We start from the raw sequence: 144,179 nt of genomic DNA, 5'->3' as shown, positions 1-144,179 counted from the left end.
TGATTTTCCCTGACCATTCCCTTGGGGGTGATAAGGTAATGAGGTGTATTCTATAATGCTATACTTTTTACAAAAAAAATTATATTCCTCAAATCTTAAACACATAGCATTATCAGTTACAATCTTTTGTGGGCATCCAAACCTAGTCACAATATTATTTAGAATGAAATTAATCACTACTTTATTTGTTGCATTTTTAGTAGTAATTGCTTTAGCCCATTTTGTGAAGTAATTAGTAGCTACCAAGATCTAAGAATGTCCACCTCTAGACTTATTTGAAATATCACCTATGAAATCAATTCCCCATTGTTGAAATGGTGCCTACACTTCAACAGGTCTTAATGGTAGATTCCTAGAAAATTTTAATTTACCACTAAGCACTTGACAAGCATTACATGTTTTCACAAACTCATGAGCACCTCTGAAAAGTGTTGGCCACCAAAAACCAACCCTCAGAACTTTATGAGTAGTGGTTTTAGCCATATAATGACAACCACATACACCTTCATGCATATCTCTTAAGATCCTTTTAGACTTAATTTCATTTATACATTTGAAAAGGACCCCTTAAATATTCCTCCACCATAGTTGCCCTTGTACTATAACATACCTTATAGGCTATAATTTCATAGACATTTTCTGATTGTCTATTAATTCTGGTGGGGATTTCATGTTCTACAAATAATAAATCACATCTCTATACTAGTCAAAAGTATCCATATCAAAAAGGTTATCCCTATAGCCACCATCAAGATGATTGATTTGGTTTGCTTATGAATTTGCTTCTACCATGAATTTGGTCAAACCTTGACCCCTAACCAATTTCATGATTAGAATATCAATATTAAATTCTTGTATTCTGTTAATCCACCTACATCTTCTACTAGATACCTCTTATTATGAAAAGATATACTTAACAGTAGCAGTAGGGAAAAATACAATAATAGTGGCTCCCATTAGGTAAAACCTAAAATCCTTTACCCCTTTCACCAGTGCATATGCCTATTTTTCATTTATATCATACTTGAGTTCTGCTGCCTGCAAGGATTTACTAAAAAATGCAATGGATTGCTCATAACCTTCCTCATTTTTCTGTAACAGTACTGCAACAATAATTTGAAATGAAGCAAAAGAAAATATATGCATTGGCTTGTCATAATTAGGTTCCCTAAGAATAGGAGCATCCTTAATTGCTTGCTTGATCTTTTGGAATGTAATACTAGGCTCCCCATCCCATTTTATCTTAGATCCTTTCTTTAGCATCCTTGAAATAGGTCTACTAACCTTTACAAAATTAGTCTCAAATCTTCTAAGAAAGTTAATCTACCAAAAAAATGACTAAATTCCCTTAACACTTTTAGGCTTCTGAATTTTGTCTATTGCTTCTACCCTTTTAGGATCAATCCTCACTCCATGCTTACCAACTAGATGCCCTAACAACTTTCCCTCAGTAACACAAAAATTACACTTTCTAAGATTTAAAAAGATACCATACTTGAGGGCTTTGATAGATACCTTTTCTGGATGCATGCAATGGTCATTCTCATCCTTGGAATGGGCAGTTAGATCATCTTGATATACAACCAAAAAATTATCAATAATATGAGCAAAAGCCACATCCATAGCCCTTTGAAAAGTAGCCCCAACATTAGTAAGCCCAAAACGTATCTTGACATAAACATAGGTACCACATGGAGTAGTGAAAGCAGTCTTAAATTGTTCTAATTACCTAACAACCACTTGATTATACCCTAAAAATCCATCCATCATGGACATGAGTTCAGAACTAGTGACTCTTTGCAAAATAGCTTTCATATTTGGCAATCCATAATTATCCTTTAATGAGGATATATTAAGATTCCTAAAGTCAACACAAAATCCTATGTCTCAATTTTTCTTCCTAACAGGACTAAATTGGACACCCAAGAGGAGTGTCTAATAGGCTTTATGATTCTTGCATCTCTTAACTTGATTAGTTCCTCTTGCATTTTGGGAACCAAAGTTAGATTTATTAGCCTTTGTTTCTACCTACAAGGTTTAGCATCTAGTTTCAAAGGGATTTCATGCTGAAAAAGATCTTCTCTATAAGCTTTTAGGTCATCATATGACCACCCAAACACATGTCTATACTTCCTTAACAAATCTATCAAGTCTTGCCTAATTTGAGGAGGCAATTTCTTACCAATATATACTTTTTAAGGTGTTTCCTTAGTTCCCAAATTTACCTCCTCTTGATCTTTAGCATCATACTTACTGTCATCAACTTGTGACCTAACTTGGTTGTCAAAAATAGTTTATAAAACAACTAAACCCTTTGGGATTTTGTTTATCTGCAATTGCACAACTTCCTGCCCAAAAATAGTATCTTTTCCATTTATATTTTCTACATAAGATGCATAGTCAATTTCTTGTCTTAACAACATATTCTCACATTTCAAAAATCTCAGAATATCCTTATCATTTTCAAATACTTGCCAATTCTAGACATTATCAAGAATAGAAGGCCTAGTTTGAGTCTCAATTTTAGATATACCAGCAAATGTAATGTCATCAAGTTTTATTGCTATATTTGCTAGCAAGTCTGCAATCTTGTTATTAGTCCTATCTTTCCAAGTTATCCCAAATACATCAAAATATTCAATCATGTCCCATAGAACATTCCTATATTGTTTTAATCTTTTGTTTTTTGACACATAAGCATATCTTACTTGAGATAAAAACAACTCAAAGTCTCCTATAACATGCAAAAATTGTATCCCATGCTTGTGAGCTAATGTAAGTCCTAATAGAAAAGCCTCATATTCTACTACATTGTTGCTACAAGTGAAACTTAATGTAAAGGAGAATTTGTATGTTACCCCTGCTAGAGATATCAACAAAAAACCTACACCAGATCCATCCTTGTAGAAAGCACCATCAAAGAACATAGTCCATAGATTACCTTTGTCTATTTTTTGTGTCAAATTCTACTTCCATCTAAGATTTATGCTTCCCTTTCCTCAAAGTGAGAACCTCGGCTCAGAATGCATTGACATCTGTATCCACAAATTTTTTCATATCATCCTCTATCTCCTCTTCTATCATATATATATACTTTTAGGCTCCCTATTTACTTTTATCAAATTCCCCTCAATATTGAAAGTATCAAATGATAGATCACATTTTAGACTCCCTCCCATGCTAGCACTCCACTTTCTAGATAACAACATGTGATACTGAGGTGGAATATCAACAACCAACACATTCTTTGTCAGGACAGGTTGTCAGTCTATATGGTAAAGAATTAATAGTACCTATGATTGTCACTTCTCTTTTATCCATAGCACAACATCTTCCCTGAGTAGTATCTACCTTCAAGCCTAATTCCTTCATTATTTCAAAAGGAATCATAGTATTGGAAGCACCAGAATTAGTCATGCAATTTTTTAATGTTTTACCATTTACTAAAATACTTAAGAAAAATGGCTCAACATTTCCCAAATATTTATTTATTGAGCTATCCAAAAAAATCTGAGGAATTTGAGACACAACTACTTCAACTTCTTTGTCTTTCACCTTTTCTTTACTACTTTCTTTGGGATTTTTATTTTCATTACAATCATGTCTCACCTTTATATCAGTATCTCCCAACCATGCTATGTCTTTATTCCTATGTTCAAGGATTCTTAACAATTCAAACAAAGGGACTTTGACAGTGACTTGTGATAACATAGTAGTCATATCTATAGAAGAATTAGATAGGTCATCAATAACCATATTCCTTTTGTCATGATGTTTATCCAAAATGTTTACAACACCTTGGTGATTCTTATCACTTATAGTGACTGCTTTTGGTATCTTCTCATCTAAATTCTTGGGAGCATTATTTAGGAACTCACAAACCTTGAGACTATCTACCTTCTTTGGTTCCCATTTTTTATTGGTAATTTAACCTTCTCAGTAGGGATTTCTTTAGGCTTCAAAACTTCTCCATTTTTAAGATTAACTCCTTTTATAAACAAACTAGCTACCTTGTCATTACCCTCTTTCTAAGCCATGTTTCTATTCTACACTTGAGCTATTATATTGGCAATAATTTGATCAATCTCTTCTCTAAAAGGCTTCCTTAATGTCATTTCCTCTTTGGAATTCACCATGTTACACACATTGTCTTCAACATCACTCTCATAAAAAAAGACTTGCTATTGCATTTCACTCTAAAACTATATTTTCTCATTTACATCTATGTCATAATCTTCACAATCAGAGTAAACATAGTGTGACTCAAACATGTTATATCCTACATCATCATTTTTTTCTTCATGTTCTTGACATTTTTCTACTATAGTCTAATTTTTAGGGAAGGACAAGGCTACTACACAAGATTCAGGGGCATGGTGTAATTGACACACAAAGTACCATGTAGGTTCAGCAATGAATTCAGGATCATCCACCAAATTTACAAAGTTCTTTGATAAGGGATCAGGGGTCACCTTGTTTTTGGTATTATTAGGAGGAGGAACATTAGGCTGACCATCTTTCCTAGTGATTTTATAGGGGAAATTTTGCAACCTATTACGTCTATTGAAATTTGATTGGTAAGGGACCCTATTTTTAGTGGGACTCTTATCATTCTTCACCTAAGGAAGACTTAGACTCTTTATAGCATTTAGAACTTGACTTATCTCAATAGGATCTTACTTCTTTCCACCTACACTTTTGTGAATTTCCTTCTTGTTTCATTTATTCCCAAAAAACCTAGGGTCATCTCTTTTACTTTCTAATCTCCCTAAAATTCTCAAGTTATTCTCTACATTTATAGCAATTTTGAAAGAATCTCTTAAAGTCCTAGGTTCTTTATCCCTAAGCTAGTAAGTCATTTTGCCATCAAAAGCATTCAAGTACATAATCAGACATATCTTGTCATCAACTCATATGGCTTGCATGAGATTATATTTCCTTTTTTGAGATCTATTATTGAATTCAGTGATAGACTCATTAGCTAGCCTCTTAATATTACTAAATTCATTTAGGATATAGCTTTGATTTTTCTTGTTACCATATTACACCTTGAAATAGTACTCAATATCCTTCCAATCAATAATAGATAATTTAGGAAGTCTCTTGAACCATTCTCTAGCATCTTTAGTTAATGACTGAACAAACAACTTCATAATAATATCTTCAGCCTCAACCTCATAATCACTCATCATATTAATAAAACTTCTCAAATGGTCCTCACAAGTGATAGCATTGTTCCTAGAAAGTTTAGGTAACCTTTTCCTTATTTCTTTTGAGATGGGGTTAAGGAAACTAGGGATTCCATCAAAACATATTTTCCTCTAACCCTCTAACTAGATAGATCTCCTTTGTAAATCAATCTTAGGATGATGGGCAATACCTATCTTAGTATTATCCATAGTATTACTAGTGCTAGCATCACCAAGAAATTGATTAAGATCTGCTTTTTGTGAAAATGAAGATAAGAAAGAAATAGGTACCTTAGTAATATTTTGATTTGCATCATTAGATTCACCATAATCTTTAGGCATAGCTACAAACTTCTTCCTAGTAATTTCCAAGAGCTTAATCTTGTTGTTGATCTCAGCTATAGCTGCGTCATTTTCTACAATTTCCAATCTCTTAAACAAGGCATCATTTTCTTTCCTTTTCTTCTCCAACTCAATATCATAAGGTGACATGGAATCATGGATCTAAAAAATCCTTGCTAGTTCCTTAATCTTAACACCAATCTCCTTCTATTACCATTTATCTTTAGCATCAACAACATGCCCTACATCTTTTGATTTATTATTGTTAGCTTCTAGAGAACTATAGTTCTTAATCTATTGTATTACAGGTCCTTCTAAGTTCATATTCTAAGTTTCCAACAACTTTTGTTCATGTATCTTAAGCTGATCAACTTGACCTATAATCTCTGGTTGCCAAGCATTGGTTGCTATTTCATTTTTCTTCTTTAGGGCAGCAATTCGCCTAAGTAATGTCTTCTTTTCTTCAAAAGCTTTTGTAATCCTTTCTTCCCTCTCCTTTTGCAATTTCTTCTTTATGGCTTCTTACTCAACAAGCTACATTCTTATGGTCTCAATCTTATGAGGATCAAGGATAATAAACTTAGAGTTGGCAATTTTTTCATCATTAAAACTCTCAAGATCTGAGTGTTTTGGTCCTACTTTATTTTGAGAATAATCAGATAGGAAAGGGTTTGTACTTCATTGAAAAATATTATTGCTATTTCTCTTCTCTAAACTAGGTGTATTGTGCAACCTTATAGTTTCTTGACATAATACTTTGGGAGTGCTAAAAAAGTCATCACCAAATAGTTTGGGATAGGATCTAGAACTTTGGCAAGATGATTCCCTTTCCACAGTAGAAATTTGATTATTCTCCCCCCTTATTGCTTGCTCTTGGGGCTGCTCTTCTCTATGCATCTAAGATCTTTTCATAGCCCAATTTTATCTTCCCCTAAGAGGGAGATCAATTTGTAGTTTAATTCTTGGGTTTTTCTTCACATTTTCAAATGTGTTCTTCTTATTCTCCATAATTTGAGACAACAAATTTCTAAATACTGACACTAGTTAAAACCTTTTGAGTTTCCACCCACCCTATCAAAATGGGAATTATTATTGAATAGATCTCAATTTTTTCACTATTGATCTCAGACAAAATGCAAATAACCCAACAAACCACTGAATAGTTCACATGAAAATGCCTACCTCAAACTCTACCCAAGGGAAACATATATCTTAAATGGTATACTAGTTTATGACAACATAAAGTGATATATCCCCTGTAGAGTTGCCATTTTATTGGTGTTTAAAACTACTGAACAACAAAATGCTCAATACAAAAGTGATAATACTCACATAACCTAAGGATTAGCCAATTCCTATTAACAATTATATGTGCAACCCACTTGGGCCCAACTTTAACAAAACCAAGGATGGTTTTCTACTCTTTAGGCTCTACAAAACCAAGATGGGTATACCTAGGGATTATTCAAATGCAAACTATTGTATGAAAATTATCTTAGTTTCATTCTGATTCTCATCTTCTATCTTCAAACACATACATAGTTTATCCAATTCTTTAATATTTTTAGACTTATATACATCCCTCATAAGTAGATTTGGTAATAATTCTCTTAGGGTTTACAAATATTTTTGGAAATAGCAACTACCTAAGACTCAGAAACTAGATATAAATGAGTGGTGACTAGCATTTATAACTTTGAACAAGATGGAATGAAAATTTCTTTGATTGTAATTGATTTGATGTGTAATGGTGTAATTTACTCTCTCTCACTTCTGACTTATGTGACCAGTGCCTTACCCATTGGGCAAAAGATTGACTATTGGAAAGAGATCTAATTCAAATAACTTGTATATGAATCTATTAATTGTAATCACCCAATTCCATTATTATGAACTATCCATTTCATAAACTTATAAAATCTACTAATCTATTGAAGCATTTACTTAATTCCTTGAATTAAAAGCAACAACAAAACTAGTATACAACCCATCCAAACTGCACTCAATCAACTAAACCTTATTCAAATCACTTCAAAGTAAAAAAACTCATAAAATGGAGATAGAAATTGGTGACCCATATCTGATGCAAATACCCCTTTGCATTATCCTTTTAGGTGACTAATACAATGACCAATAGAAACTCAATGAAAAGCCCATAATATTTTGCTGATTCTTTCATTGCTAGATATTATTAGAAAGTACACAATTGAAACTAAACTCAAAAAACTACATACTACTAGATTGAATATACCTTTCTTGAGAGAAACAAATTTTTTACAAGCCATTTGGACCCTTTACAATGCCTTGAAAATGCATTTATATAAGCATGAGTTGCAACAAGAAAAGGGAAATTGTGATTGATAGGTGCCCTTTTACAACAAGAAATACAATAGACTTTTTTCAAAATATCTTTGAATCATAACATAAAAAGAAAAAGGTAAAAATAGTTGCTCAGGACAGCTAGAGCATCAAATCTTCACTTTTTCTTTTTCTTCAATTGTCCCCTATTGGTAAAGCCTTTATCTCTGTGATTTCCTCCCATACAATAAATTCTCTCTTTGATGGCCACTCACATGCTTTGGTTGTTGTCAACTCACCAACAAAGTTTTGCGACTTGGTATCTGTAACTACTTTCCCTTTTGTTATGAATTTATTCATTTCATTTTCAACTTTGAACAAAGTATCAATGAGTTCAATGAGTTCATTAAAAATAAACTCATCAATGTCACCCTTAAAAATGGATATCACTTGTGGCAAATTTACAATATGGTCAAAAGAACTAGACCACTCATTCCAATCTTTCACTTGGCCATCAAAATTAAGGATTGAAAGAATTAAAGAATAAAATCCATTAACCAACACTTTCATCTTATTCTAAATAATCGTAAATTTTCCTATAAAGAATTGCAGAAAATCTTTTAATTTGTCCATACCCTCCTTGACAATAATGACCTTATTAGGAAGGTCTAGTTTCTTGGCTAGTAAATGTATCAATCTATCAAAAAATTGTAAGGTCCCCATTGCTAGAAAATAGGGTCAAGCCAGCCTATAGCTTCCTTACATATTTGTTCAATAGCTTATAAGTTGGTGAATGCATTATGTGCATCTTGAGAGATTTTCTTCAAGATGCTTATTATGTGATTTAGCATATTTAGCATTACACCCTTCTTTGTTACACTATTAGATTGGGGAACCTCTACTTCCACACTCACCACAAGCACTAGAACTGTCACCCTATGGGTATATCTTCTATTTGGGCTTCTACTTCCATGATGTGTCTCACCTCCTCTACATCTCCTTGCACATGCTCTGCCTCTATTATAGTTTTGATTTGGTCTTTCAAGGATGCCACTTCTACTTCTAGGCTCTAGATTTTTCCCTCCAACTCTTCTATTTTTTGTTTCTACACATAGCTAGTCTTCAACTCTTCCTCATAAAAATTTCTAACATGTGAACACTTATTATATGTAGTAGCAAGCCTATTTTCAATTTGATCCACCTTTGCCTCATTCATGAGTGCAAAGTGTTTAACTAGGCTAGATATCTCTTTGCTAGTGGTGGTGTCCAATGTCCAGGCAATCATGTTACCCTAAGCAGTCTCCTTAATATCCATCATTCTAGTTTTCTTGGTGTCAAGGGAAACACTCCATACTACTAGGGTCTTTGTATCTATATTGAATCCTAACCCTCTCTTCAGGCCTTCATCACTACTGACTTCATAGCTGATTGCCTTATCTTGCCTTCTCATTTGGTTAAGAACAAAGGCTCTTTATATATCCCATCCTGGCACTAAAATCATGCCACTCCTATGAACCAACTCCCTGGATTCTATAGGGGTCATAGTTTTACTATCTAGATCATATGCCAATAGTTTATCCACCAATTCCTTATTCTTTGTGAGATCCTCTCCTGGCATGAGGCTCAATGTGAGCTAATTTTGTTTAATTTTATATAAAAAAACTTTTAAATTTAGATGATTTAATAAAATCATCATCCTCCATAATTTTTTTAGATTGGATGAGTCTATTATCCATTCTAGAAGCTGCAATTTGTAGATCATTTGAGGCCCTTCCTACCTCTATTGCCCTTTCCTACAAGTAGTTTTACCTGATATTAGGAAAATATTGATCATTTCCTTGTATGACCTGCAGGGCCCTACTCACCACCCTCTCTGGGATATGCATTTTTGTTTGTCTCTTGTTTCCTTTGGCTACCTATGTGGAAGATGATGGATGTTCCTCCTCCTCAATATCAATTACTAGTTAAACATTAGGTTTAGGGGACTCTCTGTTCACTACTGCTTCCTCTACCTCTGGCTCATTTCACATTTGGGCCATAATATGATCAAAGTTTTCAACTATTTTCCTCAAATTGGCAGGATAAGGGTTATCAATATAAAAACCATTGAAATCTAGGCTAGTCTTTTTCAAGGCATCCTCCACTTTCCTAATTTCACATTACTTTCCTAGCAACTCATTAGCCTCCCCTATTACTACTATATTAGCAATTAAATCTTCTACAGGGATTGGTTTTCTAGGAGGTAGAATGTAACCCCTAATAGCTTTGACCTCATTGGTTATATAGTTTTCTGGGTCATACATTCTATATGGTCTAGTAGCAAACTTATACTGGCCTAGGTACTCACTTAACTCCTCAAAGGCATTTGTCCCAATTAAAAAATCTACTACCTTAAAACTTCTACAAAAAAATGTGGATTTGTGCAGGGAAAGAGGAATCATCTCTTTGTTCATTAATAAAAAAATGCCAAAAGAATTCAACAATAGCTAATCTAGGAGGAAGATATTTAGGTAGTAAATGGGGTAGCTTTTGGCATGCATAAAATCTCATCAATGTGCACTCTTTAAGCAAATATATCACCCCAATTATGGTCTAATTTCATTTTCTCATCCAAAAAGAAAGGTCTAAGTAATGTTTCCAGAATATTGGGGCCCCCAAGAAGGTATGATCTACCATCCTCATGATAACAAAACTAAACAAATTGAAAAATACATTTGCATTTGAATAATGAAAATTCTTATCCCAAATGTCAGTCCATAATTGCATAGAAAACTCAACAAATTCAACAAAAGTTTGTTCAATGAAAACTTGACTGATGTAGCCAATGTTCTTGTATAGGTTAAGGTGTACAAGCAATGAATAATGGTATAATTTGAAGTCCTTTATATCTCCCTTCTTGGAATTTATAATATAATGGTGCATGTTGTCCATGATGAATGCCACATAATCATATTCTTTGTTTTGGAAAGGGTCTTGTATGTCACATGCTATCAAGAACAATGAGCCATATACACAATCCTCTACCCCATCACTTCCCAAAACCTTATGTAATCCATACACTATATTCTTGAAGTAGCTTTTCAATCTACTCAATGGTAAATGATCCTCTACTTTCTTTGGAATCAGCCCTACCTTTTTAACACTATAAGGGTTGTGGTGTAGCATCACTCCCAAATTTTCACTATAAATCCTAAATGTCTATGGGCACATCTATTTTTCCCTCCAAACCAAAAGCTCCTATAAAAGAATTCATGTCAAGTGTGCATAGAATACTCCCATTGTGCCTATGGAATGACCATGTGACTGGATTATAACAATTTATCAATGCCCTCAACAAGTCCACATCAACAAATACCTCTAGGAATATTAATTTTGTCATATTTCTATTCCATGTGTTACACATTGGCACATTTTCTGTTCTATTCTAATAGAAATACATTAACAAATTAAAACCATCAATTCTGGGGCATTGTGCATCTTTGCATAGGAAGTAAGGGTCTTTGAAAACATGGCCATTCACTAAAATTGCATTGGATGACCCTAGAAGTATCTTCAACCAGTCCTCTATGTGCTTGTTCAACTTCTAGACCCTTGACTTCTTCTCTATTTTTACTGCACCTTTCTTCTTTTTTCCTTCTGTTGTAATCTCTACAACATCATCACCTTCATCTTCAACTTCAACTTCTTCTCATGTAACCTCTTCAATCTCTATGTTAGCCATTTTTCTACAAACTTACAATTCAACTCTTGGAAAAAAGACATAGAAAATTGCAAAGCTATGGACACCTTTGCAATTTTAGAACAGAAATACAAGTTCTTCAAAATGGCTAATACTCTAATAGTTCAATCAAATCTTTATAATTTAATCATGAAATCTACTATCTTTAATAAATTCTACATGCACGAGTGTTAATACCACCTTTGTAGGTTGTTAGCAAAGAGTATCAACCATGTAATTCAATCCTAAAGTATTTTTTTGTGTTTTATTTTACTTGGCCATAGTGAATTGTCTTTTCTTCTTAACTAGCATGACAACTCGACTGCTCTATTTTACAAATTTGGTCTTCTATTTATACACAAAGTCAAAACCCTTCAATCTTTGTAACCCCGGAGATACAACTAGCAAACCTTTATGTCTATCTAGTGACACTTCAAAAAACTCCAAGCATAGAAGTATTAGGGTTCTTTAAGCATGGCTTTGCAATTCCTTTTACATTCTTATGTGACCTCTTTTACCATAAAATATCAAGCCCTCTCAACATGCCTCTCCAATCTTACACTTCAACACATCTCATACCAATGTAAAGCATTCATTACACTTTCATTTGACCTTTTACGCTCCTACAAATGCCTCAATTTTTGAAGTATCATAATACTTCGCAAATCCATCCTCCGATCATACACTTGGAGCTTTCCCCATAGCATCATAATTCCATTTTACTTTTCTTTATTTTTCTATATGCCCACATGGATTACCTCATTCTCATAGCATTGGTAAGCCTTTGCAATCTACCTTCCACTCTTGCATTTCACCCTGTTCGTACTAGCATAAAGCACTTGTTTGATTCCCCATTTTACCTTTTATGCTTATACACTTAGACTAACCTCATATCCACGAAGAAAGAGATGGAGTAGCTATTTTTCCACATGGTATCCTTGCAACCATAAGAGAATAATGAATTTTTTTCCTTTTTGACACATCAATGACCTAGATCAAATCTTAGAAAAAATATCATCATTGATTTAAGCACATGAAAAATTAAAACTTAAGCCATCCACCACACGAGCTAGGCCCATTTGAAATCTATGATGTGTCATCATCTAATTTGTTCTTCTTAGGACCCAAGTGGCAACTTAACAAGTCCTACACAACATGTTTCTCCTTATAACATCACTTTTACGATTGCTTGCAAGTCAAAACGATGAAGGCACATAGACAAAATTAAACCTTGCCTCATTTTATGGGTTTCCCTTGAACATAGCACTATAAAACCATTTAGTATTCTAATGAGACATTCTTTACACCATCATGGGTTTTTACACTCTCACAACATTCAAAAAAATGTGAGAGTGTAAATCAAACCACTATACCTTTCTGTGCATCTGTTCAACACATTGCTCGTACCCCCATAAAACAATAGATGGTCAATTTAAAAACATATTACACTCATGCACTTAGAAGAAAAACATATAGCCAGAGGCCCTTTAATGAACTACTTTCACTAATATGGTTTAACTCATCATAGTGGAACTATAATACAACTTATAAATTATAAAAACCCTTTACACCTCTCTACCTGAGGATCAATCGTATGATTACAAAACCCCAAAGTGGACTACTCCATTGTTATGGGTTACACAACTATATGCTCGTAAGTCAAAATGACTTTACACCTTTATGCCATTTAGTGAAACATGACCACAAAAACAAAGGAAAGAGAGCTTAACATTCCTACTGGAAACACTAACACTATAACACTGTAAAGGAGAAAAACTTAGAAATTTTGTAAACCCTTTCAAAAAATTAAAGATAACCTAGGGTCTTAACATGCTTGGGGCATTTTAACGACTGTGTTGATGAAAAACCTTGAGAATTTAATAAAATTCAAACAATATAAAGATCAAGACATGACTAGAGTAACACAAAATTTTTGAAAATTATAGGAAGAGAAACCCTAATCTGCAAGACACAGCAATTACATGATTTTTCACACATATTTTTGAAATTTCTCTACACTATGAAAAATTAGACCATCACTATCCATAATGGGAAGTAGACTTGCACCTATACTTGATGTATCTTCTTCCTAAATGAAGAAATGTTGTTTGTAGGCATTGGATTCTCTTTTGTCTTCAAGCACTTCTCATCAGGAGATCCTTCACTAAGGGGGGGATTTCATGGAGGGATTCTCTATTTTATATGGATGATGTATGTCATAATGGGGGCATCTTGATTACTCCATCCATTCATGCATCTTTCCTTATTATACTTATCTCTCTTTTTGGAGGAGGATTTTTCCCATGAGGTTTTCCCTCTTTCTTCATTTTCTAAGAGATTTCATTGCATTGCATTGCATTGTATATACATCATTATATTTGTACATGGGTACCTAACATGGCCTAGTAGTCGAGACCCATCATAGCTTTTGTAAGCTTAAGTGTATTCCCTAAAGTTGCACTTAAGGGGAGGTTTTAGTGTAAATAATTAATTACTATTTACACTTTACTTAAGTTTACTTAGGTTAATGCATTATTATATTAGTTTTCAAGTTGACACCTAGGAGTATGCATACTCATATGAGTTGTCTTGTTGACAACACATGAGTTAGCAACTCTTTTATGCACATGGTGTCTACAACATATGAGTCAGCAACTAACTTAGGCACATGGTGTCTACAACATCTCTATACAAGATACACCTTTTCATAATTATCCTCTCATTGATGTATGTATATTCATGCACAATAGAGGATAATCTACTTCTGGTGGGCATGTGGTTAGTTGTTGAGCTTATCTCTTCACTAACTCCTAGTCATTCTAGAGGCCTTTATATATAGTCACTTCTAGTGTGTATGTACAAGAGATACATGAGAAAATCATCTATCATTGAATAATCTAATATATAAAGAATCAGTTATTCATTTTCATATTGTTATGATCATAGATCATTTGGTACATATTGTTCTTTGTCTTGTGCTTCTTGATCTTGACATTATTTTACCCTAAGGCAAATTCTTCATGGTATCATAGCTATACCAAATTCTTACATTTTGTAATTACTGTTGCATTTGGTCATAACCTAAAAGGCCTTATAGATGGGCATATTAAATATAAATAGTTATTTTATAAATAAAGAATTATGATTTGTTATTAGATCTTGCATTGTTGTTATCCTGTGTTGTGTTTCCACTATGTGGTTATTTCTAGGGGCTAGGATATCTCCTTTTGGGATTATCCTACCATGCACTACATTAGGTGGCATCATAGTGAAGGTTGTTCCTGACTGTGTATATAGATCACCAAAGTTGTGGTAGTTTGCACTAGCACTTGGGTTCAAGAAGTAGATCTGAAAAGATCTTTATCTAGTAGTGGAGTTTCTTTCTAGAGTCCTAGATCTCTTGGTTGTGAGGTGACAGATCATGGTTTTGACTTATAAATTTTAGAGGGCTTATAGATGGATTAATGGATGCAAAGATGGAAGGTTGATCTTTTTGAGGCATGATCATAGAGAGTTTGCATGATGTGTATTGCAAATCCATGTTCTTGGACTTGTGATTTGGTTCTTGATTGTTAGTGCGAGGTGGCAGGTTGCAATCCGACTTGCAAATAATTTGGTTTTATCCCAAGGAGCATGGGAAGGATTTATTGTAGAGAACTTTTGAAGATCTTATGAGATGCCTCTAAGAGGATTGGACTCTAGGATGATTATGTATCTCTGTGGTGTGGTGGAGAGGAGGTTTTCTAAGATGTCTCCTCAATTTAAAGTTAGTTTGGTTGATCAAGTTAAGGATGAGATAAAGAAGGAATTCTGTAGATGTTTGCGGAGTTGGTGTATATTGATCCAAAAGATATTTTTCTAGCCAACTAAGAGACTTTTTTGAGAGAGAAGATGGCATAACAGGCTCGAGGTGAAGAGGTTGGTTTTATTGATCAATTTGCAGAGTCTGATATAGAACTTGTAAAGAAACTTGAAGCTGTTAATGAGGATATTCATAACCTTGTTGATGTTGGGATGGAGGTTGGTTTTTAGGATTAGTTGGTTGGGTACATGGAAATTCTAGAGTACTTGGTCATGGATGATCTATTTGTTGCTAGTGGTGAGTTGTCTATTGTAAACTATCTTTTTGTGAGTAATGAGATTATTGTTGTTGTGAGTTTGGCATGTGTTGAAAGAGATCTACATATTGTTATTGATGTAGATTTTATTGTTTTTTGTGTGGATTCACTAGTACCTATTTTGGATGTGGGTTTGTTAATGAAACATTATGTTTAGTTTGTTCCTAGGAGTGAGCATGTTGATTGGGTGGTTGAGGTTCTAGTGTTTGACAAAATGATGCAGATGTGGATGATTTGCATATTGATTTTCTTGTCCCTATTAGAGTGGAAGCCTTTGGTGAAGATGAAGATGGTTTTTGATCTTTATTTGGGCATAAAAGTGTAAGACACATTTTTCTATTTACCTAGGGAGTCTGATGCAACAACATCTTGGGTTTTCTTAGTGACTACTATAGAGTTCATTGAAGGTAGCTCAATAGTTGCTTTAGACTAGTGCTTGACATGATCTAGGAGCTCAACATGGTCTATGTATCTTGGCATGGTCTTGTAGCTTGGCATGTTTTGGTAGCTCAACATGATCTATTGTGCTTGAAATGTATTGGGATTTCGGCGATGCTTGGGAGTTTGTTGTCACCTAGTAGTCTGTTGGTTCTAACTAGAGTTCTTGGTGCATTTAATGTATGTAGCATGTGATCATGTTGTGGATCAATCTAGGAGTTTTTGTGGACCAATTTGTGATCTTAATTATCTCTCTTATTTGCATTTAAATATATATTGTAAACTTGGGGCTTATCCTAAGTATTTTGTGTGGTTATCACATGTTAATTGTGGGTTAATGTGAGGGTTAACATTTTGTATTTAATGTTTTTTGTGAGATGAATTGTGGATTAATATGCATTTAATGTAAGGGGTTAATTAAATTTTTAATTGCTAGGATTACTTGTGGCTTGATTGGGTATAAGGGTCATGTGGAGTCTTTTATTCATTCATTCATATAGTGATTCTTTCATTCAATTGAGTGAGTCTAGGGAGTAGCTAAAGAGCAAGTTTTCTTAAGTATGTGGACAAGGCATGGAATGTGATGTATTTTATAGTAGGATTGTAGTAGAGTTGCACGTTGGTGAGAAGGTCTAGTGGCTATGGTTTAGAAACAAGGAGGTTGCTTGGTGGCTTGTGAGCACAAGTTGAGATCTTGGAGGTTTCTACTAGATTATTGTTATGTTACAAATCTAGGCTAGCTAGGAATGAGTTAGATCTTGACGGATCTTGCAAAACTATTTTTTAATTATTGTTTTATTTTTTTGGAACACAAAAAGCCTTAGAGCTGGGAATATTAAAAGTGGATAGTTATTTTATAAATAAGAGTTCTGATTTGGTATCAGATCTTGCATTATTGTTATATTGTGTTGTGATTATGTTGTGTGGTTATTGTGTTGGGGGATAGGACATCTACTTTGGGGATTCTCCTACCTTGTATTGTAGCAACTATAGAACTTATTAGCAATTGTATATTGACTTCTTAGATTAGGAGTAATTGGAGAACTTGGTTAACAATATTAAATGGATGAAAAGCTCAATAGAAGCATAACTAATTGACTAAGTGTAAGTCACTAATAGAAAAACTGACCTTAATATCAATAATCTCACACTTTGGCATTAGTGACAAAAACACTTATCAACCAAAAACTAAATAAGTTCAAACATTCTTTATCATCATTTTGTGTCTTCACTCAATAGCATACTCCATTTTTTTTATTTTCCAAAATTGCTTTTGTAAAGATGTTTCTACTTATCTGAATATGTATCTATATAATACTATACTAGTCCCCCATACATATATACCTCATCTATATACATATCCTTTATAATTCACTCTATATAATTCTCCCCCTTTTTGACATAAATGCTAAAGGTGTATACTATCTATATGTTAATGTCAAAATGTGACAAGAATTAAGAATATTCCTTCAAAATGAATACCATTATCTTGTTGCAGTTCTCTTGTAGCACTTTTCTTGCATGTTATGCAATCTAAACTTTTGCTGATAATTCCATCATGTGATTAGCAATGGAGAAGTTGTTATCATGGATGAGTGTCTTAGCATTTTCAATATGTTTATACAATGCATTAACATTTGCAAGAATCATGACTTGGATTTCTGCAAGTGTGGTCCTGATGATGGATTCTTCCCTATGTAACTCATAAATTTATTAGATATTTGATTTTGGAATAATGGGAAGAAATATAACTTGGGTAAATTGATAGCTAGTGTACACTTTCCTTCATTTCTTCATCTATCTTTGACAATTTATCCTTGATTCATTGAGTGAAGATAGATGTGTTATTCAACTTAATAAGAAATGAAATGACATTATTAACAAAGGTTTCTAGTGATCCATGAATAGTGGCTAACTCTACTTGATCTATTGCAATCTTATGTGCAACTTGTTCTAACACCCTATTTCTAAACTTTCTTGTAGCTCTTTGAAGTAGCTTTTCCTATCCATTCAAGTCTTTGCTGAATTTGTGATTAATTTCTACTAACTAATTAAGAATAGGTTGAGTACTATTAACCTCAATACTTAGAGAATTCAAAAATATGTCTTTGATATCTACAAGAACTTGTGTTCTCTTCCTCTTCTCTTTTCTAAGCTTCTATTGCTTAGCTCTCTTTTGCAATAATTCTCCTAGGGTGCTCATTTGATTAGGGTTGAGGGTAGAGATATCCCAATTTGGAATAACTATATCCTCATCTAAATTAATTTCTTCTTCTTTACCCTTTTCTTTCATCATAGTGGAAATAAATTTTTTACCCATATTTAAAACTTCAATGCTCTGTTGAGACTTTTTTTCAATTGTCATTGTACTATCTATAGATACATTTGGAATCGAACCAACTATTGAAATTGATTGGCTAGCAAAAAATATAGAGATTAAATTGATAATAGAAATACCTTGTTGATGTATGGAAATGCCTGATGATTGAGGAACTTATAGCTTGGTAAATGAAGTGCTGGTCACTTCTATCAATGTAGCACTCTATACAGGTCTAAGCTTGGTTGGGTGCTTGGTGTAGTAGTGGTTAACACAACCAACTTAGTAGAAGATTTATCGAAGCCAAATAACACTATGGCTTTTCTCAGAGAATGAGAAAATGAAGCCATTACTACCACTACAATCTTCTCTAGATTAGTTTCCTCAATGCTTTGAATCTCTAGAAGACTTCCTCTAGTAGCTTCCTATTCTTCATCCTCATCATCTAGATTTGTATCATCAAATTCATCATCTTTAGTTTCTACATTTTCTTCCTTGTCTTTCTTTCTTGTCTTCATCTTTCTTGTCACCAACATGGATAACAAAGTCACTTGGTTGATGTAACTAGTAGATGTTCTTCCATGTGGTAGTGGAAGATTTTACCATAGATTCAATATCTCTCATCAACATAGAACATGTATTAAATTTAGGTAGGTGTAAATTTCTTTTCATTTTTCTTGAATGCTTCCTTCACCTCTTTGTTGCTAACACTCAATATAAATTGTCTTAGTGTCTACTTACTAATATCCATAGCAGTCTTCTTTGCATTACCCATTATGGCTTAACTGCTCGTAGGAGTGCATCTAGAACTTGTTAAGAGATCTCATCTAGTGAATAGTTCCATTTTCCCAATTTGAATAATAGAATATCTTCAATTTTCTTCTTCTACTAAGAGTTTCTAGTTTCATATATTAGTGATTTGAAGTTGTTCATACCAAAATCTTCTTCATCTTCTTCAATATTTATTGAAGTGTAGGAGCTATCTTTTTAAAGACAATTTTCTCATCATCTTCTTCTTCTCCTACCTTCAATTTTGTTTTGGTCTTGACTAACCTTCTTTTGAACACAATAGTATAGGATTTGGTAGGTCTGGTTATGATAACCTCACCTTTCTTCTTGGGAAGCTCTTCCTCCTCAAATTCTGCTCCTTCTTTATCCTCCACATCATCATCTTCTACATCATCTCCTTTTCCTTTTATTAGTAGGATAGTAGGAATTTCTTGTTTTAGCTTTTCTATCCTCTACTTTCATTTGCTTACATTTTGAGGAAGCTTAGTCTCAAGCTCTATTCTTTCCTTTGCCTCATCATAAGTTTTAAAATATGTAGATTTATGGTGCATAGTCTCATTTAGCAAAGCCTCTATGATATCCTTGGTGTCATCGGTATTAACCTCATACTCTAGAGTCTTAACCTATGCCACTCTAGGTATGACTGCCTAAATGTATACTTTATTATAGTCCACCATGAAACATATATCATCCTTATAAAATTCTACAATTTTCTAGGGGATCCTAAATCTATTATTCATCTTATCTTTGAATGTTTCAAAGTAAGTGTCCATAATACTATCAAAATTTTCACCCATCTCTACTATATACTCATTAATCTGATATAAAATAGGGACATCCTTCCTCCACACTACTATACCTTTGGATGGGAAAAAAATTTGAACAAAGAAGAATAAACAAGTCAAAAGTGATCCAAATTTACATGGAATATTCTTTGATCCTCTTATGCTCTCCATGTTCTTGTTGAGCTAATTCAACAGTAACTTATCAAGGTCAAAGGATATGTTCTTCCCAACCTTGTATGCAAGATCGACAACTTCACATGACACGTTATTTAATCTACTAGAACTATAAATTTTGTTGTGATTATATAAATATCAAAATTTAGTTCCATGTTTTCGATTCCACTAATCTTCATTCCTCTTCCATTCCACTCAATAAGAGTCTTCTTGGTCAACCCCCAACCTAGGATTTTAGTTGTCTTCTCTTTATTTAGCATTGGGAGCTTAGTAATTCTATGAATCATTTTCTTCATTATCTGAATGGGTTCTTCTTGTTTAAAATTTTTCTAGTGCTCCCCTTGGGATTTATGCAAAGGATTAATTACCACCTATGTACTATAAGTTGAGTGATTGTATCAGACATTGATAGATTGGTGTTTTGGTACAATGACAACCCCACTCTAACAAGTGCTATTAGAGCTTGGTCACATGTTCAAATCCTCAGACCCTTGGGTAATGTTGAGGAGGAGATTATTAAAAAATTGTTTATCACTCCCCTCGGGATTCATGACAAGGGCTTAACTACCTCTTGTATACTATAAGTTGAGTGTTTGTATTAGGCATTAATAGATCAATCTTTTTGTGCAATGGAAACCCCACTCTAATAGTTCCAACCATAATTTCTCATTGTGTACAAAGCTTAGAATATGTCTCATCCATTTGACCTAGAAGTCTCTTGGCATGTGAGAGATGTGTCAAGCTCTTAGCTTTTAAATGTTCATGCTCAAGTTTCAACACATGTTCACAAACAATTTACTCAAAGTTCTATTCATTTCCAGGGTTATGAATTTGTGAATGGAATAGTGATAAAATGATTGGATATCATGCACAAGAGATACCTTATATGGAATTTGTGATGGTTCTCTAGCTAGGTTAAACACCTCTACAATTACTGGACTTAGCTTGAAATTGGGTGACTTGCAGTCGACTCCATGAATTAACATTTTAGAACCTTTCTTCATTTTTATTTAAGATTCCATGCTTGGTATGGTTTCTAAAAGCTTGAAATTTCCTTCAACAACAAACACTTAAATCTCTTAGGGGCTTTGAGCTCTTTCTTCACAAATAGCTCTAGAATTTTATGGTGAAACAATGTCTTCAATTTCTTCCTTTTAACGAATTTCCTTCTTTCAATCACCATTAATTCTTCATATTTCATAAATTCTTAGTGATAGAATGTCCTCCACTTAGTTTAGCCACTAATGCTAGGGATACATTCACAACTTAGTAGACTCACCATTACTTGGTAGAGTGATCAATAACTTGTTGTCCACATATGACACTCTTGTGCATCCTAACCTTACTTGATAGAGTCTTGTAACCTGACCTAGATCAATAAGGTCTTCTACTTTCTATTATGCTTGGTGATCCCTATGCATCTTGAATGTTGATGTGGATCTTTTTTCCCGCTTGCTGGAATTGATGTTAGATTTTTTTCTTTTGAATAAGAACTCATGTGATCTCCATAAGAAACTATGTTGAAATGTTTGGACCATACAACTCATTGACTTGGGTGCCATTCACTTCATGATCTTGGTTCTCATTCTTACAAGATTTTGGCATCCATTGCTACTTCATCTATTTTTTGATATTGTCAACTTTAGCTTTCTTTTCATCTTCAACTCTTCCTATGTTCATGGAGTTCTTGAAAAGATGTCCAAGTTCTATATAGATAAAACATCTTCTAGTGGTGTCTCTTTTCCTTATGTGATGTTTCACAAAGTTTTCTCCAATGTGCCCAAATTCTCCATAGTAGTGGCATCTACACGATATGTTGTAGTCACATCCAAATATCACTTTCACAATCTATTTTGCTAGATTCAATTTCTTAGTTTTTCATTCGAAAGATTTATGGCCTTTGTTATTGCAACTATAGAACTTTCTTTCAAATTTAGATTTCTCCTTGCATTCACTTGCTTTGTGACCATGCTTATTGCAATTGTAGTAATTTCCATTGAATTTAGGTTTACCATTGCCCCAAAATTTGTTTGATGTATGACCTATCTTACCACAATGATTGCAAGTAGGAATTTTATTCTTTTGAGATCCTTTCTTAGATGATTTTCCTTCTTTTTTATAACCTAATCCTACTTTTCTTTAGTGTCTATACCAATTTTGTTCATTCAATAGATTCATGCTTTCTTGAGATTTCATCATCCTCTCATTTGGTTTTCTTTTCAATGTTGATATAATTCTACAATATTTCATTCTCTGATCTTACATTCATGAGTTCTTCACGTGTACTAGTGAGCTAATCAATAAAATTTGCTTGCTGAAGGGATAATTGATTGATTTCATTGTTCTTCTCTTCTATCTCTTCTATAGATTTATCCTTTTGTTCCATGACTTCATGTACTTCAAGTGATTGGATTTTATTTTCTCTTTTCAACTTTCTTACTTCTTCTTGGAGAGTAAGGTTCTTCTCAAGTAGATCTTTGATTACTCCATCAACTCCATTTGAATTTCTTTATGGACATATGTCTTCAATGTAGAGATTGTCATCTGATTGTTCTGCTAGTTCCTTCCTTCTTTATAGAGATTAAGAGAGATGCTCCTTTCCTTTTCTAATATTTCCAATAGCCAATTCCGAATCCAACTTATCATTCTCAATAACCTTTTTTAGATTGTATACCTCTATTGATTCTAATATTTTCTCAAGCTATTAAGCTTCTTATGTGATAGCTCTAATACCAATTATTGGAAATATAAGGTAGGCAAGTTACTAAGAGGGGAGAGGTAAATTAGGAACCAATAAAATCTTTATCTTACTTAATTCACCAATTAATCCTTCATATAATATTCTGATTTAATTGCATAGATGAAAGAATAAAAGTAGTAAAACATTCATAACACTTTGACACAAGATATTGTAACCCAAAAAGCTTCCAAATAGAAAGTAAAATTAGGGTGGGGATGATACCCACAAGATTTAGTATTGTAGTATAAAGTTGGCCTATTAATGCTTAAAATTGATCACTTTTAGTGATCTTCCCTATTAGGAGCAATAAGGACTCCTTAGTCCACCTTATGAAAAGATTTACAAAACATACAATGAAGTATGCAATCAGTGAAGAGATTTAGGAGAAAACTATTAAGTCTACCCTATTAAAAGATTTAACTGATGTAGTTTTTAGGATGAACCAGTGGCTGATCTCTGATCTACAACTCTATTTTTCTAGTTGAGATTCCTTGTACCTTACTATAATAGATAAGTCTCTATTGCACCATATACTTCTTGTAGCCCTTAATTTGTAGTTCTACTTGTCATATATTCTCCATACACATGTATTCTATTTGGATTTGATACAATGTATTACATATATAATAATCCAAATCATAACTTACTAGAGTAGGCTATAATACAAGTTTCATCATATTTCATAAAGTTAGCCCAACTACTGTAGCTTAGGTTTTGAAGATAAACTTAGTGATGTTTTGATACTCAACAACCACTATCAACACTTGGCATCTATTGGCACTTAGTTGATCAAGAGGCTCAATCCATAGTAATCACTTCCAAGTAGTAAGAACTTGCCCAACATTGGTTACTCAATGAACACTAAGAAAATTAGCATATACCAAATCACTCGGTTGACGCTCCATGGCTTGGTAAACACTAGGTTCACATTACTGACACTATGAGCTTGGTAGATACTATAGAACATGGTTAACATTGAATAGTTTAGTTAATACTTGGTAACTTGATTAATACTATAGAGCTTAATTAACACTAGATTCACATCACTTCCATTAAATAACTCGATAGATGTTGCTACACTCAACATGAACTGTATATAGATTCTAAATCTTAGTAGCAATTTTTGAATTAGGAGCAACTATATATTGGCTTCTTAGCTCGAGAAAAACTAGAGAACTTGGTTAAGACTACTTAATTGAAGATAATTTTGGTAGCAATGTAACCAACTGACTAAGTGTAAGTCACTAATAGACAATTTGACCTTAATGTCAATAACATCATGGTGAAAACCCTCGAATGATGGGTCTTCTACCCACATGCCTTCTTCTATCTTCATTATTTTACACCATTTCTATGTCCTATCTCTACACACTTCTATCTTGAAGCAGTTCATGATGCAATTCTCTTCCCAATTTGGCTTGTTGTTAGGAAGATTGTACTTCCTCATTGGTTTAAGGGCATGCCTCACCAAATCATATGGGTCATAGGTTCTAACTGGGATAGAGGGAAGTTTGAATTTAGCCAAACACTAATCTATCTCTTCTATAGTATCCTTCCCTATTAAAAAATCACCCATCTTTGTGTTTCTGGCTACAAAAGAGCCTCTCTTAACAATAGGGCCTAAGCATTCTTTATTCATCATAAGAAATTTCTAGAAGAATTCTAATTGGCCTAATCTCTCTAGAATATATCTAGGTAACACATGAGGGGGTTGAGGACAACCAAAAACCCTTATGGTCAAAAAATTCTCAAATAACAAAAAACTAGCCCAATCATGGCTAAGTGCCCTATCCCCATTTGGGCAAGCAGATGGTCTTGTTAACATCCTTACTCCCCTAGGTACTCTTTCATTTACATCCATTAACATATTTGTAATAGGGAAACCAAAATCATTATAAAAGGAAATAGTACTAGCATAGGGATAATTTTTTTGCTAGAAGCAAGTTCACATCTACACAAGTAGGGTTTCTCCATTCTCCTCAATGGCCTCAATGAAGTGCAGATTGATATGTTCCATATTCTTAAGAAGAGTAATATTCATCAACAATGAATAGTGAAAAACCCTAAATTTTCCCATTTCTCCCTTCTTAGTAGCCACAATTTGCTCATGCATCCTTTCAATGATGTGTTTTGCAAAATCATAGAAAACATTATGATCTGGATCTTGGATGTCCAATGCCATGATATATATATATATATATATATATATCTAGACCAGTAACTCATGGTGCCATCAACTCCTACCACCTTTTCAATCCCAAATATGGTATACTTGAAGTATTTGTAAAAGAACTCTAGTGGCATAAGCTTTCCTACCTTCTTTGGAAATTCTCCCTTATCCTTCCTCAATTTGGAAATGTGCCTCTTCATGATTTTCCCAATAAAGAAACTCTTAGAGTTTTTGAATGTCTCATTCATTTTCTCTTTCTCAATTTTCTTCATTTGAGGTCCTCCTAGGTCAAAAACCTCAACAAAATTCTCCCTATCCAATCTACATAGGATACTCATAATCTTTCTATGGAAATCTTTGGTTTTTGGATTGTAGGACTTGATTAGTGTCTTCATTAGATCAACATCAACAATAACCTCTAGTATTATCAAATTTTCCATATCTATGATCCATAGGTTGTAGATTAGTGATTTCTCAAACCTATTCTAATAAAAATACTAGAATAGTTCATTCTTGTTAGTCTCAAGTACAATAATTTCTCTACATAAGAAATACAGATCCTTGAAAACATGGGCATTCAAAGTTTGAACATGAGAAAACCCTAGACGGAAATATAGCCACTGTTCTACATATAGGGTTGCCAACTTTAGTTTTTCCTACTCAATAGCATGTGAATACTCTTCTATATCAACTTGGGCTATCATCTTTCCTTCTACCTATGTCATGACTTATGCAACTAAAAACTTTAGAACAATCTCTATCAATATTGGCTTTGAGAAAACTAAATATCTCTATAAACTCTACAAATTCTTAGCACTCAAACTTTTATCTTCGAATTATGAAAAAATTGTAACTCAAAATACTCTTCATCATCTTATTAATAGAGAGAAAAAAACATAGGAGTATTTATGTCTCTTAATGTTAACATGTGTAAGAAATCTCAAAAATAGTAAAAGTGCAAAGAAATGTATGTACAACCAATCTTCAATCTTTTTATGTAGTTTTGATAGGACATAACTTTTAAATCATAATGAGGCCTCTTAACAGTCATTTTTTTCTCTAACATTGTATCCTTGAGACCTATTGACCTCCTTTTTTTTTCATTATGGGTTCATTTTCTACCTTAGCACTTAAACACTGGCAACTAAATGACCACAATATTACTTTCTTTCTATCACTTTGTTGGTGTTTGAAAATGCTGGAGGGTTTTCAATTACCCTAATGAGAACAAAACATATCTAGGGGTAGCTAACTCCCATTCTCAACATGCCCTTTCAGACACCAGGCCAACTATAAGGCATGACCCTTCTTCTTCTTTAGGCTCTGCAAAACCTAGGCTGGTAGACCTATAGATTCTTTATATGGTACTAGTTATCAAAGCATACACTAAATCTATTATGATAGCTGATGAAACCCCTAATATCTCCTAGTGGCTTATGAAACAACACAGATTCTACAATAGCTAGGTGCAAACCTATATTATTCATAAATGAGTGAGGGTTTAAACTTTTATGTCCACTTCAACATGAAGGGAAAATAATTGATTTATATTGAGAAAAGACAACATGTCCAATATGTAGCAAAAAACTTAATGATCCTACAAATGACCAATGCCTTATCCATTAGGGCAATCCTATACTTTAGAATTACGCATCCTTAAACATCAATCAACATATGGCATATGTTGAGACATTCATGTTTAGTCTGTTCACCTTATGAATTAGACAACAATATCCAATATAACCCCATATTTTCACACACCCTTCTTAATGAATCTACAACCTTGTCTAAAACCACAAGCAATTATATGACTCCTTGAGTCAAAGGCAAGAAAACCTCAAACAGACAACTAGGCAATTGAAAATAGGTTCAAGCTCTTTGTTCTTGAACACATAAAATTACAAATTCAACAAGAAAGGAGACATAATTATATTAAAATTCAAAACCTTCTGCACATTGTATTTATCTCCTTGAAATAAGTACATTAGGAATGCATAAAATAAGATACAAGATCACACTACTATATCAGAACTATCTATAAAATCCATATGTTGTTCATACAAGATATGTTGGGTGTGTGGCTTTCACAGCCTGAGTAGAGCTCCAAGAACTAGAAAATAGAAAACCAACCAACAACCCTCTCTCTAGCCTTGGGATCTCACTTAAGTACTATGAGATGCAATAAGCTTTAGGCATAGAGAATTGACAAGTGTCCCTTACAAAAGATATCATAGTTTATAACAAAAAAAGAAGAAGAATGATTAATAGAACATCACATAGATCAAATATTCCCCTGTAGGCTCCTTTCTGTTACAACCTTTTGCTAACTCGATTCTACCACTGATTTGTTGTGTGTGCAACTGCTAAGATCACCCCATCAATGAAAAAATCAACTCTGAAAAATACGCACCAACCTAGGCCCGTGGATTTTGTCAAGATGACTACTGAATGAGAATCATCTTTACTTCCCACTCTTTACTGATCATGCTAGGCTTCAAAAATAACAGAATCATTACTTAGCATGCAGTACAGAAGCCAAAAAATAATTTGGCTATTAAAAATAACAAAATAGGGATCCTCTGATCCCCAGCCACATCTGCTTCCTTAACCAACTTCCTACCAAAATTTTCCATCCACTGACACAAAAAGGGGGTGCGTGCACAAAAAATGAAAAAGACTATACCCATGGGTATAAAATCTTCTTCACCCTCTTCCAAATCTATGCACAGGGTCTTAAATATTTCTGCTACCCTATCATCAAACTAAGATGTTTTGAAAATTTGTTTGAAAGATGATGTTACTACTGAATAGGTTGTTAGCTTACCAAGTCTGTTCCTTGTCCTCCTTACCACCCTGGTGGCTAGACTATGACACCTAATTAATAGCTTTCCTCTATCAAAAAACCATACATAGGCATATGAAGCTAACCATTTTCCTTTTGCAAACCATCCTTTGAAAATAAATAAATCATTTTTCAAAATATCAGTGCTCCAAAACCAATTACTCTTAACAAGCAATCCTTCCGCTATCCACACTCTTAAACTGAGTGAAATCTTTAGAATCATCTTTTGAATAAATCACACAAGACTGAAAATTGCAGAGACTATGGTATATAAACTTACTTGAAGCCTTTTCTTTTTATCTCTATAACTCTACATTTTATCCTTGAGCCAACTACTTGACACTCATGCCAAATTTATCTCAATCCTAGCAGTAATTTTTTCCATTCAGAGGTGACTCATGAATTTCTACTCATACAAGTTGAAATTGGGAAAATCTTACCTGTTACATTCTGTTCTTCACTTCCACACGCGAAGGTTTTCAAATCTCATTAATGTGCAAAATGATACCACCTTCAATAGTAAAATATGTGCCATCGATCCTGAAGATCTTACAAGTCAAAGCTATGAACATGATGACTTCAAAATCCACTAGACAAGCTTGTCCAAAATAATCCAATCATAATTAGCCATGTGTGCAATTCCTCTTTTAGTTGGCACTTCTTGCTTCTAAGAAATGCAAACGTGCAAGAGCCATAGATCTGAATTGAATCAATGACCTGAGTCCATCCCACATGTCAAGCTTGCGCATTCCCACATTTCTTATCTTGTGAGCATCTTCATAAAGCAAAAATGCGTCAGCCGTTAATTTGACTAAGATCAACGGCCGAGAAAGATCTGTGTAAGCTCATAAGGCAGGACTTGATATCACCGAGGACATGTGTCTTTATGATGCATTCCCACTTTCCTTAATCTCCCTGCATGTTGATAAAGTGGGCTAGTGCCCTTTGTCAATCTAAAGAAGATGAACGGCTGATGGAAAACTCTTCAATAACCATTGCACTGTTCCTTTATCACAAAACATGTGGCATTTCAAAATGGCATGACTTGGTCAATTGCGATACATGTCCACAACTTGTTTACCCACATTATTAAAAACATATTGAGATTAAACAATGCGGGAAAATGCTAGCCCTTGATGTTGGCTTAAATCGACGATGATTCAAGATTTCAATATTTGGCAGCCCACTAAAATGATCCTGACCAATGAGAAATCACCTTTTAATGCACGTGCTCTGACAAACCTTACTGCGGCATTCAAAAATTTTGCACCCATCACATTGTCACTTCCACGCTTGGTCCCACGGTGCCACGCATCACAAGGTGGCATTCCCGCAATATTTATATGTTGTGCATCTTGAAAATGTGGGTATGCTTCATCTGTCAATCTCTCACAGATCAACGATGTTCATAACTTGTCTTATTCATTCATAAGAATACCCCTTGTGTCTTCACAAGGGATAGATGTCACTTACGCACTTGCTCGCTTTGTTTAAACCATGCTCATCTTCATCCTGTGAGCAAGCGGCATCTATTGATCTACCCAAGATCAATGGTGAATCAACCTTTGAATTATTTTGGACCCACGTAATCAAATTGTGCTATGTGCCCTCTTCGTGCTTCCCCACATTTTGTAATGGCCTCGCATCTTGAAAATACGAGAATGTAGGGTCCATCGATTTGAACAAGATCAACGATCGTCAAGACTTGCAAGGTAAGTTTGAAATGAAACTCTTTTAGATTTAAAACCATGTAAACCATGATTACCTTAAACTTAAAATAGATTTAACAAAACATTATTTCATACTTGCCTAAGGTTTAAAAGGCATGTCCTAAGCAAGAATTTGAGAACGGGCTAAAGGATTTCAAAAGATGTGGTAAATTTGCATAAAGTAATAGGTTCTTGATTGGATTCTGCATACTAATTGGGGTAGAAAGCAGATTTAGGATCAGTTCAAAATAAGACTTTGTCAGATAACTCAGAATGACAATTTATCATCATGGAACGTTTAGGAAAACTGAATGAAAGGTGTCAGAAACATTGAACACCTTAAGGGTTTTAAAGGTATAGTCGATTACATGAGCATTTATGGGGCTTGATTTATCAAATTTTGAAATGGGACTAAAAATGAAGCATGTAATTTTTTGTCCCAACACACTTCATGATCTATCTCTTATTTTTGGCCACTACCATGTGACTGAGTGCCCATTGGTTTTGACCCATTAATTAACTTCAATCATGTGGTCACTGCCTCATGTTAATATGCCCACTTTGTTAGAGTAAATAATTAATTATTAATTATTTATTCTATTTACTTAAGCTTACTTAGGTAAATGCTTTTATTTAATATTTTGTATTTAATGCATGTAGTGGTTAGTTGTTGACAACACGAGAGTTTATTCCCTTCTAGCATGTTCCACCTTTTGTGAATATGTGTTGAGTTGTCATCCTTATCTTCTACCACCTTCTAGCTTGTTCTAAAAGCTTCCTTGAGATCTTTACATTGTACAATATCACATCACTTCTCATTGTAAATACATTTCTTCTTGTGTTTTCACATATTGTCTCTCATGTCCATTTAGGGTTTTACCCTTGCTCCATGCTCTTCCTCTCCTTGGCTTCTCTTTGATAGGTTTTCACATGCAGGTGATCTTGGGCATCTTCAGAAATGGCTTTCATCAACTCCAACATGGTATCAAAGCTGATGATGTAGACAAGTGGAGTGCAGAGGTGAAGGTGGCCATAGTGGTTGTGAAAACTAATGTAGCACCGACTAAGCAGAGGTGGTTGGCCATTCTGCCAGAGGAACGAGCAGTTCTCAGGCCATGGTGAAGGCTGCAGGTGTAGAGGGTGGCACCGCCGATGGTTGTCGCTGGGAGCCGCGCGACAGTGGCACAGCAGTGGCCAAAAACTTTTTAAAAAAAAAGAAAATTCATTGAAATTCCATACAGTTCATATGGCAGCCTATAGGACTAAACAAAATTTTCCTCCCAGAGCCTTGTCTCCAAAATCAAAAAGCTTTATATGAATCCTAACTATAAACGGCATTTTGGATCCAATGGTGATATTCATTTGGCCCCAATGTGCTCTAAAAATTTGCTAATCCCCTGATTTGAAGAAAAAATGCATAAAAAAACTAGAGTTTGTGACTTCAAATCACAAATTCAAAATTTTTTCAACCAAGTAGTAGCAGGAAGGCCATTTCAGGGCATTCTATACAATCGTACAGATGGATTGGCATTTAAAAAATTAAAAAATAATAAAGTGTGGGAGTGCCACCACAGCAGCACCCCCACGCCATCGCGGTGTACCCCCCCACTACTCTGTAGGCTCTTCTACTATCATGCACAGCTTAAACTCCTCCTAGCTTGGCCACCCCTCCTCCTGACAGTGCCTCCTCAATTTTTTGCCACCCTCCACCGACTGCACAACCCAAAATCACCACCTCTGCTAATGTCTGCTCTTCGCTACGACCAGACTATCACTCTGCCTCAATATCACTGCCCCTATGTACAGTTAATAGTGACGGCATTTTTTCTACCCAGTCAGCAACCACTTGCCTTGTGACACATGGCAGGGCTGCCACCTAGCACTTTGCCATGTGGCCCCTGCCACCTCAACATTTTGCCATGTGGCATCCACATGGCACTACCATGTAGCATGTCACGTGGCTTCTTTTTTGTGATGAAGGCCTCCAAGATGTCAAATTTTTTGTAGTGATTTGTTGACATCAGCATGATGTCATCAGACCTTGCTTGCACATCTCCAGGGTCACTTTTGGACCTACCTTTGGTTTTTTGGCCATAACTTTTGCATACGGAGGTATTTTTCTGATCCAAAAGAAGTGCCAAAAAGCTAGTTGCAAGATGGAGACATTGCTATAGGTATTTTTAGGTTTGGATGCTTTTTTATTGCTTTTTTTTAGTCAAAGTCTAAAGTTATATTTCTGACTCCGACAAGCATATCTTTTGCATTCCATGTCAATTTTTTGAAAACTTTATATTTTTGGAAAGCTAGTTCTATCACTTTTTAGAAATGTGGTCCTTTTTTTTAATTTTTTGGCCCATGCTCTTTCTGTCATAGTTTTGGCATTTTTTCTATATGGTGGATATCTTAAGTGTTTTGGCCTGAGGATCATTTTCCTAGCATGGTTTCTCTTTTTTTTAGCTGTACTTTATTTTGTTATAGCTCTTTTTCAATTTTGATCATTGTAGCTATCATTTTGAAGCGCTTTTATGTATCACACTAAGATAAAGTGCCACTTTTGATTCTGAGGATCATGAACATTATTTTGAGTCAGTTGTACATGCACTATTTTTATAAAGAACCATGGGGGGATAGTTGTTTTCTATTTTAGACATTCTCCCTTTGTCAAGTGAGTGTCCCTTCCATGACATTAGCCCATGTAGAGTTAGTTTGATCGTGTCTTTATAGGTGTCTATACCTCTTTCCCTCTCTCGTCATTCTTGGTTTGTCCACACGAGACTTTGGCCCACCTTCTTAGTTGCCTTTCATCACACATCATTTGCATTAAGGGGGGGGTTATGTTGTTATTCTAATGCATCCATGGTTCAATGGTTTGATAGTGTGAACTATGTATTCAGTGGTTGATCTTATATACAATGTGATTTCAGTGGCTAGCTACCTATGTATTTCAGTGAGATGGATCGTCTACCATATAGACATGCTTGGTTCATGCCTTCTTCTTCCATGGAGGTTCTTTAGATCAGCAGTTTGATAGATTTTTGGCTTCTACATGCTTCAATGATGCTCTTCATGATCACTCCTTGTTCCTATTTTAGGGGACATTCCCCTAGTTGGAGACTTCTTTAGTTCTTCACTAGGTTCTTACCTCTTTTTGGGGGAGGGTTTTTCCCACGTGGTTTTTTCTCTTTCCCTGTGTTACAAAGGTTGCATTTTGTTGTATTATACTTGGGTACCTAACATGGCCTCATTGTCAAGACCCATTCTGCATTCATCTTAGTTTTGTGAGCTTAAGGCATTTCCCTAAGTTGCACTTAAGGGGGGTTGTTGGAGTAAATAATTAATTATTAATTATTTATTCTATTTACTTAAGCTTACTTAGGTAAATGCTTTTATTTAATATTTTGTATTTAATTCATGTAGTGGTTAGTTGTTGACAACATGGGAGTTTGTTCCCTTCTCCACCTTTTGTGGATATGTGTTGAGTTGTCATCCTTATCTTCTACCACCTTCCAGCTTGTTCTACAAGCTTCCTTGAGGTCTTTATAAGTGACCTCTCTCTCATTGTACAATATCACATCACTTCTCATTGTAAATACATTTCTTCTTGTGTTTACACATATTGTCTCTCATGTCCATTTAGGGTTTTACCCTCCACGATCTTCCTCTCCTTGGCTTCTCTTTGACAAGTTTTCACATGCAGGTGATCTTGGGCATCTTCAGAGTTGGCTTTCATCAACTCCAACACACTTAACATTAGTGACTACATGAATACCCTTACTTCATGAAGTCACAACTTTGTAAACTTTGATGCTTCTTAGATCTTAACTTCTATAACCTTGCAACTACATGAGTGAAGGGTTCTTTATTGACTTTTAACTTGGTAGATACTTCACAACTTATGCTCACTGACTTTCCTTTAATATCATGATTAAGCAATCACATATTCTTCTTTCATTTTAACTGTATCACACACTCACAATCCGATTATGTATTACACTTACTAACCATGTAATCATGTGATCAAGTATTTTTTAACTGCTCTTGCTAGGACACTATGTGGTTTGATTTCCTTCATCTTAACATCATGACTGCATGACCACACTAACCTTCCTTTTTGCTAACTATTTCACCAAGTCACTAACTTGATAATCCTCATCCTTTTTGACAACACCTCTGGGCCAACCAAAATTTTATGCACTTCATAGAAATTATTGTTGGATCACAACTTACTCCTCTTACTACTTAGCTAACATCATGATTGCATGATTTAACATCCTTTTAACCCCTTCACCTAGTTGTAGTCTAAGAACTAGGTATTTAACTTAACTATGTGACCAAGCAAACAAAAAACCTTTTAACTTTATAACTGTCTCCAATAGAAAAAATTACATGAGTATTATCCTCTTTTATTGATCAACATTCCTTCAAAATGTGACCCCACCTGCCACATGTCAAGCTTTTCCTAGTATAACTCTACTTTGCATCCTTGGCTTGTCATGCCACATGGAAAATTACTGCATTCTCATAGCCCTAACCCATGATTATTCATTAACTCCTATGAATGTACAACCAACTATATTTTGCTACTTCGCAACTCAAATTGAGAGCCAACCCTAACTGCAAGTGATCATGCAACTATAGATTGTTAATAGGCTTCTAACCATTTTCACATAGTCATGACTAACCTTCAAGCTTTATCATTTAATTCCCTGACCGTGTGGCATAGCTATTCACTTAGTTGCTATCAAAAATTAAAATATGTTTTTATTTAAGTGACCATACAACTGAGGCCATAGCTAAATGCTTCACTCAGTCATGGTTTAAGAAGAGACTAAATTCTTAACTCTTACAACTCAATGATCAAAGGAAAATAGTTTATTTTCTAGATTGTACCATTTGACACTTTAGTTTAATGAAGAGTTATGAGCTTGCAACTAAACGCAGGCACCTAGTCACATACTTAAAATATTATGAGTTCTCATCCAAACAAAAAAGGTTAACACAAAGTGTCAACCTTACAGGAATTTGAAATTTTAAAAATTTAAAAGAGCATAGGCTTAAAAAATAATAGTTTTCTATGGTAAACCATTTTTATGAAAGTTTAGGGGAACCCTAGGTGCTAGGCATGTGTAAAATTTATTAGAATGAGGGTTTCCCTCGAAGACTAAAAACAACATGAAACAAACCTTAGCTGCTCCATCATAATTCAAAACATTTTCAAAATAAAAATTTAGAAATTAGGCATAGTGAAAATGAGGGTTAACAACTATCAAGAAAGCAAAGGTATGGAAACTAGAGAAAACATGGAGCATGATGAAGAATTGTTTGAACTTGATGGTGAGGAATCTAAAGATTCAAATGATGAGATGTTTTGGCAAGTTATATAGTTATGGTATGATGTGTCAATTCTAAATTTATTACATATTAGTAATTACTAAATTCCACATTCTAGATTCTAGACAATATTCTCTAAATCTAATCATGATTCATCTATCATGCATAATAAGTTATAAGATTTTGTAAATGTCTAACATCAAAAAACATGCACATTTTATGTTTGATGATGCCATGAATCAAGATTCATTGAAATTTTACCATGAATATTTTTTTTATTTGTATTAATATGCTCTTATGATACATTGTAATGGTACAATCCTTGCTAATTTTTTATGAAAATAGAGAAATTCAAATGATAAAATTCATATTCATTCTTATTACATTTTTACAAATGATAATTGATAAAATTCAATGAATTCAATTTGTAAAAGTTAAACTTGAATACCCAATTTCATAATCATGAGTTAAAAGTACTAAATTTGCAATCATTACATTTAGCAAGTGACCCTGAATTCCCTTGTATATAAATATAGAAATAAGGGAGCAAAAATAGATTTAGGTCATTTTTCCTCATGGGAAGAGTCTTAAAGTAGCATCAAATTCAGTATCAAAAACATTTTTTTCTTTTACATTTAATAGGCCTCTTAAGAAAAATAGCATTTGGATTCTGCTACATTTATCATGTTTAAGAAACAAAGTTCATACTTTAAAATCACATCAAACAATTAAAATAAAAATAAATTAAACACTACAAAGATGATTAAAATCACTTTCCAAGTTTCACATACTTTGATGCTTGACAGATGTCTCATGATATGATAGAAGATTCAACCAACTTTTTTAGGATGCAGAATTCTACTTCATTTGGAGTTTGAACATGTGTTATGTTATAGTAGATGACCTCTAACTTCATTAGATTTGTATATTTAGAATATTTACTTAAAAGAAATGCTACAACCAATTTTGCATTTAGATTAACCAATAGTTTGATGCAATTCAAAATGCCTTTAGTTTTTGAATCCTAAGGAAACTTTACTACTTCAGCCTTCATTTTGCCTCCAATTCTTTTTGTTAAGCTTCCCTTCTAATGAATGTCAATGATGAATTTCTAGAGAAATGATTAGGAAAACCAAGACTTATCATTAATTTTTTTCTATCATCCATCTTGGTGAACTTTCTCCCAATTGAGTTTAAGTATTCCCCTCCTTCCCTTATACTCTAACATTTTTGAATGATAGCTGATGACTTTACTAATGCACTAGCATGGTCATGAAATCCTTGGCTGGCCAAATACCTATTACTATGTGTATAATCTATCTTGTAGTCTTCTCAATCTTAAAAAGGTCTTTTTTCTTCTTAATTTTCTCTTTCATACTCCTAACAATAACTAAAAAACTTTGATGCAATTCAAACCAATTACTCAACCTATCGATATTTGCCATAATTTCCCCCCACATTTTTTCATTTTTTAGCTTTACTGCATTTTTTAAAGCTGGAAAAACCATTATACAGCTATACTTAAATATGCGGGCCTATGTCACACACTATGGTTGTATAATGGATGAATGATATTCACCTTGGAAATTCTAGAATATGTGTTTTTATTATGTGGGCTTTGCCAAATATTATCTATGTGCTATAATATTCCTATAGAATTCACCAAAAAAAAATGGTATAAATAAATTCATAGATTAGTAGGTTTTCTCAATTCCAATCAATAGTGAAGTCTCAATTTTTCATATTGCCAAGGTCATTGTCAGGCCAATCACAAGTTTGATGACATCATTTCAGCCAAACATGAGTAACTAAGACCCCTGTCTATCTATTCTCTATAATTTTAGTTCATTTGTATTTAGTAGATATAATTTATATTATTAGTTGTTAGTTATCAACTAGGAATAGTGACCAATACCACTGAGTCATGCAGTAACCAGGGAGACCTAGGACATTTATATTTTATATTGTGGGTCATACAACCAATGAATACTATTTAGATAAATATATGTAATAAATTATAGTCAACTATCACTTTTTGAATAACTTGAATTTTATGGTAGCCTATATTTCTTGGAATATGTCAACCATGAACAAGGGTAAGAATCTTACATGTGGTAGAAGTCAAGAAAGACCAACCAAGAACACTCTCAAAACCATTTCATCATATTTGAGTGGGAAAAATATGGAATTTACAACATCAAAAGTACATTTACAAGATTTCAAACCACTACCATTGCCAATTCCACTAATGCATATTGAAGAAATTGGAGAATCTGATATCTTCGATCACAATAAAATTGAAGAAGATATTCAGATAAATACCTAGACTAGAAGGGATCTTCAAGTCAATACTCAGAGTATCTAGAATAATATAATAGGCTTGAATGATAATTCTAAAGATGGCGATGGTGCACAACTAGGAAAGGGAAAAAGGAAATACAATGCAAAAACTGATGCAAAATCCAAAAAGATCAAAATTGGGATCTATCGATCAAGAATTTTCAAATAGAATGGGTCTCAAAGTATCCATTCATTGAACCTATATGCAATCCAAAAGAAGGTGAGTCTCTTATAGAATGCATATGTATGATATGCATAAGGATAAATAAAAATAAAAAGAGGTTGCAACTAAAAATTGACACCATAGAAAAGCATATGGGTAAATTTTATGAGAAGAAAATCATAGATGGAGTGGAAAAACTAGTGACAAGATGGAAAAATAAGGAGGAATGTCAACATGTTAATAATGCAAAAATCTTAAAATTTTAGGAGAAAATATAGATAGAGCCTACTAAAGTAAAAGGTTCCACTGAATCTCTTCTTGGAAAAGCAATGGAAGTTCAAGAAATCCATAAAGTTCTTCAGTTAAGTATTGTCTTCTATATTTTGAGCGAAGTGCATGCTATGAAAGACTATTCATCATTGAATGGTTTATTAAACTTTGTGAAAATTCATTATTATCTATTTAGTCATTGGTCAGTAAACAACAAATGAAAATAAAAAAAGTCAATGTCTTGTTGAGCTTGAAAAGGAAAATATCAAAGCAAAAATTAAAGAGTCAAATTTCATTACATTATCTTGAGATGAGGTGAAAATAATAGACAATACTTCCTAGGTATGCATGCATGTCTATACTATACACAATTTTGTCCACCAACCCAATCTACTAATTGTTGTTAAAATGAAGGATAATTCAACAATGGAAAACATATTTGAACTAGTAAAGAGTTCTTTAATTGAATATGGAGGTATATATGAAATGACTATTGTATAAAATTTGGTTTTTTTGGAGTAGATGGAGCCTTAGTAATGTGAGGCCACAAGAATGGTCTTGTCAAAAAGTTAAAGCTTTTCTTACACCTTACATTATTGGAATTCACTACATGACCCATAAAATGAATCTATCTTTTGGAATTATCGGCAAATATCAAAAATATGCAAAGTTGAAGTTTTAATAATAGAAATCTATAGGCACTTTTATCAAAATCTTTAAAAAAATAGGGAATTTCAACAGTTTTCTAAGGGACTAAAAAATAGGATAAATCTTCTTAAGGATAACAATGCTAAATGGATCTCTTTGGATGGACCATCTCATCAAGTTTTTTTTGAATATCCATTGTTGCTTGGTATAATGGAGTCAACTCATGATGATCAGGGTGGTCAATGGAAATATGGTAAGCTACTTCAAAGGTTAAGTGATGTAGATACACTCTTAACACTAGCATCCATTCTCCCCATACTAGATGAAAGGAGAAATATAATGAAGAATATTCAACAAAAATTTATGTATATTGTAGAATATAATACACTACATAAAATGACATTCATGATCCTCAATAATCTCTATAGAATTCTAGATTAATTTTCTATCGATGAATTTTTTTTAGGGTGGATGAGAATCAAAGATTTGGATAATCCTGATAAATTTTTTAAGATTGATGAAAAAGGGGAATTATATTCCAATACACGAGGTGTTGAGATAACAATGTACTACAATGGATGGATTGTACCAATGAGAAAAGGAAAGAAACCCACTCAACCAAAATTAACTATTAGAAAGGAAGTTTTTGAACAAATTGTTGAGTCTATAATGAATTCTATAAAGGTTATTTCTTATAATATTTCCCTAGAAATTATAAAGAAATCTCCTGAACACAAATTTCTTGAATCAATATGTATTGTGTTTCCCCATTATTGGAGTTTAAAAAGTCCTAAAGATTTTAGAGATAAGTTATTCATTTTTATAGATCACTTTTGCAAAAGAAAAAAAATCAATGGGGTAACTATAAATGGAGTTTTAGATGGATCTCATTTTAGAGATAAGTCCCATAATTTTTCCATTATAATGTAGGAACAATATGATCTTATGCTAAACCCTAGAGAAGAGGGATCAGTAACCAAACTTTGGAGAAATCTAGCTTAGAGAGAAGTGTTGTAGGATTCAATATCAAAAAAATTTAGGCTTGCTAAATTATGTTTGACCATGATACTTGGGTCTATGGAGGATGAGATATTTTTAGGGCTCTAGGGTTGCTAATGTCAAAGGTAAGAAATACACTAGACAAGAATTTGGAAAATTGTCTGAGCTTGTATACATCCAGATATGAAGTCAGTAATTTTACTTACAAAAGGGTACTAAAATTGTGATTGAAGAAATGTCAAACAAGAAGTTTGGGAAACATTTCAAATAATGAAATCACTAACTCAAGTAGTGGTACTAGTATTGGTAGCATTGATGTTAAAGCTAAGGATCATTGTCGCAAGCAAAGATATGCAGACTAGAGAAAACATGGAGCATGATGAAGAACTTTTTGAACTTGATGGTAAGGAATCTAACGATTTAGATGATGAGACACTATGAAAATTCTAATAGTTATGGTATGATATGTTAATTCCTAATCTATTACTTATTAGTAATTACTATATTCCACATTCAATTTTCTAAACAATATTCTCTGAATCTAATCATGATTCATCTATCATGCATAAAAATTTATATCATTTTGTAAATGTCTAATGTCAAACAAACATGTACATTTTATGTTAGATGATTCCATGACTCAAGATTCATCTAAATTTTACCATTAGTATTTTTTTATTTGCATTATTATGCTCATATGATACATTGTTATGGTACAACCCTTGGTGATTTTAATGAAAATATAGAAATTCAAATGATAAAATTCATATTCATTCTCATTATTATTTTTTACACATGATAATTGATAAAATTCAATGAATTTGATTTGTAAAAGTTAAACTTGAATACCAAATTGTGTTAAAAGTACTAAATTTATGACCATTACATTTAGCAAATGACCCTGAATTCCCTTCTATATAAATATAGAAATAAGGGAGCAATAATAGATTTAGGTCATTTTGCCTCATGGGAAGAGTCTTAAAGTAACATCAAATTTAGTATCAAAAACATTTTTTTTCCTTTATATTCAATAGGCCTATTAAGAAAAATAGCATTTGGATTATGCTATGTTTATCTTATTTAGGAAACAAAGTTCAAACTTTAAAATCATATCAAACAATTATAAATACAAATAAAGTAAACACTACAAAGATGATTAAAACCACTTTCCATGTTTCACATACTATGATGCTTGATGGATGTCTTATGATATGATTGAAGATTTGGTCATCTTTTTTTGGATGTGGAATTCTACTTTGTTTGGAGTTTGAACATGTGTTATGTTATAGTAGATGACCTTTCACTTCATTAGATTTCCATATTTGGTAGATTTACTTGAAAATAGTGCAACATCTTATAGTGCATTCATATTTACCAATAGTTTGATGTAGTTAAAAATTCCTTCAAGAGTTGAATCCTGAGGAAACATAACTACTTCAGACATCATTTTGGCCTCCAACCTAGTTTTTGGTAAGCTTCCTTTCTAATGAATATTGATGATTAATTACTAGAGAAAGGATTAGGAAAAGCAAGACTTATCATTAATTTTTCTCTATCATCCATCTTGGTGAGATTTCTCCCAATTGAGTTTAAATATTCCCCTCCTTCCCTTATACTCTAGCATTTTTGAATGATAGCTAATGACTTTAGTGATGCACTACCACACTCATGAACTCCTTGGCTGGCCAAATACCTATCACTATGTTTGTTGATTATGTGTATAATCTATCTTGTTTCCTTATCAAGCTTAAAAAGTTCTTTCCTCTTATCAATCTAGTCTTTGATACTCCTACAAACACTTGAAAAACATTGATGCAATCCAAACTAGTCCCACAACCTATTGGTATTTTCCATAATTTCCCCCACATTTTTTATTTAATTAGCTTGATTAGATTTTTGATAGTTTCATTTGACTCAAACAAGTTGTTCTCATTGGTTGTTATTGTTTTATTTTCCTTCTATACCTCTTGCAACATTTGTGGCAATTGATTTTCTCTTTGTGTCTTTATTACTCAAGATTCTCTTCCCACTATTTTTCTTTTTCCCTCACATTTTCCAATTTCTTATTTATGTTATTGATCATATATCCATTAGACTCTAAATTTTTGAAATTATCTACTACTGATGTTCTTACACCCTCAAGTTATCTATTTGATTCTTGCAACTTATCCCTAAGTTCTTTGAATTTTACATTTGCATCCATATTAGCATGATTCAGAGTATCATTGGGTTTCTTATTTCTCTATTCCAATGGTTCCTTCAACATATTGAGTTCTACTTCTTTTATAATATCAAATAGATTTTTATTGCTTTCTTTCAATTCTTCTTTCTGAATTTTCATTTTTGCCTCCATATTTTATGGCTAAGGTTGTGCACTTGCTTCCTTAGAGGAAGCACTTGTAACCCTTTTTTCCATTTCTTTGCACTTTCTATCTATTGCTTTCTCCTTTTTCTTTGCATTTTCCAAGTATACTTTTAACTTTTTAATTTCCTTCTCCAATGCTTCTCTCTCTCTCTCTCTCTCTCTCTCTCTCTCTCTCTCTCTCTCTCTCTCTCTCTCTCTCTCTCTCTCTCTCTCTCTCTCTCTCTCTCTCTCTCTCTCCAATTTGAACATTGAGCTGTAGACCATAGAGTTGGTCATTTTTTCCGCACTAACTTTGTCAACATTTTTTACTTTGGACAAATCAATAGATAGTGTGCTAATATGAAAATCTACTTGATTTATCTCACTTGCTAGTAGATTATTATATATCCCTATGGGAGAAATAATCATAAAATCCATCATTTTTTATTTGTATTATATTTTGTAAATATCCTAATCAATGTAGGTTCTTAAGAACAAGTCACCTCAATTATATCCTTCTTGAATGCCTTATTATTTTTTCTATTCAATTTTGTGGTTTTTCAAAAATATGTTACAAAATTATTGAATTCAAAATTTGGATCTATTGATACAATATGATGTTTGAAAGGAGAAAGAGCACTTGTAATATTGTACTTGTTTCCAACAATGCTCAAGGTTGTAATAATTACATTTTGAGGATTAACAATGGCATCACTATTTCCTAGTTCTGCCCCATTTCCACTAAAATGTGGAGTTTTTGAACTCTTATGAAGGTTTTTCTCTGAGGGAGTTGTGACTAGCATTGTATCAATATGAGTATCCAAAACCTTTTGCTTCTTTGCATAGTGACCTTCACTACAATTTTCTAGTCAAATTTCAATCACATTATAATTTTTGAAGATGAAACAAAATAGGAGGTTAGAATTCCATCGTGTATGAATAATTGCATGTGTTCACCTTTTTTTGAAGAACTTGATGGGTCATCTAATTCATATCCAATGATTGGTTTATGACTAGGTTTTGATGGCTTTGGCTTTGGGAGTGGATACCAACTTCCTTGGCCTATTATTCCTAGGCCACCATCACCTAGATAATCCATTTTTTCTATCATCTTTTCCCCTATGCCATATTTTCCCTTGTCTACTACTTAGGTACAATATATTGTCTAGTTGATTCATATGTACTACTAATAGTAGCAGTTAGAGTAGTGGATTCAAAGGAACCAATGGTAGTGCCTGTGGCAATGGATGAAGGATCCTTACAGACCTCATACTCATTGTATTCATCATCTACATTATGTTTTTCTTCTAATCCATTTGGATGTTCATTATCCCATAATTTGCTAAATATTTCATCCTCTAGAAAGTCTTCAAAATCTATAGAGGTATTAGGTTCATTGAAATTCTTCCTCATTTCCCAAAATGCATTAATTTTATATCAACATTAATGTGCAACAACCTAATCTTTATTTATTGCATCTAGAAGATGTTTTTACTTGGATGATCCTCTATCTAGTAAAAATTGTAGGCTGTCATAGGCTGCACTTTTTCTTTATAATTGTGTAATTCTTTAATTTGTGCTAACAATTGCTATATCAAAATATTGTTTTCATTAGAGCATTTATCCATCTCTATTTTGACCTCTTCCTATGATTCCATGTTTTTAAACATTTCAATCAATGGTATACTCTCATCTTGATATTTTCTTGGGAGTTTCCATTCTAATAGGCAGGGAAGGAAAAATGGTTTTCTTTTGCTAACCATGAAATAATACATTCATGATTTCCATCTACCATACATATTCCAATACAAATAACCTCTTTATCACATGTATTGGAAGTTTGTAGGGTTCTACAACTATATAGTAAAATATTAATAAAGTGTAATCTTCCATAAAGAACCAGTCAACCAATTGAATTTGACTTCCTAGTTGAACTAATCATTTACAAGACAAGAAATTTAGGCATTGAAGTGCCTATAATTTTATGATAAAATGGTGCCAAAAATAAGTCTACAAATGGATTTTAGTTCCCTTTGGGATCACCCATCCCAATCATAGATGTCCACTCAAATATTGGTTTATCAAACTTAAGTTGAATCTTGTTTGTTTAAAAAAATTGATGATGCTTTGATAACAGAATATAGCACAAGTAGGTTGTGTCTCTAAATATCTCCTCTAATAGTGGGTCTGACCCTCTTTTAATCATTAAAAATAGTTTTTGCATGTGATGTACAATGTACCCAATATAATTATATCTTACTGACTATTTTAGACAATGAATATTGAAAATCATTTCTAGAACACTAACACAGTCTTTCTCATTACTTTCCAAACCAAAACACATTGATAGAAAATATTTAGTATCTTGAACACATTGCAAAATAATATCCAATTCATAATGAGGTTTATGATCATAAGGCAGATTGAATCCATCTTCTAACCCTGTAATATAACATTTTCTTTTTCTATCTGGTCCCAAGTTGTCATATGTTTCTGCCATTTTTTCTATGTCAATATGGTTTAGGTTTTGTTCGTCATCAACTAGGTCTAATAGTTTCCCAAACTCACTCTATGTGATCAAAAAAATTACCTCCTCTATATTTTGATTGATAATTGCCATTCTACTTTCATCATAATTTTCAGCAAAAACCATTACAAATTTTGGACAAGGGAATATATGTTGAATCCTTTTGTGGATCATTCCACTTATATTCAATTGCATATATGATTTCCTTAATACTCCTTCCATAGATAATAGGATCTCAAATATCATGGAATTCATCAATGAAACTTGGTATTTTAACCATTTTGTGCATGACAAAATATAGTTTCTTGGTCCCCTATATTTTCTTTTGGGTTGCAATTCCATTTCCAGTGCCAGTGCCACTCCTCTTGTATGCTTTCATCATTGTTGAAAATTTTATAGAACTATACATAGACACAAATTACAATTTAAAGAAAAGATTAACATTTAAACCCTAAATTATATTTCTAATATTTAACTTTGCAAGTTACCTAGCTACAAAAAAGTAAACAATTTAGGCTTAAAATGCATGATAAATTGAAAATTAAACCTTAAATTCTATAGCCAATATTAGTTACTAAATTGTTAGTAAAAAATCTGTATAGGATCTTACCCAAAAAGTTGAAACTCTAATTGATAATTAATTTTTATGATCCTATGAGTAGTCTAGGAAGATTACGTTTGCGTTGCAACTTGAGAATTGTGATTCATAATCCCTTTCTAATGCTTCAATTCTTTTACTAAATCTTGGATTGGTAGTTTGTGCAAAAATCCAAGATTCAATAATGAAAACTAAACCTTATGGTCTACACAAAAGAAATTTTTACAAATTGTAGAATTGATAGACTCAAGAATGTGTTTAATATTAATTCTCATATAAATTGTACAATGGATAATTGTTATTATAATTATTTATGAAATCGTAAATGTATGATGTTATAGTATAATTTAGGATTAAATATAGTAATTACTACTAATTTCTAAAGAGTTGGTGACATCTTTCTCAAGACATCTTTTTTAGGGAAATTTTGAAAGAAAAATGAGGGTAGCCAAAATTGGCCCGAAAGTGATCTTGAGTCATCGATCTTTGATGCTCCAATGGTGGTAGCCATTGATCTTTACATGTCTAGTCACTGCACCATGATCTACATCAATTCCACATGTCTTCTTTCTATGGCATTTGAGAAAGCAAGACTACTCTTTGTGAAATCTACCCAAAATATGACTAGGGACATTCAATCTTTGTTGATTGAACTATGTGTAAAGGATGTTGATGTTACATCAAGTATGTCACATGTCCCCTTTCTGGGAATATGGGAATACAAGTTAATTGTAGCTGAAATCAGCCAAAAATTCATTGAAGTCATTGATATAAGTTGATCACATGATGGTCAACTTGTTTCTTTTTCATACAATGTAAATGATGCTCTATCACTGAGTCACATGTGTCACTATGATATTTGCCATGGGTCTACTATCCATGTTGAAATGAATAGTGAATAACCATAGGTATTACATGTATGCCACATGTCTTTTCTCTAGGGTGATTTGGGAAAATGAGTTGGGTGCTACCAAAATCGACCTGAAATACATCTTGATCCATTGATCCTTACTTATCCACTTATCCAATAGTAGTCAAGGCATCCCCTTTATTATATTAACAATTGCATCATCATATTAAATTATAATTATAATATCAATTATTATTATATTATAATAATAATAATATTTTATTAATACTTGCTAAGGATAAAAATTACTAATTAAGAATAAATTGAATAAATATGTTTTATGTTTAATTTTAAGAAACAATTTGACTTATTTATGTTATTTTAAAATAAAAAAATTACATTGACAAAATAATTATCTTATTTTATGCTTTTGATGATGATTAACAAATAATTAAGGACCTACTACAATATAGTTAAATCATTCTAATTTATATAGCATACTTAAAGTTTTAATTAAAATTTAAAAGTCATTACAATATGAATAATTGAGTGTTCATATCATAAATTTCTTATATAGCATATTTATTAGTTATTAGAGACTAGAGTTCACATGTTTCTTTTTTCTGGGTGCATTTATAAAAATGGTTGAGTTCCCCATATTTGCCCAAAAATAATCTCTAGCCATTGATCTAAGTTAATCAAATGTTGGACTATGAGCATAGTGGTTTCACACTTGATACATGTTTGCCATGTGTCTTCTTTTCAGAGCATTTCGAAAAGGTAGTCAGTTGTTGCCAAAATTAGCTTGAAAAACATTTGAAGATGTTGATCTTTGTTCATCCAAAGGTAATCACACCATAACTTTTATAATATTACTTAAGTAATTATTAAATATATTACAATATTTCTAATTTTCAAAATGAAATAATTTTTCAATAATAGTTTAAATTTGTCTATAAAATAAGCCCATCTACTAAAGAATTAAATTTGGTAATAAAAGTAAGTATTGATTTTGTTCCATATACTCTATTATTCTATACTCCTAAAATCAAACACTGAAGTAAGTGATTTATTAATTAAATTTATTGTTAAATGTTAAACCTTAATACTTTTTATTTTTATTCAATGCTAAATGTTATATTTTGTTTCTTAACAATTTAACAGGAAAATTTGAAAAATACCAAAACGTTGCATAAGCATAACAATAAAATACTATTTTATATGGAACTCCAAAAAATTCATTGATATTCCTTGAAAATCACAATCTAAGGAAGACACATGTACACTAATTTTAATTTGATTAAACAAAATAAAAAGTGAAACTAGACTCTAGGGGAAAACCCTAGTACTATTGTACTAGTCATTGTAGAAAACAAGAGACCTAACTAAGGTTGTGAATTCTTGTAGCCACTAGTTTTCCTATGCCACTTCATCTAGATTATGCCATTTTTAAAGAAAATCCTATCCAATCCATGCCCATTTCTTATGGTGCTTTGAATAGCCACCCAACAGTCAGGTTGAATAGAAATGGTTACAAGGCCAGATTCTAGCTAGGTTCCAGAAGCTTGTGGATTTCACCCACCCAAGGGATCCCCACCTCTAATAATACATGAGAAATAATGTCAATGTCATCACCCAGGTATTCTTCTTTAAAAAAATTCCTCAGGAGTAGAAAAATGCTTATCATTTCTTCTCTGAGGTCAAGAAGAGATGCTAGAAAATAAGATGTAATTTTTATGTTGACATGATACCTATTCTCGTTCTCCAAGAACTTGAGCCCCATAATGATTTTCACAACATCAATAATGAAATGCATAATGGGAACAACCTCATCACAAATTGACAAGAGGTTTTCATGAGGGACATTGCCTAACAAGGCCTTTTATTCCTCTTTCAATTTGCATGTTAGGCTAACCACACCAAGTAAACTAGACAAGAATTTAATGAGCACTAAAAGTATACCTATTACTAGACTATTGACTACCAAAAACACGATGAGAAATGATGAAAGAAGAATCTCAATTTCCTGTAAATAAGATAAGTGGTTGAGTGATGGTCCCTACACATTTGTTCATCTGGCTTCCAGTTTAATTGTTTTAAATGATTAAATCTTTGCAAATATTCAACATAAATGTAATTTTGTACCAAAAATTTGTAATGCATGTGAAGTCACTGGAAGAGGGAATGCTATTTACAATGAAAAAACATCTATGTACTATCCACTACAAGTGGTACAGGGTGGAAGGAAACTTGTCGCCATTTCAAATACTTGAACAAAGTTGAGGCTTTATTAGAGATGTTTGGCCTAAAATAAACCTTCAACTACTAATATATTATCATTTAATGATAGTCTATAGATAAATGTTACTAGTTACATGCATATGTCAGAGATATGACATGTTATTAGAAACGTTTCCCAAAAATCCATTACTTTATACATCAATTCCTGCCTGCATGCGACATGTGTAATATGTACTATGTACTACTACTAAGTACTTACTAGAAAGTGAAATTATGATTCACACAAGTTTGGAAAGTAATAATTGAATACATCATTTCATTACCGTAAAATAACTAGAGCCCAAAAGGAAACACCATGCCACTAAAATATCAAATGTCAAAAAAGAGGGTTCATTTGCATTATATTCCCTATATTTTCTTTACATTTCATCTTCATATATATATATATATATATATATATATATATATAGGCTTTATTAGAGATGTTTGGCGTAAAATAAACCTTCAACTACTGATATATTATCATTTAATGATAGTCTATAGATGAATGTTACTAGTTACATGCATATGTCAGAGATATGACATGTTATTAGAAACATTTCCCAAAAATCCATTACTTTATACATCAATTCCTGCCTGCATGCGACATGTGTAATATGTACTATGTACTACTACTAAGTACTTACTAGAAAGTGAAATTATGATTCGCGCAAGTTTGGAAATTAGTAATTGAATACATCATTTCATTACTGTAAAATAACTAGAGCCCAAAAGAAAACACCATGCCACTAAAATATCAAATGTCAAAAAAGAAGGTTCACTTTGCATTATATTCTCTATATTTTCTTTACATTTCATCTTCATATATATATATATATATATATATATATATATATAGAAAAAGTGGTTTTGGTTTCCCTAACTAAACAAATGATTCTCCATGTAACATTTTTTAATCCTTCAAAACATCCTAAAAGTGTTGAAGTTCCAATTTTTATATTCCATTTTATTTGAAATTTTTTCTTCAAAATTAGTAGGGTCGAGACCCATTTCTATGAAGCTTACTCAAAGGTCTACCTTTTCCTACTCCTTTTCAAGCTCTCTGATGGTGTCCTTGGGGTTAGCAAAGAGAATCTATGAAGCTACAATAAGCCCAATAGTATGATCACTTTTTTCCTCATCCCCTCCATAGTAAATTTGGGTTAACAATAGGTCTTGTATTTTCATTTGATGATCCCTCTTCCATAGGCAATCCCATTTTTGGAAACCAATTACATTTTTTATAATGGCAACCATTGAGTAGGATGTCTGTGATTTTTTTTTAAAAAATCCAACCAGATTCCATGTTTCCATAAATACAATAGGACATTCCACATACATGTCATCCTATAGGAACCTCACTTTCTTATCACTCTTTGATTCAATACTAAGTGTAATCTTTTGATAAATTGACAATTGATTTGAAAAACATATGACTAATTTCTAGTCATTGATTCATTGAGTAATCATCTTTTTTTCTAACATATTCACCAATGCATTATATATGTTTTTACAATAGATGGGAAAATCTCCTAATCAAATATATATATATTTTCCAATAAACAATAAAAATTGCCTATTAATTTTTTTCCTAATAAATAGGAAAAATTGTCTAACACAATTTTTTTGGATATTGCTATTTGGATTTAACTATGTGATTTTGAGTCAAAATCATTGACCCATGTTTCATGACTAGTGATTCAACATGAATCGATCACATGAGAATAAATGGAACACTTAGCACTCATTGGAACTAGGTGAGCATCACCTAGTTCCAATGAGTGCTAAGTGTTCCATTTATTCTCATGAGAGATCAATTCATGTTGAATCACTAGTCATGAAACATGGGTCAATGAGTTTGACTCAAAATCACACAGTTAAATCTAGATAGCAATATCACAATCTGACTTGCTATGAAAATTATCTCCTACTTAAAAAAAAAAAAATTTCAATTAACAAGAAAAATTTCCTTATACAATTTTTTTTTTCTATCATAAGGGAAAAAATCTCCTTGATTTTATGAAACTTTGTAATGGTTAGAGAAAAATCACATCTAACATTAAAATTTTCCTAACATAAAAAAAAATTAGCAATAGAAATTATTTGGGGAGGGCTTTCTTAAAGTTATCTTTGCCCCTTATGAGGTCTAGGAGTAGTGCCCAAGGAAGGGTCCCAGGCTTGCACCCTAGGCATGCTCCCTATCAAGATATAGGGAAAAGTTGAGGGGTAGTGCCTCGAAGGCCAAAAATAAATTTACTATTATAAAACATGTTGGGAGTTATTTTTATTTTGGATAACATATTGTAGCCCTAGTTTTGTGACATAAGTCTTTTATAAAATGGCGTAGGATTAGGGAAGTGTTGGTACCCAATAGGTACCCAGTATTTAAATTTTTAGTGTGTGGAACCCTGAACCTTTTCAAACTATGGTTCAAAGTAGTTCAAAGTGGTTCGATGGTTTAGATGGCTCATTTTTTAGGTCCAAATTAGAAGTTCAATATTGTGAGATTTCTAGTGATTACATTCTACATTCAAGTTCCATTTTCATATCTAGAATCAATCCAACATTGGTTCATTTCAAAAGTGGTTGCCTATTTAATGGTTAAGTTTCCATGATCTAAGGGTTACATTGCAAACTCTACAATCTTAAATTGAGGGCTAGTTCAAAGTTTAGAATAAATGGAACACTTAGCACTAAGCATTCATAAACATTATAAGTTTACTCTTGTAAATGAATTTTGGAAGTGGAGTAAACTGATAATGTTTATGAATGCTTGATATGCAAAGACATCTTTAGGAGAAATACTAAAGTTTATAAGGGCATATTTATATGATAATGATGGTAGATCCTAGCTCATGGGCTCATAATTTCTAAATCATCTTTCATAATCATACTTGTCTTAGGAATGCCTATGGGTGAATAAATTTTCTTTGTAGGGAGATAACATGACCTAGAGCCTCCACATGTCAAGAATAAATACACATCCATAACTATAGTCATGTGTACTCATTTCCAAGAACATTTTCAATGCAACTTCAAGCTAGAGGTTTGATTCTAAGAAGGTTGACAGCATTATGCATATCAAGGAACCCATCTTTATCTAAATTACCATCTTTTTGAATGAATCTTGCCACACTTTTTAATGACATGGTGTCTTTGATCACTTATTATCATAGAAGATAATAAAAGTTTCAATTATTCACTATTTTCCTCCATGCACATATATCATGACCCACTTTAGGTTGAAAAGAACTAGCCTCAAACACTCATACCTGGTAATGAGATAGAGGATGTCATGAGTCTTGGGGAACCTGATATGTTGCTTAGAAATATCTACATTTCATGCTTATGTTAGAAAGAAACATCTTTTTTAACTTGAATCAAATTGGAGGCTCTTAGGATGCCTTTCAATTCATAAGCAACTCCATCACTATGGGAAATGAATTTGGTAAAAGATGTCTAGAAGTTCAGATCTTTGTATCAAGCCACATGTCTATGATAATAATAGAATAATGGAGGTGTGGCATCTAGCACCATGGAAGAGTCACACAAGAAATGTTTTGGAGATTACTACATCCATTCCATCTTGAATGCCATTAAAAAACTGATAGGTTCCTCAAAGATCTTCATTTCACTAAATAAGATTGATACTATCCATAGCTCCAAGATTTAGGATATCAACCCATGGGAAATATGACAGTTCACCATCCACAAAGAGCCGCAGGTTGTGGAAATTTTTTGATTCAAGAACTTTAAATTATGATAGTTGTCTTCAAAAAATAGACCAATTTTCTTGTCCTCATGGATATACTTTGGGTATATACTTCTGAATGATTGGATTAATGTAGAATTAAAAATTCAGTGGCAAATGAGATAGTTTGTTTCCTAAAATATAACAAAATGAGGAAAGTATAGACAATGCATGCAAACTATTTGTTAGAATTCTACCAATATCCATTACAATGTGATGTGTCTCACTAAATAAGATAGTACTATGGAGTTTTCATCAAATGATATGTATCAAATAATCTTGCATATTTACCTAGAGCAAATATGGCAAGGTATAGACAAGGGAATATTTGATAAAAATGATAAAGTTATAGGAATACTCTCATGTCACATTCCCAAGATATAAGTTTTGTGGACACCTTAGAAAAAAAATTTCATATTCATGAGAGTATTTCTTTGAATAGAAATTAGTAAAGATGCAATAATTCTTCATGACAAAAAAGGGAAGTGAGGAGACATTGATTGCAAGATTCAATTACAAAATTGAATGATCTTGGTTTCACGATTATTTATTGTGACCACAGAGACATGGAAGGGGTTCCAATTTTTTCTCCAAATTTTCTAGTTCTTTGAGGAAGGGAAAGTAGACTTTGGGGCTGTCGGAAGAGTAAAGCTCTTGCCATTTTTCTAAGTTGTGTGTTAGGAAAATGGGGGGTGGATTTTGATTTTAAGCATAATGTAAGGGAGGGAATTTTTGTTTCTTCTAGATAGTGATTTTGATGCAAACATGTAATGAGATCTATGTTATCTTTTACATTTTAGAGAAGGTAGATTTGGCAGATGATTGCATACCAAAACTTGGAATTTGGGCAGATTTCTTCCCACTAATTGTGATCTTTGTATAGTTTTCAATTTTCTATAAACATGTTTTACTATTATTAATTTTTGAATACATTTAATTTCGAGATGTTTTTGAAGCTTTGATTCTTCTCTTTCTCACATTTTCATTCTCTTTGTAATGCAGTGTTTGGGTGAATGAACTTTGTGTCATTTACTATTTATTTCCTTCCAATTAGATTAGATTTTCTTCATCTATGTCATGTTTGCAGATAGATGTGTGTAAACTTTTTGTGCTTTCTAGTTAAAAGCATCCATATATGTATTTTTGTGAATCCATTGTAAATCATGCATAGGGAGCTATACCTAGATAAATTCAAAGGGCATTATGAGACTAGATTATGGTCCATTTTGTCATTTCATTTTTAGTTTAGTTACAAACTTTCTAAAGACTTTGATGTTTAAGAACATGATGTTTATGATGATTTTGAACAAATGGGTGCATAATTAATTTTCAGGATCAAAATGAATATGCTATGAAAAGATATGTCATTTAATTAAAAAATAATGAGAATGATGTTTTTTCTTCCTTACCTAGGTTGGGTAGTTCTCCTACAACAATGTGACATAGGGTAAGCTAATTTAGATAACATGTTTTGAATAAGTCTTGATGTATGTTATTGTTTTGGAGTTTCTAATATTTTGCAGATATAAAAGCAAAGTCAACTCAACCAAGTGGGACTCAAAGTGGTTGCTCACATTAATAGACCAGCCTTGAGTGAAGGAAATTTAGGGGTTGTGAGCTCCTAAATTACTATTCTATTTGGCGCCAGAATTAATGCACTTGTTCTAATAATCAATGCTATCATTTGTTTTAGTAGTTGATGAGTCTTAAATCTAGGAATTTTTTTCCTAGTTCATGTTTTAAATAACTAGAAGTCTATGTTCCACAAGTGCTAGGTTTTTGGTTAGTCATTTTTCAATAGAAGAAGTTGTTGAGTACTGAATACAATCTTGTTGTTCATTGGTATATATATTTTATCATTTTTATGAATAAAAAGATCATTTTAGGTTTTCATCTCTAAGTTGTTTTACTTCACTTCTTTGTGGGGGCCCACTCAGGAAGTAAACTAACTAGTTAGCATAAGATTTTTATCCAGGTAATAGAACCAAAGTAGACTCTTTTGTTCCTATAGCCACTAATAATAGAATTAGTGGACTATTCTTGTATCATAGACAGTTGAAGTAATTCTTAGTTGTATTTTGATAGTTTATTAAAATAGATTTGATCCTCAACTTTAGCTTATATTTCTTGTAGCTTAAGCACTTGAATTAATATAGCGTAGTCCTTAAGTTGAGATAAGTTTGAAGCATTTATTTTGCAAACATCATTTCATGTTTACATCCTTGGTTGATAAATTAAATGAGTCCAAATGAGTTGGATAAGAACCACTTAAGATGTCCAATCTTGGGTTAAGTAACCTATTGTTGTAAGATTTTGATCCAGTTCTTTGGCCATGCATTTTTGGTGTTGTTTCCAGTGATGGTGTTAATTTAAACTAGTCTTTGGAGTTCTATTTTTATTCCTTATAGAATAGAGTTTAGTAGTAAAGAAGCATGTTGTGAATAGAAGAAGAGACCACTTAGGAAGATTCCCTCATCATGATAATCAAGAAGAACCATTCAATGATTTTCAACTTGAACTAGATGAAACCTGAGGAAAGTGTTGGTCTGATTTTTCACATTGCAAAAATTATGGAAAAATTTAGTGAAAAATCATTTGAGTCTTTAAGTCTTGCAAATTAGGGTTTTGTTCCTTGTATTTTCCAAACCCTTAGATTGCCCTAGTTTCCTAGTTTTTAAAACCCTCAAAGTATTTTTAGAAAAATATTTTTAATGGTATATCTTTTCACCTAAGGAAGGGCTTGCACAAGCATGAATTCATTATAATCTTGTTTAAACCTTACGTGGCCATGCTTGGCTTGAAAATTTCTTAATCATTCTATTAGGAAATACCTATTAGATTGTGGTGACTGATCAGGAAAGTACTGTACATACTTCATAAATAGTGAGGTTCGAGGGATCGCCCCGAAAAAAAAAAAATTTGGAAGTAGCCGACATGGTAGCCGACATATTATGGCCGACATATGGCCGACATGTTATAACCCTAAAGCGGTTTAATACTTGTATAAAAAGGGCTTAGGGTTGGGTATTTTTCATATGTGGTGATACAAAATTGGTTCTTGCGGCAGTATTGAGCTGTAAGGGATTACGGATTGTAATCAGGTTGTAATCACTGGATTGTAATAAGATCGGACTTGTTGTTTGGTGGACGTAGCCCAGGGATTGGGTGAACCACGTTAAATCTTGGTGCCTTGTGTTTATCTCTATGTGTTCTATTATTTTCTATTATTGGTTATATTTGCATGTAGTTTTTATTTCTGTCCATGGTTTTTTCCTAACAATACCTCTGATGACACAAAGTTTTTATAATCGTTGATCTTGTTTAGATCAACAGGTATCGCATGCCTGCAATTTTGAGATGCAAGGTTTTTTAAAAATGTGGGCATGTGACTTGGTGACACATAGCCCTTGCCTCTCTAAATTTCTAGTGAATTGTAAAAGGAGTCATAAGTTGTCAAAAAAATTTGCAGGTTTGTCAGTTCTTTTTGTGCATGTTCTAGATTTCCTGCAATGTCATTGGTTGAGTTACCAATAGAGATATTCCTTTATCACCAAGAAGCATCAACCATTGATTTCATTTGAATCAAGGGCTAACGCTTTCCTGCAAGAAGGAGATGCTCATCAGATAAATAATACAAGGAAGCAAAAATTGGACAAGTGGCATAGTCTGACAAGATGGGCCCATTGTTTTCAAGGATGATGTTGAGATGTCTTCTGTGGCAAGTGTCAGACAAGTTGGAATAGATGGAGATATTTTATTTTTCACTTTAGCCAGCATGGTATTTGAAACGCATGATTTTATAATGATTGATCTATCAAGGATCAAAGGCCAGCACATGCCCATAATTTAAAGCTACATGAGAGATAGATAATGTGGGCAAGTGGTTTTTGGATGTGTGGCAATGTGGGGTCAAGAAATTTTAATTGTATGTTGTAGTGTGCTACACTATAAAATGATCACTGATGTGTATTGCTAGATGTGCCACTATCATTGTTTTGGGTTAGAGTATTTAAGCACCTCAGGATACATGTAAATGCCAAAAAAATAGGACTATGTAATTGAGCCATAATTATGGTGAATCAAAAGGTACAAATTGGAGGGAGGATTAAAATTATAATTTTGAACATTCTAGAAAAAGAACCAAGTCAAAAGGTTGCACAGTTTTAAAGTTATTGCATTTTTTCAATTTTTGGAGACCTCCTAAGAATGCTTCAAAGTCAAGTTCAAGGCATTAAATGACCTTGTACAGGGCCAAAAAATGGGGGACGAGAAAAGCTAGTCCATAGGGCTATAGAGCACTTTGAGAACTTTTTGAAAATGTAAACAGTTCATCGATCAAAGCTACGGTTCAAAAGTTATGCCTCCCGAAAGTTTGAGGACCGTTTCTAGATTCTTCTAATTTTGTACCAACTTATAAAGTGAATTTTGGAGCCTTCCATTTTGGTGGTGGATGCCAACTAGCACTTTCTAGAATGTATTCCTAATCCTTAACCCTTTGGGGTCTATTTAAGGACATTTCTGGCATTGTAAAAGGCAGTTCAGAGCAGAGTTTGAGAGAAGGTACTGGGAGAAGAAATTATCTCCAGATTTATGCTATTAGAAGCCCATAGGGCATGTTCTGGAGTCTGTCTCTCTACACTAAGTGTACTAGCATATTTTCATAGTCAGCAAAATTTCCCTTTCCTATTGTGTCCATTATGTGCTTGGGTTGTGTCACCATTAAGTGGTATCAGAGCGGATCTTCCCTAGTGTGTAGATAGAGCATCGACTATAAGGCAGTTTGCACTAGGACTATGTGGTTGTGGGTTTGAGTTAAGAAGATCCCTCTATGAAGAGAGCGTGGTGGAAGGGTCAGAGCTATTAATCTTGAGGAGGTTAGAGCCCTCCAAATATAGGTTCAAGCTTTGCAGGAGGAGCTCCATAGAGGAACAAATCTTGCTACAAGTGACGAAAGTGAGGATGACAATGAAGAAGAAGAAATTGGACTAGAAGGGGAAATTGAAGGGGAAGTACTAAATCAGGTAGAGGAGAGGCTTTTTAGGGGCATTACTAAGTTTGGGAAAAGAAGTAAAATTAATGTGGGTGTATTTTCAAGAAATCTAAAACCAGATGAGTTGATTGACTAGATCAATGAACTAGAAGAGTACTTTGAGTATGAGGATATCAGGGATCTAGATAGGGTTAAGTTTGCAAAGGCCAAACTAAAAGGCCATGCTAAAATTTGGTGGCAAGAGGTTCAATTGGAAAGAAATAGAAGAGGAAAGGAGAAGATCACAAGGTGATATCGCATGGTGGACAAACTAAAGAAGCAGTTCATTCCTGTTGACTATGACCTTGATTTGTTTAAGATGATGCATAGGTTAAAGCAAGCAGGAAAATTAGTCCAGGAATATACAGAGGAGTTTTACTGACTTTTGATTAGAGCAGGGCATGTAGAACCAAATAAGGAGAAGGTTTCTCATTATATCAATCAGTTACGACCTATCATCTAGGAGAAATTGAGTCTGGTAAGAATGACCAGCATTGAAGAGGCATACCAATTTTCCCTATGAGTTGAAGAGAAGCTAAATAAAAATCTTGAAGGGAGACAAAGAGGGTGTGGTTAAGGAGAAAGGGGAAGTGGTAGGTCATCTGGATGTGGGTACTAGTAGGAACCAGAGGAATGAGGATTTCAACCGCTCTTGTGATCAAAACTTTGGAGATCAGAGAGGAAGAGGTAGAGGACATGGACAAGGTTCAGGAAGAGGAGGTTTCTGTAGTACCTATTTCCATTGCAATGAACAAGGCCATCATACCTTTGAGTGCCCTCAACGACAAGGAAGAATACATAGGAGAGCTAAGGGCCAAGCTAGGGTTGCTCATGTAGATGAGGATGCATAGTCATCACATTCAGAGGATGCAGAAAGAGGAGAGACTTTAGTAAATGAAAGGGTCCTACTAAGTGGGGAGATTGAACCAAGACAAATGAGGAGTCTATTTTGTACTAGGTGTGAACGCGAGAATAAATGTTGTGATGTAATCACTAATGGTGGTAGCACTAAAAAATTGGTGTTAGAAGAGATGGTCTCTAAGCTGAAGCTCAAGAGGGAGAAACACCCTCAACCCTATCAGATCGCTTGGGTGAAGGATAATCATAAGGTCCTAGTAAACAAACAATGTTTAGTGAAGTTCAAAATTGCAAAATAGGGAGTTACCATGATGAAGTTCTCTGTGATATTATTCCAATGGATGTCTACCATCTATTGTTGGGAAGACCATGGTAGTTTGACAGGCACACAGTACATGATGGTCATGCAAACACATACTCTCTGAAAAGGGATGGAGTTTGCCACAAATTGAAGCCCATGGTAAAGGAAGGTGAAAAGGTATGCATCAGTGCTAGGATCTACCTTGTTGATGGAAGAAATTTTTTAGATGGCATGAAACATCAGCATATGTGCTATGCTTTGGTTCCTAGAAAAGATAAGGAAGGTAGTAGTGAAATACCACTTGAAGTTTAAAATTTATTAAGTGAGTTTGGAGATATCATTTCTAATAATGTTCTAGAAGGATTCCCACCAATAAGACAAATCAGTCATCATATAGATTTAATCCCTGGAGCAAATTTTTCTAACAAGGCTGCTCATAGGATGACTCCTACTGAAACTAAGGAGCTAAACAGACAAGTTCATGAGCTATTAAAGAATGGTTTGATTCGAGAGAGCCTGAGTCCATGTGCAGTACCTGCAGTACTAGCACCAAAGAAGGCTGGAGAGTGGAGAATGTGTAAGGACTCTCAAGCTATAAATAAGATAACCATCAAGTATTGGTTTCCTTTGGCAAGAATGGATGATCTTATGGACTCCTTGATTGGAGCTCAGTACTTCACAAAGATAGATCTCAAGAGTAGCTATCACTAGATATGGATATGAGAAGGAGATGAGTGGAAAACTACCTTCAAGACCAAGGATGGTCTTTATGAGTGGCTAGTCATGCCTTTTAGATTGAGGAATGCCCCAAGCACCTTTATGTGGCTTATGAATGATGTACTTAAGAAGTTTTTGGGAAAATTTGTTATTGTCTATTTGGATGATATTTTAATTTTCAGCAAGACTTTGGAAGAACATTTAGTACATATTCATAGTGTCTTTGAAAGGTTAAGGGAAGAGAAATTGTTAATTAACTTGAAGAAGTGTAGCTTTGCTAAAAAAGAGTTAGTCTACCTGGGGTTTGTTGTATCACCTAAAGGTCTCAAAATGGATCCAAAGAGGGTAAAAGCCATCTTGGAATGGCCTACTCCAAGGTCTGCTACTGAGGTGAGATCATTTCATGGTCTAGTAAGTGTTTACAAAAATTTTATTAGGAATGTCAGTGGCATATGTGCACCCCTAACTGACACAATAAGAGGGGATAGAAAAGAGTTCGAATGGACTGTGGCAGCTGCAAGAAGTTTTGAATTGCTAAAGAAGAAGGTGATAGAACAACCTATGTTGGCACTTCCTAATTTTAGCAAGGTGTTCTAAGTGGATTGTGATGCTAGTGGCAATGCTATTGGGGCTGTATTAAGCCAAGAAGGTAAGCTTATTGCATATTTTAGTGAAAAATTGAATGATGCAAAAAAGAAGTATTCTATTTTTGATCAAGAGTTCTATGCAATAGTTCTGGCCTTAAAGAAATGGAGGCATTATTTATTGCCAAAGGAATTTGTTTTATATATAGTGATCACTAGGCACTACAATATCTAAATAGCCAAGGTAAATTGAATTAGAGGCATATGAAGTGGTTAGAGTTCTTGCAGAGCTATTCATTTGTGTTGAAGCATAGAAGTGGAAAATCTAACAGGGTTGCAGATGCATTAAGTAGGAAGTAGTTGTTGCTTATAGTAATGCAGGTTGAAGTAGTTGGGTTTGATGAACTCAAGAATCTATACCCTAAGGATCCTAATTTTGTGAAAGCATGGAAAGCTTGTAAAGAACCTATTGTTGTAGACAAAACTAAGTGGTTAGACTATCTGATTCAAGATGGTATGTTGTTCAAGGGCAGTCAAATGTGCATTCCAAGGAGTTCTGTGAGGGAAAATCTGATTAAGGAGAAACACAGTGGAGGGATGGCAAGACATTTTGGTCAAGACAAGACCATTGCCATTCTTAGAGAACATTATTTTTGGCCTAAAATTTCACAGGATGTGAAGAACTTTGTATAGAATTGTCAGGTTTGTCAAGTGGCCAAGGGATTTAGTCACAATACTAGACTTTATCGACCATTTCCTATTCCATCAAAGCCATGGGAGGACATAAGTATGGATTTTTTTCTTGGATTGCTGAGGACACAAAAGGGTAATGACTCAATATTTGTGGTGGTTGATAGGTTCTCCAAAATGGCACATTTCATTCCATACCATAAAACTCATGATGTTGTCCATATTGCAGACTTCTTTTTTAGAGAGGTGGTAAGACTACATGACCTCCCAAAGAGTATAGTTTCTAACAGAGACACTAAATTTGTAGGGTATTTCTAGAGAACATTGTGGAAGAAGTTGAGAAAAAAATTGAAATTCAGTTCCACACACCATCTGCAGACTATCGGCCAGACAGAAGTGGTAAATAGAAGTTTGGACAATTTGTTGAGATGTTTAGTTGGGGATAAACCCAAGGGATGGGATTTGATTCTACCACAAGTGGAATTTTCTTACAATAACTCTATAAATAGGAGTACTGATAAATCACCATTCCAAATTTTATATGGAAGTAGCCCAAGGACTACCCTAGAATTGAGGAAGATGGAGCAAGGGGAGAGGACAGGTCTAAAGTAGAAGAGTTTGCTGAACATATCAAGTGCCAACATGAGGAGGTCTAGGAACAGATTATCAAGATGAATCAATAGTATAAAGCTAGGGCTGATCAAAGGAGAAGACATAAGGAGTTCCAAGTAGGGGATCTAGTCATGGTACACTTAAGAAAGCAGAGATTTCCAGTAGGTACTTACAACAAGCTGAAGATGAAGAAATTTGGCCCCTACAAAATTCTAAAGAAACATAACTTAGGAAATGCATATGAGGTGGAATTGCCAGATGGAATTCACATTTCTCCTATCTTCAACATTACAGACTTAACAGAGCATCATGAGGATGGTGCAAATGAGGAGTTGATGTTAGAGCCATGTCCAATTCCTGCTTCTAAGAAGGAGGAGATAGAAGACATTTTGGATCATTGTGTGGGTAGAAGTACCAAAAATAGGTAGTATGAAGAGTATCTGGTTAAATGGAAAGGCTGACCAATTGAAGATTCAACTTGGATATTAGCAGCTGAGGTTTTCCATTTGGGATTTCCTCTACCATCCATAAAGTGATAGGGTCACTTTTCAATCTACCCTAGGTGTTTGATGCAGGAGCATCTAGAGGCATAAGGGCAATCCTTTGTCACCTAAAAAATGTACTAAGACATAGTTTTTGTTTCATGTGTTTTCATTTTTGGATACCCATTTGGGTCAAATAAAGGTTCCAACTCTCACAGTTCTACTATCAGTGTTCTGGGTTAGAGTATTTAAGCACCTTGGGATATGTGTAAATGTCAAAAAAATAGGACTATGTAATTGAGCCATAATTATGGTGAATCAAAAGGTGTAAATTGGAGGGAGGATTAAAATTTTAATTTTGAACATTCTAGAAAAAGAACCAGGTCAAAAGGCTGCATGGTTTGAAAGTTATAACAATTTTTCAATTTTTGGAGACCTCCTAAGAATTCTTCAAAGTTAGGTTCAAGGCATTAAATGACCTCATATAGGGCCAAAAATTGGGGGAAAATAAAATCTATTCCATAGGGCTATAGAGCACTCTGAGAGCTTTTCGAAAATGTAAATGGTTCATCAATCAGAGCTACAGTTCAAAAGTTATGCCTCCTAAAAGTTCAACTACCATTTCTAGATTCTTCTAATTTTGTACCAACTTCTAAAGTGACTTCTGGAGCCTTCCATTTTGGCGATGAATGCCAACTAGAACTTTCTAGAATGTATTCCTAATCCTTAACCCTTTGGGGTCTATTTAAGGACATTTCTAGCATTATAAAAGGTAGTTAAGAGTGGAGTTTGAGAGAAGGTACTGGGAGAAGAAATTATCTCTAGATTTATGCTATTGTAAGCCCATAGGGCATGTTTTGGATTTTGTCTCTCTACACTAAGTGTACTAGCATATTTTCATAGTTAATAAAATTTTCCCTTTCTTGTTGTGTCCATTCTATGCTTGAGTTGTGTCACCATCATTGAGAGCTCAAGCACTATATTTTTCTCTTTGTAAGATTTTTGGAATAGATGAAGTTGATCAAATTCCAGACTCTATTGTCCTTGTCATGGCTCAAGCTCTTCAATTTGGGATGAGCACTATTCTAGATTTGCTACTTTTCTTAAGAAATAAATTCACAATAGTCTAGTGGGAATAGCACAGGGAAAGGTTGACAAACCATTTTGTTGGTATTCATTTCTTATGCATGTATGCTTGTACAAGGGATTTACCTTCTTTTCCAAGGGTATGGAGCTAGAAATGATCAGGGATGGAGAGAGGAATCTAGTGTAGCTGTGGAGTGTAGATATGACTTTAGAAGATATAAATGCTAGCTATGTGAGATTTGATAGATACTTTTCTTCAAAGCTTAGGTTGCTCTTGAAAAGTGACAGCCCCAGAATTCCACAAACATTGTTGGAATTGGTTAGACCTAAGGACCATGCACAAGGACTATTGGTTAGTCATAATTGTAAGGATATAATCCCTTATAGTGTTTCAACTGTAATAAGAGTATATGGTTTTGTGGGAAAGCCACATGTGTTTCCCTTTCATGTGCCTTTGAAGATAGGTATAGCTGAGCTCTTATGGTAGATAGGCACTATAGATGAGAGGGAATAGTCTAAGAAGGGTACATTTTTTTCTAATTGTTACTATGGTACATGATTTTGTCTTTGTCAGGAAAGGGTGGAAGCACCTTAATTTGTTTCTAGATAAATATAATATGGTAGAATCTCATGCTAGATTTATTGATCTTAAGGGATTCTATGACCTCTTAAGAGAGACAGTGAAAGCTTCTCGCATGGTACAACATGTTTACTATCCAAAGGATATAATCAAAAATGTTTTCACTTTGCAAGAACAAGAATTGAGGAAAGAAAAATGGATAATATTTAGCAAGACCCTAGAATTTATTAATGCTTTTGATGCCTAGTATGACCCATTGAAAGACATAAAATATTGGGGAGCCAAAATGCAAGCATTAATGAATAATTTTTCTATGATCATCCAGACTATGAATGAAAAGAAAGCCATGTATATTGAGACCTATCCAGAAAAGGCTATAGAAGTACAAAGGAAAATAAGAAAAAAAATATAGTGGCTCCTGGCCAATATACATTACAGAGAAGGGTAGGTTATTTCATGATTTAAAATGTGCAACAAGCACCCCTTCATCAGAAGCCAAGGTCAAGAAGTCCATCTGTAGGCAGCTCTCCAAAAAGGAAAAATTTAGAGTAGGGGTCTTCTTCTTCTCAAAAAGAACAATACTCCCCAAGCCAATCCCCAATCCAGATAGATGATGAAGCATCTCTAAGGGAGCAACTTAGACAAATGGGTGGAGAAGGGGATGTGATTGTTACTTCTATAGATTTGGATGTTGGAGACCCATAAGAACATCCTACACCTTCCTTGGACCTAACCATTGCTAATTACCAAGGTAAGGAAATTGATCTAATAGTTGCCCAAGCTTTTGAAAGGTTTATTAATGATGAGAATTTTGTAAAGCCTAGGGCTTTTGCTCAATTTTTGTGGAGATTAAACATGGGAAATTTTGAGAAAACCTATGAGAAGATCAAGGCTAAGCAACCAGATAAACCTGATTTAGATATTAAGGAAGAGGTGAAATATAAATTTTTAAATGATTTTGCTCAATTTACTAAAGCTAGGAGGCAGATAGTTAGACAGTCAAGAGTCCTCCTTCTGCTAGAATGGGATATAGCAAATGCCATTGTTTTTTATTCAGTAAGAAAATAGAGGGATGTTCAACTAAGGACTACTGAAGAAATACTATAGGCTCATAGAGGAGTCAAATTTAGTGATGACCACCAACCCCTTGTTATATGGTCCATGGAAAAAATGGAAAATACTAGAATGCATGAGATTCCCACTACATAGCATATTGGTGCATTAACAGTGTTCAGAGCTGGTGAAATAGATAGTAAACAAATAATTGGGATGGCATCAAAAATGCTAAAATTTGGTAGCATGGTGTCTAGCCAAGAGGAAGATAAATTTTCCCAACTCAATGCTAGGTTTGAGGAAGTTTTGAAAGCATATGAGGAGAGGGGTATGCAAATACGATCCTTAGAAAATAAAGTAACTTAGATGGAGAAGATTCTTGGGAAAAGAAAATTAGGGGAGACTAGTAAACCTAAGATTGCATACCCCCCACGACCACCTATTGAGCTTTTTAAATCAACACTAATTATTGAGATACTTGATACTCTAGAAAGGCCTCAGTTCTATACTACAGATGATTTTGAAGAGGAGAATAATAAGTTATATGCAATGCATGTAGAACTTAATAATCAATATGAGGAAAAATTGAGGCAAGGTATCATGTATTTAATAGATAAGATATAATGGCCCACATTTTTTAATCAATTAGCAAGGATCTCAGCAATCAGGGATGAATTGAAGCAAAATGAAGCTATATTTAGACCCATTGTACATAAGTGGATAGAGAGAAGTTCAGATATCACTGCTATGTGTATATCTATTATTCAGCTAACATCATTAGATAGAAGGAATTTTTGATTTACTAAATAATTTGAAAGGTTTTGATGATAAGAAAGATTCTTTCTATTGAAGATTAACTAATTTTTTTTCCAATTATTTTGTGAAAAAATTTGATTTATTCCCTTGTGCTCTAAAGACAGTTGATAAAATAAAGGGAAAGGAAGAATGGAAGAGGGAGCTAGATGAAGCCTTCTGTGAGAGAATAAATAAGGTTATAAATGAAATGGGCCATTTATTGTGGGAAATGAAATGAGGAGTTGGTAAAAGTATAGATATTCTATAACTCCATTAGAAAAGATTTTGTTGGTATAGAGGCAAATGCAAATTTCTTAGTAACTGTACAAAGAGAAGAAGGTGATGAGGTGGAGGATAATGATAAAGAAGAGAGTAAAAAAGTGGAAGCCACTTCTACCACTAATGATAAAGACAAAGAGGATCCTCAGGTAGCAGAAGATGACTCGTCACTATCACATTTGATGCCCACCTATCCCAAAGAACTAGAATGTTAAAGAAATCTAATCATAATATTTTTGTCTTTCCCAAGGGAATAACAAAAGTGAACCCACAAAGGAATGTTTGATGTACCAGTCTTTTTATTATACATAGCTTTGTCTTGTTGTGATAGGTGTCAATCGCATCTGCCCTTTTCTTGTTGCAACTCATATCTATATAAATGAGTTTTCAAGGCAATGTGAGGGTCCAAATTTGGTACAATTTTAAGTCTTTGAGAGAATACAGTTGGTCCCATAGGGTGTAGCTATTCTAAGTTTATTTTCTAGTTGTACTTTCTGATGATATATTGAAAAGACAAAACTAGCAAGTTGTTCTAGGCTTTCCTTTGAATTTTATTGGTTATTGTATTGGTCATCTAAAAAGATAATACAAAGGGGTATTTACACCATATTTGTGTCATCAAATTATGTCTCCTTTTTATGGGTTTGTCTACTTTGAAGTCATTTAAAATAAGGTTTAACTTGGCTGAATACAATTTGGATGGGTTGTATGTTGATATCATTGTTGCTTTTAATTCGAGGAATTATAGAAATGCTTCAATGAATCAGTAGGATTTATGAGTTTATAGAAAGGATACTTCATAAGAATTGAAATGGGTGATTAAAATTGATTAATTTATTTACAAGTTAATTGAATTAGATATCCCATCAATAGTCAATTTTCTACCCAATGGATAAGGCACTGGTCATATAAGTCAAAAGTGAACAAGGATAAATTCTGTTACTGCATATCAAACCAATTATAAAATCAAAATCATTTTTCGTTCAATTTTGTTCAAAGTTATAAATGCTAGTCAATACTCATTTATATCTATTCTCTAAGTCTTAGGTAGCTGCTATTAGTAGGAATATTTGTAAATTCAAAGAGAATGATGATCAGATCTGCTGATAAGGGATGCATACAAGTTTGAGAACATTAAAAGAAATGAAGTAAACTACTCATTTGTTAGTCGGTAATAGATGAGAATCAAATGAAACTAAAATAATCTTTACACAGTAGTTTGCATTAGAATCATCCCTAGGTATACCCACCTTGTTTTTACAGAGCCTAAAGAGTAGGAAACCACCAATGGTTTTGTCAAAGTTGGGTCCAAATGGTTTACTTATGTAATTGATAATAGAAATTGGCTAATCTTTAGGTTATATGAGTGTTATCATTCTGGTATCGAACATTTTTTTGTTCAATAGTTTCAAACACCAATAGAGAGAGCGATGAAGATGAACCCTTTGAAAAGTCATTTGCTATTAACACTGAATCAGAAGAATCACTCCACTTGAATGAACTTTTTGATGAGCTTGAATATCAAGATAATCCACTATCCATTGTTATCTATCAAGCACCACATATTCCTCCAAGAATGGTTGTGCCTACCTTTCCTTTTTCTATCCTACCTTAGCATGGGAACCAAAATTTGAAGAAAATACCTATTGTTGCACTTCTAAAATTTTGTGGCCTTATTATAGAAGACCCTGAAACCTTTCTCTATGAGTTTGACATTCTTTTTAGAAGTAATGACTACACAAATGATTCCCATAAGTTGAAATTTTTTCCCTCTACTCTAAAGGAGGCTTCTCTTTGATGGTTCATGGGGTTGGGTGCAAATGTTGTAGCGAATTGGACTAGAATGAGTAATTTTTTTCTTCAAAAATATAAAGAATATTGCATAGATTAGGATATGAAAGAGGATGACATTTTTAAAATTTCATAGAAGGAGGGTGAAACCTTGGAAGAATATGTTTCTAGATTCTTGTTTAATGTGCAGTGAAATACACAGCATAACCTAAATGAAGAATCTAAAAGGCATCTTTTTCTAAGAGGTCTGCACGAAGAAAGCATGGAAGCCCTGGACCTAATGGCTGGAGGAGATGTTGCACAAAAAAAAAATTGAATGATACCAATGAGATAGGTCAGAACTATTCAAGGGCTACTATGAAGAAAGGAAGAGGACTAAGGAGCCTACCACATAAGACCAATGGTGGGTCAAGAGTATCAAAGATGGAGTTATCTAATCTAATGTTTAACTTGAAGAAAGATATCATTAATGATGTCACTACTCAATTGGATACCATGCAAGCCCAAAGGAAAAAGAATGAATCTGATGCTATACTAACTAAATTTTTCTCTCATTGCAAAGAAAGGAAGAAGAACTACACATGCAAGACCATTGTAGCAGTGAATGCACAACCAATGCCCACTGAGTTCAAAGAAATTCATGATGATACATGAGAAATGATTTATGTTGCACAAAGATAATCATGAGCTTAGAGACAAGGTATGCCTCAAGACCCTCTAAATAATTTTGTTATAATAGTAATCAGTGGCAAGGCAATATTCCCCCAAATTCTATCCCTCAAGGACACAATTAGAATAATAATTGGCCCAACTAGTAACCTTAGTATAATCAAGCCTACCATCAACCACCTTAGTATGCCTAGTAAAATACTTAATGGCCTTAATAAAATAACTAGTATCCTCAGTGGGGCCTAAATTGAAAACATTTGTATCAAGGGAATTGGCAATAACCACCTCAGTGGGGGCCTAGCCAATCACCTCAACAAAGTCTTGATGCCTCCACCTTAGCAGAAATCCCTGATGCCTCCACCTCTCATAAATAACATTAGCCCATAGAAGAAACCACAACTTCCTACCCACCTAGCACTAAATCCCAATAATAAGTACTAGGCTTATTCTTTGCAGATCAATAATATTCATCTCAGGTTTGGAACCAAGTTTCCTCCACCTAAAGGACCTATAATAACTGAGGTCACTGATACTAAAAATGTTTCAAAAGGTCAACTAGTTGATGCTCAAATTACACCATCTATACAAGTACCTACTCCTCCATTTCCACAAAGGTTAGCTCCTGCAGCTCTATCCAAACCAAATCTTGTAGCAACTAATCTCCTAGACTAGCTTAAGAAAATGACTATACAAATTCCCTTAGTGTATGTGCTTAAGGAGATTCCCCTTTACAATAAAAGTTGAAAAGAAGTGTGTGTCAAGAAATCTTCTAGAAAGAAAAAGGATCCTCATAATGTCCATGTGTTGGGAAATCTTTTTGATTTAATGTTGAGCAAAGCTCCGACACATAAATATTCTAATCCAAGCAAGTCTTGTTGTTACCATACATATAAATGGCATCCAAATTTAGAATTTTTTGATTGATTTAGGAGCATCAATTAATGTCATGACCAGAGAAATCTTGTTAAGAATTAGCATTATTGGATTAAGGGATACTCCTACAATACTCCAGTTAGCAAAAAATTCAACTATCAAACCTGATGGTATGATAGAAGATATCATTGTAACCTTGGATTCCCTAGATTTTCCTTTAGACTTTGTTGTGTTTTCGCAAAGAGGCACCCTTGGAGGATATCCATTAATCTTAGAAAGACCTTGGTTGGCTACTACAAATTCATGCATTGCATGTTGATCAAGAAAAATGATAATATCGGATGGTACAAACACTAAGAAGTTAACTTTGTACTCTCCTACACAACCTCAACTAGATCTTGAACAAGTTTCTTGGCCAGACCTTGGCAATGATCCCCTAGAAGTTAATTCTCTTCAACAGTTCATGATGCTAGAAAGAAACCATTTTTTTGTGTCCCAAGAAGAATATGATATACTAGCAATAGTCCTTACTAATCAATATGATTCTGAGGAGTCTAATTCTAAAAGTCTTGTTAGCTCCTTGCAAACTGTATTTCCTAAATGTAATGCACCTCAATCTCCTATAGCACTTGATTACCTTCATACATTATTACCCCATGAATTTAAATCTCCATGAATAGAAAAAATTTTAATGATGGAAAAAGTAAAGAAAGAAGAGATTGCTATAGAAAAGAACTGCATATCAATAATGAACTTACTGCACTTCATATGACAAGTATGATTAAACTATTGCAAAATAGTCAACAAGCCTTTGCATGGGACTATACTAAAATGAAGGGTTTAGATCCTTGTCTTTGTACACATAGGATATTCATCAATTCAGAATGTAAGCCAGTGAGACAACTCTAGAGGAGGGTAAACCCAACATCAAAAGATATAGACAAAGAAGAGTTACAAAAACTTCTTAATGCTAGATTTATTTATCTTATTTTTGATAGCCAATGAGTGTCACCTCTAGTTATTATTCCAAAGAAGGGAGAAAAATGGAGAGTATGTGTAGACTATAGAGAGCTTAATAAAGACACTAAAAAGGATCACTTTCCTCTACCATTCATTGATCAAGTACTAGATAAGTTAGTAGGAAAAAAAAATTTCTCATTTCTAGATGGTTTCAGTGGCTATAATCAAATCTAGATCTCTCTAGAATACTAGGATAAGACAACATTCACCTATCCATGGGGAACATTTTCTTACTATGTCTTACCATTTGGATTATGTAATGCACTTGCAACTTTTTAGAAAGTAGTACTTAGCATATTTTTTGACATAGCCACTAATTGTGTTGAGATCTATATAGATGATTTCACTACTTATGGTGACACATTGGAGCAAGATCATGCCAACTTGGAGAAGGTATTAAAAGGGTGTCAAGAATACAACCTTTATCTCAATAGTGAGAAGTGTTATTTCATGATGGAATAAGGAGTTGTTCTTGGGCACTACCTTTCCTCTTTTGGAATTCAAGTGGACCCTACAAAGATTGATGTAATTACTAATCTACCAATGCCCACAAAGAAAATAGATGTTAGAAGCTTTCTTGGACATGTCAGATACTACACAAGTTTCATCAAAGATTTTAGTAAGCTTGTTTCTCCTTTGTATAAGCTACTTAAGAAGAAAGCTAAATTTGAGTGGAAAAAAGACTAGGAAGCAACATTCCAAGAACTGAAGGATATTTTGAGAATAACACCTATTCTTAGAGGACCTAATTGGAAGCTAACCTTCCACATTCATACTAATGCATTTGATACTTCTTTAGGGGCAATTCTCAAACAAAAAGAAGGTATTGTTGAACATGTCATTTACTATATTAGTAAGAATTTACAGGGTGCTGAGCTGAATTATACCATCAGTGAAAAAAAATGCTTGCTATTGTGTATGCACTTAATAAATTATGGCATTATATCACAAGCTATGAGGATTTTTTCTACACTGACCACTCTACAATAAAATACTTGATGAATAAACCTAATATTTCTAGTGGACTAATATGTTGGCTACTCCTCATGCAAGAGTTTAATATGAAGATAATAGATAAACTAGGCCAAGCCAATGTAGTAGCAAATTTTTTGTCATGAATTCAAGTACCTAATGATCCTATAGCCATAGATGATAGCTTTCCTAATGAGCATCTATTTTCAATAGAAAGTTATAACCCATGGTTCACAGATACAACAAATTACCTTGCTATAGGAAGAACACCACCACACTTTTGACCCAAGGAGTGTCATCTCCTGGTGGAAAAGAGTTTCAATTTCTCATGGATAGTCAGATTGATGTTATACACTAGACTAGATCAAGTAACTCATCGATGTGTAAGGGAAGATGAAATTTATAACATCTATGGGCATGCCATGATGAACCATTTGGGGGTCATTTTGTAGCAAAAAGAAAAACCTACAAGATTTTAACAACCAGATACTACTGGCCTACTCTTCACAAAAATGCAACAAAGTATACAAGGCAATGTGATCAATGCCAAAACATGGGAAGGCCTACTAAAATTGATGAAATACCCCTGCAGCCATAGGTGGTAGTCACACCTTTTGACAAATGGGGTATCAATTTTGTTGGTCAAATAGAGCCCTCTTTTCATGGAAAATCATACATATAAGTATGTATTGATTATGAAACTAAATGGGTTGAAGCACAAGCTATGAAACATGCTAGAGATCACAAAGTAGCAAATTTTCTATATGAATGCATATTCACCAGATTTGTAGTATCTAGATAAATTGTCATGGATCAGGGAGCTCAATTCACATCAAGCCTGATTACAAAACTCATGAAGAAGTACATGATCCATCATGGTACATCTTCACCATACCATCCTTAAGCTAATGGCTAGGAAAAAATCATAAATAGAGAAATAAAAGCAATCCTAACTAAAATAGTTGCTATTCACAAGTGGGACTAGGTTAGTAGGCTTCCTGAAGCAATTTGGGCTTACAGGATTACATGGAAGAGAACCAGTAGATTTACCCCATTTGAATTACTTTATGGTAAATCTACTTCCATCCCTATATAATTTGAACACAAGACTCTAAAAGCTACTTTAGAACTAGATGTTGATCTTTCCAAGGCTCAAGAAGATAGGTTACTATAGCTAAATTCCCTTAATAAATACCATAAATTTTCCCTACACAATATAGATAATTCAATAGCAGTGAAAGAAATGGTATGATAAGTTCATCCATGACAAGAAGTTTTCTATTAGAGACTAGGCACTCCTATATGATTCCTATTATTAGAAAACTCTAGGAAATTTCCAAACCTATTGGCTAGAACCATATGAAATCATTCCTTTGTTCAACAATGGTGCAATGCAACTCTCTAACATTGATCATGTTTGCTTCAAATTACTTGTTAATGGACACCACTTAAAAATATACCATAAGGTGTCTAGTCATAAAGAGTTCCTATAGCAATTCTAATCATCTACTGATCTTACAATTCCTATAGCAACTACAGATGAGTTTCCCACTCATTTGTTCTCCTCTCTCTAAAAGCATTTTTCTCATCATAATAAACTACTTTCTTTGTGAAAGTATTTTCTCTGTAATAATTCCACCTCACTCCACTTTTTCTCATCTTCCACCTCACCTCACCCTTCATGAACTTGCATGATGATATTAAATGATAGCACAACTTAACAAGTCCAAATGTATACTCAAGTTTAAACTTTTTCTTAATGTGTTGTTCTATTTTTAGTTACCTTTGTCACCAGCAATTGCAGGAGATATTGGTTAATTTATTTGCAGGGAGGGATATTATTACCTCATTCATTTTTTTGTGATCATTAAATGTTCATTATTCTTTATATGTTGCCACACGATAAAAAGAATAATGTGATGTGGCTGTTATCTTTATGTCACACATTTTCGCAAACTGGTAAGTACATACTTAATGCTGAATTAAGTGATCTTTAATGCTAAAAACATTTGTTGCTTAAAATAAGTACTATCACTTGTTTTCTATTCTTGTTACAAGTTTTTTTCATTTTTTAAATTACTCCTATAATCACTTCAGAGGAACAATGGGGTTGGCTTGTTAAGAAGAGAACCAACTAACCATACAATATTGTTGGGCAACCCAGTATGCCTACCTATATTTCATGCCAGGGGTGGACGAATTACATGTTCAAAATATTTGCATGGAATGAGGAGCCTTCCTTAGAATTCTTGCAAATGTTGAGGGATGGTTTTGCTACAAGTAGAGGAGTAAGGGTTTCATTTTCACTTGAAATTGTAGAAGATATAATGGAATTGCCGCTAGCAAGAGAGCAATTTTTAGGTGCATTAGACCCAGTGTTGGCTAGAGCTCAATTTATAATGTACACAAACCCACAACTTCAGATAGACCAGAAACAAGGTACAATCTGGACATCTTTACTAGAACCATTTAACGAATGTGCTATCTATATTGTGAAATATTTTATGTCTGAGAGGAGACATTCATATTTGCATGCCATGCATTTCAAATTTTTGAGCTGCCTAAGACATGATGAATTTTCTTTAAATGTTCCTTATTTTATGTATCAAATTTTGTTAAAAGAGCTACTAAAGTAGAAAAAGGAACCCCAAAGGATGTTTCACACTACTATTTTATTAAGCTCATCATAGAAAAATCCCATAGGGAACAACTTGGGATATCTTGGGATGATTTTATTGAAAAAAATGTGCAAAACCCTGTTAGGAAACTTGTGGAGCAAGTTGAAAAGGAAAGGGAACCTCAGGAAAATCTTGTAAACATAGCTCCACTCCTATAGCTTCTACCACTCTATCAGGTCCAAGATCTAATAAGGGTAAAAGGAAAGTTGAAAATTCCCCAAATGTTGGCTCTCCTACAATTCCTAGGGTTCATAAGAAGAAGAAAGGGAATGTATAAGAAACATCTTCAAAACTTCCTATATCTTAGAAGGGAACAAAAGTACCCCTCATGCATAGAACTCAAAGGAGCCAATCATCTATAAAAATCAGTGTGGGTGGTGTCTTTTTAATCCCCTATGTCTAAAAATGTAGCTATTGAAAATGAGCAATCCTCTTCTTTTCATAAAGATAAGATCATCATTAAAGAAGGTGAAAGTGCAGAACATGTACTTGTAGTATTAGGAACATCCTCTGTTTAGCCACCTTTCATTTTCATAGATTTAAACAATGATGATAGTGTATTTGTTGGAGTTTCAAATTCTCCTCCACCCCGAAGAGAAAAATTTCATGAAGAAGATGTTGGAACAAATTTTGATGTAGTTAATATTGTTGCTAAACAAGTTCTTTCTCAAGGACTTGATGCTTTAGCATTCGCAGCCTAGAAAATTGATCCTATTGATCCTTCACCTGAGACACATGTTACTTTCCATCTTGGTTCCATTGTTTCATTTTTAAGCATTATGTTATAGCAATCTAACCAATTAATTCAAGAGAGGGAAGAATGGAAAATAGAGAGAGAGAGAGAGAGAGAGAGAGAGAGAGAGAGAGAGAGAGCGCTTAGAAAAAACTATCTTCAATCAAACTCAAGATTTGACTAAAAACGATGAGGAGATTAAGCAATTAAGTGGTAAACTTAAGAAAGTTACTACCATGATTCTTGAATTAATGTCTTGTTTCTCTCCTTCTCCTATTTATGCTCTTTTTTTTAAAGAATAATTTCTCAATTACCAGATAACCTATGTAATACAGGGTAAAAGTTTAACATTCAATACTCCTCATGAATTCTTCCAAGCTTTTCATGCTGCCCCTATAGCCATCATAAATTTTCTCTGTCAACTCTTTTTACATAATTTAGTAGTCCCTAACAATAGAGATGGAACCCTCTACCTTATGTGGGTGATATTAAACTTGGGGAATTGATGTCTTAGATCCAAAATGAAATTAGTAGAGAAAACTAGGCCCATCAGTACAAGGAACTAGAGTATGAGATTTGATTTTTTCTTAGGCCTGAAGCCAAAGATGCCAAAACTATGTACTATGAATGGTTGAAAATTTCTTATTCAAAACCTAGAATCTATATTATTCCTCCTTTAAGGGATGTAGCCTATCAAGAATATAAAGCTATGGAAAAAATAGATCTCTGTGAAATAAAGTAGGGGAATTAATGGTGCTAGATAGAACTAAGTGAAGACCTGCAAAAGAAAGAGCCTCATTCTCTATTGAATTTTATCATGGCCACTTGATAGGCACCCTAGTATATCAAGTTGGGGAAAGAAAGAAAAAATTATTGGATTCCTTTAACTTTTTAGCCCCCATTATTATCGTCCCCATTGCTTGGTAATAAGCAAGATTTTGAGAAATTTGATGTGATAGAAGAGCTCTGTAGATGGGAAAGGTACAGGAAAAATAAAGCTTTTTATTGGAACATTGCTATAGGATGTAAAGGACAGAGTACTACCTCATATTTTAGGATGGCTACAAGGGTGAATTTTTTTATGTTTTCTTGAGGACAAGTCAAATTTTTAGTTTGGGGGAATGATGAGACCAAAATAAGGTTCATTTTGTCATTTCATTTTCAATTAAATTTGCAAACTTTCTAAAGACTTTGATGTTCAAGAACATGATGTTTATGATGATTTTAGAAAAATGGGTTCATAATTACTTTTCAAGATCAAAATGAATATGCTATAAAAAGATATGTCATTTAATTAAAAAATAATGAGAATGATGCTTTTTCTTCCTTAGCTAGGTTGAGTAGTTCTCCTGCAGCAATGTGACATATTGTAAACTAATTTAGATAACATGTTTTGAATAATTCTTAATGTATGTTATTATTTTGGAGGTATTAATATTTTTTAGATATAAAAGAAAAGTCAATGCAGCCAAGTGGGAGTCAAAGTAGTTTCTTGCATTAATAGACCAACCCTGAGTGGAGAAAATTCAGGGGTCATGAGCCCCTAAATTACTATTCTATTTGGCACTAGAATTAATGTACCTTTTGTAATAATCAATGGCATAATTTTTTTTAGTAGTTGATGAGCCTTAATCTAGAATTTTATTCCTAGTTCATGTTTTAAATAACTGGAAGTCTTTGTTCCTAAAGTGCTAGGTTTTTAGTCAGTCATTTTTCAATAGAAGTTTTTGAGTACTGAATACAATCTTGTTGTTCATCAGTATGTAAATTTTATCATTGCTATGAATAAAAAGATCATTTTAGGTTTTCATCTTTCAATTATTTTACTTCGCTTCTCTATGGGGGCCCACATAGAAAGTGAACTAATTAGTTAGCATAAGATTTTTATTCAGTTAATAGAACTAGAGGAAACTCTATTGTTCCTACAACCACTAATAAGAGAATTAGTGGACTATTCCTACAACATAGGCACTTGAAGTAATTCTTAGATGTATTTTCATGCTTTATTAAAATAGACTTGATCCTCAGCTTTAGCTTAGATTTCTTGTAGCTTAAGCACTTGAATTCCTGTAGAGTAGTTCTTAATTTGAGATAAGTTTGAAGCATATATTTTGCAAACACCATTTCAATCTTATGTCCCGAATTGATAAATTAAATGAATTTAAATGAGTTGTATAAGAACCACTTGAGATGTCCAATCTTGGGTTAAGTAGTCCATTCCTGTAGGATTTTGATCCCTTTCCTTGGCCAAGCAAGTCACTTACACTTTTTCAATAGTGAAGTGACCCAACTATTAGTGCATTTTTAGTCTTCCTATATGGGATTTTGAGGTTAGTTTTTATTTATTTCTTTGGAGGATAATCTGATCACTAATATGAAGTTATGAGGTATGATGATTTAGTAGCTTCTTATAGAAGTATTGAGTTGCAAAGGAATGCAAATTGTAATCTAGTTTAAATCACTGGATAGTAATATTAGACTTGTTGTTTGATGGATGTAGCCTAGGGATTGGATGAACTACATCAAATATTTGTGTCTTGTATTATCTTATGTGTGCTTTATTTCTTTTTGAAATTAGTTATATCTGCATGTAATTGATATTTCTATCTCTCTAATCCTAACAAGTGATATCAAAGTAAGGTTATTGTATTTAACCTCTTCGAGGAGGGTCTTACAGCGTAGTGAAAGTTTGATGGTTGAGTGGTAGAAATGACTGATAGTAGTAAGATGAAGGTTAAAATAAATTTAATGGGAAAAACTTTTAGTTATTGAAAATGAAAATGGATGGCAATCTTTATCATTAAGATTTATGGTGAGCATTGGGAGACAAATCCAAAAAGGAAACAAATATGTCAGATGGGGACTGTGATATTTTGGAAAGACACTTAGAAGTATTCAATTATGCCATGCACAATAAGTGACATTTTATATTACAAAAGTGATGATGATTGAAGAGTTGATAGAAATCCTAGTAAATTTGTATGAAAAACCTTCAGCTTTAAACAAGATATTTCTCATGAAGCATTTATTTAATATGAATATGGTAGAAGGTGGATATATTTCTAAATATTTGAAAGAAAAAGCATAATAAATGAGGGAGGAAATATTTTTGGAAATAATGGGATATCAAGAGAAAAATCAAAGGAAAAAGGTCTCAATCAAGAGGACCAAGAGATTGTTTGTAGTGTGTGAAACTAGGTTATAGGAAGAAAGATTATTGGTCTCAAAAGAATAATAAAGGAGATCAGAAGACAAATGAGATAGTTAATAAATCCAAAAAGGATGTTTTCCTTCTTTCCTTAGAAAATGTTGATGATTCTATTGGCCTAAGTGTTGTATTATAATTGGTAAATAGACTCATAGATTTAGTCATTTAAAGGTATTATCATTTTTGGAAATTCTCATGAAGAGAACTTGATCAGTCATAAGGAATAACTGAAAAGGCACAAAAATGTGCATCTCTAGCTCACACCTAAAAAATTGAGGCAGAGAAGATATAAAGGCCAAAGTAAGATGGCCCATATAGGAATAGGATGCTAAGTGAAGTTAGTGTGCACAATTGATAGCCAAGTGAAAGGAACAATGAATAGGCTAGCAAGTAGATCCATATTCAACATCATGGAAGATATAGAGCAAGAAACTCATGATTGTCTAATAGGCTAGCAATTAGACCCATCTTGGACATCATGGAGGATATAGAGCAAGAAACTCATGACTATCTAGTTATGGAGGTTAAGAGTGTATGTTACATTGCATTCAATGGTGATGGTAATGAAGATTATGGAATAATAATAAGAATTTGAATTTGAATTCTTCCTGGCAAGTATGGACCACTTAGGGCTATGACAACTCATGAATTCTGTATGAGTACACTACATCTAACAAAAGTAGCACACTACATCAATAGGAAGCGATGTTAGTGGTAGGGGAAAGAATTCAAAATTTGAATTTAAAGTCCAAGACTTCCAAGTTAAGCTAAAAGAGAATTATAAAATAAGATAAGATAGGAGGAAGATAAAAGATTGGATTTCCAAGTAATTAGCCATAGTGCTAGAGAGAGCCAAGCTAAGAGGAATATCAAGAGGAGAAGAGGAGTGACAAGACAATGTTTGAATACTTTAGAATAACTAGAGCGGGGGTGTAAATTAGTTATCCAAGGTCCAAATGTGCAAATAAAACTTTTTAGCACTTAAGAAAACTCATACACATATATCCTTATCATGTGTCATGCATACATCTAATAATTCCACAACTTAGAAGGTCACTATCTTAGGTTAGAATCACTTTGCAAAAATGTAAACTTTAAACACTACAAAATCATTCACACATTTTGACACAAGAATTTTATGTGCAAAACCAATTTGGAAAAACCACTAGTAACATGCTACTAATTCTCACTCTTTTGAAGTGATGTCCTATAAAAGACTAACCTTGTTAAAGGTTACAATACACACTATTAAATGTGACCTAGCTAAAGGATTTCAATCACCTTGATAGGAGTGAGCCTTGTTAAAGGAATTTAGAACATTCCATTACAATGTCACTCAGTTAAAGGATTTACAAATGACTATTAGGTCAACCTTAAGGCAAAGGATTTATCCTAAAATAACACAATGATTAGAAAGTAAAGTTAGGACTTGATCTAATACTAAATTACAACTCACTTGTAGATTAAAGATCTCTATTTTAGTCCTCTATTCTTCTTGGCTTAATACACTTCATCATTGACAACTTGTTCACCCTTCAAGAATTCATCCTCTTAAGCCTGCTTGCTTTGCATGCCAATTGTAAACTCTCTTATTCAACCACCATATGAAACAACACCCTAGAATTCTTGTCATCCTTGGGTTCTCACACATGCCAAATACTGCTTCAAGATTTGTATCCCATTATAAAGATAATTTAGGTATTTTTTCACTTAACTATAATTGTCCATTTTAGGGTTAGGTCAGATTCATTGAATACTCCCTATTTTCCATTTTGTTCCCTCTATAAATTTCTTCCACAATCCTCTTTGGAATTTCTTCAAAATGATTTATCTTGATTTTTTTGCCTCCATCTTATCAAGCTTATCTTCCACATGCTTCACATAATCCAAGAAATCAACTTTGTGGGCTCAAATTTAGTGAATCTTCCATTAAATTCTAATTTTTATCACTTGACAACAACTAGCCTCTAATGTTCAACATGTATTGGGTTTCTTAACATCTACTAAAATTTACACATCACATACTAACATTTACTATCATTTGACACGTAGTAGAATCAATCAGAATACGCTATATATTCACTTTGGTCAGCTCTAACTAATTTTTTTCTTAACTTGAACTAAAATCATTTTGCTCCAACTAATTTCTTGGTCAAACTTAGTAGACTTATTTTTTATTCCTTGTTCTTCAAGACTTAGCTAGTGTATCCATCAACTTTAGCTTTAAGTAGATAAAAAATGCATCATATCATCCATGTCTTACTTGGTCTTAGTGCTTCTTTTATACACCCTATAACTCAACCTTTCTCTAGGTACTCTTGTTATTTCATCTCATCAAATCCTCTTCATCAATCAAACACATAATAGCATTTAGGCCAAAAAGATATTTTCTCACCAACAAGTAGCAGGTTTGACATCATTAACAGTATAATGACTATTCCAAATAGATTCCATACATCAAACAATATTTTTCTTAACAATCTCCCTCTTTGGTATTGATGGTGAACCAATACCAACAAAACTACAAAAAAGAAAATTAATAGAAGATATTACAATCTCTCCCTCTCTCTATATGTATATTACAATCTCTCCCTTTGTTTGTATGTTTCCTTCCTCTATGTAGGTTAATGTGGTCTTTGTCAATCTTCTTCTTTCTAAATTCTCTTGCACCAAATTGTAAAATATGACATTCAACTCAATTGATGTAAGACACTTCTCTTGCTTCTTAAACAACTTTGGATAGGGATATCACACCTAGTTTACCTTTTAGATACTCATGAGTATCCTTAGGTAAAGCTTTTGTGAATATATCAGATATACATGTTATTTTGTATTCACATATTCTATCCTCACTTCTTTGTCTTGAATCAACTCTCTTAAGTAATGATACTTGATTGTAATGTGCTTTATCTTTGTATGAATCACATGGTTCTTAGATATGTTTATAGCCCTTGTGTTATCACAAAAAAGTAGCACAAGTTTAGTAATTTCTTCCTTTGTTGATGATGAGCCAACACCACCCTTACAAACTCACAATCAAGATCATAACAATATGGAGATAGAGAGATGGAAAAATGCTTCATAAAGCATCCATTAATACTTGAAAATTCATTACAATATTCTCCACATTGAAAAACTCCAAACTCTTATAATATAAGAGAGATTCCTCACTAAGAGCTTCTACTTCCCAAACTTCTACTTGAAGAGCTACACCTTGAGAGCTTCCTTATAAGAGATTATGTTCGAAGAGCTTCTATTTCTTGAACTTGATTACAAATGATAATAAGCCTTTCTTAAATAGGCACTTCTAACCCCAAGACATTACAAACACAACCAATGTGGGATAAAAGGTAAATACAACTACCTTTAAATAAATATTAAATTCCCACCCAAATACAACTAAGCACCCAACAAATATTAAATACATGATTTATCCAGAACCTTCTAGAATTCCACCTACACACCTTGATAAATGGAATGCCAACTATTTTCTTTTTCTTTTTATTTACACCACCTATGCACATTGAAAATAGGAATTTCTCTTTTTCTCATTTTTTTCCACTTTTTATTTTTAATTATTTTTCTTCCTATTTTCGTCACTTTCTCTCTCCTCCACAATTTTTTTTCTTTTAATATAAATTTTTTTGCAAGATGCTCTTGCATCAGACTCCCCTGGTAGATAGAAAAGTGTGTCCCACACTTTGACAAAAAAAGAAAGATATACAACCATCTTCATCTTCACCAAAGGCTTCCACATCAATAGGGACAAGAAAATCAACATGCAAGTCTTCCACTTTTTTTTTGTTTGTTGATGTGTGATGCTCCTACATCCGACTCCCATGGTAGGAAATTTTTTGTGAATATGGATTCACAAAATGAAGTAGCCACTGTTGACATTATTTTTTTTTCTCTTCCTCCAACACATAGCTAGAACAAGTATCCGGTGCTGATATATTTCCTTCTTTCTTCTTTTCCAACACCTGGCCGAAACAAGTGTTTGCTGCTGAAATCTCTCTTCTATAATGAACTCTATCCAAGTATAAATCTCATCCTCATTAAATCTTGTTGAATTAATCACGCCTGTTATAAACCTAGCAACACCATACCAATCTTCCTTTGCATACCACACATGACTAACAAGATCCTCATGCAAACCATCATCAATATCTTTCAAACTCATCTCAAAGACAACATCCCATGATTCATAAGAAATTACCTATTTGACATCTTCATCTTCACTTGCCTCTTTCATGTTGTCAACAATGCATGTAACTACTCCACTTGCTTGATCTCCAACTAAGGCACTATATTTGATACTCTATTCTTGATCAACTGAATACTGCAATGTTGCTCTATTCTTCACTAAGTCTTTTCACACTTCCCTCTAAATTTTTCTATAGTTCACCCATACACTTAATTCATCCATGCATATAATGGGTTTTCATCTTCCTTTTAAATATTTTGAGGACTTAGGGTTAGGTATGAATCTATGATCGATATTAAATCTTCATTTCCTGCTCAATTCATGCACTTTTCTTATTGGTTGCATGCCTTCTCCATTTTTCTTATTGGTTGCATGTAGATTGCATAGGTAATGCAAAAGATTTGTTCTTTATCTTTAATATCCTTCAAGATTCTTCTATGTCATCTCAAAAAATGGTTTACATAGGAGTTTGTGCAATTACAAACTACTATGTCCAATCTATGTTACTCAACACTTGTTAACTCTGATGCTCGGCTCATATAGAAAAATTGGATCACTCGGCTCCTATAACAATTTTGTTTCACTCAACCTCTACAATGACTCAACACCTATACTTTTTTGGGCACTTGAACTTCAATTGGTACTTGAAGATTGCTCAGTACCTAAAGTTTGCTCAGTACATGAAGTTCACTTGGCACCTATTGTAGTTCTTTTTAGCTCGGCACACATTGTAGCTTAGCATCAACTATTTACTCAACATCTATACATATTTTACTCGACATGTGTTGCTAACTCAACACAAACTTAGTAAACATCTTAAGTGTGTTGACATGAAATAGTCAAAACCTAATCTTAGATGCAACAATCTCCCCCTTTGACATGAGTGTCAAAAACACTTCACAGTATATCAAAGTCTAATCTCCTTGAGTAAAATATACATACAATTTGGCATATATACAAAACTTCAAAACTTCTCAAAATTCTGTGAAAACTATCTGTTGGCTCCTGATTTAATAGTTTTGGAAATAACCAAGAAACCAGAAAAATGCATCTAAGACTAGCAAATTCCTATGATGGATGCACTTGACTGCAGTCTTGGGCCAACTATAAGGATAAATCCTTCTTCACTTTAGGCTCTACAAGATCTAGGTGGGTTAACCTTGAGGTTCTGAGATATAGTACCAGTGCTTTTTAAAACATAAATCTGAACCTATTTACTATAGATGAAGACCCTTATATCTCCTAACAACTCATGAAATGACATAGATCTACAATAGCTAAATGCAAATCTATGAATCTCATAGGTTGAGTGAGGGCATTCTATTATAGCTCCTCAACATAAAATTTAAAGATGGTTTGAATTTGATTTTGATTTAAAGATTTGATTTTCTCAGCATAACTTGGGTATGCAACAATAGAGAACATGTATCCTTCAAGCTGACTAGTCCCTTATCCATTGGGCATCAACTAAACCTTAACATGCAGATGGATACCTAAAGTATACTCGTATATTTAGGCATCTAATCTATCTATTTGACTTGCAAATAGACATCAATCTTCATAACAACTCTCGTAATTATCACAAAATCCTTTTGGTGTAACCTGCAACCCTATCAGTATAAACAAGCATTTACTTGGCTCTTTGTTCCAATAGAAAATCTATTCTGATATACAACCCTAAGGGCCTACAACTGAGTTCAAGCTCTTTGTTCTTAAACACAAAATATTATAGATAATAGAAGAAGGAGATGAGAATCAGAATGAAACTAAGAAGGTTAAACTCTTTGCTTTAATTTCCTTGAAACCAATACATAATCTCCATATGAAAACTCAGAAAATACAGAAAGAATGACTATGTAATATGAAATGCCTCAAAAGGAATACAATATGTTGTTCATAACAGAGGAACACTGGGAAAATTGGTATCACAACTCTAAAAACTAGAGCCAACCTTGTGGTCTCACAAGTCCTAAAAATCAAAACCCTTACAATAAGTAGAAAAGGAAGATATAAAGGAGAGAAGATCTTTATGGGTCTCTCATCTGAATTTGAAATCTGTCCCACTAAAATAGTCTTCAATGTGGAGTTGTTGAAACTTGAACTTCCTCATCTACCTGCACCTTGAAAACCATAAATGATGCCAAAATATATGCTTTATCCCCACTTAAAATATGCAAATATCTCATGAGGGAATATCAAGAAATCATCACAATCTACACCAAGGCTCTAAAAATCTGATCTTTACTTGTCCTATCTACTTTGCCATGAAGATCAACTTGTGTAGTTGCCATAAAAAATAATTGCTTCAACTATCTCCAAAACATTCAATTCATCCTTACAATGGCTGAAGAAGTTAAATCAAATGAAAATGTATCTAAATCTGATTCCAATTTCATCTGCAACATTAAATTCATGCCTCCTCTTTGTATAATTCCTACCACAACTCTCAGGATTGCTGGATGAGATTTCTATGTCCTGGATTTGAGCTCTATGCCATATTTAACTCTCAATAACCATTACCTCCAAATTGCAATCAGCTTTAAATTTTATCTATAGATTTTCACCACATTAGGCAGTTCTAATTTAAAAGGCAATGAACTTTATATCCTTAAGAGTGGGGCCAAGTGTCTCATTACCACTTACCTGCATTCCTTAAATTTCTTGCACTTTAAAATTGCAAGTAAGTGACAACCATTGATCAAGACAAGATTAATGACTACAAAATAAAAATTGGGTTGACTTGCTTTCTTCTTAACACACTGGTAGTCAGCCCAATAAAATGCTTCCATCTGTACCTTTCCTTCATTTTTGGCACTTTTGAACTAGACCCATAGAATTCTGAGGACACATGTTGAATTGCTATCTTGCTATACATATCCTTTGAGCAACTCTTCATAGTGAGATAGTGACGGTCATCAATCTGACACCAAATCAAAGGTAGAGAAACTACACAAATTACCCTAAAGAAGTGGTCGGTCCCATACCTGCTATGTCGCATAGACTAAACAACTTGCAACTTTCCATAGCGAGATAGTGCGGATTGTTGATTCTGCATTGATCATGTGGAAGACATTTGATGCATTACTGAAGAGAAATATGGTGGGCCCCTTGTCGCTATGTCATTGTTCATAGCCTTCATGCAACTCACCATAGCAAGATAGTGACGATCGTAGATATATGATTGATTTGATGATCAAAATCTTTCATATGTTTCATGAATTAGGGCATGGGTCTAGTTATTGATGATGTGAGAAAACCCTACTCTGCTAGCATATAAATTTGTATTTTAAAAACTTGGCCATATTATGACACTTCCTATGTCCCACCATGTGTTTTTGTTTTCCAGTTGGGTGCTATGTTGCTAATAGTGAGAACAAGTTTCCCGATAGTGATATAGCGACCTTCGATGTCGTCACTTTTCCTGGTGTATACGTGTATCCCACTAGATGCCACAGAGTGCCAAAAATTTATAACTAATATCTGACAAAGCATTGTTTGGGACCCATCTTCTAAAATAGTTACTGCAGGATCACTTTTCGTCAAGGCGCTATGTCGCTAATGGCGAGAAACATAAATTTCTCTATAGCGATATAGTGACCTCCAATGACTATGAATAATTCAAGGCCAGAACATTAATGCTTCCAACATAACAATAAAGCTACATGTCCATTTGATGGCATGACCTTTCAACTTAGTGGCAGTTGCTATGTCACTAAGGGTAAAACACTTGCATCTTTTCATAGCAAAATAGTGACCACCATAGATCTTTTAGGGATCAGGCGGTGAGAAACAAAAAGGAAAAGGGGAGACTCGGGGTTCAAAAAGATTGAAAAGAATGGAGAATATTCGCATATTTTTAAAAGGTTTTCACACCATCAGTAGATCCAGTCTGAATTTCTACCTAGGCAAGGGAAAATTATCATGCGAAAAATCATACCAACACTATCTATCTATCTATCTATCTATCTATATGTATATATACCTCAAAAATTTTATAACTCCCCCTGAGCTGATGTGCCATTTGTATTCTTATAATCAAAACTCTATGTTATCTTCCATCCTTATTTACAACTCCCCCAAAACATTATATCTCGCTCTAAATTATTTCTCCCCCTTAACTATATCTCCCCCTTTTTTATACTTATGTTAAAGGATTCTAAGGGTTAAGACCATATTTTTCCAAAAAAAAATTATTGACCTCCATGATCATCTTGATAGATGCATCCCAATTTTCCAAAGCAATTTCCAATGATTTATGCTAGATAGATGTCTTCGTTGCAAGATAAACAAGTCCTTCCAAAGTAGAAAGATTAGGATATTTCTTGAGAACATTCTCTACATAAGATTGTTCTTTATGGAGTACTTCCAGATATGGGGTTATGGAAGACTGTATCTACATCAATTTGGCCTTAATATTGGCTTCTTTAGCTATCAGCACAACTAATTCTTTCTGTGTGTGAAGCATTTGAGCAAAATACTTCTCACTTTGAGCTAGATCTTTTGGTAATTGTGTGCTAAAAATCTTTAGATTTTGCTCCAAAATCATTATTCTTTGGCTTGTTTCCTGTGTGAAATATGAGAAATCACACAACTTTTTGTACAATGAGAATATATTCTCAAGTACCTTTTGCACTTTTTCAATCTTTTTTGCCAGTTCAACCTATGATAGTGCTATTTCACTTGATATCTTCTCATTTACTTTTCCTTGAAATTTCTTCTCAGACTATTCCACGAGTTTCACATTGGTTTCCTGGTCTTCATTAGTCACCTATTCTACAATATATGTCAATTGTTCCAATATAGGCTTGGTTTCATCAGGTGTCTACAAGCTAAATGCATCAAGAAATATTTCTTGATCTCCACTAGTGCTTGCTTCTACTTATACTCATTTTTTAGTAGCTCTTACCTCTTTCTCCTTTCAAGTGCCTCATGCACTTCATATATTTTTGTTGTAGGTTCATTGTCTTTGAGTAATAGCTTGGTATGACTATTTATTCATCTAATGTAGAGTCTCCATAGTGAAGTACCTTAGTAACCTTAGTAGAGCTTGAGCCTAGCGTAGAGATTTTTAATGGCATTGCATTAGTGCTTGACTTCTTCTAAGGAGTCCCTGTGGCAGGCAAGTTCACCAATTTTTTTATTGTCTCCTTCTCCTTAAGGGTTTGCTCCACTTCTTTCTCCTCTCCTCTACTACCTTGATCAATTATGACAGTTTGAGGAGGTGCATCTTGGGTTTGTGCTATAGGAACATCTTCTCCTATTTGTTCCTTAGTTGCTCCTCGGCAGTAGTTGTTGCCTTATTATAGAATCAACCTTAGCAATTTTTTCTTGTACCTCTTGCTCTTTAGGTTGCTCTGTTGTAATTCTGGGAGGTTGTGTGGATTGTTCTTGTGTAATTTCCTTCTCCCTTTTTATTTTTGCTACAACTTTTTGCATCTCATCAACACTCACCAATATTGGGTTTGTGCAAAGTTGTGCTTGTAGTGTTGATTGGTGAAGGACCTCCTTGAGATCCTCTATAGTTAAAGGATTGATGTTCTAAGCTAAGGTGTTAGGAACATCTTGTATAGTTATTATGTCTACATGTGTTGAGATGACATGTGGAGGGCTAGGAGGTGGCAATTGTGTATCTTGCATACTCTGCTCAATTTTTTGCTCCTCTTCACCATGTGTCTCTTTTTCTACTTCTTTCTCTCCTTCATTCTTTTCTTTCTCTCTTTCTTCCTCTCTCTCTCATTCTCTTCCTCCTCTTTCTTACTAGCCTCAACCTTATTTTCATCATCATCCTTTTCACTACTTTTTCCCTCAAAGGGATCTTCTTCTCCATCCTTGATAGTAGTCAAGCCATATATCAACTTCCACATTCTTGTTGATTGTTGGCCAACATCTTCAATTTTATTTTGCAAGATGTTGAAGGCTCTATATTTTGGTGCAAACTTGTTCCCATGTTTCTTTTTTGCCTTAGTTATTTGACCTTTACTTAATTCTAGCATCACTTGTGCCAATGTGGATTCACTTATCTCTTTTTCCATTTTCAAACAATAATGCCACTTATTTTCAACAATTTAAAATAATTCCTTAGGCATTGTATTGTCTAATTCAAGAGGAGGAGTGTTATTGAATTCTTCCATCATGATATATACTGATTCTTAAACTTTATTCTAATCTTCTCTACATAATTTATTAAAATCAATATTTTTCAACTCAAAAAAATTTGCATTGTTCCTAACATTATCACAAATTTTATCAACATTTGACTTAGGAGTATGGCTTACCACTCTAAATTGGTTGATATCTTTAGATTTTTTCCTTTCCTCATCATCTAACTTTGGTTGTGCAGCATATCTTCTCCTTGGTTTCTTCTACACAGGACCAATCTGCTCAGTAGCCTTCTTCTTTTCTTTGTCTTATTCCTTGGCTCTTTGAGTTGAGGTTCTTCTGGTGGCTCTTGTTATTGGTATAGTTGGCTTAGTTTGGGTTTTTTTTGCAACCTTATTTTTTTTAGGTTGGGTTATAGGCTAATTTTTGGCCTGTCTCTTCTTGGGCTCAGCTTGAGCTAGTGCTTCCTTTGCTTCTTCTTCCTTGACACCTTTTTCCTTTTTTGCATCCTCACCTAAGGCTTGTGTTAATGCAAGAGGTTGATGTTCCTCTTAATCATCATCATCATCCTCAGCATCGACACCCTCTTCTTCTACTTCTTCTACAGTGCCTTCTCCAAACTTTTCTTTTAGCTTTTTTACAGGTCTATCTTTCTTCTTTATACTATAGGAAGTCTTCAATTCCATATCCACTTTGGATTGCACCACATCATATGTTCCAAAAGGTTGGGTACTCTTATCAATTTCCTCTACAAGCAATGTTATGATTTTTGTCCATGCTTCATCAATGTTAATCTCATACCTTAATGGTCTTAGCCAACTAACCCTTGGAACTACTACTTGGATATAAGTATAATCAATATCAACTAAGAAACAAATATCATTGATGTGTTGTTCCACTAGAGAAAATGGTATCCTTAGTCTTTGCTTCATGGATTTCTTGAAATCTTCAAAGTAACTAGTCATTAAAGATTCAAAATTGTCTCCCATTTGCTCAATGTACTCATTGATTTGAGTAATAGTTGACTTATCTAATTTCTAGTTTACTTTGCCAAAAGAGGGAAATTCTTCTAGAACATAGAAGAATATATAGATTGTAACTGATCTAAACTTACACTAATCACCTTTTAATCTTCTTATTGCTCCCAGATTCTCCATGATCTACTGTAATAGCAATTTTGCTAGATCATATGTGTGATCCTTCTTGACAATTTTCTAAGCCACATCCATAGCAATGCATGGAACACTATTCAATCTATTTGATTGATAGAACTTGTGAAATATTATTCTTACTCAAAATTCTAGAAGGGGATCTGTTATTGTATCAATATTCATGCCTCTTTTGTTCCATTTTTCCCTAGTGTTCTTTTCAATAGCTTCCTTGGAATCACTTCGCAGGGTCTTGTACCAATCTAGGGTTGGAAAACTTGTAACCCTATGCAGGATTTGCTTCATTATCTTGATAGTTCCTCCTTCTAACCATAAACAACCATTATATATCCTGCTTAGAACAATTCTTATCCATTCTATTTTGAAAATTGTGGGGAAAACAAGGGCATAGGTTTAGCCCTTTCTTTCAACTATCTAAAATTCTTCCTTTAGCACTCCATTTTCACATAGTTTATCATATGCTTGATAAATCTACAAGTCTCCTATTTCTCCTACCTTGAAATTGTAACATTTCTTAATATCTTGCACCATTATGACTTTGGGTGGAATAATGGATAGTGCACCAACAGGGTTGTTTTTATATGCAACTTCTATAATCCGTCTAAAATCTGGTTGTTTAACCTCATTACTAACTAACTAAACCTCAAAATCTTCCTTTTCCTTAGGATTTTTAGAGCTTGAGGCTATATTGAAAATCTAGGGTTTCAAAAGAAATTAAACTTTATAACTGCACAACTCAACACTTCAGGAATACCTTAGATCAATGAAAACAGTGCTTGACCTTTGTCAAAAATCTATGCAAAAGCTTCAATTGCTATTCTTCAATCACTTCTGTGTTCTTGTCATTCTTGTTCTTCATTTTAATGATGAGAAATGATCAAAAAATTGACCTTATACTCTTTAAAACATAGCATTAAATTTTTTGTGTGTATATAGTTGTACACTTAGCTCCTTAAAGATTTCACCATAACTTGGCTTCCATTAACTTTCCATCACTTGGCTCCAACTAGATTTACTCTTTACTCAGCTCCAATTGCCAACTTAGCTATAACCAATCACTCAGATCCTACTATCAACTCAAAATATACTAACATTCACTCAGCATCTAAGGACAACTTAGCAATACTAGTGAAAACTTGAATTTTAACTTTGCATCTCTAATCATGTTGATCTCTTCTTTTCAATACTATCTTATCTAGGAATCGATGCATGATGAAACTTTGTAAATTAGTCCCTTATGCCTTCTTTTTCTTAGTTAGATGAAGTTTGACCACTTGACCTATTAGGTGAAGTGATCCCTTCATTTGATGTGCTAACCTCATCTTTCTTCTTCCATGTCTTGTTCATTTCTCCTTTCATGTGCTCAAGATCTACCTTCTCTTTACCTTTTTCATTCTTTGAGTTGGGTGCCTTTGACTTTGTTGGGTAATTCCTACTAATATGACCATTCTTAAAGAAATTAAAACATCTGGTTTGGCTCAACCTTATGTTGTAGTTTCCTCTAAAATGTGTCCTTATGCAATTTTCAAGAATGTGTCGATATTCTTGACAGTAATGATAGCTATACCTGGTGTTGTAGTCCTCATTATAGTGATGTCCATGGTTGTTTCCCTTTGCAAAATAATTAGGTGTCCATTTAGGCTTTGATCTACACTCAAAAGCTCTATGTCCATACTTATTGCAATTGTAGTGGTGACCTTCAAATCTTGGTGTCCTGATAGTTCTAGTTTTGCAGTTATGTGCTTGATGTCATTGTTTTTTTCACTTATGACAATAACCCTTATTCTTAGGCTGTTCATACTAATAGGCTTTCTTGCTCCTACATACATTAGAATTATGTCCCCTTTTTCCACAAAAATGACAAGTAGGTTTAGTATTCTTACCTTTATTACTCCTTTCTTCTTCAGTCTTGAAGGACTCTCCTTGTTTAGTGCTGGTGTAACCAAGTTCTGAAGTGTCATTGCTTGCCTTGGGTGATTTCAATAGCTTCTCAAAGTACTGGATTGCCTCATTAGGTTTTTTGAAGCTTTCTACAACTTCCTTTTCTCTTTTCAAGTCATTTTGTAGTTGTTCATTTTGCATTTTCAGTGTAGAGATCTCAATATCCTTCATATTCAGCTCATGATGTGCATTCATCATCTAACTTAGGGTGTCCAACTACATGTTAGAGATTATTAAAAATCAATTTTCTTTTCCTCCAGTCTATTAGTAATATTTATCTTGTCATCTTCTAGCATGGCTTTGTCTTCAATGGCTCTTTTCTTCTATTCAATCACTTCACAAAGCATTATGGCTTGTGATTCTTGTTCAAGCTTCAGTATTCTAATTTCTTCTACTTGACCTCTATTCTTCTCCATCAGATCTACTATTGCTACATCAAACTCTTTGGAATATCCATTTTAAAATAGATTTAAGGTGTTAATCTCCTTGTACTATGTGTCATTCTTAGCTATGGCAATCTCTTTTCTTCTTTTTAAGGATTTCCTTAGTTCTTCTCTAGCTTATTCCAAAGCATGTAAAGCGAGTTGTATGTCAATTGCTTGATTCTCTATGATCTTCCCAAGTTTGTAGACTTCCATTTCCAAATCTTTTCTCCAAGCTATAAGACTCCTTCTTGACAGAACTCAACTCTGATACCAATTGTTGGAATTAACAAGTGGGAAGACTTACTTCTAAGGTGGGGTGAATCATAAGTAACTAAATTTAAACCTTTTAAATTCTTTTAACTAAAACCATTCACATGTATTTAATCTATCTACTAAACTTGAAAGTAAAGACATGCACGAAAATAGATAACAGACAAATTTGGTAACCCAGAAACCCTTCAAAATGAGAAGGTAAAACTTGGGTGGGGATGACACCCACAAAATATCACTGCAGCAATGTGTAACTATTCAAGGTTATAATGTTTGACCACTTCCAATGGTTTTCCCTATGAAAGGCCTATCCTATTAAAGACTTTACACTCTGTTAAAAGTGACTTGGTTAAAGGATTTCACTACCTTGCTAAAAGTAGTCTTGGTTGAAGGACTTCAATATATTCACTTGGAATGCCACCTTGTTAAAGGATTTACAAATATCTGGTATGCCAACCTAAGTCCATAGGATTTTCATTATCTAATACAATTTTTAGAGAGTATTAGAAAGTCTTTGACTTGATTACTTGCAATCTCTAATTGCTGATTCTAGATCCTTGTTTTTCTCTGACTGACCTGATCCTGACTTGATCTAATATGTCACCCTTCAAAGTTCTAATACTATGTTCTTAATCAACTAAATATTGCAATGCTACTCTATTCTTCACTAAGTCTTTATACACTTCCCTTTGAATTTTTCTATAGTTCACCCATACACTTCATTCATCCATGTGTACAATGGGGTTTTGTCCTCCTTTTAAAGATTTCAAAGACTTAGGGTTAGGTATGAATCTATGATCCATATTAAATCTTCATTTCCCACTCAATTTATGCACTTTTCTTATTGGTTTTGTACCTTCTCTATTTTTCTTATTGGTTGCATGTAGATTGCATAGGTAATGAAAAACATTCATTCTTTATCTTTAATATCATTTGAGATTCTTCTATGTCAGCTCAAAAAATGGTTTACATAGGAGTTTGTGCAATTACAAACAACTATATCCAATCTGTGTTACTCGGCACTTGTTACCTCTCATGCTCAGCTAATATAGAAAAATTGGCTCACTCAGCTGCTATAGCAATTCTATTTCACTCGAATTCTATAGTGACTTGGAACCTATACTTTGCTTGGTACTTGAACTTCACTTGGCACCTGAAGATTGCTTAGCACTTGAAGTTTACTCAACACATGAAGTTCACTCGGCACCTAGTGTAGTTCTATCTAGCTCACCACACATTGTAGCTCAGCATCAACTATTTACTTGGCATCTATACATATTTTACTCAGCATGTGTTTCTAGCTGGGCATGAACTTAGTAAACATCTTAAGTGTGTTGACACAAAATAGTCAAAACCTAATCTTAGATGCAACATAATGGAGCTTGTAAGGAGTATGAGGTTGCATGTTGGAATACCCTTAAATATGTGATTTCACCAATAGAGGCCCCTTTACTTCATGTTCTGGCATTATAGAGGAAACATGGAAATGGAAGAAGGTGAGTTATTCTTTTTCTTAAAACCTACAATTATGAAGCATTTGTACATATAGATTCTTAAAATAGAATCAATCTGGAAGATAAATCTAAGAAATGTATCTTTGTTGGATATGGTATTGATGAATATGGAAAAAGACACAAAAATTTTGAAATTCATAAAATTGTAAGAAGTATAGATTCCATATTCAATGAGAAAGTGTTGTATATATTTTTTGCAGAAACATAAGATGAAAGAAAATGATTATGTAGTGCTAGATGAAACTCAAAAGGATGATGTTTGAAAAGCCTCTCATACTTCATAACAAAAATAACATAAAATAACATAAACACTAGTGATTGTTAGATAGTCAACAAGGATAAGTATACTATTAGACGTGTTTTCCACCTCTTTGTAATTTATTATATTAATAGATGTTGGTGAACTAGAATGATATGATGAAGTTGTACATGTGGGTACAAAAAATTAGTAGGAGTCTGCAGTGACTAAAGAAATGGACTCCATGTTGAAAAATTAGACTTGAAATTTATGTAAGTTACCTACAGGTAAAGGACTTTATAGAATAAATGGATTTATAAGCTAAAAGGAGAAGATAGAGGTAAGAAAATATTTAAAGTCGGGTTAGCTCTAAAAGGATTTGCATAGAAAAGGGCATTGATTTTGATGAGATCTTTTTCTACTTGTTAAAATAAGTTTAATCTATACTATTTTTAGTATTGTGACTACTCAATATTTGTATTTGCAATAACTTGATCTTTTAAAAAAAAATCATGGTGATTTGGCTAAAGAAATATATATGGAATAATGATAGGGATTTGGGGCCAAAGGTAAGGATAATTTTGTGTGCAGATTAAAGAAAAGTTTATATGGATTTAAGAAGGCACCTCAATAATTGTATATTAAATTTGACTTTATGAATGAGCATAGATACACTTAGCTTCATTCAAACCATTTTATTTATTTTAAGAGGTTGGATGATCAAATCTAAATTATTCTATGTTTATATGTTGATGATATGCTAGTAGTTGGGTCTAACGTGGATCACTTTAAAGGATTGGAACAATAGTCACTACAATCATTTTCTATGAAGGATTTAGGGATAGTCAAAAAAATCCTTGCTATGAGGATATGTAGAAATAGGAAGAATAGAAAATTGGCATTCTCTTAGGCTGATTGTATTGAGAAGGTGTTGCAACATTTTTATATGGAGAATTTCAAAGATGTTAGCACACCTTTTCCTAGTCATTTAAAATTGACTAAGGAGATATGAATGAACATGAAAAAGAGGATGATAAAATTTGCTTTGGACCTTATTCTTTAGTTGTATGTAGTTTGATGTATGTTGTGATGTAGAGCCTAATCATACTCAGAGATTAATTCCTCCCCTCCCCTCCCCCACTTTATTTGACATATTTTTCCCCCATATTATTTCTATAGGGGTTTGGGGGTAGCACCCCTTGCAGGTTCTTGGGGTAGATCCTTACATGTTCTCCCTATTGCAATAAAAGGTGGGATTGAGGGGCAATGTGTTGCAAGGTTTTTTGGGGGAAGCACCCTCAAAATCTTAACTGACTATCTCTTTTAGAAGGATTTATGTTGGATATTACAAGAAAAATCTAAGAGAATGACTATTATGATAGATCAGGACTGGGATATTTTGGATTGTAAGGAAATTGGAAGTATTAATTTATGCCTAATATAGTTGGTGACATTTAATATTACAAAAGAGAAGATGCCTTAAGAGTTGATGCAAACCCTAGCAAAGTTGTATGAAAATCCCTCTACTTTAGGAAAAGAATAAGTGGATCTACATTAGGAAGTATTTTAAATGCACAAAGAAGAGGGAGAATGAATGAGAGAGGACACAATTATGAAAATTGTAGGAAATCAAGAGGCTAAAAATCAAAGGCAAAGAGGTCTCAATCCAAAGGACCAAGAGATTGCTAGTAATATGGGAAATTAGGGCATAAGAATAAAAATAAATTAAATCAAAAGAATAATGAATTAGGAGATGAACAATAAGGGAATAAGGAGATAAAATGAAGTAAGTAAAAAATCTGAAGAGGATGCTTTGACTTTTTCTTTTAGAAATTGTTGATGATTCATGGGTTTTAGATTCAAGAGCTTCATTTCATGCTACTCCCCATACATTTTATTTTCTTCATTATTTCCAAGGAGATTTTGGGTTTGTTTATTTGGGGGCTAATAAACCCTATTAAATTGTTGGAAGGGGAAAAATTTAAGATTAAGTTGTAGCATGGGAATCATTGGCTGCTACAATAGGTAAGATATGTTCCAAGTTTACGTAGGAATTTATTTTAGTAGAGCAACTTGGTGATGAGCATTACACAATTACTTTAAAAGATAAAAGTTAGAAGGTTTCAAAAGGTTTCTTAGTAGTAGAAAAAGGTGTGAAAGTAGGCACCTTATATCTTCATATAGGTCATTATATTGTTCCTTCTACTTTAATTTTTTTTAGAGGAAAATGGATGTTCAACAACAATTACTACAATTGAGTAGGAAGAACAAATAGTATTGTGGCCACTAAAGATTTTCATTTGGAGAGTCTTGATGTTAAAACATTATATTTTATTCACGGTGATTTGAATGAAGATATTTATAAGGTACAACCACATGGATTTCAGGTCAAAGGTAAGGAACATTTAGCATGCAGATTGAAGAAAATTTTATATGGCTTGAAGAAAGCACCTTGGTAATGGTATCTTAAATTTGAAAGTTTTATGCATAAGCATTAATACACTACATGTCATTCACATTATTATGTTTATTTTAAGAGCTTGGATGATGATAACTACAACATTTTATGTTCATATGTTGATGATATTAGTGTAGCTAGGTCTAACATGGATCACATTAAGGGGTTAAAAAATAGTTAGCAAGTTTAGTTTCTATGAGGGATTAATAGGTAGCACAACAAATCATTGGTATGAAAATTCGTGAAGATAGGAACAATAGAAAATTGAGATTATCTTAGGATGGTTATATTGAGAAGGTATTATAACATTTCTCTATGGAGAATGCCAAAGTTTTTCACACACCTTTTCTTGGTGATTTGAAATTGACTAAGAAAATGTGTCCAAAGACACACAAAGAGGAGGATAAGATGTCCAAGGTACCTTATGCTTAAGTTGTAGGGAGCTTGATGTGTGTCATGGCAATTACTAGGTCATATCTTGCACATGCAATGAGATTTGTTAGTACGTATATAATTCATCCTGAGATTGAGCATTGAAATGTAGTCAAATGGATTCTTAGATATTTGAGAGGAAAATCCAGTAAGTATTTACATTTTGGGGGCTCTACTATTGATTTTCAAGGTTATGTTGATCCAAATTTGGAAAGGGATTTTGATACTAGATAGAGTACTACATGATATGTTTTTACTATTGGTGGGACAAAAGCAAGTTAGATTTCTCAGTTGTAGAAGGTAAATGCATTATCCATGATAGAGTTAGAGTATGTTGGTGCTATAGATGAAACCAAGGAGATGCTATGGCTTCAATTCTTCATGGAAGAGTTGGGGCACCCTTAGATGGATAATCATTTGTTTATAGATATCTAAAGTGTCATTCATATTGCAAAGAATTATGCTCTACATTCAAAGAAAAAATACATATAGTTGCAGTACCATTTCATTCTATCAATTTTGGATGATAGATAGTTAAAGCTAGACAAGATACATATAGATGATAAGCCACAAGACATCTTTACAAAGGAAGTGACAAGGGAGAAGTTGAAATCCTCTTTAGCTTTGGTTGATCTTTTAGACTAAACAAAATTAAAAAATAATAGATTCTATGGTGGTTTTACATTCCAGTGGAAGCTACAGTTTAGTATTGCTATGATCGGTCTCCAAGTGGGAGGTTATTGTTGTGGGGTCTGGCTAGTCTCCAAGTGGGAGACTATTGTGGTGTAGAGCCTAATAAGACTTAGAGGTGAGGTTTACCCCATTTTATTTGGCCTAATTTCCCACTAGATTATTTCTATAGTGGTTTAGGGGAAGCACCCCCCAAGACAAGGTCAAGGGGAAAATCCCCTTGTGAGGTCCTTGGGCAAACCCCTAGGTGCACTACCTATCATAGTACAATGTGGGGTTCAAGGGTAACTCCCCTATGGGGTTTTTGAGGGTATCACTTGCAAAAGATGTAATGATTAAAAGGCTTCAATTACTAGTTTTCTATTGGATGACTTATTCTAGACCTAATTTTGTAAGTGACAAAAAGCTTGTATGAAATGACTTAGGATTAGGGATTTCATAATGTATGATGAGATTGTAGTTTCTTGTAGCATTATTGAGATGCAAGGGATTACAAATTGTAATCATGTTGTAATCTCTAGATAATAATAATATTGGACTTGCTATTGGTGGATGTAGCCCAAGGATTTGGGGAACAATGTTAAATATTTATGTCTTGTGTTCTCTTCTATACAATTTATTATTATCTAATATTGGCTATATTTACATGTAGGTATTATTTCTATCTTGTAAAATTTAACAATGTATGCCATGGTGTGTATTAGATTAGATATTACATAGGCTATGGGATAGTAACTAGATATATGAGTCATCTTGGGATTGAGCATTAGATGTCAAATAGATCCTCAAATATTTGAGAGGTACATTCAATAAATATTTATATTTTAGGGGATCTACTACTGATTTACAAGACTATGTTGACTCATATTTGGTAAGTGATCTAGATACCAGGTAGAGTACTACATGATATGTATTAACAATTGGTGGGGCAATAGTGAGTTGGATTTCTCAGTTACAAAAGGTGAATGCTTTACCTACTATAGAAGAAAAGTATGCTTTTTTTCTATAGAGGCATCTAAGGAGATGATATGAATCCAATTTTTCATGGAAGACTTTGGGCACCCACAAATGGAAAATTATCTATTTATATATAATCAATGTACTAGTCATCTTGCCAAGAATTATACTCTACATTCAAAGATGAAACACATAAAATTGTGGTACCATTTCATTCAATCAATTTTGGATGATGAATAATTAACGTTGGAAAAGATACATACAAATAATAATTTGTAAGATATGTCTACAAAGACAGTGACAAGGGAAAAGCTAAACTCCTCTTCATCTTTAGTTGGTCTTCTAGACTGAACATAATAAAATAACACCAAATTCTAGGGTTTTTATACATTTTAGTGGGAGCTACATGATTATCAATTCCATGATAAGTCTCTAAGTGGGAGATTCTTGTTATGTGGAGCCTAATCGGACTTAGAGCTTAACTTTCCCTTAATTTGTTAGATGAAATTTCCCCCTAGTATTTCCTATGGGAATTTGGGGCCAGTGCCCACATGCTAGGGGTCACGAACCTAGGAAAATTCCCAAGGTAGGCTCCTAAGGTTTCTTCCCTGGTTCACTTTCTATCATGATATAGAGTGGGGTCAAGGGGCATCACTCCCCAAGTCAAAAAAAAAATTGTTATTGTAAAAGTCATTGAGTGTTATTTTTATATTGGATGTCATATTTTAGCCCTCATTTTTAAAGTGACATAATTCTTGTATAAAATGGTTTGGGATTAGGAATTTTATGAGCAATGATGAATTTAGTAGATTCTTATGGTGGCATTGATTTGTTAGTGGTTGTAGATTGTAATAAGGTTGAAGTCACTAGATATTAATATTGGACTTGCTATTTGGTGGACATAGCCTAGGGATGTGGTAAAACATGTTGAATCTTAATGTCTTCTATTCTTTTATGTGTTCTTTAGTCCTTTGTGATATTAATTATATTATCGTGTAATTATTATTTCTATCTCTCTAATCCTTACATGTTACTAAGTTATTCTTATCGATATTAGTACTATCAATCTCCATGAAACAATTTTTGTATTACCTACAGACAATACCTTTGATGAAATTTTAGGATCTATCTTCTCTTAGTCAAATAACTAGCTAGCCATTATTTTATTAGCCAATAAATAATTATTTTCTTTGTGTTCATGTAAACATTTAATATGTAGTCAATAGAGAAAGTTTACACACACACACACACACACACACACACACACACGTACTTGGCAACACTTGTGATGGTAATGAATGTATGTGAAGTTTGGTTTATGTAACTATAAGACTATAATGTTGTACTAGGGACAATAGAAACATTGATATTTATTACAAATTATACTCTATGTATATGTTGATGTATGTTCTTTAGTTCATCTTTGTAAATTGTATCTATACTATTTTATACTCTCATAGTAATTTCCACCTTTTTTCATCATATGAAAATTTATATAATAGTTCAGAGTCAACCTTCTCATGTGGTTCTTACCATCTTGAGCTTCCATGATAAAAATAAAAGTGTTATAACTTTTGATTTTTATTTTTCTCTTGTTATTTTTTCTAAAGGATAATGTGTGTTTTATGGTTAAATAATTATCTACTTTTAACATTTTAAGGATATGTTGATTCTCTCATCCCCTCTTAGTATATCAAGGGTTCAACACATACTTAAACTAGAAGTTGTGTTGTTGAATGAGATTAACTTGTCTTATCTAAACAACATTAAAAACTCTACAAGAAAAATTATTTTGAGGGACATTTGAACCTCATTGATTACCTCTCAAAAAACAAAAAGAAATAGCAATCCTATAACTCAAAATTAAATTTCTAATAGGAAAAATCCAAAAAGTAGTTTTTAGAAAAGACAAAAGGAACCGAGGTAACAATAAAAATTTTAATCTATCAATTACAACTTTTTAATTTATTTTAAAATAGTTATAACAATATTCTAACTACCAAACGTGCAAAATAAAAATCTCAAAACAACACTTCATTGAAGAACTAGAAAGAAACAAATGAAGGCATTGTGAAATTTAAAATAATGCTTATATATTTCATAATGAAGTAGAAAATATAGATTCTCAACAATATTATAACCTAGTAGCACTTTTAAAATCTACCTTAAAAATATTAAAACAACTAGAAATGGTATTTAAATCCATACCTTGAATCCAAGGAAGAACAAAGATGAAAAGAAGAGAAGAAGACCGTAGAACCAATGAAATATCAAGTACAACCACAATAATTTTCAGCAATCCTCACTAATCAAAGAAAGATGCTCCAACAATGCACAAACTCCTCATAGAATAACCTCTCCAAAACATTAAAAGTAACTACTTCTATAATATAAAACTCTTCATATTTTATCAAGGATCCTCTAAATTGAAATGCACAAATATCTCATTTACCTAAACAAATATTAGAAAAAGGATCTCTAAGAACTAACTAAATTTCAAAAAATTTGAATACAAAATAAGAATAAAGCTTTGCAAAAAGGTCTTCTGAAATCTCTAAACAAAAAAAAAACAAAACACTAACAAAAACTTCAATTTTATTTTCTTCAAGATAATTTTTTTCCTTGTCATAATGTATTGAATTTTGGCAAATTTTCAAAAAAATATAATTTAAAATTCAATCATCAAATTAATTTAAAAGGTATAATTATTATGTCCATCAAAATTATTTTTTAATATATCAATGCCTACATATAACTATCTTTATTAATAAGAGTTGATAACTATTATATAACTAGTATTCAATAATCTTATGATGTATCTTTATTTGTTTAAAAATATAATCAAAGGCTTTGACCATTTACTGAATAAAAAAAAACTAGTATTCCATAATTAGATTGTATTTATTATTAAAATATCTTCACCTAATAAATACTCCTTGATCGCATCAAGAATAATAACACATGGTAAAATAACAATGCAAAAATATACAAATAAACACATCATGACCTAATCACATACCAACTAGAATGATAACATATTGTCACCTTAACAATTTTTCCTTAATGTTACCTCTAATTGACCACCATTAATGAATGAAAAGACATGCTAATAAATGTAAGTTAGGTGGAGTTGATGCCTAGTGCTTGCATGAACACCTATACAATAATAACACACACACGCATGCATGCATGCACATGTGCATGGGTGCATGCATGCATACACACGCACATACACACACACATGTGCACGTGTGTGCATGCACACACACACACACACACACACACCCACACCCATGCACCCATACCCACACCCATACCCATCCACACACACACACCCACACCACCCACACCCACACACACACACCCACACACCAACATCCACAGACATACACAAATTGACCCATACCCACACACACATATGCACACACCGCATGCACACACACACACACACACACACACACACACACACACACACACACACACACACACACACACACAAAACAAATAAACAAACACAATAGGTTAGCTAAATGATCAATAAAGAGAGACTTGACATATTGTGTGGCTCTTACAAATGAGAGCCATGGAATACCCCCTCTTCATATAGACACATCATGGAGGGATCAACATAATAATGTAAGATAGAGCATGTCAATATACTAAATCATCCTCAATGGCATAATATAACATAATAAGAATCAAGGGTTAGATCATACTAGTACATCATGAGCATAAAATATAATCATCATCAAACATAAGTATAGAGATAACATGACTAATGGTCATATCTAGTTTAATATATCTATCAAAAATATGAACCATCAATTAGTATCATCATTAAGTCATAATGTTCAATGAAGCATCATAATAACCTTACTCATGCATATTGAAGTCCTAGAAAGGTCATAGACAAATAATTTGAAATGAAACATATGAAAGGGTTTTACACTAGCAATCAATAATCTTGTGTAACTAATTTAACTTAAACTTATTGTTCGTAACTATTTTGAAATAGTTTGCAAGGTATTAATAAAAAATTATTAGTAATTGTGAAATTTTATAAGAAATGTTATTTGCAACCCTTAGATATAATAAGATGGGTTTTATAATAGTTATTGTTTTATTTGCAATCTACTTTTACTTGATACCCATCTTTCAATACTCTTATAAAGCTTGAACTTAATGTGTTTTCCCTGCTTACACTTGTCCACCTATAAACAAAAAAAAAAATGATGAATGTATAATAAATAAAATTTTAAAATATTTTTGAATATCACACTTCAATTCTATTTAGATAAAATATCTGAATAAATTTTTTTACCTATATTTAGTACATAAATGATAAAGAAAAATGGTCATTTCAAGCTTAGCTAGATTCACTCCTAGACATGCTCTAATGCCACCTCCAAATCCAATAAATGAATAGGCACTTAGAGGCTCCTGTGAAAAGATAGAAATTGTCACTTCAATATATATTAAGACATTAATGATTTATTGAAGGAACTCACTTCAAAAAATAATACGTATGAGATTTCCAAAAGATAAAAAAGATTGAAATTAGTTTTCATTATTTCAACATTATATTTTTCTATTTACTATAAAGTCATAATAAGTTAGTTAGAGATCTGAAAATTTTGTTAAGTGTCTTATTTCTTGGGCATGGTATGTTCTTTCACTAGATAATTCAACTAACATTATAGATTTATTTATTTAAACCTTAGAGAAATGAATCACCTGTTGTTATATAAGAGGTGAATACTTGAAATATTCATGTTTTAGTACTAAGGTTATTTATAAAACTATTATGATTGTTCCATAAAGGTGTTAAATTTATTTTCAAAAAATATGTTGATTTTTTCTAATGAACACAAGGATTTTCTTTAAATTCCATAGGATTTTCCTTTTTTACCTTGTGAAGCTAGATAGTTAACACATTTATCCACTTCCTAGAAAGGAATAAATGCTACATCCTTAAATCAAATGAATTATTCATTCTCTTATGTGAGATGAATCTTGAAATATAATTCCCCAATATATGTTTTTGGCAAAAGTAGTGAGTCCTAATAATTGATATTAATTGGTTCAAAGCTCCATAAAGGAAAGAAATAGAAAGAAAACCTCCAATCATTACAATATTTGACCCCACTAGCTATAAAGGGACTAGTTTTTAATCCTTTCTTACCATAAATTAAGTTATTCACTCTAAAACATGTTTTTTTGCTAAAAGAATTTGACCTACTTGAGAAGTTGTTAAATATTTAATCTATTATAATATGTTTTGTTTGAAGTATGGTATTTCTATGAAACATCATAACATGTGGTGGACCTCTCTTTTATAAGACCAAGGTCTTTCTCTTGATCATGTATAACATGGATATGGGGCTCTACACGTTTGTAATAAAATGTAAATAGTGATCGAAAGATTCATTCTATAGAATTTATATGAGTCTTATATCTTTGATGAGCTTAAGACTAATCATTTCATCTCTTGTAAAGATCTTGAAATTTATGAAGTTGCTACATAGGAAATTCCTACAAATATCACTCATAAAATGGACATTTATTCTTTCCAACTATTGTGGAAAGATTGGAAGTGGAATCAAAATATTTCCTTCTACAATTAAAAGACGTGTCTTCTAGAAAAATTACATTCTCTTTGTTTACTCATCATACCTAGTTTAAACTTGAGTTTTCATTTTTAATTACTTTATTTACTTAAAAATATAAATTTCTTAATACTTGATTAATATTTTGGAACTTAAATTATCCAAATTTTCCTTATGCATTATTCTTTGAGGATTTCTAATGGGGTTGATATTAATACACATGGGAATTTAGTATCCTTATTTCCTATTCTGTGGGTAGTTGGAATCTTTAAATAACTAAAAATGTTTTATTTTTGAGGTAAACAACCATAAAATAAGGACTAGATTTCTTTTGGCCTTTGACATAGTGATATTTTTTTAGTACATAATTGTTTTGGGAGATTGAACTCATGGTCTCCACATATCTTATCAAATTTTGATTTTTTTAAAGGTGGAGTCTCTCTTTGATTTTTGAAAAGACTTTTTTTTTTTTTTTTTAGTATGACTTTAATATACTATTTTTTTAGAAAGCTACTAGTTATAATGTCTCATTAAATACACCCAATGTCTTAATATACTATTTTTTTACAAAGCTACTAGTTATACAATGGATATATTTTCTTTATCACCTTCTTCCTTATAGGGTCATAGTAAAGGGACAAGCATTTCATGGATCATGGTGATCAATTTGATTAGGCCTAGATTCTCCCTAGGCTGGTTGAAGGGATAAGGATCATAGGATTTTTTCAAATCCTATTTTAAAGTGCTAAAACATTCCTTCTACTTATGACATTTCTCCTAGGTGGCATTTTAAGGGTGCTCTTAGGTTGTTCACTTGGTGGTACATAGGTAGTGGTATGTTAAAAAAATCTTGTTTGATGTTGATTATTTCTCAATCTGCTAAGTATAAATACATTGATGATGAGGGGGACAAATCCCCCTTTTGCCATTTTTGACCCTACTTATCTATCAAATGAACCATCAAGACTATGTTGATCTTAGATTGGTTTTGAAAAGTGAGTGTCAAAATACTTAATACATTTACTCAGTTCATGCCAAACTAATAATACATGTCGAGCAAAACATGTAAATATTAGACCATGCCAAGTTACAATGAGTGTAGAGTCACTCATGTGTTGAGTCACTCAAGTGCCGAGTAGATAGACCATGCCAAGTGATTCAAGTGTTGAGTAAATAGTTGATGTTGATTAATGCAAATGCCAAGTCAAAAGTAGAAATATAGTGCATGCTGAGCATCAGTGACTTCATATGTTGAGTGATACAGTTTTGGAATATTTATTTGTAATTGCACAAGCAACTATGTAAACCATTTCTAAGCTGACTTAAGGATAGATTTTGATCTTTTGGAGATAAGAATGAATCTATATTTGAATTACATATGTAATTGCATGCAACCAATCATAAAATAGGAAGGTTTAAGCGACAATGTGGATGAATCCCAGCCATAGATTCAAACCTAACCCTAAGCCACCAAAGTCTTATTAAGGAGGACAAAGCCCTAAACTTTTCATGGTGTAACATGGGGTGAAAGACATAATTGAAGGAGAAGAAAAGATAAGTTTGTAGACAATTCAAGATGACTTAGAAGTAAGAGTGTATTGCAGAATCAGTTAGAAAAGAATAGAGGGTAGAGAATGATATAGGATTGATACATCAAATTATGAAGGATCGATCACAGATTGTGCAGAGGTGATCTATTATCAGGAAAACAAGTGTTAATCATAGGATCTATGCTGAGACATTCTAACATGTGATTTTAGCTAAATCTCTCAAAAAATTAGTCATAACAAGTATATTAAATCCTTTAATAGGGTGCTTACTTAACTATAAGTTAAAGTCCTCTAACCAGGTACACTTCTAATAGGGTGTTGAAATCCTCTAACAAGGTGATACTTAATAGTCTTTGTAAGCCTCTAACAAAGTAGGCATTTCAAAGGGCACATCATGATTCATGGTCAAACCATTGTAAATTTAATTGGCTACACTTTATTTCTATAGTAGTGAAGATTTGTGGGTTTCATCCCCACCTCAATTTTACCTTCTCATTTGGAGGGTTTCTAAGTAATCATAACTAGTGTTGTGTGTGTGATTGATTACATGTTTACATGATTGATGCATATTCTTTAAATGTTATTTTAGTTAACTTATTAATGCATATGATGAATGAATGATGAAAGTTTTAGAAGTTTGAACTACTGATTCAACCCCTGCCCCACCACCACGCCCCCCCCCAAAGAAGTTTACCTTCCCTATTTTTAATTCCAACAATTGGTATCAAAGCTAAAATTCTCAGAAGGAAAAGTTTTGTAGATTTGAGGAAAAGATCTTGAAATGGAAGTCTACAAATTGGAAAATATTATTGAGAATTAAGGAATTAAGATATAGCTCATTCTACATCAAATGGATGAAGCTGGAGAGGAATTAAGAAAATCTTTAAAAAGAAGGAAAGAAATTGTCATTGTAGAGAATGACACACATTACAAAGAAATCAACACTACTAAGCTATTTTCCAATCATTACTCTAATGAATTTGATGCAACAATTATAGAGCTAATGGAAAAGAATAGAGTACAAGACATGAGAAAATTAGAAATCTCAAGCTAGAGCCAGAATCTTAAGCAATGATGCTATGTAAAGTAACTGAACAAAAGCAGAAAGCCATGGAAGACAAGGCCATGATTGAAGAAGACAAAAGAATTCTAGCCAATAGACTAGAAGAGAAGTCAACAGAGTTAACTAGGATCTCCAACATGCAATTGGATACTTTAAGCCAAATGATGAATGCTCATCATGAGTTGAATATGAAAGACATTGAGCTAACTACATTGAAGTTGTAGAATGAAAAAATGTAGAATGATCTAAAAAGAGAAAAATAAATTGCTAAAAGCCTCAACAAGCCAAATGAAGCCATCAAGTACTTTGAGAAATTATTGAGATCCCCTGGATCCAACAATGATACATCAAGATTAGGCTACATCAGCACTAAAGAAGGAGAATCATCCAAAATTTCTAAAGAAAGGAACATCAAAGGTAAGAACTCAAAACCTACTTCTCATTTTAGTGGTAAGCAAGGACATACTACTAATGTGTGTACGAGAAAGTTCACAAACCAGAATGTCAAGCCTAAGAACATGACTCACTATCATAAGTGCAACAAGCAAGGTCATCAAGCACTTGAATGTAGAACTAGGACCATGCAAGCAGAAAGATTTGAGGATATTGCTACAACTATCAGAAGTATGGACATAGAACCCGTGAATTCATATCAAAATCCATGTGGTCATCAAACAAGTTAGAAAAGGTAAAAGGCTATGGAAACTTTTATAATTGGAATTATAACACAAGACATAGCTATCATTATTGTCAAGAATCTGGACATATTCTTCAGAATTGCATTAGGAAACACTTCAATGGAAACCAAAAAAGATGGTTAAAAAAAACTACATGTTTTAGTTGTTTGAAGACTGGTCACATCAGTAAACATTGTCCAACAAGGTCAAAGGCACCAAGTTATGAATTCAACAAAGGAAAAGGCAAGGAAGATGTTGAATACATCAGAAGCAAGATGAACAAAACATGGGAAAATAAAGATGGTTGCAACACATCAGATGGAGAAGGATTCATTCACCTAATAGGTCAAGTGGTCACACCTCATCAAACTAAGAAAACAAGAGATATGTGGGACTAATATTTAAGTGTTATATCATACACTAGTTCCAAAGGATATAGTATTGAAAAGACTACATTAGCATGAATAAAGATGTAATATATTTTTGAATATTCAAGTTAAATATTTAAGTCTTTTATGTTTTTGTCGATCATGAAATGTTTCCTATGTATGCCGAGTGAAATGCTAGTTGATGTTGAGCTGCCAAACTAGTTAGTTGATGTTGAACTCATTGTAGCTACCAAGTGATGGAAATATCAATAGATGCCAAATGAATCTAAAAATGGTTGATTCCAAGCTTACAACTATGCATGCACTAGGCATTAAATGCAAGGTTTTAGAAGGATATTTGATTAATTTCTGCTCATTATTGATAATTTCAAATTCAAGCAAGAGCAAGAAAAGTGAAAGGCGAGTCAAAAACTTGTTCAAGACATTTGTGAAGAATTTGATACTGATCTCACACTAGCTCTTCAAATTTTCACTAGGTATTTATCACAAGCTGAAGTATGCAATTTACTTTTGGGGTATATGCAAGATCATGGTGTACCAAAAAGTGGTGATTTGAAAAAGATGTAGTCGTGAAATGCCTCAAAGCATTTCAAAATCTATTCTAACTTTTTTTTCCCACCCATCCTAATACTAAATGAAAAAAATTGATACCTTTATAAGGCCTATTATATCTTTTGATACCAATCCTATACGGTCAACTTTAAAAATGTCCTTAAAATGTGTTTTTGGTGTGTTCTTGTGTGTTTTTACTTCAAACATATAGCTGACGACTTTTTTTCACCAAAATCTGATGAAATGAATAGGATTTCCTAAGAATTCTCTTAGCTTTCCATAAATTTAAGGTTTGTCAAATTATGAGTTTAGTAAGTAATTATTATTTATTTTCTAATGGAGTTACGTATAAAGTGTTGATTGTCACACTACTTGAAAATAACTATAACCTTTGAATGGTACAACATTTTTGAAATCCAAAAGATGCATCATATTCTATGCTTCTTCTACTATAAGGAAAGTAAAATAAAAAATTAATTTTGTAGAGTTTTGAATTAGTTAAGATGGTTAGACATGAGAGTTTTCTTATTCCAAAAATACTAAAGTAGAAAATTAATAATTAATAATTTATTTAGAATAAAAATAAAGAAAAATATGTATCACATCCAGGCATGAGTCTACTTCTTCTATCTAAAATAATATTTAAAAACATTATCATTTGATTTTGATTAAGGTGGTCAGACATAGTCTACTTATTTTTGTCGCAAAATTTTTGTACTATTGCATTAAAATTCAAAATTTTGACCAATCAAGTTTTATTTTTTTCAGATAAGGCCTAGTTGTTTAGAAACTAAATTCAATTTTCTAGAGATTATTTTCTCTCAATTTTTTGATATAAGTTTATAACAAGTAGATAATTTTATGTCAAGTTGACATAACTTTGATTTGTTGATTTTTTATTGTCACTTAAGATCATAGTTTGGTTGACCATGATCCTACACATACCCTTTGTATAAACCCAAGTTTGATAGAATGGCATCCATTTTTAAAAATGTAGAAGGGAAGGAGGTTTTGAATGTTCAGCTTGTCAGCAATGAAGTAAAACAAACAATATTTAAGGCCATTCCTAACATAGCCTACAAACAAGATCCTTCTGGCACTTTGTCAATGATCCTGCCAAAAGTCATTATGGTACAAGATGTTACGAAATGTTATAATTGCAAGATAGGAGGAATAAGAGACATGAAAATTAGAGAAGCATATGATATGTTATGTGAAAATAGTGTTATGAAGGAAGAGTACAATATCATTGAGAAGAAGGGCTTAACACATGCCCTAGATTTTCCTATTGTGTTTAAAACTAAGTGGATTAGAATTGTTCTAAGAAGAATACATGACAGTTCTTTATGGCTAGAGGGTGGATCAATTAATATTACAAAAAGAATAATTCATAGGTTTACTGGTTACCCAACCCTAGATTGGCCCAAGCCTCTGAGGAGTGATTCCAAGGAAGTAATAGAGAAAACAACTGGAGCAAAATGGAACAAAAGAGACATGACAATAGTTACTATTGTTTATCTATTGTTGAACTATGCTCTAAGGGTAATTTCTCATAAATTCTATCAATCTAGTAGATTGAACAATGTACCATGTATTGTTGTGGATGTTGGCTACAAGATTGTGAAGAACGATCATACTTATGATCTAGTTCAGCTTTAACTACAACAATTAATGAAAAATCTTGGAGCAATCAGAAAGACCAATAGTGCTCAATGCAAATTTGTTTCAATTCTAGTTTGCATGTTCTTCTATGTACATAATACATTTCCCTCTTTTGGTACGGTAGGATGGAAGACCAATAGGTCAATTGCAGTGCAAATCAATGAGTTCATTGAACAAATAGGAGAAAACTTTGAAACATTGATGACAAGTTGTTTTGAAGACTTCAAGAAATCAATGAAGAAGAGACTCGGGATACCTATTTCTTTAGTTGAAAGATATTATAATGACATATGTTTTCCTATTGAAATTGATTATACATATGTGCAAGATTCCATACCAAGGCTAAGATAGCTAAGATCCTTAGCATAAGAGATCAATGTTGACGAAGCTTCAACAACGATCACAAAACTCCTAGTAGAGGAAGTTGACAAAAATGTAAAGATCTTTAGAAACTACAATGTGATGAAATCAAAGTTTGAAATGGAACTAAAGATAGCATCTACACTCAAGAAGAAGGATAGGCTATTGAAGAAACTTAAAGCTAAATTTGGTGAAGGTGCATATGAGGAAGAAGATGAAGAAGATGAAGAGGAAGAACAAGAACAAACTCAAGAACCTCTTGCATTGACACAAGGCATGGGAGAGGATATGGAAGAAGACGAAACAAAAGGTGTCAAGGGAGAAGAATCAAAGGAAGCACCTACTCAAGCCAAGCCAAAGAAGAGAAAGGCTAAGGAATAGCCAATGAATAAGGCAAAGAAAACTATTAAAATAATCCCAACCAAGCCAAGTGCACCTACCACCAAAGAAACCACACGAGCCACAACACAGAAGGCCAACAAGAAAACCAAGAAAACTAAGCAAGGTGGCCCAGTGCAAAAGAAACAAAGAATTAAATATGTTGTACAACCTAACTCAAATGAAGAAATGATTGAATTAGATGATATAAGCCAATTCAAAGTGGTAAGTCACAAACCACTCTCTAATCTCGAATTTTTTTTTAAAATGTCAAGAATAATGTAGATTTATCTAGTTTAAAGCGTATTGATTTTGAGAAACTTGAGAAAGAAGAAAAGAATCTACTGGAAGAGGCATTGTATGCTATGGTTTCTAAATTTAAGAACACTCCACTTGAGTTTTCCAACACTTTACCAAAAGATCTATATGATATTGTTGAGCAAAAGTGGAATTACTATTTAAATTTGGAAAAAAATAGATTAGAGAAACAACTTTAGTCCAAGTGATGCCAGAGCTAACAAAAGAGTAGATTGCTAAGGAAAATAAGAAATATGGAGGAAGGTTCACACCAAAATATAGAGCCTTGAACATTCTTCAAAAAATTATTGAAGATGTGGACAAAAAGTCAACACAAATGTGGAAACTTATTTATGGGTTGACCACTATGAAACAAGGAGAAGTCACCCTTTTAAGGGTAAGAATGATGATGAACGAATGGTGAAAGTTTTAGAAGTTAGTATCCTTTGAGGATTTCTAATGGGGTTGATATTAATACACATGGGAATTTAGTATCCTTATTTCCTATTCTATGGGTAGTTAGATTCTTTAAATAACTAAAAATGTTTTATTTTTGAGGTAAACAACCATAAAATAAGGTCCAAATTTCTTTTGGCCTAAGTTGAGATAGTAATATTTTTTGAGCACATAATTATTTTGGGAGATTTAACTCATGTTCTCCACATATCTTATCAAATTTATCTTTTTCTAAGGGTGCAGTCTCTCTTTGATTTTTGAAAAGACTTTTTTCTATTTTTATTATAGTATGACTTTAATATACTATTGTTTTACAAAGCTACTTGTTATAATGTCTTATTAAATACACCCAATGTCTTAATATACTATTGTTTTACAAAGCTACTAGTTATACCATGGATATATTTTCTTTATCACCTTCTTCCTTATAGGGTCACATTAATGGTAGAAGCATTTTGTGGATCATGGTGATCAATTTGATAAAGCCTAGATTCTCCCTAGGCTGGTTGAAGGGATAAGGATCATAGGATTTTTTTAGAACATATTTTAAAGTGCTAAAACATTCCTTCTACTTATGGCATTTCTCCTAGGTGGCATTTTAAGGGTGCTCTTAGGTTTTTCACTTAGTGCTACACATGTAGTGGTTTGTTAAAAAAAAATCTTGTTTGATGTCGATTATTTCTCAATCCTATGAGTATAAATACATTGATGATAAGGGGGAAAATCCCCCGTGTGCCATTTTTGACCCTACTTATCTATCAAATGAACCATCAAGACTTGTTTCCTCCACTTGCTGCTACAACTCTTGTTGCTAAAAAAAAGTATGTCTATGTAATATTTTGAAATATGGACCTTGTTCCAGGTGGACTATTGGGGTGAGATTCTATATCCATCCACCTTTTTAATGCATACATGTAACTTTTATCTTATTAGATATAAATTCTGACACCTATTGATAAAAAATATATTTCATAAAGAAAAAATGTTATATCTCATTAAACTCATTTGAGCACCATTTTTTTCTATCTAATTATTATTTTATAATGAAGTTGGGTTAATATTAGATACATATAACAACTATATGAATCACTAAAACTTTCCTCCAAGTAATTTTATTATATTTTACTAATTTCTTACAAAATCCTTTACAAACTTAATAACAATGGTGAGAAGTTTATTTTATTAGAAGATGGAATAAAATGATTTAGTGTTAAATTTCAAGGTTTTTCAACACTCTATAATTATCAACATTACTAAATTAAAAGCATTTTTAATAACACAATTTTACTTAACAAATAAAATACCTCCTAGTTATCAATTGTCAACATTGTGATATTGCTATGAGGATTTAAGTGTGGAGTTTTTGATTTTATTCATGAGAGATCCATGACTCGATGAGTTTGACTCAAAAATTACATAGATGAATCCTGAGAGCAATATCACAATTTGTCTTGTTGTGGAAAATGTCTCCTACTTGCCAATTGATGAGCTTAAGTGGATTTTTTATGAATGGTTCATATGGCACAACACTGGGTGAAGGCTTTGAAAATGGGATTTCAATATTATTGGGTTTAACCATGAGAATGATCAAGCTAGAGTAGTACTGGGATGGGTGACCTCTTGAATAATCCTAGTGCTTCACCTTTATAAGAGTGAAAAAAAAAAACACACTTCCTTAAAACTAGTACACTTGAGAGAACACATGAAGAGAGAGAGGGGGGGGGGAGAGAGAGAGAGGGAAAGAGAGGGGGGGAGGGAGAGGGGGTGGGGGGAGAGAGAGAGAGAGAGAGAGAGAGAGAGAGAGAGAGAGAGAGAGAGAGAGAGAGAGATTCTAAAGAGGTGGCTTATAGCCTCCTACTTGAAACATAAAAGGGAAATGAGTGAAATATGAAGCTTGTAGCTCTCAAGTGAACCAAGAGAGTGGCCCTTGAAAGGTGCACTAGAAGATTGAAGATTTAGACATAAGAGCAATAATCCTAGTATCCAAGAGCTTCAAGTCAATGCAAATGAAATCTAGAATGAGAATGAATAACTAAGGTAATATGAAATGGAAGAAAAAATAAAGTAAAGCTAATCTAATAAGATGAGAGTTGCAATCCTTCTAATTAAGTTATATTTTCTAAGATAAATTCCATTGAAAAGAAATTACTAAACTAGTATGCAAGTAAACTAAATGATAGTGCAACTAAGAGTTCTCAAGTTCTCAAGAATGAAAGTAATCAAAATGACAACATAAAAATAGCACAGAGACATAAGATATGAGAGAGTGGGGAGAGAGTGTTCTTATAAAGAGAAATGGATGGTAGGGACTAAAAGGAAAATCCTATGGTGGAGAATCAATCTCAAGTTGACCTTGTGCACAAGAATCTCAAGAGGAAAAATCAATGGATATGTTTAAGAGGAAAAATATGTATAGAGGTGATTAAGAGGAAAAGAGATTCCACTCACCTTGGAATGTGTGAATTCAATTTGTAGACAAAAAAGTCTTTTATTTTATTTTTAAATAGAAAATTTAACTTTTTTTTGTGCATGCATAAGATAAAGGGGATTTATTTAATTAAAAGGACCATGCTATTCTAATTAAATAAATACTTAGGATAAGTTGGTCAAGCATAAGGTAAAATCAATTAACTGAGGATTTCATTAAAGATGATAGATCAAATAAATTATGAAAAATTGATTAGATATAGGTTATAGTCTAGCATTAGGAATTAAAATTCTAATAGAGGGCTTATAGTTTACTATCCATATTTTGGGTGATAACATTTTGCCCTCTTTGAGAAATGTGTGAACTATCTGGGAATATGTTAAGTTAATGAATGATGATGCATAGTTGATAATAAAAAAAATTGACTTTGAACTATCAATGAATGATATGTAGTGAGATAACAAACTCTGAAATAGAAGTGAATAAAGGTTAGCAAGGTTATTCTAGTGCATATGTTGAGGCAAAAACTAAATACAAAAACATAGAATTATAGATAGGACAATATCATAACTCATTCAATGTGATGAGAACTGACATGTCCAAGACAAAATATACAAGATAAAGCTTCTACCTTGAGTGAAGTAGAAAAAAAAGATATAGCATAATCAATTTATAGCTTTGAAAGATCAATTATAGATTATTCCTGGCCCTTGGGATCAAAATTGAAATAATATAGAGGATATGCATAAACTAGATAGATTTCATCAAATTGAGCCAAGACAAGGGCTATGATGATAAATAAGCAATGTAAAGATCATAGAACTAAGTTTTACCACCAAGCATTGAGAATGTACCCTAGTTTGATCGAGATGATAAAACATAAGAATTAGGTCAAAAATAAAAGAAATGTGATTAAACAATGAAGAAGAGATAATGAGCAGGTAAAAACCCTAAAGAAATGGTATTTTCTTCAAAAGATGTGAAATATTTTCCTTGAAATGGTCAACTAACTACACAAAGAAAGAATAAATTTTAAATCAATTTTTTTTTTGGTCAAGATGAATATGGATTTCAATTTCAATTCCAAAACTAGATCTAGGATGCTGAAATTAAGTTAGGGTGTAGTTTGTATGGAATTTTGAGATTTTGAAAAATTAGGTCAAAAGGTGTCCAAAAGGATAGATTGGATAGGATGATATGATTAACTCCTTGGATTGTAGGATAGAAGAAGATAGAAATGATGAGTGGAAAAGACTAAAGGATGATAAAGACATGATAAAAAAGAGAAGTAGAGATATGAGGATGCATGCAGTTGACCAATGAAGACTCTCTCCTTACTCAATCCCATCACACTTATATAAACCATTACACATCAGAGAATTCATAAAGAGAGAGACTCTCAAAAGGTGGATTACAGCTTCCTACTTGTGACATGGAAGGGAAATGAGTGAAATGTAAAGCTTGTGGATCTCAAATGAACCAAGAGAGTGACCCTTGCAAGGTGTACTATAGGATAGAAGATTCAAATATTAGAGAAAGAATCTTAGTATCCAAGAACTTCAAGTGATAATGAAAATACAAAACTAAGATAAGATACAATACAAGAAAAAAAAAGGTAAACAAAATCTAACAAGATGAGGTTCAAAATCCTCTAGGTTAACATAGATTTTCTAAACTAAATTCCATTGAAAATAAAGTACTAAACTAGTATGAAAGTAAACTAAAGGATAGTGCAACTAAGAGTTCTCAAGTGCTCAAGAATGCAAGTAATAAATATGAAAGAATAACAATAGCATAAAGACATAGGATATATGAAAGAGTAAGGAGAGAGCCTCCTTATAATGAGAAATGGAATATAGGGAGTAAGAGGAAAAATCTACATCAAAGAATCAATCTCAAGTTGAATTTATGCACAATAATCTCAAGAGGAAAAATCAATAGATATGTTTAAGAGGAAAAAGATGTGTGGAGGAGATCAAGAGGAAAATGAGATTCCACTCACCTTGGAAAGTGTGCATTCAATGTGTAGATAAAAGATCTTTTATTTTATTTTCAAATTAGGAAATTTCATTTTATGTGCACACATAACATAAAGGGGATTTATCTAATTAAAAGGGGGCATTTTATTCTAATTAAATAAAGACTTAGGTTAAGGTGGTCAAGCATAAGGTAAAATTGATTAATTGAGGATTTGATCAAAGATGATAGATCAAAAATATTATGCATAACTAATTAGACATAGGTCATAGTCTAGCATTAGGAGTTAAAATGCCAAGAAGGTATTGTAGTTTACTAGACCAATTTTGGGTGATAATAAATCCAATGCATACTAGGTGTTGAATTCATTCTCATGTGATATGGAGTCATGTGAACAAACATGGGTCAATGGGGTTGAATAAGAAACTATACAATTGAATCTTGATAGCAATACATAGTTTGACGTGTGCCAAATATCTCCTAGTTATCAACTAATGCTCTTAACTTGGGTATTTTTAATGAATGGTTAATAAGGAACATAAATTGATGAATGGTTTTCAAATGGGGTTTCAAGAAGATTAGATTAAACCATGGAGAAAAATCTATAGTTAAGAATGCTTGAGATGGAGTATTACTTAGATTAGTGACCTCTTGGGAAATCCTAGTGCTTCACTCATATAAGTATCACCTAGATGTAATGAATTCTAAGAATTCAAATCATAATCATTCTCATGAGAGATGGGTTTGTGTGAATCACTATTCATGAAACATGGGTCAATAACTTTGACAAAAAAAAGAAAAAAGAAACTTGATTCCAATTCTACAATTTGATTTGCTAACTACCTAGCAATTATAGGATTACTAGTTAATTTTATGAATGGTTCATAAGGCACAACACTTGGTGAAGGTTTTTCTAATGAGGTTGCAAGTAGAGTGGGTTTTACTATGGAGGAAACTATGTAGTTAAGTATGCTCAAGCTAGAGTAATAATGAGATGAGTGATCTCCTGGGAAGTCTTAGTGCTTCACCTCTATCACCTAGATCTAGTGAGTGTTAAGTGTTCCATTCATTCTAATGAGAGATGGGTTTGTGTGAACCAATACTAATGAAACATGGTCAATGAGGCTGACTAAAAACCTTCACAATTAAATCTTCATAGCAATATCATTGACTTGCTATGGAAAGTATTTCCTACTTATCAATTGTTAGTATTACTATGTTTAAGAAATTTAAACTAAAAGTTAAATTTTACCAAACATATGATCTATATTATTCATTCTAGCTAAATTAGTTTTGATCCACAATTTTTATAATTGTATATGTCCACTATATACATATTTAAAATCACTTCAGGGCCAATTTATCAACAAAATAAAGTTATTAAAGTTGTATGATATTATTTTAATTCCTACGTATCTAAATAACATATTTTAAAGTATAATAAATACCTTTATGTTTGTGTAGTTTTCATAATATTTTAATCTGAAATTAACTATTGTTTATGTTTTGTATTTTTTTCTAAAATTATGTCATTAGCACCAAGTACAAGGTGGATTGTATTGATAAGAAAAATACTAAAGTATATTTAAAATATAAAATAATGGTGCATGATAAAAGAGATTCTATATCAAGATATAATGTAATGTTTAATTTCTTTAATAGTGGAATTATTGCTAAAGATTAATGAAGCTAAGTTTTGAAAAGTGATGTCAAGATTATTATCATTATTAGATATTAATACATTAAGTGAGATGGTTAAATTATTATATATGTTTAGTCTAAATGCTAAGACTATAAGAAAAAATTTCAAGGTTAAGAAGAATACAATCTTTGACCTCTATCAAGGTTTTCTCTATCATACTTTTTTTTCCTAAAAATTTTAGTCATTCTATTTCCCTACCATATTTATTGCTAGAGATTAAGTGGGTTTCTATGGATTTGACCAACTTTAGCTCGTCAATTGATGATCTTATTGGAGTTTTTGTACTAGATATCCATGACTCCTCTAAAAAAGCACCCTAAAAAGTTTGTTTTGAAGGTGTTTCAAGAGGTGTGAACTCTCTTGATATTTTTCTTCTTGTTCAAGATTTTGATAATGTTCATGATTGGCTCAAAATGTTTAGTTTGATTGGTTTTCTTGAAGGTAGGTTCTGCCTAAAATAATTCTATATGAGTGGGTGGCCAAAGCTTGGACCCCTCATGGGGTCCAGCTTGGTATTTTCTAGAATCTCACTAAGGGTTCTTATTTTTTTTCAATTTTCCAATCCCTCATATATTGAGGCTATCCTCAAGCATGGGACCTTCTATGCAAGTCATCTTTTTTTTTCCCAGCCGTGTACTATTGTCTTTATGGTCTTAGATGAGAAAAATCTCAAGGTCCTCATGTGGATTGAGCTTCCGTATCTTCCTTTACCTTGTTGCCCATTCATGCAAACTATTTTTCAAACCATTGGCAAGGTTATTTACATTATACCAAACCATTTTTCATTTTCATACCAAAAGAGGGTTTGTGGTCAAGATATATATCATGATCTCAAGGAGACTATAAATATTCAAGTGGGTGGCCAATATTTTAACCAGAATGTGTTTTATTTATATTTTCCCAACACTTTTAAAGATTCCAATTTACATAACATAAGATTAATGATTGTTTGTTATCTACTCCTAGAATGAAATCCCTTCCTAAGAAACTTATCCATCAACCTTATAAGGGAGATAAAATATATGAATGATGGACCATGATGGTGTAAAAAAGAAAAAACACTCTAGAATTTTTCTTAGAAGAATTCATCTTCTCAATCACCAACAAAAATAATTCAGCCTAGGATGTCGCAAAATCAATCTTTTGTGCTTCTTGTTTTAGACCCTAATTAGTAGGAAAATACATAAATGGAGAATTATTTCCACCCTGGGTGGATTCATACTTCTCACTCCACATTAGTGGTTGTGGCTCAATCATATTATTTGTGATACTCTTGTTAATGTTAGTGTAGCTATGGTTGGATTCCTTCAAGATGACATAGTTAACATAAACTCGTGTGAATATAATTATTGATAATATATTAATTATATTTATTGTTATTATCATTGAGATATTATAATTATATTATAATAGTATTATAATGTAATCATTATAATATAATTCCATTATATTATATTATTATATTATATTAGATAATAATATAATTATTTGATTACTTAATAGATAAGAGTAGTGACCCTTGGTAAAGGTTAAAGAAGGACCAAATAGAATCTTTTGATAATTAGAAAAATGTATAATACACATATTGAGAAAATTCAACATGTTATTAAAGTAGGTTCCCTACCAACATGTAAAGTTTCTATATAACAAAGGAAAGTACAAAGTTTGAAAGTTTGTTTTGCAAAAACGATGAAAGTTCTAGTATGGAGGAGGAAGAGTATTATGAAAGCGTTGGTATCTTAGAGAAGAACACACATTATGTAGAGAACAATAACATCAACCAAGTGTATTACAAATAGAGAGGCATCAAATCTCTTTGTATCTATTTGATACATTCTATACATTGATTACAAAGAATGCCAATATGGATGCAACATATATTATTGATAATTCCATATGCAAATAAATCTTGAGTCAATGTTGTTCCTTTAACGATATCATGAAAATTAATAGGTCACAATTGAAGGGTGGTATGGGGTAATTCTTAAACATCAGTAAGGAAAAAATTTAGCTTGGAAAAAGTAAGTCAAAATTGACTATTTAACACTTTTAGTCTAGGAATCAAGTCTCAGTGTGTGGTATTTAAGTCATCTAGTGGTATATCAGTCTAAAATAGTTAGGATACAACTTTTTACCATCTAGAACTTCCTAGGTGAACCTCATTTGAGCAAAAAATTTGCCAAAAAAGGCATGTATTATACAAAATTGGAGTAAAAAAACATACATTACCAAAAAAATCCTAAATTTTGGAAGATGATCAGAGACTTTAAGTCTATTGTAGTGGAGTTTAAAATGAAAAAATAGTCTCAAATAATATTATTAATCAAAATACTACATTCACACTTATTGTTCTTTGTGATACAGTAAGAATTTTTTTCCCAAAAAGAGGTCACAAAGATATTAATCTTTATAAATTGTGGCATTGTGTTTAATATTTGAAAGTTATTTATCAATATTGGGAATATTCAGTTTGCCTCCACCTCCTTCACCTAGGTGTGATTTTAATGTTAATGTTGTAATTTTCATTGCAAGTCATAGACCATTAGAAAGGAAGATGATAAGGATTGAACTAGCCTTTAGAGTAATTACCTAACATGAATTCACCTGAAATCAAAGTAGATGACATGATTTATTGAGAAGGTAAATAAGTATTTATACTACACAATATCATTGACATAAGAGAGGGATAAATATAGTCAGCAAGATAAGTATAAATGGATAACATCCATTCTTATCATAGAGTTATGACATATATTAGTAGAGAGAGTACTACAAAAAAGATTTAAAAACATAAATATTATAGTTAATGTAACTTTTGTGGACATTGTGGAATGTTATTTTTGAGCCTAGACTAAAGATATGTATCTTAAGTTCCATGAGAAGGAACACAAGGTTTGACTAGTTCTATCAATTTCTTTTCATTTATTAAGAAACCAACACTCATATGTGCTAGAGGATGTTTGTGATAACTCATTTTGACAAAGGCTTATGAGATCATGTGGGTCTTTTAATACCAAGTAACAAGACCTTCACTGGAAAAGCTTGTTTTAGGAAGGATGTTGATGGGCATTTTTTTGTGAATAATAATTTTATTATTATTATCTTGTGTAATACTTTTATTTACTTGTTATAGTCAATCTCTTATATATGTATTCACATATGTATTATAAGAGCTATTTTCCTTGATCTTTTTCTTTTTCTCTTGAGATGTTTAAGTGCACTATGAAAAGAAGAATGGTGCATTAGGTATGCTATACAGACATTGTCCAGGACTTAATCTCATAATAATAGCTCAAAATTTTCCTTGGATCTAGGACCTTAGCTTTATATGGATCATGCTAGATGATGAGAGTTTTTTGGAGCAAGATATCTTCTATGATTGGGATTGTGTAAGAAGGGTATCCTTCTATAATATAGAGAGAAATTAGAAAAATTGCTTCTATTGACTTTCAAGGTTATTGATCATATTGGGTTAGAGGAAGTGGATCATGTCAAGATGGTTTTTATAGAGTGGTTAATATGATGGAGTTCCATGTATGTAGGTTGGAAAGATTTTATGTATATATTTGGGTTATGATATATGGATAATTCTTGGATCAAGGAGTATTCAAGAAAAGAGATTGAAATAGGATGAAGTATAAAGATACAACTTACTGCCATGAGGTCAAAAGGTTGATGTCAATTTTATAGGGAGCCTAACAATCCATCACATGAAAGTCTAAAAGAGAGGTCAAGGAGTTGATATTAGATTTAGTAGGTGTTTGATATTTCATTAGAACAAATCTTGGCTGACGAGGTCAAAAGGTTGACATTTTTTTTGTAAGAGAGAACTTTGAGGTGCATTTTTTTGTAATGTATTATTTTTTGTGAAAGAGAATTTTGAGGTGAAAGAGCTTAATCCACCCTCTAATATCATTCCAAGTCGATCTCATGTGTCTAATACCATGAAAAAACCACGTGAGATAACTTGTGGTGATTTTCCTTGTAACTATGAAATGAATGTCTTTGTGAGGTATCGATCTCATAAAAGACAAGACATGTTTACAATGTTACCTTCATTATGAGGTGATGATCTCACCATGATGGTTGATATCTCATAAAGTTATGGATATTCATTACACATGCAAATATTTTGAAATCCATTGTTGTAGGTAGTGCACGTGGTGGTACTTGAGGACATTCCATGATGGTAGACATCATAAATCTATTACGGACGATAGCACATATGGTGGTGTCCAAGGACATAGTGGTAGATATCTTAAAATCCTCTATGGTGGATAGCACATGTGGTGGTATCCAAGGACATATTGGAAAGGTAATATTTTAAATCCACTATGGTGAATATCACATAACGTTACATTCATTATGACTCAACCTAATATAGAAGCCTCCTTAGCTAAGAGGGTGTGTTTTTATTATTGTAGCTATAGGCAGATTCCTTTGAGTTGACATGGTTAACATAAAGTTTTTATGAATATAATTATTGATAATATAATTATTATATTTATTATTATTATCATTGAGATATTATAATATAATTATTTAATTAATTAATAGACAAGAGTAGTGATCCTTGGTAAAAGGGGCACCACCAATATATTTAAAGGAAGATCAAATCGAATCTAATAATGATTATAAAAATATATAATACACATATTGAGAAAATTTAACAACTCTCACAACCCTTCTAAGTGAGTTGAAGACACTAATGGAGGTCTTGAGAAGTGATTAATCTGAGGAGGGGATACCTTTTCTAGCTTCAAAACCACTTCAAATTTATTGTGCAATAGTTTCTCCTCTTTGCGGATAAGGATTATATGCAAGTGGTTGATCCATAATTATATCTCATGAAATGTTAAAGGTCTCATAGGTCTCACTAGAAAGTATTATATAAGGGATACTGGTCAATTTATTTCTATCCTAGATGTTTTATGCCTCCAAGAAGTTAGTTTTTTTTATTTCATGTTTTCTTCTACATGTTATGTTATTTGATTAGATAACCTTGATTATTTCCCTATAATGAAGCTATTTGAGCTAGAGTTTATATTCTCATTTCCCCTCATTAGAAACCTTCTATAGTTGATCATGGGTGTGGACCCATGTGGAGAATTATTCAAGAATTGTTGTCATTCAACAATCATTCTTTTTAGATCACTAAATTATGCTCACAATGATTTTACTGAAAGGTCATTATCACAAAGCAAGAATGTCACAAATTTTCCTTATTCATACACTTAATTTATTCCCACTTGTTGTATTTTTGTTAAATAGTTGACTATCAATCTAGATTTATAATATAAAATAGATATTTAAACCACACAAATACATTTATTTATAATTAAAGAGAATGTATATATAAATATTGCATTAGACCAATAATATTGATGATAAAGCATGTTTGCAACTACCACTACCTCTAAAATTTATTCTAAAATACATACTTGAAATTACATGAACAAATGTTTATTACAATGCTCATTTATAACTATATGAATTCCCTTGCAATCTTATCAAGCTGCAATTTTGGTAATCATTTCTAAGCTTGTGTGTCACTCTATATTGCACTGATGATGGATCTTCAAGTTGTATGGAAGCTTCTACAAGTTTGAACAATACTACACAACTTGCTCAAACTAAATCAACTCCTTTTCTTAAGTCACCCAATTGATTTGGCACTTCCTAGCACACTTGGTCTTGTATGATAATGTTCAAATGTCTCTAGGATAGAAGAGTTGTTTCCTAAAATGGCCACCCTTAATAATCACACACTAAGAAATAAATCAAGCTTTGAAAAATAAGCCAACTTTTACTATTTAACACTTTTAGCCTAGGAATCAAGCCTTAGAATGTGATGCTTAAACCGTCCAATATAAAATGCATTTGAATGGGATGACTCGGCTCTAGGATGTTTTAAAGTAGTATCCCAATCATAGGCTCTTCCAAAAAAATATCTAAGGATAGAGAAATCAATTATTGTCATTATATCGACCACAATACAATCTTTAGTCTTCTCAAAACCTCTGATGCAAACTCTTGTCTTATTTGGAAATATGAGAGATGAAAAAATATATTTCTCCTCACAATGAGCATTCAAACATCCTCCTAACTATATCTTTCAAAGGTGAAGATAATGTCAATGAAGAAGGGTTTCATCCTTCGGGTTCTTAAGAGAAATTAGTTTGAACTATTTCATCAATTTTAAATATATGTGGCAGCAGTAGTCAATTGGACTAGCAAGAAAAAAACATGCACATCTCAGTCCACTGTAGAAGTAGAATATGTGATAGCAGCAGTCAATTGCACAAACATTGTGTGGCTTAAACATCTATTGAAAGGAATGAAAGAAGAGATAACCAAACCTATGATACTGTATTGTGATAATACAAGTGCTATAAACATATCCAAGAATCCAGTAATGCATGCAAAAACCAAGCATATTGCAATTAAGTATCACTATGTCAAAGAATTGGTGGAAGACAAACAAGTGAAGATGGATTACATTTACACAGAGGAACAAATTGCAGATATCTTCACCAAACCATTGCCCAAGGATGCTTATGAATATCTTAGAGGCAAGTTGGGGGTAATACCCCTAAAAGAAGCTGCCCTACATCAACAAGAGTAGAATATTGAAATATCAAGAGAGTGATGAAGAAGATATCAATAGGAACAAAAATTCCAAATCAATCACAAGCATGGTGATAGAGGGAGAAAACATGAGATGCAAAGCTTCCATTTAGCATGTTGAAGATGCTACATCTTTGGCATTTATGTCAAAGAGGGAGATATGAGAAACTGATCAAAGAAAGGTAAGAGGGAGATGTATATGTATGAAAGGAGAGATGACAGAAGGAGATTCAGAAGAGATAAGAATCAAAAAGTAGCTATGAAGGATCAAGAATATAGAGTAAGGATGCAGCAATCCAGAGGGAGAAGCTAAAGACAGAATTATATACCAAGCAGATACTAAGTTGATCAATTGAATCAGTTTGGTTTGCCATCAATGCCAAAGAGGGAGATTGTTGGAAATGATTGAAAAGATCATGAATGAATAGTAATGGAACTAGTAAAGAATGCTTTCAATCATTGTTTTGTCATTAATGTCAAACTTGCTACTTGCAGGAATGACAATTGCTTAAGTGATTTAAATACTATCAATTGGTTGATTGACAAGGAGGTGGCAATCAATAAGATGGAACTAAAGTACCTAGAGAAAGGTTGAAGTTATGATGTTGTAATGAAGTATAAGGATCAGATAATCCATTGATGAAATAGTGTATTGATGACATACTCTAAGACACAAAGGATGGACACACTAAGACACATCAAAGATGTAAGGATTAACTAAGTTCATTGGAGAAAGTTGAGCTAGCTAGTTAGTGCCGAACAAATTCTCAATTGAAGTTGAGCAAGTTCAACTTAGTGTGTGTCAAGTGATCTTCAGGTGCCAAGCAGTCTTCAGGTGCCAAGCAACCTTCAGGTGCCAAGTGAAGATCAGGTGCTAAGTAACACAGAATTTCTTTAGGTGCCGAGCGCCAGTAAAATAAAAATAGAAGCTGAGTAACACAGAAGGAGTTGAGCATTAGTAAATCAATGATGTTGAGTTGCTACGTTATGTGTTAAGTCAAAGATTCACCAAATCAGTAGCGATAAGTTTGTTACATCAAATTTTTTGAATTAGTTGGATGAGAAGGATGATGAGTAGATGCCACAGAATTTTATGTAAACCATGCAAACCAATTCAAAGCAAATACGAATGGACTTATCATGAAGTTTCTAGAAGAAAAAATTTGGAGGGAAAATAATACCATTTTCTCAAAGATCAAATTAAGATTTGAGCGGGAAATGAAGAAAAAAACTTCTTTATGAGGAGTTACAGGACAAAGATCACAGGTGAATGCATGAGAGGGAGTTGGTCATAAGTGTGGTCATGTGAAGAAGCCAATAGGAGTAAGAAGAGGGAATCAAGACTCTGAGTTGATCAAATGACCATGGAGTGCATTGGCATAATGAGTGGAAGAACTCAAGGAGACAGATCTTGAAGGGTGAACAAGCTGTCAGCACTGCAAGGGAGGAAAGCCAAGCAAAGAAAATGACTGAAGAGTGATCTGAAATCTGCAAGGTTGAAGGTTGAAGTTGCAATCTATATCAGGTCAAAACCCTTCTAATACTTTCTTACCATTGTATTAGACATTGAAACCCTACATTGCTAGGTTAGCTTAACAGCTAGGTGGATAAGCCTTAGGAAAAGGATAAAGAGATCCCCAAGAGAAGGATAAAGAGATCCTCAAGAAAAGGATAAAGAGATCCTTAGGAGAAGGATAAGAGATCCTTAGGAGGAGGATAGGAGATCCTTAGAGAGGGATGAAAGATTCTTTTGAGAAGGTGACTGTAAATCCCATGGACTTGGGTGAGCCTAACAGCTCTATGTAAATCCTTAAATAGGGTGACATTCCAAGTTGAATGTTCTTAAGTCCTCTAATAGGGCACACTCCTAACAAGGTGTAGAAATCCTTTAACAGGGTCACATTTAACGGTGTGTTGTAGCCTTTAATAGGGCAAACCATCAGAAGTGGTTGAAATCAATTGTGCAGTTATTCAGTGGGTATCATCCCCACCCCAATTTTACCTTCTTATTCCTGGAGGGTTTTTGGGTTATCAAAATTCTTAGTGTTATGATGTGATGCATGTCTACTTTTCATGATTGTTTAATGTTTAATTGCATGCATGATAAGAAAGAAGAAGGATAGCAATTCTAATTCATTCATGTTTAATTAGAAAGTTTGAATTGGACATCACTGGACCTTGGATAACTGATTCACCCCCCTCTCAATTATTCTAAAGAATTCTAACACTAAACACATTAGAATGATTCATGACTAAAATTAAATAGGCCAGATGGCTTCAAAGTCCTCTGTATCGTTTAACCTCGATTACTATGAGGAAACATGCCAACAACAAGAATATACTATAGTTGCTAGAAAGGGGATATACCAAAGTATATATGATTAGACCTAATGGATAATTTATGTCCTAGGGAAGGTTAAGGGCAACAAATGGGCAACTAGCACATAAGCACAAAATAAGGTGAAAGGAAGATTATTGCCCATTATATTGCATGACCAAAAGAGTGGTTCAACCACTTATTCCCTATATGGGATCAATGACTAACATTTTACTTAACAAGGGTGTTTAACTAACGTAGGATCATATACTATAGCTAGAGTTAGACTAAGAGAATATTGAGTGTAACTGAGAAGCGCAGTCACTATAAAAGTTTAGAACTTTAAACCAAAATAATTCTCCTAAAAACTATATAGAACAAATATTCATAAATAAAATAATATGCCAAATTATAATATAAGAATGTAGATAAATATTTGTATAACAACACATACTGATTTATATATATAAGAAATATTTAATAATATATAAGCTTACATTAAAAATATTTCTAATTAATTTTAACTTTCAAAATTTATAAAATAAACTATTGAAACATAAACAATTTCATAAATTGAAAATAAAAGAATCTAAGCTTACGTTAAATCTGGAAGGATTGAACGTTGTTGGATCTTTAAAAATTTCACAATCATAATGAAGAGAACAATGATCAATTGCAAGACTCCAACCTTTTTTAATCGTAAATCCTGAAAATAACATTACAATCAGCATTTAAAATTATGTATAATTAAAAAAAATCTGAACATATACGAATTCTATAAAAACTTAAAACATCTACCTTGCAATGAAAAGTCTTTGAGAACTGTTCGAACACTCCATTGGACGGGATTTGCCATTCTGAGTGTCTCTAACACTACCTATAATTAATATCACGAGAACAAATTAATTAAGTGGTTGAATGCATCTTAAATTAATTAAGGTTACTCTTGAGAGGACAAGGCAAAGAAAGTTCATTACTTTTGAAGCGTATGGCATTTGTTGGATGTCATCCCATGTCAAATTAGTTTGATCTGATCCAGCTTTGTTATTCAAAATCCTATCATACTCCTCCTGATAGCATATCATTAGATTAAGTTATATTGAATATATAGTGATATTGTTATTAGAATCTGAAGATATAGTTTTTCAAAATTCTATCATACTCTTCCTGATAGCATATAATTAGATTAAGTTATATTGAATATATAGTGATATTGTTATTAGAATTTCAGTTAAAATAATTGATTAGTCTTTTATAAGAATATATTTTTCACAAGAATGAATGAAATTCTTAGTATTTACTACATTTAGATGATGTTGACAAAATAAAATATCTACTTCATAAAACATAGATCAATAAATTTAACTAAACAATTACATAATTGAATTCTAATAACAATATTACTTTATTGAAAAACTTGAACATTAAACTATCGATACCATGAGTGTCCTTTTTGAATCAGGATTTTCTTCCAAAAACTTCATAGCCCACATGAGAGCAGCACCTGTTTAAGCATGTCCTGCTAAAAGAAGACCAAGACAGTTATCTTTTATCTCTAAGTCAGTCAGTCTTTCTTCTCGAGGAAACCCATCTCTAAATATCATTGATTGGATGAAATCATCCTTAATTTCTTCCCCCTTTCTTCTCCTCTGAATTATGTTGTCTAATAAGGCCATTAAATTATCACGGGCCTGCAAAAAATGAAGGTAAGAAATGAAGGATTATGGTATATTAAATATCAACTAAACTTTGGTATTTTTCATATAACAAAGATTAGAAGGTAACCAAAATGGGCACCTTGCATCCTCTGTAATAGCTTGTTCCTGGTAGTTTGATGTCAAAACCAGTTGTCCCCTCAAGAATATCAATGAAGTTCTTATGCAGCTTAGATAATTCTGGTCCTTTTTCCATGCTGGCTATTATATGGCTTATTATTCGAAATGTAAACTGCAGAAGTACATAAAATGTGGGTTCTTAGATTAAAATTTAAAATTTATTTTTGGAGAGTTTAAAATAATGAGAATTTAGAAGCTAACTAAATATAAAATCGGAACGGGTTCTAGTCTCCCCCGTCTCCCTGGTACCGGTGGGTGTGTCGTGCCAGCACTACCGGTCACGTTAAAAAGTTTACCAGGCGCATTAAAAGAGTAAAAAAATATATATATATAAAATCGGATGACAATTGTGTAAAGCATGTTTTATTATGGAAATCAAAACTTTTGCATGATATTTAAGGAGAATTTTATGTTGTGATTATGTTATTGATCTAATGTTGTAGGTTTTGAATTTCATGAACATTATTATGGTTCATTCCTTATGATTTATGAGTCTTATTCTTGGTGGCCTCATTCAGAACCATTCAACTTTACTAATAGACCAAGAACACATTGACTGCATTTTTTAAATTTTAGTTAAAAGATCCAAGTTTTCGTAAGACATCTAGAATATAATCCATTTCTACTACAAAATAGCAATCTTGTATTGATCTAATATTAATATTTGTATAAACAAAATAATTGTACTTAATATTTAATAAGAGAAAAATACTTTTTAAGTAAGAAACATGAGATCTAAAATTAAAAGTACTAACATTTACAAAGCCAGATTACTCACCATTGAAGTTCCATCAAAGACTGAGACTGTTTTTCCTGACCACCCTTCAAGAGTCTCAAGACAGATGGCTTCCATTTTCTCAAAGTTTTTCTTCAGATTATCTGATGATACTGGTTCTCCAACCAATCTTCTTAGTTTCCAATGAATATGTTGTCCTGCATAAAATATACTGTTACTCCCTAACAAATATTTAGCACCGCTGTTGCCTCCAAACTGGAATAATTTATGTTCTGATGAGAACAATAATTTTGCCCCTTCTCTGTAGGACGTAAATACCCATTTGCGCCCAAGGATGTTGGTAATAAAAGTTCTTCCATACCTAAAATACAAGCAGGCATAGTTCAAGATATGGTTAGTTGAATAGCATATACATAAGGATTTTTTTTTAATAATAGCAAGTTTCTATAATCTATAAGAACTTTTCAGTTTCTAAAATTGATTGTAATTTTTTTCTTTCGCTTTCTCTTTGATTCTCATAATGGATCAAAGAATGTAATCCAAAACTATTTCAAAAACAACTATTGAAATTTTTTTTGTTCGTGCTATCCATCTGTTATATGACTTTACACGATATAAAACTTAAACATCATTGTCTAATTATTGATTTTAAGATTAAAAGTATTAAGTAAAATTAACCATTTTTCCTAAAATAACTTATTTCTTAACATATGATGTTGAAGGGTTGTTGTGAACTTATTTCATAGTTAAAAAGTAAAAGATGTCCTTACGTCTTGAAACGGGTGTCTGTAAAGCTTTGAACTCCTTTAGGATCTCTAAAAGATTGGAAGAATAAAAAGGATTCACCGACTATGGGAAGACCAGTACTTCCTGGAATAATCCTTGCACCACTATTTCCCTTTGTTCTTCTTCTAAAATTGAAAACAAGATAGGAAACAACAAGAATAGCTAGAGGAAAAGCAATCTCAAGAACAATAGTCTTCCACATATCTGCCATTTTCCTCCTCCTTGATAAGTCTTTGTATCAACCAACATCGTCCCATTTATAAACACAGTTACCAATAATTAGAGAAGTCTGTAATTTGATTGACCGACCATTGGATCCTTTATTTGAAGACTAAAGACAATCTATGAAAACATCATCATTGTCTTTTATACTGAACGGTTGATTCTAACATTGGATACAAGTGCTCGATTGCAAAGTGGCATACAAGATTTGGATACATGTCAATGTAAAAACAAACAATCAATAGTACAATTAGAGCATAATCTATTAAATATTTGTTTGGCTGTTAGTGAGTCTGTAGTTTATTGAGTTGCAATTTGTTTGGTAATGAGTTTGTGGTTTGTTGATAAAGGATCAAAATTAGCTTGAGTGCACAATCTTGATATTGTCAAAAATGTGGTTGGAATCGCCATAGGATTGGACATTTGGCTGTCACTTGAAAGGAAAAACAAGAAAATAATTTTGCATTTGATTTTAGTCTATGGTGACTGTTTCAAATAAAGATAAGATATATATTATTTAAATTGAGTATAAGAAGGATACTTCTGTCTATTGATATTAATAATAAAGTTGGGTTATTTTTGGAGAAGAATCTCATTAATGTTTTAATTGTTATCTTTGAGAGGGGAATAAAGGTGTTGGAAATCTATATTGTGCTAGTGTTATGTATTGTTCTAATTGATTGTCTTTCTAATGTAAAGCTTAATACAAAAAGAATTATTAGGAAGAAATAGTTAGAATTGCAAGTGTTAATACTGAATATGCAATGAATCCTACCAAGAACTTTCTTGTTAGGCAATTTAAACATATGGTAGTAGCAAAGACAACATGTACAAAAGTTTTGCATATGGCTTATATGAACGCATAATTATTTGTCATTTACAAAAAAAAATGTCACAAAGAACATCAAGGGAACACAAAGAACATCACACTTTCCATGCATTTTCCATTTTAGGCGAGAAGTAAACATTCCCACAAAGAACATCACACTTTCCATGCATTTTCCATTTTAGGCAAAAAGTAAACATTCGCCCTACTATTTTAGATGATTTGTAGTTTAGATTAGCATTGTTTTGATGGCTTTGGAAAATATTAATAGAATTAAAGTTCTAAAAATTGATCATGCCTTTCATGCTTCCATCCAGGATGATCAAATCACATGACATGTATACAATTATAGTTACCATACTTTGTTACAGTAGTTTACATATTTCTTGAAATCATGGCATGGGATATTGTGCATTTGGTTTTGGAATATTTAGGGAACTTTACTTCCTTATTAATGTTTCTATCCCACATGTAAGTAGCAACCATGTTCAATTGTTTCCTTTGGGCACTATTTGCGATATCTTTGGTTCATTTGAAAGGCTTTCTAGTAGTTGGAGTGAACGTCAAAAGGATACTGCTTAAATAAACTAGTATCCCTCCAATGTTGACTCCAACTACCAGAAAGCCTTTCGGATGAACTAAAGCTATCATAGACAATGCCCAAAGGAAATAGTGCAACATGGTTGCTATGTAAGGTAACCCAGAATAGTGTTTGGACAACTTTGCCTTATAAATTTGCAAAAATGTACAACAATCAAAAAAAATTGTTGAAAACACATCAATTCAAAGGTAAACATTAAATTGAAAAAATACAGAACAAAAAAACAACTACTAACATGGGGGATAAAAACATTGATAAGGAAGTAAATATGAATATAAAAAGATATAGAGATCCAAGTAGTATCCCTCTGACATTCACTTCAACTACTAGAAAGCCTTTCAGAAAAACCAAAGGTATTGTATCTACAATACCCAAAGGAAACAGTTGAACATGGTTGCTAAGTAAGGTAACACATAATAGTGTTAAATGGTCGACTTTGCCTTGTAAATTTGCAAAAATATAGGTCCACAACCAAAACATTTGTTGAAAACACATCAATTGAAGGGAAAACATTAAATTGAAAAAAAAATTGCTCACATTGGGGATAAAAAAATTAATAAGGAAGTAAATATGAATATAAAAAGATATAGAGATTCAAGTAGTATCCCTCCAAAATTCACTCCAACTATCAAAAAGCCTTTCAAATAAATCAAAGGTATCGTAGATAGTGCCCAAAGGAAGCAATTGAACATGGTCACTATGTAAAGTAACCCATAATAGTGTTTGGTCGACTTTGCCTTGTAAATTTGCAAAAATGTAGGTCTACAACCAAAACAATTGTTGAAAACACATCAATTTAAAGGAAAACATCGAATTGGAAAAAAAAAGAGAACAAAAAAACAACTACATACATGGGGGATAAAAACATTAACAAGGAAGTAAAGTTCCCTAAATATTCCAAAACTAAATGCATAGTATCCCATGCCATGATTTCCAAGAAATATATAAACTACTATAACAAAGTAAGGTAACTATAATTTGTATACATATCATTTGATTTTATCATCCTAGATGGGAAGCATGAAAGGCATGGTCAATTTTAAGAATTTTAATTCGATTAATATTTTCCAAACCCATTAGAACAATGCTAATCTTAACTACCAATCATCTAAAATAGTAGGGTGAATGTTTACTTTTTGCCTAAAATGGAAAATACACAGAAACTATGATATTCTTTGTGTGAATGCTTACTTCTTGCCTAAAATGGAAAATGCATGGAAAGTGCAATGTTCTTTGTGTTCCCTTTACACGTCTCATACTTCCATGTTTTTTGTTGTAGGAGCATCTTGGGTTTAAGTGCAATCTTGCATCACCCAAAAATATTTTCTTTCAATTGTTTCAATAAGGTTTTTCTTAATGCAAAGTTGTTGTATGTGTTGGAAATATTTAAGACTAGCTAGGTTACTAAGAGGGGAAGGGTGAATCAGTAATCTCAAAAAATTTAACAAATTCAAAACTTAATAGCATAATCCAATTACCATTCATAGATCTAATCTACTACATGCATGAGAAACTGAAACCATAGAACACTATGAACACAATATTTGGTGACTCAGAAACCTTCCAAATAGAAAGTAAAATTGGGGTGGAGATGATACCAACAAAACTTCAATATTGCAGCATAAAGTTGGCCTGTTAAGGCTTACAATGATGACTTCTGATGATATTCCCTATTAGGAGCAATTAGTATTGCTAGGTCCACCTTGTTAGAGGTTTTACAAACATACAATGAAGTATGCACTCGGTAAAGAGATTTAAAGAAAAGATTGTTAAGTCTACCCTGTTAAAGGATTTGAAGCTAATTCACCTATTAGAATAAAATAGTAGATCTAACTTACAACTGAATTTTTGATTATGATCCTTGAAGTACTAATCACCTCTATGTGATAGATGTAACTTGACTGCTCCTGATATGACCTTGCAATACACTATGTTTTGCTGCTGATTCACATTCGCATGCTTTTCATTACATTCGCATTCTCTGATTTCAAATTACTACACTTGGGTATGATAAAATATATTACATATATAGCAACCCAATTCACATAATTACAAGGTCAGCCAATACACAAGTTAACACAAATATTACAAAGTCGGCCTAAATGTAGAAACTTGGGTTCTGAAAACTGACTTGGTGAATTTCTGATACACAGCATCCACTATCATTACTCAACATCATCATGCATTTGGTAGAAGTAAAGGCTCAGTTCATACTAATCACTTCAATGTAGTTTTGAACTCAGTGTACATTGGTGACTCAGTAGATACTGTGTCACTCGGTAGAAACTGAATTCCATGTTTACCATGCCTGCACTCAGTAAACACTAATCATCTAATCACTTGGTTAACACTAACTTTGCTTCATAAGAACTGATGACTCAGTAGACACTTCAAAGCTTGGTAACCATTGAACTGATCGGTAATAACTACTAAGCTTTACACTACTTGAATTCACTCGGTAACCACTAGAATGCTCGCTGTAAACTGTGAAGCTTGATAACCACTGAGTTACATGCCAAACACTTGAACTACTTAGTAAGCATTGAAGATTGTTCAAAGAGGTTGATAACTATACAAAATCTAAATAAGTGTTCTCACTAATAACAAACTTGACTTATTACCAACAGTTTGTGGCAACTTTCTACTTAGTAAGTTAGTCATATGAGATTGAAATGTTCTAATTTTAGAGATGAAGATTTATTCTAGATATACCAGCTTGTCACTAGAGTTTCATGACTAGATTGATTGTATTTGTAAAGTTATTGCACATTTTTTGGTGTGTAATTTTGGTATAAAAACTTTAGGCTCAATTTTGAAGGCCTTCAAGGCCCCGAACAAGGTCTGAAAACTTGACAAATGGGTGCTTGTGTGGATTTGAATTGTTAGATCAAGAGATGAGGTTTTTGAAAAGTGGTTATAATAGCTAGACAAGGCAACATTTTGAGAGTTATGGCCTTCCAAAGTTGGGTTACCCAAAATTTCTAAAGTAAATGTCAAAGGTGTATTTTATTGACTCTATATGTATTGTTAGGGTATGCCTGCCCTAGGTATTAAGTTGAGTGTCTAGTACCTTGCTAGGCAGCACAAAATTACCTATTTAAGAAAGGCCCGAACATTATCTATGATAGGGATAACTTTAAGAAAGCCAGATTTAAAAATAAAGTATAAAATTTTGTTGAATCAGACATTAGTTTAGGGGGAAAAAATAATTTACATTAGTGAATTTTTGTTTCTAAGTAGAAATTTTTTTAATTCTATTAGTGATTATTTTTCAATCATATGAAAATTCTATAAAATCCTAGCAAATATTTCATTATTGATGAAAATCATGGAAAAAAGTATGCATACCTAGAAACAATGATTTTATTATTATTATTATTATTATTATTATTATGAGCCTAATTAATTATCAAAAATTAAGGTTAAATTTAGCTCAATTTTATCATTACAGTTCCCTCCAAATTATTGAATGATGGTTTGGGGGAAGCACCCCTATTATGTTTAGTTGTTGGATGATCCTAAGTCAATGACATAAATCCCATTTCAACCCAAACTTGAAAAAGGATATCAAGTTTTAAAGAAAGTTCCTAAAGTAAAGAAATGTGTCCCCAATCAAATATATTTCATGCCAAAGTGAGAAAGGATAAAAAGTTTCATAAAAAGTCTTCAGAATAGAGACACACATCATATCTACATACCTAATCTATAGAGTAACATAAAGTTTTACCAAATATTGGCACATATGACCATAAATTAAGACAAGCCTTGAAAATTATAGGCAAAAATATGTAATTTACTATGTAGAAAAATTAGATTCTATTGGTGAAATCATCACTAAAATATAAATACTTATGTATTATTATTGCCGATTAGCCTAAGCATGGGACCCAATTTTGGTAAAATGCAAGCTACATGGACACCCCAAAAGTGCAAAAAAAAAACCAAATATGGGGTCCCCAATGAGTGAGATTAGCCAATTGGTGAATATTAGCCACCAAAGTTATCCTTGTTCTAGGACAACTCTGGCTGATAGTTCACAGGTTTGTCTTGCATATTACTATAATGAAGGCACTCATGAGGATTAGCATATTGTAATTCTGAATTCTGTAATTTCACATCATATTTTGTTCTCACAATTTTTTTTTGTTTCTTTATTTCTATTATGTGTTTATGGTCTTAAGGGGAGCACCCTTCATCAAGTTGAAAGAAAAATGATACTCTAGTCCAACATCTTTGTGTGCTCAAGTTACAGAAGAGTGCAAGTTTGATTGCAAGACAAGGGTTGGAATGGTTATGGTCAAAATAATGGTGGATATGATGTTTTTATATGTTCCCTAAGGTTTCTGTATGGTTTTCCAAGTTCTAGAGTTGGAAATTATAGTACTCGCTTCATAATTTTGGCCTAATTAGGCTTATTCCTCAAATTAGCCCTATGTGCATTTAGTGGTCTACCATTGGAGTTAGAAATTGATATTTTTGGGATTGGTATAAGTCCCAAAAGAGTGTCAAGAAAGGTGACTTTTTTGTGGGGTCTTTTTGAGAAATTTTGAGTTAAGGCCCAAAAATAGGGTCGATAGGCCTACTAAGATTATGCCTCCTAATTAGATCTTATTAACCAATTTTAAATTTGAGGAATCCCAAAGGGTAAGACTTGTTCTTTTTTATTTTTTTATCCATAAAAGGGTGTAAGGTGACCATTCCACCCATGTTAAGTTCTTGCAACCCATGATGAGGATTTTCTCTTTATTGAAGGTAGGATATGAAACAACAATAATAGCTAGAGGAAAAGAAACCTCTAGAGAAATAATCATCCATATATCTTCCATTTTCCTTTTCCTTGATAAGTCTTTGCATGAACCAACATCATCCTATTTATAAGCATAGTTAATCAATTAGTGAAGACTATATTTTGATTGAAAAATAGTTAGATTTTGTCATTTGAAGATTAAAGACAATATATGAATATAGAATCATTGTCTTTTATACTGAACAATTGATTCTAAAATAACTTTTTTGAATTTATTCTCTCTTTTAATGTTCATCCCAAGCTTTGGATACAAATGATCAGTAGTAAAATGACATACAAGATTTGGATATAGTTGCTAAGTAGCAAAGAGACATACATGTCTATATATAAAAATAAAACAATCAATAGTACAATTAGAGTATATATTCTATTAAAATTGGATGTTACTGAGTTTGTGGTATGTTGAGTTCCAAAATGGAATATTTTCCAATGGTTTTATAAGGGATCAAAGTTAGGTTAAGTCTAAAGCCTTTTGACACTATAAGAAATGTGGTTTGGATAGTCATAAGAATGGACACCCTATTATTCTAGAGTATCATGTAAAAAGATTTTGTTATTCAATTTTAAGATAGTAATAATTGTTTCATTACATCTTAGTCTAAGGTTATTATTTTGAATAGAAATTATATATCTAGAGGAGTTCTTTTGTTTTAATTTTTATCTTGAGAAAGAAATTAAGGTTTTGGAAATTTGTCTTTTGTTAGAGTTATGTATTGAGGTGATTGATTGTCTTTCAAAGCATATGTACATCTAAAGAAACAATAAAAAAGTAATTAGTTAGCAAGAAATGGTTAGAATTGTAAGTGTCAACACTAAATATGCAATGATTTCTACTTAGAACCTTCTTGTTAGTCGACGCCTATGTATATAGGTAGGAACTAATGTTTTCAATTGATCTTACCTATTAAATTTTAGAGAAAAAAAAATTCACATTCTGAGGTTTAAAAATATTTTATTTTATTTAAACTTTTTTTTGTGCAATATATCTAATTTCTTATTAGTTACTATGAATTTAGCCAGAGGTAAAAATATTTTTCTGAGACAAAAATTAACAAAAAACATAACATTCTCAAATCTTCTTGATGCTCCAAGAGGCAAAAGAAGGTTCTTCTCCTTTTCAACCAACATTTTCTAGATTGAATGAATTGACTTTGTCAATGCAAATCACCTCCTCATTTGAAACCTTTCTAAAAAATTAAACTAAATCAATCATCTAGAGATGTGGCTAATTAGGTAATGAGAAAATTTGAGTCATTCCCTAGGCACAACCCCACTCGAGACAATACATTCATGACAGATCTGAAAGTGATGATGCATAGGTAGGCATGATAAAATTATTTATGTGTTTGGCCAATATGTTTAATTAGTTTTGTTGATAGAAAAATAGCGAACCTATCTCCATAATTGGCAAATGCAACCTGAATTTTGGTGTGTGCAAAAACACTGCTTTGATTTGTTGATTAAACATCACCCTTTCTCTGGGCATTTGTATACACTAGAAAAATTGACAAAAAGGAAGAATCATAGCCCATAAGCTATGCAGACACCACCTCTAGATGTATCATTAGCCCACTTTGCATAGAGAATGATTGATACCATAAATTGATGGAAAAAAAACCCAAACTAGAAATAACCCTTGTTTTCGATAAATCTTTAATTGTTGTCGAAATGACTTTCTATTGCTACCCAAATTCCCTTGTCATTGATGCCAGAATAAATGTGGAAATGTATGGCCACAATTGAAGTAGGTGTTACTATTTGTAACAACTACTTGCCATTAGCAATTATAGAAAATCTAAATTTACAGAGACAACCATTATTCACAAGAAATCTATGCAAAATACACAGGTAATTATACCATAAGGACCCTATAACCCTTATTGAATTTGATCAACATAATTTGTGGCATGAAGTTGTAATACAAACACAATCCCTTGGCCCTTTTGTATAACATGCACGTTCCATGGCATTCATATATTCATTTAGTATAACCTCTCACCTAGGGTTGCACATCATGTAAACATGTACATACACAATGTATAGATAGAAAATAATAGGCATATTACCTTTGTATTTTCTTTTGCCTCTATGAAATCTCCTAGCCAATAATGCTTCAAGCTCTTCAACATCATCTTCATCTGTATCATTTTCACTAGAAACATGTTTGACTTTTTTCTTTTTCTTTTATTTAGGTTCTTTTAGTGACAACTTAGCTTTAAAAGAACATTCAACATTTTCATTTCTAAAATTATCAAAATTAGAGAGTTCAAAGGTACTCAGTCTACCTATCAATCCTTTAAGGGTTAGATCATTACCAGGTTTGCATCTCAACTCTTGTATGGTAGAGACTCTAATAGCATGGATAGGCATTAGTGTTCTCAATACTTTTTGTATAAAAATCTTATCTTCAATCTTGCTAGTTACTTCTCTTATAGCATTAACAACTTATTTTACTCTAGCACAATATTGAAAAATATGCTCACCTTCTTGCATTCTCATATCATCAAAATTACCTCTAAGACTTTCAAATTTGGCTCTCAGCACATTTTTGTCTCCTCCATAGATCTTTTCTATGGCATCCCACATCTTCTTAGCAGTATCACATTCCTTGATGTCATCAAACTCAATGTAGCTTAGGGAAGATGCAATCTCTAACATTGTTTGATTGTGCTCTTTCTTCTTTTTCAGATCCTTAGTAGTAGGGGCTCTAGTAGGGTCAACACATTGAATAGAAATGATAGTTTATGCATATTCTACAAGTCCTCCTAGATGTAGTGTCATCAAAATTTTCCATGTAGGAAATTTCTCCTTATTAAGCTTGGGTACCTCTCTTTTAGGAATTTTTATCTTTATCTTATAGTACCTTCAAACTATCCCTCATAAGAAACCAATGCTATGATACCAATTTTTGGAATCTTTAGAATAACTGAGAGGTGGGGGGGTGAATCAATTATCCAAGGTCCAAATGTCCTAATAAAACTTTTTAGTGCTTAACAAAACTCATACATATATCTCCTTATCAAGTATCTTGAATGCATTTATTAGATCATTCAATACTTAAACTTGTAGGTTACTATCCTAGGTCAAAATCACTTTACAAAAATGTAAACATGAAAGATAACATAATTGTACACTAGAAAAGGTGCACTTCTCTAAATCATTCTATCTGAGGTTCTCCATAGATTGGAAAGCTTGAATATTGACTTAGAGCTCCCTAGTTATGGAGTGCAAGGGGCATACAAATGAGCATATAGGAGCTCTCAGCTAAGCCTTAGAAATACACCCCTTGCTAGTAAACCACAAAATGGGAGATTCTTTAGACAAGAGCAAGAGTGCTAGTGTCAAAGAATTCTTGGATCATGCGATGCAAAAAGGAAACTATATTAGGGTGAGATGCAAAATGCAAGCTATACTAAAATGAGATGAGAATGTTACAAATCCAACTATTAAGCTATGTGATTCAATTATTTGCAAAGGAAACTACACTATCATGCAATATGATCTTAAGACTAGTATGAAGGAAATGAGAGAATGAGACAAGAAAATGAGAAGTTCTCCACAAAGCTCCAAGGAAACCTGTTAAAAAACCTGCAGCATGACAATATTCAAATAATGGATGGATCCCCTTGAGGGGGAAAGCTCTCTCCCTTTTAAAGATATACGGATGGTAGAGATCAAGATGAAGATGGTGGATGATCAACGGTGGCATTCGAAAATAGGAGTGATCCATGTGCACACACAAGTCAACCAATAGAATATAAGTTGACTTGTCACATAAGACAAAAAGTCTCACAAGCCTTTTCTTTTAATTGTAAAATAGAAAAAGGACTTTATGTGTGCACTTTAAGTGGGTTATAAGAATGGGGTCTTTTATTTAATTAAAAGGGGACATGTTCTTTTAATAAAATAATGAACTTAGGATAGCATAGTCAAACTATGGGTTATAATCAAATAAATTGATTATTAGCAATTTGGTCTAGGTAAATGATTAAATTAATTTAGCCAAAATGCTAAGAAGGGGGCTAATAGTCTAGATGACCATTTTTAGGTGATTACATTTGCCCCTCTTTGACTAATGTGTGATCGATTTGGGAACACATTACGTCAAAGAAAACAGAAGCCAAGTAGGTAGTGATAGATATAGATATCTGATTCCAAAGAATGAAATGCAAAAATAGATAGCAAGTCCTGAATGCACAGCTTGATAGCGATAGTACTGAACATTAGGAAGATGATGTTAGGATCTGAAAAGAATTCTAACATCTAGCAAAGAAAATAGATCGATAGCAAGTGATAAGGTCAAACAAATGCTCCTAAGAAATAGATAGCTGTAACAATCAGCAATAGAGTATTTCTGCCCCCTCGGGATCGAAATTGAAATGAGGTAAGAGAAAGCAGAAACTAGCTAGACATGAAAAATTTGAGATATAGCAATGTCTGATATGACAGATAAATGATTAGAACCCAAGAATGACTATAAGAAACTGATGAAATACCCTAGTTTGACTAGAGTTGACCTTGAAGGATATAGCATAAAAATTAGGTCAAATCTAGTAGAAATATGATTTTAGACATGAAATAGTGAATTGAAGTAGATATGAAGTATGGAAATGATGAAGACATGAAGAAATGAAGATGCCCCAGTAATGATTCGGAGATTAGACCTCAAAAGGTCAGCTAACTGCTTAGAAGAAAGTAGAATTTTAAAAGACAATTTTGACCATTAAGATGAACTTAAATTTCAATTTCAATCCCGAAAATGGATCCTGGATGTCGAAATTAGCTAGGGGTGCAATTTTTGCGCAATTCTGAGGAGTTTTAAAAATTAGGTCAAAATGAGGTTGGAGGCTATAAAAGGGGTCCAAGTGTCATTTTCACTATTCATTTGTCTTTTTTTGATTTGAGAAATTTTGTGTGGTCCACATAGCATCATGGCTCAAGCGAACATTCCTCTTCATCGACACCGTTTCGAGCGCAGCCGGTTGCACAACCGGCCAGACCGATATGGGGCGCCAGTAAGTGACTATCTTTTTGTTGCTTTTTCGAGCTTTTTGTGAGTTTTTCACATGTTTTTAAGTTTTTTTTAAAAATTCGCGCGATACTTTTTAAATTATCGCACGGCTTCAGAAATATTATTGCGCGACACTTTTTTTCAAAAAAAATGTCGCACCGCTCAGCAAAATGTGTCGCGCGAGCCACACCCAAATGTCGCACGACATAGTGTGAAATGTCACATGACATAAAAATGTCAAACTCTTATTTAAAAAAGTGTCACACTCTCTTTGTAAAAAGTGTCGTACAGATAGTTTTTGTTATTTTTTTCTGAATGCTTTTTTCGTCATGTGACTATTATTGATGATTGCTTGCTTTATCTGGACAGGAGGTATTCTCGGCATTATAGATTAGAGCTCCCAGGGTGGTTGGTTTGCGCGTTGTGTAGCATTTGAGCGATGAGGAGCAGACTGTGCTAGTGGCTATGGGCTTGCGCTAGGTTGTATGGATGCCCCATATTCGGGCAAACCATGGTTTGTTGTCTGTACTGGCAGAGAGGTGGCATAGCAAGCATAACACCTTTCACTTACTGACCAGCAAGGCGTCGATTACCTTGGAGGACGTATATCGCATTCTGCGAGTGCCACACCACAGTGAGCCAATAAGTTACTTGGTTAGTAGTTTGTTGATTTAGCCATTTCAAGGTTGGATGCCAGGTGTACTCATGTTAAGTTTTTATGATGGCACAGGTGTACTATGATACGACCCCGATAGAGGGGTGAGCGCGAGTGCAGGAGCTTTTCCAGGATGTGACCATTCTGGATCGTCACCTGAGTTGGGAGAGATTGATGATTAAGTATGGATATGATTATCCTTTGCCCAGCTTGTTATGTTCTTTTGTAGCCCAGGCCCTAGTGACAGATCGAGGCCAGAAGGGCTTTCCACTAGGATGGGGTCGACTCGTATATGATCTGATCTCTCAACCATGTAGGATGGCATGGGGGCCTGCGATATTGGCAGAGATGTACCATGAGCTTCATGAGATAGTATATCATGAGGGTGGATCATGGGCATGTGGAGCAGTGTTAGTGCAGATCTGGGCTTGGGAGCACATCGCTGTGATCCGACCATGGGTGCAGCCACGAGAGCGCAGCCAGCCGTACATTTTTTGCTATATAGGTTTCATCCCACAGAGGCATAGTGGAGATGTGACCTATTACTTACGCATGTTTGATGAGCTAACAGCATTCACATGGTGACCATACCGGGAGTGTCAGCGGTGGTTAGATTCATGGGAGTTAGATTACATGCGGTATAGCAGACTACTGGTGGGTTGGAGCACAGACATTGTGGAGCGGTTTGTGATCAGTCGCATATGGCGACAATTTATAGAGTGACAGGTGGTGTTAGTGGAGACTACTACCTATGCCCAGATGCACATAGATGAGGGATTGGGATGGTTGTCGATGCTGGACTATCATACAGCAGTTCGGGATATCGCAACGCTAGTGGCGACTCCCTGGGATTATCGCCCAGATATGGCAGATGCAGGAGTTGATCCGAGGTATCTTTATGAGATGCAAAGACACCTATTCCCCTGATTCATACATCCAGATACAGCACCTATAGGAGTGGGAGGTGGAGGTGGCGGCGAAGGAGGAGGAGGCGGAGGAGGAGGGAGAGGGGGGAGGCAGATGGAGGGGGAGAGTTCCCGAGCAGGGCGGAGGAGGATGCAAGCACAGGCGAGGCATGCGGCAGAGGAGTCCTCAGAGTCTCTAATTCATGTACTCGCATAGCTCTATGATCTTCATCGGTTATTAACCCATGTAAGGAGATGCGCAAAGAAGGTATCTCAACTTCTAATGGGAGAACAACCTCAGAGCCATAGACTAGAGAAAAGGGTGTAGCCCCTGTAGGAGTAAGAATAGAGGTTCTATAGGCCCAAAGTGCCAGATTTATTTGTAAGTGCCAATCTTTCCCAGACTTGTGAACTGTGCGGTGTAGGATTTTCAGCAGTGTTTTATTAGAGGCCTCAGCTTGGCCATTCCCTTGGGGATAGTAAATGGAGGACCAGTGTTGTTTAATTTGAAACTTTTTGCATAGCTATTTTAAGTCCTTATTCTTGAACTGCCCTCCATTATCCGTAACAATAGAGGATGGGATACCATATCGGCAAATGATGTGATTCAATATAAATAGGGCAACATGTTTGCCTGTAGCAGCAGATAATGGTACAGCTTCAACCCATTTAGTGAAATACTCCATTGCTGTGATGATGAATTTATGACCGCTGGATGAGCTTGGATGAATCTTTCCTACCAAGTCAAAGGCCCATTGCTGAAATGGCCAATATGTCATAGAAGGGATTAACTCTCGCCTGGGAGCATGTATCAAGTTGCCATGGAGTTGACATTTTTGACAAGACTTTGCATAGCGCACAGCATCAGCTTGCATGGTGGGCCAGTAATAACCCATCCTAAGTATTTTTCGGGCAAGTGCAAGGCCATTAGAATGCACCCCACAAATGCCATTGTGGACTTCAGCAAGTGCCTTCTCAGACTCTTCTAGCTCTAAATACCTAAGAAATGTTCTGTCTAGACCCTTCCTATACAAGTCACCAGAGACCAAAGTGTAGTGTGAAGCATTACAAAGGAGTTGGCATTTTTGGTTGCGCGTGAGGGTTTCAGGAATATCCCGATCACGTAGGTAGGAGAAAATAGCCGCATAGCGGGAGGAATCATGACCCACAACAGTGTAGATCTCCTGGTTATCTGAGGAATCATAAGCTGGATGACGCAATTCTTCCACCAGGAACTCAAATCATGATTCATGTTCTTGTAATTGGAGGATAGATGCCAAGGTGGCCATAGCATCAGCAGCCTTGTTTTCTGCTCTAGGAATTTCTTGGAATGTTACAAAGGTAAAATAATTCCTTAGAGCATCTATCAAATTTTTAAAAGGGATCAACTTGTCATCCTTTGTTTGATATTCATCATTCACTTGGTTCACAACCAATTGAGAATCCCAATAGATGTGTAGCTCAGTTATTCGCCATTGAAGGGCCATTTTGATCCCATTTGTTAATGCTTCATACTCTGCAATATTGTTTGTACATGGGAACAATAATTTGTAGGACTTTGGGATCGTATAACAATGAGGGGAAACAAACAATACCCCTACTCCTACTCCATTCTGTGTATGGGATCCATCAAAAAACATCTTCCATGTTCTGTCAGTAATGTTCATGATTGAGGCATCTAGAAACTCAATTTGCGTAGGTGTTACGTCTTCAAGTGGGAAGTCAGCCAACTGGTCAGCTATGGCCTGTCCTTTGATTTCCTTACGTTCAACATACTGAATGTCAAATTCGGAAAGAATCATCATCCATTTAGCAAGGTGACCAGTAAGTGCAGCTTTACTTAATAAATATTTGAAAGGGTCTCTCTTGGCAATCAAGTGAACTGTATGGGCCAACATATAATGCCGAAGTTTTTGGGAGGCAAAAACTACAGCAAGGCATGCCTTCTCTATACTTGTATAATTTAGTTCATAAGCCACCAAAGTTTGACTGATATAGTATATAGCTCTTTCTTTACCTTCCTCATCACTTTGGGCTAAGAGTGCTCTTAGAGAAGAATCTGTAGCTAAAATGTACATAATCAAAGGTTTTCCCAGAATGGGTGGCATCAAAATTGGCAGTTTTGCCAAGTAGCCTTTGATTTGGTCTAAGCTTTGTTGACAATCACTGTTCCAAATGTGGGTAGATCCTTTATGCAGATTTTTATTGAAAGGTTGAGCCTATTAAGCTAATTGAGAGATAAATCTTCTTATGGATTGTAGCCATCCTTGAAGACCTCTAAGCTAACTGATAGTCTTTGGTGGAGGCATATCCATGATAGCTTGGACCTTTTCAAGGTCAACCTCAATGCCTTTTGCTGAAATGATATAACCTAGCAATTTTCTAGAAGTGACACCAAAGGCACATTTTTTTGGATTCAACCTAAGTTGGAATTGTTCCATATGGTCCAATATCAAACTAAGGTCTTTGAGATGTGTGTCTCATTTCTTTGATTTTGCCAATGTGTCATCAACATAGTCTTCCATGTTTTTATGCATCATATCATGAAAGATGGTTGTCATTGCTCTTTGATATGTAGCACCAGCATTTTTGAGCCCAAAAGGCATGAAATTCCAGC

The 144,179-nt window shown here is 33.2% G+C and overlaps 1 protein-coding gene across 1 annotated transcript; it reads right to left on the bottom strand.

The window, feature by feature from the left end:
- Positions 1–30,737: 30,737 nt before the first annotated feature.
- Positions 30,738–128,746, bottom strand: LOC149550138 (abscisic acid 8'-hydroxylase CYP707A1-like). The gene is made up of 7 exons (XM_089794432.1): positions 128,520–128,746; positions 127,792–128,110; positions 126,976–127,125; positions 126,156–126,248; positions 125,977–126,055; positions 125,778–125,884; positions 30,738–30,830 (listed from the first exon to the last, which is right to left on the bottom strand). Exons 1-7 carry the CDS (start codon positions 128,744–128,746, stop codon positions 30,738–30,740), a joined length of 1,068 nt encoding a protein of 355 aa, XP_089650558.1.
- Between the last annotated feature and the right edge of the window lie 15,433 nt (positions 128,747–144,179).

This window comes from Cupressus sempervirens, chromosome 7 (assembly GCF_028749045.1).
Source record: "Cupressus sempervirens isolate cs-2001-9-10 chromosome 7, ASM2874904v1, whole genome shotgun sequence".
NCBI lineage: Eukaryota > Viridiplantae > Streptophyta > Pinopsida > Cupressales > Cupressaceae > Cupressus > Cupressus sempervirens.
The sequence above is the reverse complement of the archived record's forward strand: the minus strand, read 5'-3'. Positions and strand labels throughout refer to the sequence as shown.

Excerpts from the sequence above, each read along its gene's own strand:
- LOC149550138 (XM_089794432.1), bottom strand. The coding sequence starts at position 128,746 with ATGGCAGATATGTGGAAGACTATTGTTCTTGAGATTGCTTTTCCTCTA. Across the intron at positions 127,126-127,791 it reads TCTTTGATGGAACTTCAATG|TTTACATTTCGAATAATAAG; the intron begins GTGAGTAATCTG and ends GTACTTCTGCAG. Across the intron at positions 126,249-126,975 it reads GCTATTACAGAGGATGCAAG|GAGGAGTATGATAGGATTTT; the intron begins GTGCCCATTTTG and ends ATATGCTATCAG.